Source organism: Pleurodeles waltl, chromosome 7 (genome assembly GCF_031143425.1).
Source record: "Pleurodeles waltl isolate 20211129_DDA chromosome 7, aPleWal1.hap1.20221129, whole genome shotgun sequence".
Taxonomy (NCBI): domain Eukaryota; kingdom Metazoa; phylum Chordata; class Amphibia; order Caudata; family Salamandridae; genus Pleurodeles; species Pleurodeles waltl.
In genome coordinates this window covers 1,296,051,369-1,296,195,547 of record NC_090446.1, presented here as the reverse complement: position 1 = coordinate 1,296,195,547, position 144,179 = coordinate 1,296,051,369, and the positions used below count along the sequence as shown (strand labels likewise).

Below are 144,179 nucleotides of genomic sequence, written 5' to 3'. Positions count from 1 at the left end.
GTGAGCGGGCACAGGGCAAAGGCTGAGGGGCTACTGGGAGGGTGGTGCTGGAGGGGGGGTGTCGGCTGTAGATGCGGGGGGCACAGATGGGGCCGCCACCACAAGGGAGCTCCCATCAGAGGACGAGTCCGTATCGCTGGTGTCAGCTCCTGTCCCTGCCGTGGAACTCCCCTCGCCCTCCGTCCCACTGGTGAAATCAGAGTCCGTAGTGTCGCCCTCCAGGGCCATGTGGGATGCAGCTCCCTCCTGCTCCGGTGCCACTGCTCCTCCGCCTGATGATGCTAATGCACACATGTACAGGGAGACCACAAAAAGGGGGGAGGAAGACAGAAGAAAGACAAGTTGAGTGCATGCATTACCGCTACCGTTGGCGGACACCACAGACACAGAAGCCCCCTGCACTACGCCGCGCACTTGGGGTCCACTATTCAATGCCTGGTAAATGGCCTACAAGGCTATGGCCGATATCTGCACACATGGATGTCACAAGAGCCGGACTAGGTGTAGTTGGCACTGTACCCAGGTGGGGAAGGTGCCACAGGGTCTGCCTGAAAAAGGGGACTTAACTAGCACACTTGCCCTGGCATAGGGAAACCCACAGCCCACCTCCCCACCCAGACATCTCCACTGCGCGCTGAATCAGCAGAATGAGAGTGTACTCACCCCCTCGTTGCTGCTGTGATGCCCTCAAGCGCCCATCCAACTCCGGGTACGCCACCCCCAGGATCCTGAACATCAGGGGGGTCATGGTGTGATGGGCACCCCTCCCACGTTGGGAGGCCATCCCCAGCTGGGTCTCCCCCGTCTTCTGCTCCAGCTGCGAATGTCCTCCCATCTTTTCCGGCAGTGGGCGCTCCGTCTGTGATAGACCCCCAGGGTCCGGACGTCTTTGGCAATGGCATGCCAAATGTCCTTCTTTTGGTGGGCACTGACCTACAGGAATTGTACAGGGGAAAAAGAGAAGTTATTACCAACTGCACCGTCACAGTCATTGGACCGCATCTCTACCCTTGCCATGTGGCACATGCACTCACCGTCGTTTCATGCACGCCTCATTCTCCCCCCCCTCTCTTTCATCCACCCCACTCCACACAGGCATTGCCCATACAGCATGCTCCCAGTGTACTTACCTGTTTTTCTGGAGGACCGTAGAGTAGCGTGTACTGGGGGAGGACCCCATCCCCGAGTTTCTCCAACTCCTCCGTGGTGAAGGCAGGGGCCCTTTCCCTAGACGCACGAGCCATTGTCTCTTCCAGACTGAGGTCACAGCAGCACTTGCAGTGTAGGTCCTCTCTGAAGACCAGGTATAGAGTGATTGAACAGATAGAAAATGGCGGTCACGTCCGCGGCGGTGCGTACCTTCACCGCTGGCGTACATCGTCATTGGCTCCTGGGACCCATACGGTCAAATGTTAACCAATGCAGAATTGCACTGCGGTCTTCGACCGCCTACCGCGACATGGTACAACGCCAGCGCAGTTACCTCACACCCCATTGTCCCACTTTACAGGTCAGGCAGCCGCCATTTCAGGGGCCCACATGGCTTGATTTATAACTGCGTCACACATACCTAGGCCTTGGCTCAACACTCATACAGGCAAAAATCGTGTTATGAATGGTTTTCTGAGTAAGCTGTGTTTACGTACCTCTGAGTTGGTTGACTCTGTGCTCGCTGTTGTCCTTCATAGGCACCGTCTGCTGGGACATGTGAGGAGATGGTGGCATCCTCCGGTGTACAGACCGCTGGTGGACCTGTCGACAATGGAGGAAAGACATGTAATCATCACCTACAGGCTTGATCGTGCCACAATCCTGAAACTGTGTGCCCAGTCGGAGCCAGACCTGATGTCAGCTATCCGCCATCCCACAGGAATCGCCCCTCAAGTGCAGGTGCTGTCAGTACTCCATTTCCTTGCAAGTGGGTCATTTCAAACAACAGTGGCCATAGCATCAGGGATGTCCCAGCCTATGTTTTCCAACGTGTTGTCCAGAATGTTGTCCGCCCTGCTGAAACACATGCGGAGCCACATCGTGTTCCCTCAGGTGGAGGATTTGCCCACAGTGAATGGTGACTTCTATGCCCTGGGACATATCCCCAACATCATTGGTGCCATTGATGGGACACATGTGGCCTTGGTCCCCCCCGTAGGAGTGAACAGGTGTACAGAAACCGGAAGAGTTAACATTCCATGAATGTGCAGATGGTGTGTTTGGCAGACCAGTACATCTCCCATGTTAATGCCAAAGTCCCTGGCTCAGTGCATGACGTTTACATCCTGCGGAATAGCAGCATCCCTTATATGATGGGGCAACTCCAGAGGCACCATGTGTGGCTATTAGGTGAGCACCTGGAACCAAATCGTTGGGAATAGTTGTCTGGGTCTGGGGATATCCCTACAGGTTAGTGTGTGTCTAACAGTTGTCCCTCGCCATTTACAGGTGACTCTGGTTACCCCAAACTGTCATGGCTACTGACCCCAGTGAGGAATCCCAGGACAAGGGCAGGGGAACACTACAATGAAGACCATGGGCGAACTAGGAGGATTATAGAGCGGACCTTCGGCCTCCTGAAGGCCAGGTTCAGGTGCCTCCATATGACGGGTGGTTCCCTAATCTACTCACCAAAGAAGGTGTGCCAGATCATCGTGGCCTGCTGTATGCTTCACAACTTAGCTTTGCTACAACAGGTGCCTTTTCTGCAGGAGGATGCTCCAGATGGAGGTGTTGTGGCAGCTGTGGAGCCTGTGGACAGCGAAGACGAGGAAGCAGAAGAAGAGGACGTCGACAACAGGGACTCTGTGATCCTGCAATACTTCCAGTGAGACACAGGTAAGAATACAAACCTGCCTACTACATGTACTTTAACACTACTACCTCTCTACTGTCTGTCCTTTTCACCCAGTGTATGGTCACTGAGTTGTCACTTTCCCTTACGATTTCACAGATGTGGGTCCCACTGTGTGACATCTGCTTTGTTTCCTCATGGACTAGAGCTGTGTGACATAGCTATGTTGACATTACAATTGAAAGAGCATTTTGTCACTGTAATTGCTAATACAACATTTCGAAATCACAGACTGACTCCAGATTGTTTTGTGCTTTCAGGGTGTTTATTTAAGTGCAAAGTAGTGGAGGGGGTTGTAAAATGGTGAGGGGTGATGGTGGAGGAATGTCCATGGCAGAGTCCAGTCTATTAGTCTCACAGGTGCATTGTCCAAAGGGGCATAGGAAGTGGAGCTGGGGCAGTTTGAGGATGGACAGGGTGACAAGGTGGGACAAAAGGATGATATTCAGGGCGGTCTCATTTCTTGGCAGGGGTCTTGGCATTGTTCTCTGTCTTTGTCCTGGATCTCAGGGACAGTTTGCGGGGTGGTTCTCCCTCTGCAGGGGGCAGGGGTGCTGGTGTGGTGGTCCAGTGGCGGTGCCTCCTGTCCACTAGCGCCGGCGGTGGTGGTGGGCAGTTCATCGTCCATGCTAGTGTCAGGGGCCCCTTGTTGTGCCACTGTGTCCCTCCTGGTGTTGAGGACTTCCTTCAGCACCCCTACGATGGTGCCCAGGGTGGAATTGATGGATTTGAGTTCCTCCCTGAAGCCCAAATACTGTTCCTCCTGCTGCCGCTGGGTCTCCTGAAACTTGGCCAGTACCGTTGCCATCGTCTCCTGGGAGAGGCGGTAGGCTTCCATGATGTTGGAGAGGGCCTTGTGGAGAGTGGGTTCCCTGGGTCTGCCTCCCCCTGTCGCACAGCAGCCCTCCCAGTTCCCCTGTTTCCCTGGGCCTCTGTCCCCTGGACCGTGTGCCCACTGCCACTGCCCCCAGGTCCCTGTTGTAGTTGGGGTAGTGGGTTAGCCTGGGTTCCCTGTAGCGGTGGACACGCTGCTGATTTAGGTGTCCTGGGGACAGAGGTATGGGCCCGCTGGGTGGGTGCCGTGCTGGTGTTTCCAGAGGGGGGAAGCTCTGTGGTGGCCTGTGACTGTGTCAGGGGAACTGACTGTCCCGAAGGTCCCAGATGGGCCGGGCTGGTCATCTAGATCCAGTTGGACAGAGCTGCCGTCATCACTGTGGGCCTCTTCTGTTGGTGGTGTGGACATGTCTGGACCCTCCTGTGCGGTGACGTTGGGTAGGGGTCCTGCAGGGGTATAAAAGCATGATTATTGCATCTGTGTGTACCATGGTGTGAAATGGGTGGGTGACCGTGTACCCCAGTGCTTGCATTCCTGTGTGGGACCTTGTGTGAAGATGGTTTAGGGGGGTGTATGGGTATGTGCAGTGGCCATGCTTTGGTGATGGGTGTCCATGCTTTGTTGTTGCATGCAGGGCTTGGTGTTGGGATGTGTGGTTTGTGATATTGGGACATTTGTGAGGAGTTGGAGTGATGGGGGTGAGGGCGAGGGTGGGGGTATGTGATGGCATGCAGGTAGGGTGGGGGATATAGTAGTAAAGAATTGCCTTACCAGAGTCCATTCCTCCATCTACTCCTGCGAGGCCCTCAGGATGCAGAATAGACAAGACATGCTCCTCCCATGTTGTTAGTTGTGGGGGAGGAGGCAGGGGTCCACCGCCAGTCCTCTGAACCGCAAGGTGGTGTCTTGATACCACGGAATGCACCTTAGGTCGTGCCACCTCTTCCTGATGTCATCCCTATTTCTTGGGTGCTGTCCCACTGCGTTGACCCTATCCACTATTCTTCGCCATAGCTCCATCTTCCTAGCTATGGAGGTGTGCTGCACCTGTGATCCGAATAGCTGTGGCTCTACCCAGACGATTTCCTCCACCATGACCCTAAGCTTCTCCTCAGAGAACCTGGGGTGTCTTTGCCGTGCCATGGGGTGGTGGGGGTGATGTGTGGGGTGGTGTGGTGTGTGATGTGATGTGTGGGGCGATATTCAGTGGTGTGTTGTGTGAGGTGCGTGGAAGTTATGTGGGTGATGGTATTGTGTGCCTGTGGATGCTTGGTTGTAGCTTGTAGTGTCTCTCTCTGGCCTTCTTTTGGGATTTTGGTCGTAGGGGTTTGTGGGTGATGTGGGTGTGTGTTTTATATTGTATTGGGTGTGTGGGAGTGGTGTGTGTATGTGTATCAGGTGTGTGTATTTGTAATTGTCCAATGTGTTTTGTAAATGTGTGTGTATTTTGAGCGCAGCGGTGTGTACCGCCAATGGAATACTGCGTTGAAAGACCACCGTGTGGATTCGTGGTTCGTGATAGCGTGGGCGTATCTCTGTTGGCGTGACGGTGGAGGTTTTGTTTTTGCCAGTTTAGCACTGACCTTTGGTGTGGCGGACTTGTGTGGGTGTCTGGATTTTGGCGGATTCCGAGCTGTGGGTCATAATGACCGTGGCAGATTTCCGCTGCTGCAGCGGTGTGTTGGCGGTCTTCTGCACGGCGGTAAGCGGCTTTTACCGCCAATGTTGTAATGAGGGCCTTAATCAACCCTTGCCTAAAAAAGACAAGTAATAGCAAAGCTAAATGGTCGTACTTATGCAAGATCTATTGGCTTTGTCTATGCTATTTCTTAGCCATGTACAGCAGTGTGGCTGCTATGCAACATGACTGAAAGGTAAAAAAAATAAGCGCTATGGCGCTGTCAAAGCTTGCTCCTTCATAGCGCTTTTGTATTTTATTTTATTTTCATTTGAACAATGCTGCACAGCAGCCATGCAGATGTACAACATGGCAAAAAGGATTGACAAAGCCAATAGGTCTTGTAAAGTCACAAACATTTTCGCAGGGGCCGCACCGTTTGGTCTGTGATGTGACCGAGGGACGCACTGATGTCAGCAGGACGGTGGTCGGAGGGCTCGGGGTGGAGAGGGGTAGTGGTAAAGTGATTATAGGGTAAGTGAAGCGTATACACCTAGTGTCTGAATTGAGCAATGAGAAAATAGAAACTTGGGTATAAATCCCGGCTTCACCACTTAACCAAATTGTGTGATCCTACGCAAATTTTTTATTTCACTTTACCTCCCTTTTTCCTTTTTCTTCATCATCACATATAAGAACCTTGAAATACATCTTCGTGATGTATGCTGCATAAAACCTTGTGTGTCTGATTTAATAAAATATGATGTTGTTCATGTGTAATAGAAACTCAGCCCTCTCAAAGAGTTCACATAACAATTGGCTTGCCTCTTAGTTCACATTGTTGTCAGGGTGTTGGGGGGAAGTGGGATGAAAGTTTCTAAACTTATGTTTGAAAACTATCACTTTAAAAAAAATTCTCAATGCAGTGATATAATTGTGTGTACTAAGGTGAAACTGTTCTGCAGGTTAATGAAATGCACTTTTTTAATTTTAAACAGATCATACTTTTATATTTTCGCTGCACGATGTCTTTAATAATGAAGGTGTTTTTAAAGTTAAGTTCCAGGACACCATAGTTACTCCTTTTTCAATTAGCCTCAAATTAAATACTTGCCCCTTTATGTAACAATTTTTAGTGCTGGTGCCAAGTCGAATAAACAGCAGCACAGTGCTGCGGTTGACCTGGGGGCCGCATGTAAATGTCAGGAGGGCCGCATGCGGCCCCCGGGCCGTACTTTGAGTATCACTGGGCTATATCAATGCTTTGGGAAAAAAGTGATATGATGAGGCTAGCGATGGACGTTTCTAACCTATTCATTAGATCAAGCGCGCAAGTGCTTTGATCTGTTTTAATCTATCTGTGGGCTTTTAACCACGTCCACTGCACACCCATCACTATCACTCGTTCATGGGCTTTCCTTTCAAAAATCCTTTGTTATCATTGGTAAATGCTTTACGTTTGTTCCTTCTTAGGGCGGTTTTGTTACCACTTTGGACACAACCCTGTTACATGGATGATTGCACGATTGCTGATAAGTTTGACTGAGAGCAAACTTATTTTTCCATTTGTGTGTCTCCTTCGCGCTCATGGCGGCCGTGGTGCTTTGAATCGGCTCATTTATGTCAACTGTTTTACTTTTCATTTTATGTGGCAAGAAAAGTCCAGTTAGGAGTTTAAAGTGCTAATAGCTCCAACTCAAGCAAACTCGAGACCCATTGCATTACTAATGCTTGTTTATTTACAAGTAATTAGTAAGAAGGTAATGAGTAAGGCGGGTGTGGGAGTTATGGTGTACATTGTGTGTTTCGCACCATAACTGACACATTTGTGGCCTTTTTCAGTTTTGTGTTTGCTGTACTGTAACTACCTTTCAGTGATTTTCATGTTTTTTTCTGATGTGTCTCATCTGCTGTGTATGTCCTTTGGCCAGGCTCTGCATCCAACCTCATTCAGCTGTGTTTGTTGCAGGGACTGCCTGGCCTTACATTGTGCTTAATTTGCTATCTACCAAGTTACAAGCACATTCAACAGTGTTATTTGTGAATGAAACTTTTATTGCCCTCATGTATCTTTACACCCCTCTTGATGAATCTGCTCCCTAGCCTTTATCAAAGGGAATTAATGTTCAACCATGTTAGGCGGAAGTTTAAATATGTAGCAGATTTTGTTTCCTGAAAAGTATGGTGGTATAAATATACCGAAGTATAAAGTCACCTTTCTATTCTTTATGCAATAGAAGCACCTTAATAAGAGATGGATCACTGGCATGTTTGCCTGCAAAATGCCCTGACACAGGATAGTTTATATCTCGATGTATGGCCATAGATGCACAATAACTGTCATTGTCATACGTCTAATAGCACTACCTATGTAAATTACATGTAAAATTATATGGGCATTTGAGAAAATAGCCCACATGATCAGAAGTATATTTCAGAAGGGCTCTAATCTCATATTTCCGGTTGCAGCATACATTCTGGATATTTGTACATTTATTGATACATAGACCACATACCATAAATTTTCCACCTGTTTTGAAACCTACAACTAGTGGGTGTGTTTTTACTAAAAGCATCTCCAACACAGATAACCTTGGCATAGGTGATTTTAGGTGTTTGTGTACCTACGGTTCTGGAGATCTGAATCAGCATAAATGATTCTCCAATGTTGTTCAGTATTTCTTTACAAGATGTATTGTTTCAAGTATATTTCATAGAAAGATTTAGAGCCTGTTCTAGAGTTTGGCAGATGGGCTACTCCACCACAAACATGATGGACATCCCGTCCACTGTATTATGTATGATTTCCATAGGATATAATTGTACCGTAATACGGCGGATGGGATATAAGTCACATTTGTGACGAGTGACCCCATCCGCCAAACTCTAAATCAGACCCTAGATGTTGCTAATATATTTCAGATTGAACTTATATCTTCATTCTTTAGATGCCTTTCCTCTTTATTAGGTGCCAATAGGACAAGCTTTCTATAAGATAATGTTTGAGATTTAGCTTTTCTAATGACTTTAGAATCATAACTTCTGGCATTTAAATCTTAGATGCTTTTATGACCCTCATTAGGTCAACAATAGTCATTCCTCTCACACACTCCTCTATGTATGTACAGCTCAGGTGTTGGTGAGTCTGTAAGTCTCTTCCATATTGCAAAATCATTCCTTAAACATACCTGCATACATGCAAGATCAGAGAGGGGTGGCTGCTGAGCAATCTCAAACTTAGTTATGCATGTTTATGTTCTTTCAAGTTCTTATTCTTCCTCTTTGTATAGTAATGATGTTATTGTCACAAGCCTTGCTGCAAGACTACCGGACATGCATCATGCAAGATCTTTAAGTCTTGTGGCCCCCATATTTTTTCTTGTTTTCTCCTCACTCCTCTCTTTCTTGCATCACTCTCTCTCCGCCCTCACTCTCCCTGCCTCTGATGCCCCAGGCAGCCCGCCCCCCCCTCTCTCATTCTCTCTCCCTGCCGCTGCTGCCTCCTTGGCCCACCCCTTTTTCACACCGTTTCCCGCTCCCGCCTCCCAGCTGCCCTCTCCTCCCCCCCTCCCTACTTAATGGCAGCCACGCCGCTGGGGCGCCGAAGGCGCACACAAGGCAAGCCCGACTGCGCCTGTCCGTGACCTGACCACGACCTGTGCCAGGACCCCTGGTCATGCCACCCGCCGCCTCTACACATCAGCAGCACTCATCGCACTCAACCCAGGATGCCACAACAACTGCAAGCAAGCATCACCAGCTAACACCCACGGTCCTTTCAGCTGCCTGCGCTGCCACCAAACTTACACTACCACCAAGACCTTGGACCCAGCACAACCCACGCATGACAACATGCCAGTACTTCCCTGGTGTGCAGTTTGTGCATTTGTTACAGCACAAACCCAGTCAGAGGAGTCCAGCATCACAGCATGGACCTGTCTTCCCACTCCTGACCATTCAGAAACTTCAAGATAATTTCCCAGTAGATACTTCACTGGGAGGGCAGGAGAGACAACTACCTTCTGAGGGCCTGTCACACTTCCCCATTCCAAGCTCACTATTGCCATGGGATGGAGCTTGGTTCTGTTGTCTGCATAGGTAACCTGGTGGAATACACCAGGTAGGATCGGCTCTGGGGAAATCAGTTTGTCCAACACCATAGTCATACTGGGTCCTGTGTCCCTCAGAGCTTCAGCCTCAGTCCTGTTGATCTTAGGCCTTTGCCTCTACTTCTCCATGCTTGAAGGTAAGGCTGCCAGGGTTGGGCATTCCATCCCATCCATGGAAACCAAGGTCACCTCTGCATACCCTTTCCCCTTCTCTGGGCAAACTTGCACCCCCACCCTTACATTAGCAGCCCCCTTGGACTGCCCATCTGTGGGGAGCTTCTTTGTGCAGATTACATCTCCCCTTTTGTGTCCTGACTGCAAGAAATCAGAACACGACCCTGCCTTTATAGAGTCAAAATTCCTCTCCTGATACTCCTTCCCCTTGTAAGTGGAACGGCTCTGGGAACTCCCTCCTTAGGCTGGTGTTTGGGGACATTTTGTGGACTATTTCTTCTTTTTATCTTGGTTACCCAGAGCCTTCCCGTGATAGGGAACTTGTCCTCCCTTCTTCTGATCCCCTCCTTGGTTCTTCTTGGTCACCCCAGTGCAGACCCACTCATCCGCTGTCTCACCCAGTTCCCTAGAAATAGACAGCTTAGAATCAACTAGATACTAGTGTAACTCCCCTGAAGAGCAGTTGGCCAATACATGCTCATTTATGAGCAAACTGTATAGCCCATCAAAGGTACTTACCTTGTTACCCTGTGTCCAGCCCTTCAGTGCCTTGACAGATAGGTCTACAAGTTAACCCAGGATTGGGTACTGACTTTCTGGGTGTCCCTAAACATCATCTTGTGCTGCTCAGGGGTGAGACCAAACCTAATCAAGCTCTGCTTTATGTGGGGATATCATTCATCTTCCTCTCCTTCTGAGGTCAGGAGCCTATCTCTCTCCGCTACTGGAATTAGTTTCCACAGGAGTGAACCCCAGTACTGAGAGCTCACCCTCCTCATCTTAAGGGCCCCCTCAAAAGCTTGCAGTCATTTGTTGCTGTCATCACCCTCCTGACACTTAGGGACAATCTCTTTGGGTAGTCTTGAGTCAAAACCACCATCCCTGGGCACTTCTGTCTTTTTTTTCTTCACTGCCACAATCTTCTTCTCAACTACCTTTTCTTGTGGTCCTCCTCTCCTCATGTGCCCACTTCTTGTTGGCCAGGGCCAACTTCTCTGCTTCTAGGGCTATATAAGCCAGCTGTCCCTCAAGCTGTCTTTCCCAAGAGACAGTCCCGGCTCTCCTTTGGTGGACCCGCTTCTGCCCAGGCTATAAGGGCCTTTACCAGCACTGTTTTACTGGAAGTGGAGGCTGCTGGTAATCCCCTAACCTTAGTTTTGGATCACAAAAACGTTGCAAAAATTGAGGCCAGAGTAATTTAGAAAAAAGAAAAAATGTATCAATCAAAATTAGACCAAATTAAACATGGAAATTTTTTTTGCACTGTCAATGTAGGAAAGTGCCCATTTTGTATGGTCACCCCCACACGTTTTGCCCCAATACTGAAGGTTATGACTCTGAAAGTGCACTGGAGCCTGGGAACCAGGCCCAGTGCCAGTGCTGTCTCCCTAAATCTGATATGTGTGAATTGGTATCCTCATTTGGCAAGGACTTTAGCTTCCTTATAAGTCCCTAATATATGGTGCCAGTGGTACCCAGGGCATGGGAGTTAAAGAGGTCACCAGGGCCTGCAACACTATTTGTGCCCCCCTGAGTGACGCAAGTAAACATATGACAGCAGGCCTGCCATTGCAGATGACTAGAACACTGCAAACTGCTCCAAGTCAACTCTGCTCTCTCACCATGAGTGGCAAGGGCAAACCACTGTGTGTAATATATGGCAGCCACCCCTAAAGGTAGGCCTCCTAAGCCCAGAGGCAGACTGCATTATATTAAAATTGTGGATATATAAGTGCACGCCTATAGGCCCCTATAGTGGCCTTTTCTGTTAAAGGCTACCATAAATGGTCAGCGGGCCATAGACTATCTTGCGCTGGCACCTGGACATTCCAAGGTCACCAGCTCAACTATGGCCCGCTGAAGTATGTCATGTTTTGTATCAAACAACTTGTCTCATTAAACCTGACTCAAACCCAAAGTCAGACTTAATGAAACATGCACCCAGGTGGCTACCTTAGAGGTTGCCTCCCTGGCTGACCCACCATTTCCTGTGCCTCGGCTGACAGTCTGCAGCTGCTGGCGCCAACACAGGATTCTGGCCCCCTACAAAGAAGGGAGAACACTCCTAGGAGTCAGAAACAAAGGCCTGCCTGGGTGGAAGGTGTCACCTCCCTTCCTGGCAGAATGGCTACTAAAATGTCACATCAAGGTGGTGAGCTTCAAAGGGCACATTGCCTCTGATATGCAAGTAAGCTGTCCCCCAGAGGAGGACAAAGCCGTCTCCCTGCCCATAGGCACATTTGCACCCGGGCAGGCAGGAAATTAGATATTCAAGAGGAATACACCCCCAGAAGGCTATCCACACCTCCAGATTGGGCTACCTGGTAGCAAAATAAGGTGTTCTGGATACAAAAGGTGACAAACACCCTGAGATGTGGTCTTCTCTGGGACACCTTGCCAATGGGGTTAGTAGCCCATTGGCTCTATGCACCCACATTCCTTAAATCTAGGATTTAAGGGACACCCCAACACCAGGGCTTCAAATCTGATTTGACTTGCACCCAAGGAACAAGAAGAGACCTACGTCTGCAACTTCAGGACCTGCACAACAAAAAGGTGTGAAACTGTACCTGTGGCAACCACCCTGCAACTGCAGAACTCATCCTGGAACAGAGACTGGTTCCAAAGTCAAGAGGAACTCTGTACCCGGGCCATACAAGCAAGGTAAAATTGGACTGACTGCTGAATCCTGGTCACGTTATTCACAGCGTCTTAACCCTCTGTGGTTTCCACTGGACTTGGCCTGCAAGTGACCAATTGTCACTAGCTGTTTCCTCCATTGACTGCAAAGTTAAAGTTTGACAGCTGTATACTGCAATGATTTATTTTTCCTTTGAACATTTATAACTGGTTATATATGTTTAATTGACTTGATGTTGGTGTCTAAATTTAAATAAATGTCTGCTCTTTTCTTATACATTGGTATTGGATTTCTTTCAAGTCGTGTCAATAACTTATCAACCCTGTAGGTACTCTGAAATGCTTAAAACATGTAAAGCCTGACTGCTTGGTGCCACACCACAAGGACTGAGCTAGGGATTTACTAGTGTGACACCAAAAGACCCATTTTGGGATATTGTGAGAGCACTGCATAGTGAGACCTAACCAGCCTCACTGCATAATGCTCCACTTTCCTACAGATTTTGGGCGGATTTTAAATTGTCCAACTTAAATTCTGAATGTGGTGTTACCAAACACAGATTCTGGATCCCACTACTGCGCACCAAATGTAGAGTTCCCAAACGTTAAGAACTTCTTCTGAGTAGTTTCCTTTGTGTTGAAAAAGTTCAGCAGCACCAGCTAAGGATTCAGAAGCTCTGGTTTGTCTCTTGAGGTCTGGGACTCAGTCATCCACAATGCACCTGGTCATTCCTGGAAAATCCATTTGTAGCTGACCAGCTGAAGTAGTCCTCTCTTTGGACGTTGCAGGTGTCTTCTTACAGCACTTTCCACTTGTTGGTGCTCAGAGAGTCCAGTTCTTTTCCGTTTGAAGAAGGTACAGTCTTTTCTTTGTGGTGCCTTTAGGGTACAGCAGATGCAGTTTTTCTGTGTGCAATCTTTTTGTGGTGCAGTCCAAGGGTCCAGCAGGGCAGTCCTTCTTCTTCTGATGTTCCAGGCAGTGATTTGAGGAGCTCCTGCAGCTCTGCTATTTTTATCTTTCATTCTGGGCTGGAAGATACTCCAACCAATGGCAATAAAATTACCTCCCTGTGCTATGATCACTTCCTGCAAAGTGTGGCACATTTTTAATCCAGAATGCTCTGTTCTCACAAACATCAAAATGGGGAAATTTGCTCCTTTGAGTGGGTGTCTGTGTAACTCAACCCAGAGGTGTGGCTAACATATGACTACACTCTCCTTCCAGCCCCTCACCCAATCTAATTAGGGGGACTCTCATCTGATTCGGGATCAAGGAAGTGGAGGCTGGCCTGGGCCCTGTGAAATCTGATCTTCTGCCTTTGAAGTCCAGCTTATCTCCTCAGCCCCCTTCCTGTCTCTGACTTCTCTAGGAAGCAGATCTCCTCCCACTAAATGGCTGCATTGTTCCAGCCCCAGTCCCACCTACTCATTGGGCAGTTTGGCTGAGGCAATAAAGTGCTGACCAATCAGAAGAGGCTGCTACAGGGCTGCATTAGGTAACTTCAGGATACTAAGTTATACAACTACTTTCCTGTAGTACTTATAATAAATCTGACCATGGCAAGTTGTAGGATTTACTGTAACCATTATTCTGATACTTTGAATGTGATTGTTAGCTTACTCCAATCAAATGTTAAACGTTATTAAGTTTAATAAAGCCTTCTTGTGTTAGCCTATGGGGCTAGCAGCACTACAATAAGGAAAAACAATTTTGGCTGTTTTTCCTTACCTGGGCATATAAAGCATATTTTGTTTTGTTCCTGCCTTTTAAAACAAAGCACCATACAATTGGAGCACCTAGGGCATACATTGGGGTGACTTATAAGCTATAAAAGTGTAGTTTTAGACTTTAGAAGGATTTTTAATTACAAAGTCGAATTTGCTAACAGTTTTATTTCAAAACTAGCCTGCAAGGCGTGCCTGGCTTTAAAATAACACCAGGCACCACATCATTGTCCACTTAAGTGCTTTAAGTCTACTGTGGTCTCTAAACCTACATGCCCTAATATTTACTAGGGACTTACAGGGAGGTTGCCTTTAGAATCATACGAATTACCATTTACCTTTAGAGGACAGCGCACTGGACCTGGGCCTGATAATTAGAGCCCAGGGCACTTTCAGAGTAACTACCAGCATCAGTCAAACAATGGGGGTGATCAGGACAAAAGGGATGACATTACTGCACCAAGGTTAATCCATTCCAGTACATTGCTTCTGGGCTGTCTGTCATAAATGGTTTCTTGAGGAGGCTTGACACGTTGATCGTGCTTGTGCCCTTGTAATGCTACTCATTCCAGAAGGGCATATTGGTATGTGAGCTACAAAGAGGACGATCACTGAGTTATTTTGGTGGCTATTAGTGGAGCAATTTGTAAGACAGCCCATGTCTTGTGCTGTCAGTGATAAGACACAGGCTACTGTTCCAAGTCCAAGGGAGGGTGTCCCTCTCCCTGGGAAATCTTGATCTAAGATTGGTATTGATATCATTGACCACTTGAATGTTCTAAAGGCTGTGGTAATGTATGAAATAGTTGGCAATTGATTACTCTTTTCGCTGACCAAAGGTTAGTTTTGTGTATTGTGTCACTGCTTTCAAAGTCTGTGAATTTTTAGAGAATTTAGGGCCAGATGTAGGAAGATTCCAAATTGCGACTTGCAATTTGCGAGTCCCTGCGACTCGCAAATTGCAAGTCGCAATTTGGAATGCAGAAAGGTGTCTTAGACACCTTCTGCAACTCGCAATGGGGTCGCAAAGACCCACCTCATTAATATTAATGAGGTGGGTCGCAATTTGCGACCCCATTGCGAGTAGGGGCACTCACGGGGATGGTGGCCTGCTGGAGACAGCAGACCACCATGTCCGTGACTGCTTTTTAATAAAGCAGTTTTTTTTTTCAAAGTGCAACCCGTTTTCCTTAAAGGAAAACGAGCTGCACTTTGAAAAAAAAACGAAACCTTTAGTTTCGGTATTTTTCAGGGCAGGTGGTGGTCCATGGGACCACTGCCTGCTCTGAAAAACTATTTTTTTTTCCAGACACAAAGGGGAAGGGGTCCCATGGGGACCCCTTCCCGTTTGCGCCTGGGTTACCATCCACTTCAAGTGGATGGTAACTGCGCTTTCATTTGCGACCGCTTTTGCGGTCGCAAATGAAAATGAATAGCATTGCGAGTCGCAAATAGGAAGGGAACACCCCTTCCTATTTGCGAGTCGGAAATGCATTTTGCGAGTCGGATCCGACTCGCAAATTGCATTTCTGCATTCCGGTGAGGCTTTTGCGACTCGCAAACGGCGTTTTTCGCCGTTTGCGAGTCGCAATACCCTTGCTACACCTGGCCCTTATTTTCTAGGGAAAGTGTGCCAAACAAAGTTACCACAGACAATGACCCTCAATTTATTTCTAGAGAGTTCAAGGATTTCCATGGGAACAACAATATTAAGCATGTTGTACTTCCTTTTATCATCCCAGGAGAAATGGACTAGTAGAACATTGTAGTAAGATCTTTAGGGAAAAAATCCAGTTATTATTGGCCAATGGATTGAATTGGGTACCTGAGTTATAAGTGCTATTTGCATCCCTTCCATAGCTGACACCAAAGTTCCTCAGTTTGTCTTATCGAGAGGAAGACTTGCTGGTTCTAAAATCAACATCTTTTAGATGGAAAATAATAAGTTGCATTTGGAGTTCAGGGATGTGTTACAGGGGAAAACAGGCTCAGAAGAGTTAGAGTTATGTTAATGCAGGTAGGTGTATGTTGCAATTGAGAGTGGGTAACATGGTGAGGGGGAAATCCAGAGTACCCATTTGAAAGGGAGTTCTCATTTTTCATCTCCGAGAAGAGTTGCACATGTTAAGAATTGTGTGGTGACATTGGAAGACAGGAAGTGTTGGCACAAAGAAAGGTGTGGGGAGGGTACTGAATGCCAATCCATTTTAGCTGAGTGATCATCCTAGGTGTACAGCTGGTAATTGCCATCTGTGTTGCCTGTTCCAAGGAGGTCATCTAGGAAGCATCTTAGGCCAAGAGAATTTGTGGATTTCAAAGTGTTGCAATTTTTATGGTGGGTCTTAGATTTGTGGGTATTCTTGTTATGTTGCATTGTGTTTGTGTTTCTCGGCATGGTATTTGTGTGTGAGATGTTTTTTGTTGAGTGGTTTGTGTATGGGTATTTGCGATTATTTGTAACAGGGGAAATTGTATTTCTGATATCTATGCTGTAAAGGAAATGTTGGGGGGAGGATGTTTTGGGTTTCCTTGTTGTATGGAATCTTAGTTTTGCAATGTTTACTGTTGGAAAGTTGCTTTTTAAAGTAGAACAGCAGTTGCTTGTTAGCCTGCTTCCTGACTGTTGCATTTCTGAATGCCTAATAAATACTTCAACACTTAACCTGTTCAGTTCTTTAATGCATCATTTCACAAAGAGTCCTTTGTTGGGATTACAAACTCTGTTGTGCACTTTATTATCATATGGAGTCATTCATGAAAACTAATTTTGCACTTTGCTTATAGATATTGCTTGTAGATAGCAGTTATCCATTTAGATTGAGAACTCAATATTCATTACATTGCTTTCTAGAGAGAACGCAGTGAAATCATTGGCAAATACCTCTTCTTGTTGTTGGACAAGTATGGTATGAAGATATTGATTATAGCAAGTATACCAAGAGTATATACAACTCATATTATTAATGGATCCTTTTCATATTAGGGTTATCAATTTCTTACATTCAATGTAGGCAAAAAATACCCTTTCAACCACTGTAATAACACAACACCAAACATGTAATTAAAATATTTAAAAAGAAACGGAAAATAATTACAAATTAATCAACTAGGTTCTCTTTTACAGAAACTAAGACTCAGTTAATCCCTGGATTCATTTACTGCATTAAAACCAAATTCGATTTAATCCTGCAATTACAACGGTTGAAACAGGAAATATTTCACATCTCAATGATGGCCTTCAGGTTTTCCTATAAACTTAACAAACATCCTAAAGGCATATCTGCAATGCCGTGTTGCACATGCAAATTGCTTCCTTGTTAAAGTGGCGTTTCAGCCACTTCCTTCTTACAGTAATTTAGGGCCAGATGTATCAATAATTAGGAACTCTGATTTCCAAACTGCAATTCTTACTGAATCCCAATTTGGAAATCACAATTACTACTGTATGACAGTTTATATTTAAAACAGTGATTCCTAGTGGTTAGCACATCTATGTACCTCCTGAATATTAATGAGGTAAGTCGCAATTTGCGACCCGCTATGAATCACAACCATCACAGGGATGGTGGCCAGCTGGAATCAGCAGACCACCATGTCTGTGATTGCGTTTTTTAAATGCAGCCTGCTTTCCTTATAGGAAAACAAGATGTGTTTCAAAAAAGAAAATGAAACATTTAAGTTTCTTTTTATAAGAGTAGTCAGTGGTCCATCAGACCACAGCCTGCTCTTAGAAAATGTGTGTTTGACATTCTCAAAGGGGTAGCGGGTCCCAAGGGTATCTCTTGCCATTGGTGAATACGTTACCATACATTTTGAATTGGAGGTAAAGTACTGCTGTTTTACAACCAGAATAATAATTGATGCAAAACATTAATGCATACCATTATGATTCAATATTTTGAAGGAACACCTATTCCTAATACTGAATCGGTATTTGGTAGCAAACACAAATTATGGTTCGGTAACGTGTTACCGAATCACAATTTGACGTTTGTACATACCAGAAAGCTTTTTGAGTTTGCAAATGTCTTAGTTCTGAGAATGGGGCCGTTTGCAACCTCAAATAAGCTTTGTACATCTGGCCCATCTACTCAGTGTTTCTTTCCTTGCCCCTCAAAGGTGACAATGAACTTCGCTATGATGCTCTCGGGGATGTCTGAATTCACGCAAGCTGTGACAAAAATTTGTAATCTAATACATTTGATTTTAATCGTCAGTGGTGCATTACTGTTGATCATTCATCCACCAGTTTTTAGGGTCGACCCTGCTAGTGCACGCGTCTCACTTGTGAGAGTCTGCTGTGCTCAGTACAGGGCTTGGAGCCCCCTGATGCTCACCATCCGTTGGTTTAAGTGACACTCTTCTTTACAGCCTTGTAATTCGTCAAGGCATGCCTGGCATCACTTCCATTTCTCTGTGTGGTGCAGGGATCAAGCACTAATTGATGCAACTTAATTAGTGCCCATCCACTGCTCCCGACGTGATCGAGGTACTATTTGTTGTTTTTAACTGCGAGTGCCCCGCAAACAGAAGGCTTATGACTGGCAAAAATGTGCCCAGCAGGCACATTATTGCAACATTTTATTTTTTAAAGCAAGCTTTATTTTGCCAAGTAGTCTTTTCTCAGTTGCTGCTCATGTTTTCTTTAGTTTTTGTTCCTGGGCGCTGTTGTCAAAAGATAACAATTAACTTGCTCAAAATATGCAAGACCTATTACATTGCAGATGTTTGTTTTAATTGGTATCATAACAATGCTATGAAAGGCATAAGGAAGTAGGGGCAAGATGTAGCAAAGGTTTTTCCCCATTCTGTGTCTATGGGAAAAAGTGTTTGTACATATGGCCCTTGGTGTTCCAAACAACGGTGCAGTGCTAACAGACAGTAATAATTGTCCCTGATGGTTACGGTTATTTATTTATTATGAGCCAACATGAGGGTAGCGGTCAACCATTTTACCCTGTAGCATTTTTGTAGCCTGGTGAAAACTTGGCTTATAAATAATGTCTTGGGGTCGAAACGCCGATGTAATTATTAGTGGGCTGTAGTAACAAATGTAAAAATTGAAACCTGAACTTTGAACTCTGAAGGAAAGGCTATTCCTTTGAAATCAAGTTGTATAACAGCCAACCTGCATTTTGTCTTTCACCTGAGCGCACTTGATGCTCACTTTGTCACTAAGTAATTAGCAACATGCTGTTTTTTTAAAAACATACTTGCTTATAAATTTCATAGCACTGTTATGATACAATTTCAAAAACTGTTAACGCAGTATTACACCAGGTTACATCTGGAGAAGGTGAATGTGCTAATAGTGCACATGCCTCTTCGTATACCTTAACTTTACTAAACAAGTGCGGAAGACAGGAGAGCCAGCACTGACAACAAGAAGACGTTTAGACAAAGTAGGAATGCCTAGACCATGCTATATTCTGCCGGACTGAATCTGGTTCTTAAATAAATAAAACATGTATATGTGTTCACGGAAATTGCTACAGACACAAAATATGTGAATACCCACCGCCTGATCATTGTAGGAAATTGGGCAACTGGTTTGTGGGGGTGAAACCCTGCTCAAGCAGCAACTACAATTCCTTTTAGGCCGAGGTCACAAGCAAACCCCAAACTAACCTGTGCTTAACCGTCTGGTAGCTTTGCACAAAAGCAGTCAGGCTTCACCTAGAGCTATATATTTATGCATCACTTTAAACAGTTATAAAGTGAAAGACGTAGAAGTTAATAAATTATTTGAGACCAAAATAACAAAAATACAATAAGTAGAACAGGAGATATGCAGTTTTAAAGATTTCAGGTATGTATAGCTCCTAAAAGCACAAAGCGCCACTCGTTGTTATCTGGCCATGCGAGGCCTACTGAAGACACAATTTCAAGCCAACCATGATGGAGCGCTGGCCAGATACAGGGACCAGGTTAGTCCTAATAAAAGGGTTAACTTTAAAATTCCAGAGCAGCGTTCCATTACCAGCAGAGGGGGCTGCAAGGACCAGGAAGAGTGTTGGGGATGGGCATCGATGTAGGGCAAAGAGCAGGCCAGTTCATAGATGGTTGTCGCTGTAACGCAAAGATCCTGTCAAGCGTCACGGATGGCCATTAGTGGAGATTTGCATTGGCGGTCACTGTCAGCTGCTGATGCTGTAGCATGAAGTGCATATCTTGCTTTGCCTAGCGTTACTGGCTTTCTCTGTGGTGCGAGGTGTTGGGTTCACCGTAACTTAGTTTTGATGAGTGGTGTGGGCAGCAAGATCTTGACACAAACACGTCGGTTCACGAAGAGCCCAAAGTGTCAGGATTTTTTCTTATCTTTGTGAAGGAGCTCTATTGAGTTCCTGATCCCCAAGAGTTCCACTGTGTTCCTGATCCCCAAGAGGTCCACATAGTGATTGACTGATTGATCCACAGCAACCTCTAGGGAGCCTGGCTTCTAGACACTGCCTACACTACACCAATAGGGGATACCTGGACCTGGTATAAGGTTTAAGTACCTTAGGTACCCACCACACACCAAGCCAGCTTCCTACACCATGCTTGACCCACATGATCCCAAGTGCACTCTTTGTGTATTGTGGTTTTAGGTGAGACACACTACCTCTTGTGAAACCTGGTACCCTCACAAGTCTTATCCGAGTTTCATGCAACATTCTCCAGAACTAGGGTAGTAGTAGGAGCTTCACCCTGTAGTCACACACTATTTTAGATATGTGAAAACAATATGGTTAGTTCGCCCACTGTTGTTATTGTCAACACCAGAGCAGTACGCGCTCTATTGGCGACTAAAATGCAAAAACCCAACATAATTTATGCATTGTGCTGATATGTTGTGGTTTAACCTTTTGCATTGCAGAGTTCAATCCTGAAAACTTATTTTTAATATGCTTACAAATACTGTTCCTTTGCAATGTATTGCTGCAGGTTTTCAGAGTGTGTTAGGGTGTGGCCCCTTTCCAGGGCCTTCCAGAGACTTTCCCTGCAACATGCCTGGGCGTGGTTCTGGGCTGGGCCAAGACTCTATAAAAGAGAGCCAGCCCAACTCCCAGTGCTCACTATTCAGAGGTCCCGGTGCAGAGCAGCAGCTTCTTCTTGAGCTCCTGTCGCGGCGGCCTATTTGGATCTTCCAGTCTTCTGCCCTTCATCCTTCATTGGTGATCATTGTTCCAGGCGGTAAGACGGTGGTTGGACTGTCCCGACACCATAATCGAGAATTTTCATATTCTTGGTTTAATTCTTTAATGAGTAACAGATTACTTGCGCGCTACCACTTCTTAACATTTATATGGTAGTTTACAAATAGGCAAGACACGCGATTTGTTTCATAAAGGTTTGACTTTGTTATTCATTGCGTGCTACCATTTCTTGACATTTGCATGGTGGCTTAAGAATCGGCAAGACGCGCGATTAGTTTTATGGTGTTTAAACATTGTTTTCCATTGCGTGCTACTATTTCTTGGTATTTACATGATGTCTTACGAATTGGCAAGACGCGCAATTCGTTTCATGAGGATTTAACTTTGTTGTTCATTGCGCGCTACCATTTCTTGACATTTACATGGTGGCTTAAGAATCGGCAAAAGGAGAGCGATTCGTTTCATTGTACTTTGATCTTGTTATTCATTGTGAGCTGTTATTTCTTGGCATTTACATCGTGTTTTACGAATTGGAAAGATGCGCAATTCGTTTTATGATGATTTGACTTTGATATTCATTGAGTGCTATAATTTCTTGGTATTTTACATGGTGACACTCGAATCAGCAAGACGCACGATTCTCTCCTCGAGTTTAATTCATGTTGTTTATTGTATGCCACTATTCTAAGATATTTATTATGTAATATTTGAGTTGACAAGTTATGTGATTTGTTTCCTGAATCCATATTGTGTTATTCATGGTGCACAATCTTTTTATGGTGTTTACTATACATATATATATATATATATCTGCAATATGTGCAATTTGTGTTGAAACATTTTAAGAGTACACAGAAGGCCAGAGTTTCTAGATGCAATATTGTATGGACCTAGTATGCATTCTCAAAACAGGATTTATATGACTGGTTTAAAATTTAGTCAGAATGTTTTTCTGATTCTCATGTAAAGGAAAGTACTTGAATAAGAAAAGTTTTCATTTAATTCATCTTGATTCCCTTACAGGTATCCGGCCATCTTGAAACTTAGTCATTTTAAACTTAATTCTTAGATTGTTCATGTTTTCAGAATGACTAGGCTTAGAATCATAGTCTAGTATTGATTTCAGGAGATATAATTTTCATATTGTGTGTTCTAACCTTTTTCTTACTACAGGCCTCCTTCCCAGCTGTTCCCTTCCTAATACCCTCTTCCCCTGTTGAACTCTCTCTGCCTCTGTGATTTATCTATCAGAGTCTTGGAGCTGTTCAGTGGTGGACGTGTTGGGAACGTGCACAGACCCCGAGGATCTGGTGACTCTGACAGTTATGCCCTTGACTGTACAGGTAATAAATCACTTCTACTGTCCAACACAGTCACCGGGTGCTTCCACTGCAGCGACCCTAAAATGCGCCTTATCTCTCAACCCCCCAGCATCTCCCATATAACAGAAATGCAAAGCCTGTATTCCCTGTATTTGTGATACATGTTTCTTACTTTCACACTTACTCGCTGGCTTCTTGCAACACCTGACTCTCCAACATGGCCCCTGCTCTCATCGCCCAGGTACCTTGTGATATGTTTGTTTCCTCATAGCTGCCCGGAACCTTGCAGCATGTTTTATGATCACTCTGATGGCCAGCAGGTGCTACAGTGCCCACTACTTTAGTGTGGCCCTTTTCACTCAGCACCCTGACACGTTGTATCAGGTTTCACAAGAGGTAGTATGTCACCTAAAACCACAATACACAAACAGTGCACTTGGGCTGATATGGGTCAAGCATGGGACCTAAGCATATAACTATACGTTTTTACCTACTCTTGAGTGGGTTTGATTAAAATCAAGTAGTTTTTTCCCTACAGGAACAACTGAGGTGTTACAAAGAAGGGCTAGAATAGCCAGAGAAAATATACCCATCCCTAATAAATAGTTAAATAGTGGGGGGATACTCATTAAGGGAGGTAAGGACTCTATAATCCTGATGAAGGCTCAGTTACTCGTAGGAGCAAGGAAGGGGTTGAAACATGTTGATTTAAGCAGAGAGGGGATCAGGGCAGTAATTTCCCACTGTTCACATAAATTAACAAGTTTTTAACCCTGCCAATGGGGGGACTAAAACAAAATTAGGGTGGGCACCCCCTTAGTGTAAATCTTGGCTGCATAGTGGATCCCTTTAAGAGGTAGGGAAGTGACCCTATAACACACCATTGCCCCGTTCTGAGTGTTGGTCTGCACCAGAGTGCTGTAGAACGCTCTATGATGAAGTATGTCACTATCTTGTGGGTGAGGGAATTTTTTTAATCTAATTGGGATTCATGGTTAGTAGGTATGAATGACCTTTTTTTAAGATAGTCCCAGCTCTGGGCAAATTCAGTTCATTAATATACTACATAATGACTGAGAATATCTTCTGCTGCTTGACACTAACCACCATGTTCTATCTGTCACTGCAGTTACACCACTCTGGACGCTGGAGTGATAAACAAGCCATCCAAATATTTTGCTTGGTCCTGCACCTTCATCATTCTTCAATGGTCTAGTTTGTTTGAACGCAACCTCCGTACCAGCCAAGACATGTAAAAATAGAAGCTTCCACTTTAGTTTGGCTATCATCCCTCCACCCTTGGAGTCAGAATGCTTAGTATCAAGTTCTGCAGGTTTGTGCTGAAGATCATTTACCCTGAACCTCACTCCTCTGAGCACACAAGATTGCTTTGCGATCCATATGTCCAGGAAATAGACATTGAAATCCTTCAATGCAATGCCGATGTTAGACACTGAGCCAACATTAACGTTAAAAGATTCCTTGATGATTTGTCTGGCTTTAGTGCATAATAGCAGCCAGGAAGTAGAGGTGTGCGAGCCAACAGATTTACAAGGAAATGTGAGCCAGAGCTGAGCCAAGGGTCTGGCCAGGATCTTAAAACCTGTGCACGAGCCAAGCCTTGAAAATGCTGGCTATGTAAATCACATAAAAAATATCACATGAGACATGATAAAGCTGCTTCCAAGTTCAATAAAGCGTATTTCCTTTTTGTGTGAAGCTTTGACATTAATGAATCACATTAAAACAATGCACCTAGAAAAACTTACTAAAAGTGATCATTTTTAAACATGAACCATTAGTGCACTAAGAGGCAAAACAGTTGTCATGTAAACATTGTACGTGGTCCAAATTAGTACTGAGCAACATTATAATCTATTAACTCAAGCACAATAGGTTTCTGTACAACAGGCATTCTGAACTCACAAAGTTGAAAGTGCTTTCTATACATGTTGATGAAGAAAAAAGAGTTTTGCTGAAAATAAATATTTGCTAAGATCACACAATTTAAGCGGTGAAGCAGCCATATTTCCAGGATTTCTGGTTTCACTTTGTACAAAGCAGCCAGGAAATGGGTCTCTGTTTATCTATTTACCTTTCCTTATGTTTAGGCTTTGTTTTTATGTCTTTGTGCATTTTTCTGCAGTTTTTACATAGCGTGAATTCGACCTGAATGTATTGGAGCACTTTCCATTTTTTATATAGTTTTTATTAAGGTTTGTCCAGACATATAACACATTGGTACATAAACGTTGTACCAGGTTATCTCAATTCAAATAATATCCAGCAGGTAACCAAAAATGTTTCCCCAACAACCCCTCTCCCCATCCCTCTGCCCTTGACAGTAATCACAAATGACAACCAAACACTGTATTTCGTGAGTGCTGCACTGCCACATTCCAGTCCTACTCCACCTGCCTCTTCTGTGAGTGGACTGCCCCCCCGGCAGACCCTGCACACTCGCTACACATGCACAGACAGCTTCAGTTGGGCCCCAAACCATCAGAGTCAGCCCCCACTCCTGTGTATTGCAGTAGCCACACTCACCCCACTTCTAAGTTCTTCACTGCGACCTGACATCTGGAGGATCTGTCAGATCACTGGAGCACTTTAAATGACCATTAGTTTCATTAAACAAAGTCACTTTTATGGTTTATAGGAAGGGGAGATCGGGTGATTTGCCCAGAAACACATGATTTTGAGCCAACACCGAGATTCACACCTGGTCAGAAGTTCTGGCTGTAACGCTACATCCTGGATAGAGGTAGGCAGGCAGACAGAAGCCACATGAAGGTGTGGCTCATTATGGGCTCGAGGCTCCACCTGGACCTCGAGCTGAGCCAAAGCCAGGCTTCAGGCTCGAGCTTTAAGTGGCTCCCCCACCTCAACAAGGAAGAAGCAAACATACTCCTATGGGCTGCTTAGAGGGATAGCTAAACTCAAAATTACTAGGAAGTGATTGTTGGGCTTGGCTCTTTCTGCAGGGTCATCCCTAAGCTTTTTGTCTGCACCCTCCAGTTTTTTTTAACACATTTCTATTGGCTTTTAGGACTCTGTGCCCTTTACCTCTGCTAAAATGCTTGTGCTCACTCCTTTAAACAAGGTGAAATTCGCTTACACCCAAATGGCACATTTAATTTACTTCTAAGTCTCAATTCAAGTGTAACCAGGGCCTATAAATTAAATGCTACTAGTAGGCCTACAGCACTGATTGTGCCACCCACCTAAATAGCCCTTTTAAAATATCTCAGGCCTGCCATTGGGGCCTGTGTGTGCAGTTTTAAAAGTGCCATTTCAACCTGGCAAAATACACCTTTGCCAGGTGTAAACCTTGCTTTTTAATACATATGCCACCTCTAGGGTAGGGTTTAAATAGCCCAGAGGGCAGGGTGCGGAGTATTTAAAAAGTTGAATATGTACTTTCACGTTTTACAGGTCCTGTAAGTGAAAAACTCAAATCCTTTATGCACTACTGCAAGGCCTACCTCTTTGTTAGGACAACATTGGGTTCCTTATTACTTTTAATAAGTGATAACATTCAGTTGGGAGCAAGTAGGTATGTCGAATTTTGTGTCTAAAGAATTGTAATTTAAAACCCTCTTTACTGGTACAATTGGGTTTTAAGGCACACTTCTTAAAATGCCAGTTTTAGAAAGTTGATATTTTCTTATCCCAACCATTTGATGCCCCTAGCCTGTATCCTGGGTCACATGAATAGGTGTAGCTGACGGTTGGTCTTTGTGTATTGTTCCTAGACAGTGAGACACAGGGAGAATAGGTGTCGCCAGGTTGGGCCATGTCTGACCTGATGAGTGGGAGATGCTGCCACCTACCACACTTTCATAACGCATCACAAAGCCTCTGCCTGAGCACACTCACAAAGAGTTCATGACTCTCGGGGGTGGAAACCTCCAGAATGTACCAGGTATAAATACTGGACCATCAGACCCAACTCTTCAGTACTTCAGTACACATCTGGGCCTGTTGATACTACAGAAAAACGTGGCTACTCACCCATGAGGGTCTCAAGGCGCTGGGGGAAGGTAGGGGTCTCATCCGAAGAGCCACGGCTTGAGGTTCTTCCTGAAGATGGTGAGCAATGGGCTTTGTCTGAGGTGCAGGGGGAGGTTATTCCAGCTCTTCGCTGAAGTGTAGGTAAAAGCTCGTCCTCCGGCGGTGGTTTTGCGGATGCAATCTGGGTGGAGCGGAGGGATCTGGCAGGGGTGTGGAAGGAGACACGGTGGTTCAGGTAGGCTGGTCCTGTGTTGTGTATGGCCTTGTACGTGTGGGTGAGAAGCTTGAAGGTGTTTCGCTTTTCGACCGGTAGCCAGCGGAGGGTCCTCAGGTGTTGGGAGATGTGTTCTCGGTGATGGAGGTCCAGAATGAGTCTGGTGGTGGTGTTCTGGATGAGTTGAAGTTTTATGATGTTCCTAATTGAGGTGCCGGCATAGAGGGCGTTGCCATAGTCAAGCTTGCTCGTGACTAAGGCGTGGGTGACTGTAATGCAACAGTCTGCTAGAGCCATCTGAATATCTTCCGGAGTTTGCAGAGTGTGTGCCAACAGGAGGAGGCCACAGAGTTTATCTGGTGGGTCATGGATAGGGAGGAGTCGAGGAGGATTCCTAAGTTGCGGGTGTGCTCAGTCGGTGAAGGGGGGTGCTGAGGGAGAGGCCCACCAGGAGTCATCCCAAGCTGAGATGGCATTTCCGAAGATGCTGAGCTCCATCTTGTCAGAGTTGAGCTTGAGTCAGCTTTCTCTCATCCAGGTGGCGACGGCTTCCATTCCTGCGTGAAAGTTCCTTTTGGTCGTGTCCGGGTCTGCGGTGAGGGAAATGATGAGTTGTGTGTCATTGGCATATGACACGATGTTCATATTTTGGCTTCTGACAATGGCAGCTAGAGGGGCCATGTATACGTTGAACAGTGTGGGACTCAGTGAGGATCCTTGGGTGACTCCGCAGTTGACTCCTGTGGGTCTGGGGATTTAGGGCGGGAGCCTGACCCTCTGCATCCTCCCAGAGAGGGAGGAGTGGATCCATTCCATGGCTCTTCCACGGATTCCTATGTTGTGGAGTCTGGTGCGCAGGCTGCTGTGTGAGACCATGTTGAAAGCTGCTGAGAGGCCGAGGAGTATGAGTGCTGCGGTGTGGTTGTGGTCTAGGAGTAATCGGATGTCGTCGGTGCTGTCTCTGTGCTGTGATTGCTATGGAACCCGGACTGGGTGCTGTCCAGGAAGTTGTTGTCCTAGATGAAATTCCATAGTTGTATGTTGATTGCTTTCTCTAGTACTTTGGCGGGGTAGGGTAGCAGCGAGATGGGCCGGAAATTCTTCAGTTCTGATGGGTCGGCCGAAGGTTTCTTCAAGAGAGGGTGTATTTCGGCATGTTTCCAGTCCTCAGCGAGGGTGCCCATGCTGATGAGGCAGTTGATTGTGTTACAAAGCTCGGGGTGATGGATGCGCTGTCTCTGATGTATATGTGGTGCGTGCAGGGGTCCGAGGAGGCTCCGGATTGGGTGTTGTTCATGATGTTGACTGTTTCCTCTGTGGCGAGCATGGACCAGACGTAGATGGTCTGGTGGGGTTCTGGGGTAGTGGGTCGGTCGCAGGTTCCGGTGTCAGGTGACAGGAAGCTGTCGAAGATGTCCTGGATCTTGTGGTGGAAAAAGGAGGCAAGTTTGTCGCAGAGGTCATGTGACTGGGGGATGCTGAGGGCTTCGGAGGGGGGATCTGTGAACTTGTTGATGATTGAGAAGAGTTCCTTCAAGTTATGTGCGGAGGAGTTGATGTGCTCCGGGAGTGCGTCCTTCCTTGCGTTCTTGATTTTTCATCGGTGGGAAGAGGCTGCGGCTCTAAAAGAGGCTTGGCTGTTCCTCCATTTTTTTCTCTAAAAGTCTGTGGGTATGCTTTGATTCTTGGAGTTCAGTGGTGAACCAGCTGGCCTTTTCAGATATGCATTTGGCTGGTGTCAGCCAGAGAGGGGCTAGAGTGTCGGCGCATTTGGTGATCCATGCATTGAGATTGTGCGCTGCTGTGTTGGCATCATCAGAGGGGGCAGGAGGGATTTGGCGAGCAATGAGGTGAGTTGCTCGTAGGTGATTTCATTCCATTTCCTGTGGGGGGGTCCTGGAAGTGCGGGTGCTGGGTGCGGTGATTGTGAAGTGTATGCAGCGGTGTTCGGTCCAGTCTAGGGTGGAGATGGTCTCGGTGGTGATCCGGTCGCTTGAGGTGAAGATGCGGTCCAATGTGTGTCCTTCGATGTGTGTGGGGAGACCAGCCGTCTAAGGCTGAGGGTGGTGAAGTTGTCAAGTAGAGCAGTAGTGTTTGGGTTGGTGCAGTCTTCGAGGTGAAAGATCAGGTTGCCAAGGAAGAGGTAGTCGACCGACGCCAGGGCCTGGGGGTAGCGATGTCTACGACGTCGTCTATGAAAGCTGGGCGGGGGCCGAGAGGCCTGTACATCAGGGTGCCGTGGATGGAAGAGTTGTGGTTGGAGTGGACCAGGACAGGATGAGCAGCCAAGGCTTATCTAGGAGACATGCAAAGCTCATGCAGTACCACCATAGTTACACAGCACTTACACACATGAAAGAAAACACTCGGGCCCTCATTACAACCCTGGCGGTCGGTGTTAAAGCAGCGGTAATACCAACAGGCCGGTGGTAAAAAAAAATGGGATCACTACCACAGCGGAAACCACCAACACAGACAGCCACTTTAACACTCCGACCGCCATGGCGGTAGCAACAAACACTGCGGCGGTCACCGCCAACAGACAGGCGGAAGACAATGTACCGCCCACCCTATCACAACCCGCCAATCCGCCAGCTTTTCTGGGGCGGTACCAATGACATCAAAAGCTCGGAAGGAAAACCACTCACCTCTCGACACTCAGCGAAGAACCAGGACGCCATGGAGCCCGAGCTGCAGGTCCTACCGATGCTGGTGTATCTTCTCATATATCAGGAGCACCATAGACGGCGGCGGCGAGGACCACGGTGAGTACTGCACCTAGCACACAGGGGACGGGGAGAGGAAAAAGAGAGTGACACACACATGCAACATGCAACACCCCCACCCTCACCCACAACACCATACACACAAACACATGCAACAACAGTACATTTACACCCCGTAACCCCCTGGAAGAACACAAGGGCAAAAGGAATTGAGTCAAATCTTTCATATATTAGAAATTGGCAGATAAAGTAAACGATTGGAAAAACCAGTATATACAAATATTTACAATATGTACAGAAGGTTATACAATGTCCTTTGCAAATGTCCATGGCCCAGTGGGCAATAAAATCATGGGCGAAGCCCACACTTGACTCCTGCCTCAAAATGCAGAGACACTGCAGGGGCATCAGGTCAAAAACACACAGGCACCTCAGGGGGAAGGGGAGGGGGGCACCTCAGCCGGAAGATGGTACTACGCCACTGCTCCTGGATGGGGCAACATGCCCACAGTGATGTCCTGGGGAGTGCAAAGCCACAGTCTCTCAGTGGGTGGTTTGTCCACTGCTTGGTCCTGGGGAGTCCAAAGCCACAGTCTGTCAAGTGGGTGCTTTGCCCACTGCTTGGTCCTGGAAAGTGCAAAGCCACAGTCTCTCAGGTGGGTGCTTTGCCCACTGCTTGGTCCTGGGGAGTGCAAAGCCACAGTCTCTCTAGTGGGTGGTTTGCCCACTGCTTGGTCCTGGGGAGTGCAAAGCCACAGTTTCTCAAGTGGGTGCTTTGCCCACAGCTTGGTCCTGGGGAGTACAAAGCCAAAGTCTATCAAGTGGGTGGCCTCTTCCACTGGTTCTGGAGGGGGCCTTGTGCCCAGTCCGCTTCATCCTGCCAAGCAAAGTGATAGTGGATGCATTTCTCTACTGGTTCTGGAGGGGGCTTTGTGCCTAGTCTGCTTCATCCTGCCAAGGAAAGTGATAGTGGATGCATTTCTCAACTGGTTCTGGAGGGGGCCCTGTGCCCAGTGATGCTACACCTGGGTTGTCGCAGTTCCCATTCCCTCACCTGGGAGTCTGAGGCACAGGATGTGCAGGGAACAGGTAGCATGATACTCCATGGAGACTCCATCCTGTGGCGACTAAGGCTGCAAACTGGTGGTAGTGCCGGTGCTGGTGGGGGAGCTTCAAGTGGTGGAGGGAGGCTCCAGGACGTCTCCTGCAGCCCGGGGTGGCTGCCCACTGGGGATGCTGCTGCTGACAGTTGTAGTGCAGAAACAAAAAATGTGTGTTTTGCTTTGCTTTTGCCTCCATAAGTGCGCCGGGTATGCCCAGAAGTGGGTCCTGGGCTCACTATGCCACTGGATTCAAGCTAGCCTGGCTGATGAAGGGTGAAACCCTGAAACCAGTCCCAGGATGCTTGTTTCTAGTCCAGGGAGGACCTGGCCTGGCAGTTCGGGCTGGACTGTTCCCATGAGGAACAGGGTCAAGACTGATTTGCATATGGCTGGGTCTAAACTTGGGTGGCATGGTGAGCAAATGAACGATAGATTAAACCCAGATCTGTGACTTGGGAGTGAATGTTTGATTGGTTCTGCATTCCGTCCATCATTTGTGTTTTGCTTTGCTGATAGTTGTAGTGGCACCGGCAGGGCATTTGGCGGTGCAGATGGCGGTGCAGGTGGCGGTGCTTGGGGAGCTGTCTGTGGCGGGGATGCTGCCGGTGCTGGCCGTGGTGCAGGTGCTGGTAGTGGTGGAGGGAGACACCAGGCCGTCTCCTACAGCCTTGAACAGCTGCCCACTGGGGATGATGCTGCTGACAGTTGTGGCAGCGGCAGTGCAGGGGGCGGTGCAGGGGGCAGTGCAGGTGGCGGGGCAGATGGCGGTGCCGGTGGCGGGGCCTGCGGCAGTGCTCTCCACAGTATAGGTTGCGGGGCTGTCATTACTGATGGTGGGCACCAGTCCCTCACCTGGAGCCTCCGATGCCTGAAGGGCCTTGCCTTGGGTTTTCTTCCCCTTCCTCACCTTGTCAAATGCTGCTTTGACCTTGGCACTGGTAGCTTGAGTTTTGGAGGAGGACTTGCTGGGTGGGTCGTGCTTCTTGGTCATACTGCATACTGGCCCCTTCTTCATCTTGGCAGGTGGCGAGATGGGTTAGTCCTTTGCAGGGGTCGGTGGCACACTGGCTGTCCTGACGAGTGCCCCCTTTGATCCTCTGGGACTTGCAGGTACCACAGCGGACGCCGACTTGGTGGCTGAGGTGCTGGCCTGAGATCTTGACACCCTGGCCACTAGGGAAAAGGTCAATGTTTGCTAGGAAACGTTTTTTAGACACACTGGGACGGGAAGGTGGCCAGGGTTTGGGAGTGGAGGAAGAGGGAGTGGTTTTAGGAGGTGTACGTCTGGGCTGAATGCTGTTGTGAGGTGGATGGCTGTTGGGTGGGAGGGTGTCTGCTTGCGTTTCTGTACTTTTGGAGGAGGGGTCACAGACACACTGGGTGAGGATACAGGGGACATGTGCATGGTTGTGGGGGTGCTGACTGCCAGTGATGGGTGTGTAATGATGGGCGTGATGGTGATGGAGGTAGTGGATGAAGATGTAGTGCATGCAGGTGTGAGTGGAGACGCTACTGGGAGGGAGGTGGACGAGGAGGAGGGGGACACAGTGGAGGCAGTGGATGTTGGTGTGTTTGCATGGGCATGGTACTTGTGTGAGTGCCTGTGAGAGGAAGTGTGGTGCTTATGTTTGCCTGAGCCACTTTTGTATGTTGTATGGGGTGCATTCTTGTCTGGAGGTGTGCATGGGATAGGGTGAGGTAGAGGGGATTGGGTCTGGCTAGTGGAAGTTGGAGGGGGGAGGCTGGACACAGGGACAAGGGCTGCCATAAGTGCTGAGGCCAGAGCCTGAAATGCTCACTGTTGGGCCGCCACGCCAGAGTGAAAGCCCTCCAGGTATGCATTTGTTTGTTGCAAAGGCCTCTCGACACCTTGGATGGCATTCAGAATGGTTGACTGCCCAACAGTGAGGGATCTCAGGAGGTCAATAGCCTCCTCACTGAGGGCAGCAGGGCTGACTGGGGCAGGGCCTGAGGTGCCTGGGGTGAAGGAGATGCCCACCCTCCTGGGTGAGTGGGCACAGGAAACACGCTGAGGGGCTTCTGGGAGGGCGGTGCTGGTGGGGGGGTGGCGGCTGTACCTGTTGTTGGGGTGGGCACAGAGGTGTCTGCCACCGCCAAGAAGCTTCCGTCGGAGGAGTCGCTGTCAGTGGTCTCCCCTCCTGTCCCCGTCGTGGAGCTCCCCTCCCCCTCTGTCCCACTGGTGCCCTCACCCTCGTGGATTCGGCCTCCAGGCCCATGTGGGATGCAGCACCCTCCGTCGCCGGTGCCTCTGCTCCCCCGCCAGATGATGCTAATGCACATAAGGACAGGGTGACAAAACAAAAAGGGGGGGGGAGAGACAGAGGATACCCTCGGTCAATGCCAGCAACACCACTACCGTTGGCGTACACAACACACAGGGAGCTGCCCTATGCACTAGGACATGCCCAACCAGTCACTAAGGTAGTCACCAGCCCATGGGGTACAATGCCTAATGCCAGCATCTGCACACCTGACACCCAAATGACCCTACCCAGTAGTAGATGGCTACTTGTTCCATTGGGGTAGGGGTGTTTCTGAGCCTTGGCACAAGTGACCTACCCTGCCATGATCGCCCTGGCCTAGGGGCACCCACAGCCCCCCCCCCCCAGTTGGCTCCTAAAGCACGCTAAGTCACCTTTCTGAATTTGTACTCACCCCCCTGTGGCTGCTGTGATGCCCCCAAGCACCCATCCAACTCCTGATAGGCCACCGCCAGGATGCGGAACATCAGGGGGGTCATGGTGCGACGGGCACCCCTTCCACGTTGGGAGGCCAGCCCCAGCTGGGCCTCTGCCTTTTTCTTGGTCCAGCGGCACAGGTCCTCCCATCTCTTGCGGCAGTGGGTGCTCCGCCTGTGATAGACCCCCAGGGTCCGCACCTCAGTGGCGATGGCACACCAAATACCCTTTTTCAGGTGGGCACTGACCTGGAGGGAAAAGACAGCAGAAAAGGAAATTACTCACCCATCCAGACCGGCATACTCATGGCCCACCAGTTCCCAGCGATGCCCTGACGCACATACATTGACCGCCTCTCATGCAGCACTCAGGCCAGGACACCACAGCACCCCCCAACATGTGCCTTACATCCACACTACTCCAAACATGCATTGCCCACGCATCATGCTCACATTGTACTCACCTGTTTGTCTGGAGGACCGTAGATTAATGTGTACTGGGGTAGGACCCCATCCACCAGTTTCTCCAACTCCTCCGCAGTGAAGGCAGGGGCCCTTTCCCCAAACACATGAGCCATTGTCGCTTCCAGACTCAGGTCACAGCAGCACTTGCCGTGTAGGTCCTCTCCTGTTGAGGGTCAGGTAGCAAGTGAGTGAAGAGATAGAAAATGGCAGTGACATCCGCGGCGGTGCGTACCGTCACCGCTGGTGTACATCGCCATTGGCTCCTAGAACCCATAGGGCCAAATGATAACCAATGCAAAGTTGCACGGCGGTCATCGACCGCCTACCGCGACGGTGCACAACGCCAACGCACTTACCCCATTTCCACTTGTCCCTCCTCACAGGTCAGACAGCCGCCATTTCAGGGGGGCACATAGCATGGCACCTAACTGAGTCGCAGCAGACACTGGCACATCAACTGACTCTCGACTTCACATACTGCTTCTGTAACGTAAATTCAGCAACACGTGTACCATCTATATACAAATATGACCCTCTGCTCACCGTTCTCTTCCATAGGCTACAACCGCTGAGGCAGAATATGAGATGGCGGTATCCTCCTCGACAATGGAGGACAGACACATTATCATCACATACAGACTTGATCGTGCCACAATCCAAGAACTGTTTGCCCAGTTGGAGCCAGACCTGATGTCAGCTATCCGCCATCCCACTGGAATCCCCCCTCTACCCTCTAGTGCAGGTTCTGTCAGTGCTCCATTTCCTGGCAAGTGGTTCCTTTCAAACTACAGTGGCCATGGCATCAGGGATGTCTCAGCCAATGTTCTCTAACGTGTTGTCAAGAGTGTTGTCTGCCCTGCTGAAACACATGTGCAGCTACATCGTGTTCCCCCAGGTGGATGAATTGGCCACAGTGAAAGCTGACTTTTATGCCCTGGGACATATCCCCAACAGCATTGGTGCCATTGATGGTACACATGTGGCATTTGTCCCACCCCGGAGAAATGAACAGGTTTACAGGAATAGAAAAAGCTATCACTCGATGAATGTTCAGATGGTGTGTTTGGCGGACCAGTACATCTCCCATGTGAATGCCAAATATCCTGGCTCTATGCATGACGCCTATATCTTGAGGAATAGCAGCATCCCATATGTGAAGGGCCAACTCCAGAGGCACTGGGTGTGGCTAATAGGTGAGCCCAAGGTCCCCACCCAGTATAAGTAGATGTCTGGGTATGGGGTTGTCCCTAAGGGTTAGTGGGTGTCTAAACGTTGTCCCTCGATATTTGCAGGTGACTCTGGTTACCCAACCTCTCATGGCTACTGACCCCAGTGAGGAATCCCAGGACAAGGGCAGAGGAACGTTACAATGAGGCACATGGGCGTACAAGGAGGATTATTGAGAGGACCTTTGGCCTCCATCTGTCTGGTAGATCCCTGTACTACTCACCGAAGAAGGTCTGCCAGATCATCGTGGCATGCTGTATGTTGCACAACCTGGCCTTGAGACATCAGGTGCCTTTTCTGCAGGAGGATGAGCCTAGAGATGGTCTTGTGGCAGCGTTGGAGCCTGTGGACAGTGATGAAGAGGAGGCAGAGGAAGAAGATGTTGACAACAGAACAAACATAATACAGCAGTACTTCCAGTGACACACAGGTAAGAGACTGTAACTCCACTTAACATTTCAGTAATCTTTTGGACATTGTACATGGCAGCCTCTTATACTCTGTCTATGGACACTGACTGTTCCCTTTGGGTTCTCAATTTACAGATCGGTGTGCCCCATTCTGGATCCTGCTATATGTACTGCTGCCCACCAAAGGTCATCCTGTAGTAGATTTCACTGAACATATACGTTGCAATGCTTTGATAATGTTGTACTAATATATTTGAGAATCATTACACTGACTCCAGTATGGTATTTGTTTCAAGGGTGTTTATGTTCGTGCCACTAAGTATAAGGGTATGTGCAATGGGCTGGGGTGATGGTGGAGGAATGTCCAGTTAGAGTACAGTCTCTTTGTATCACAGGTGCATTGTCCAAGGGGGCATAGGAAGGGGAGTAATGGCAGTTCAAGGTGGACAGAGTGCCAGAGTAGGACAAAGGGGTAACAATCAGGAGAGTCTTATTTCCTGGTGGGGGTCTTGGCAATATTCTCTGTCTTCTGCCTGGATCGCAGGGACCGTTTGCGGGGTGGTTCTCCTTCTGCAGGGGGTGGGGTGCTAGTGGCCTGTTGGTCCTGTGGCGGGCCTCCTGTTCACTAGCGCCGGCGGAGGTGAAAGGCTGTTCCTCAGTTTGGCTAGTGTTAGGTGATCTTTGTTGTGCCACTGCCTCCCTCATGGTCTTGCCCATGTCAGCCAGCACCCCTGCAATGGTGACCAGGATGGTGTATATTTTTGTTAGGTCCTCCCTGATCCTCAGGTACTGTCCCTCCTGCAGCCGCTGGGTCTCCTGCAACTTGGCCACTACCTGGCCAATGGTCTCCTGGGAATGGTGGTATGCTCCCATGATGTTTGAGAGTGCCTCATGGAGGGTTGGTTCCCTTGGCCTGTCCTCCCCCTGTCGCACAGCAGTCCTCCCAGCTTCCCTGTTGTCCTGTGTTCTTGGGGTTGTGGGGTTGCCTGGGGTCCCTGTAGTGGTGGACACACTGCTGATTTACGTGTCCTGGGGACAGTGGCATGGGCCCACTGGGTGGGTGCTGTGCTGGTGTTTCCTGAGAGGGGAGGCTCTGTGGTGGGTTAGGACTGTGGCAGGGGAACCGACTGTCCAGAGGTCCTTGATGGGCCAGGTTGGTCATCCTGATCTAGGTGTGCAGAGCAGCTGTCATCACTGTGGGCCTCTTCTGGGGGGGGCTGGATGTAGCTGGCACCCACTCTCTGGTGACGTTGGGTAGGGGTCCTGTTGGGATGAAAATGCATTGTTAATGTATCTGCGTGTGCCATCTTGTGCATGGGTGGGTTTCCCTGTATGATTGGGATTTCCCTGTCGGCTTGGCCTTGTGTGAGTGGTGATTTTGTGGGCTGGGTGAGTCTCTCTATTGGGCATGCTGTGGTGATGGGTGTCCATGCAGGTCTGTGATGGGTGTCCATGCATTGGGGGTGCATGCAGGGCTTTGTATTGGGATGGGTGGGTTGTGCTACTGGTGTATATGTGAGTTGGTTGAGTGATGGGTGTGAGGGTAGGGGTAGGAGTTTGTGATGGCATGCAGGTAGGGTGGGGGGATGAAGTAGTTAAGATTTGACTTACCAGAGTCCAGTCCTCCTGCTACTCCTGCGAGGCTCTCAGAATGCATGATCGCCAAGACTTGCTCCTCCCATGTTGTTAGTTGTGGGGGTCCACCGCCAGTCCTCTGTACAGCAATCTGGTGTCTTGATACCACGGAACGCACCTTCCCCTGTAGGCCGTTCCACCTCTTCCTGATATCATCCCTGGTTCTTGGGTGCTGTCACATGGTGTTGACCCTGTTCACGATTCTCAGCCATAGCTCCATCTTCCTTGCAATGGACGTCTGCTGCATCTGTGATCCGAAAAGCTGTGGCTCTACCCAGATGATTTCCTCCACCATGACCCTTAGCTCCTCCTCAGAAAACCTGGGGTGTCTTTGGGGTGCCATGGATGTGGTGTGAGTGATATGTGTGAGGATGTGTGGGGTGATGTGTGGGGTGATGTGTTGTGGTGTATGCTGTGATGTGCGTGAATGGTGTATGGGTGAGGGTGTTCTGTGCCTCTGATTGAGTGGGTGCTCCTTGCTTGTCTCGCTGTGCTTGGTCTCTTTTTTTTCGCTGTAAGGGGTTGTGGGTAATGTGGGTGTGTATTTTATATTGGATTGGGTGTGTGGGTGTGGTGTGTGTTTGTGTGTCAGGTGTGTGTATTTTGAATTGTCCAATGCGGTGTAGTTTTGATCGTGTGTGTGTGTATTTTGAGCGCAGCAGTGTGTACCGCCAATGGTTTACCGTGGTTGAAAGACCGCTGCGGTGATTCGTGGGTCATGATACTGTGGGCGTATTCCTGTTGCCGTAATGGTGTGGGTTTGGCTATCGCCAGTTTATCACTGACCTTTGGTCTGGCGGACTTGTGTGGGTGTCTGTATAGTGGCGGATTTCTATGTGTGGGTCATAATACCCGTGGCGGATTACCGCTGCGGTCACGGTATGTTGGCGGCCGTCAGCACGGCGGTAGGCAGCATTTACCGCCAGGGTTGTAATGAGGGCCTCAGTGTTACAAAAATAAAGGTACTTTATTTTGGTGACACAATTACCAAAAAGTACTAGAGAGGCAACCCTCCAATAGGAGGTAAGTAAAACACTAGATATGTACAACAGTAATCAGAAATAGGCATAAATAGCAATAGAAAACAGTACAAATAGCAATAGGCAATAGTGACCCCAGGGGGAGCCCAAACCATATACTAAAAAAATGGAATGCAAATGCAGGACCCCCACCTAAGTAAGTGGAATGGGTAGAGGGGAGCTGGGGGAACTAGGAAACCCCATATGTAAGTACCGTAGTGCCCCCAGCGACCAGGAAGAAAGGAGTAAATTACTGGATTTTGCCCAAACCACCCAAAAGGCTAAAAGGAAGAAAACCCAACACCCAGACAAGACTGCAAGAAACGAGCTGTGGATTCCTGAAGTGGAAGACCTGTGGAAGAAGGGGAACAGGGCCAGAAGTCGCAGGAGTGTCCGGTGGTGGCAAGAGCTACTACCCACCTGTATGTGGTTGCAGGAGTTGGTCGACGGTAGGACGAAGACGGTCAGCAATGCAGCCCTGGAACAGAGAAGAGTACCTGGAGGATGCAGTTGACGTACCATGCCGGATGGAAGAGTGCAGTTGGTTAGTGGCATGGAAAAGCCACCAACAAGCCTTGGCAAAGGCAGAAGTCGCAGTGAAGCTTAAGTGGAGCTGCTGGGGACCAGCAAGGTCCAGGAGGACTCAACCCATAGGGGCAGTCCTGGAGGGACCCTCAGCAAGGCAGAGAGTCCACAGAAGAAAAGGCAGCCCCCACCGCAGACCCACTGGAAGAGGAACCAGAAGTCACAGAGGAAACCATGCAGCACAACTGGAGAAGGGTCCCACGCCGCAGGAGAAGCACACAGATAGCTGTGCGTCGCAGGAAGGAGTGCTGGGCACTGGGGCTACAGGGAGCCAGAAGATCCCTTGGAGGAGATGCCAACAAGCCTTGGTAGCTGTAAGAGACGCTGTGCATGGGGGTACTGTCCTGCGTCGGACGGCAAGGGCTTACCTCCACCAAAGTTGGACAGCGTACAGAGAGGACCAAGAGGACTACTCCAGGCCACCAACCGTGATGCAGGATCCATGCAGCTCAGGATGAGAGGAGATCCACACAGCCGGTCGTCATTGCAGGTGGGCCTGCAGATGCAGGGGAGTGACTCTTTCCCTCCGAGGGAGACTACTCCTTCCTTTCACATGCACACTGAAGACCTGCCACCCTCAGAGGATGCACAGCCAGGAAAATGTTGCAGGAGCTGGAAGAAGCCATAGAAACAATGTTGCAAGTAGAGTCTTCCTCATGGATGCACATTGTTGGTTCCCGGAGGGTCCAGTCGCAGTTCCAGTGGCTAGAAGTGGAAGTAGAGGTTGCAGAGGAGTCCTGCTGGAATCTTGCAAGCCAAATCTGAGGACCCATCCCAGAGGAAGACCTTAAATAGCCCAGAAAGGGGGATTAGTCACCTAGTCAGGTGACCACCTATCAGGAGGGGGCTTTGACATCACCTGCCTGACCTGGCCACTCAGATGCTCCCAGAGGCCTCTGCCCACCTTGGATTCCAGATGGTAGAATCCAGCGACCGTCTAGAGGAGCTCTGGGCACCACCCCTGGGGTAGTGATGGACAGGGGCATGGTCACTCCCCTTTCCTTTGCCCAGTTTCACACCAGAGCAGGGACTGGTGGTCCCTGAAATGATGTAGACTGGTTTATGCATGGAGGGCACCAAATGTGCCCTTCAAAGCACACCAGTGGCTTGGGGAGGCTACTCCTCCCAAGCCATGTAACACCTATTTCCTAAGGGACAGGGTGTTACCCCCTCTCCCAAACGAAACCCTTTGTTCTGCCTTCCTGGGTTTGAGCTGATCAAGCAGCAGAACGGCAGAAACCTGTCTAAGGGGTGACAGCAGCTTGGGCTGCCTGTAAAACCCCAGAAGGCTGATAGGAGCAATGCCCGGGGTCCTCTAAGGTGCCCCCAGAGTGCATGGAATCATACTTCCAATACTGGCAACAGTATTGGGGTATGATTCCGACATGTTTGATACCAAACATGCCGAGGTTCTGAGTTACCATTATGTAGCTGGACATAGGTAGTGACCTATGTCCAGTACAGGCATAAAATGGCATCCCCACACTCACGAAGTCCAGGAAAATGGAACTGGAGTTCATGGGGGCACCTCTGCTAGTGCAGTCTGCACCCTTCCCTCCGGGCTAGGAGGGCCTACCATAGGGGTGACTTACAGTGACCTGATACAGTGACTTGTAGTGAAAAGGTGCATGCACCTTTTCATGCAGGCTGCAATGGCAGGCATGCAGACACACTTTGCATGGGCTCCCCATGGGTGGCATAATACATGCTGCAGCCCATGGGGATCCCCTGGTACCCCAATGCCCTGGGTACCTGGGTACCATATACCAGGGACTTTCATGGGGGCACCAGTATGCCAAATGTGGGGTGTGTGTGGTTTAAGTAACCAAGTTTAAAGGGAGAGAGCATAATCACTGGGGTCCTGGTTAGCAGGATTCCAATGAACACAGTCAAACACACTGACAACAGGCAGACAATGGGGGTAACCATGCCAAGAAAGAGGGTACTTTCCTACACATGGTAAACAACTGTATGTTTTTACCAACTCTTGAGTGGGTTAGACTAAAATCAAGTATTTTTCCCTACAGGAGCTACTGAGGTGTTACAAAGAGGGTCTGGAATAACCAGAGAAAATATACACATCAACAATGAGTAGATTAAGAGTGGGGGGATACTGATTAAAGGAAGCAAGGGATCTATAATTGCCAACACCCTCGCCCTGATCAAGAAACCCTCCAACAACCGCACCAACACTAAAGCCATCTGGTTCACCGCCAACCTTCAGGCCTCCAAACGGGAATGCTGAAAACTCAGGAAGAAGTGGCGCTACGAACAAACTGAGATCAACCACACTGCCCTAAAGAACGCCATCCGCAGGCACCACCAGCTCATGCGGGCCACCAAGAGATCCTCCTACAAGGAACGCATTGACAACAACACACACGATAGCAAAGAGCTCTTCAACATCATTAAGGAACTCGCCAACCCCTGGTCCTGCTCCAACGACACCCCACCCTTGCAAGACCTCTGCAACTCCCTCTCCACCTTCTTTCACTGCAAGATCACTGACATCCACGATAGCCTCAATACCTCAACTCCCATGACAGCCGCTGTCACCACAAACCTCGACTCACTGGACCCCAGTCACACTAACCTCCTACTCTTCTGGACCCGCGTCAACGACGATGATACCATCAAAACCATGAGCACCATTCACTGCGGCTCACCATCCGACCTCGGCCCGCACCACGTCTTCAACAAAACAAGCTCCATCATCACCCCCCCCATCTCCGAATGATCGTCAACAGCTCCTTCGAGACCGCCACCTTCCCGGAAAGCTGGAAGCACGCCAAAATCAATGCCATTCTAAAGACACCCAAGGCAAACCCAAGAGATCTCAAGAACTACCAGCCTATCTCCCTGCTTCCTTTCCCTGCGAATATCATCGAGAAGATGTTCAACTATCAAATGACCCGTTTCCTTGAAGACAACAACACGCTGGACCCTTCTCAATCCAGTTGCCGCAGAGACCACAGCACTGAGACCGCCCTCATCGCCACCACTGACAACATCAGGACCATGCTAGACAGAGGAGAAACTGCTAGACCTCACCCTCCGAGACCTCTCGGCCACCTTTGACACCGTCTGCCACCACAAACTACGCACACACCTCCATGACGCAGGGATCTGCCACAAGGCCCTGGACTGGATTACATCCTTCCTCACAGGCAAAACCCAGAGAGTCCGCCTCCCTCCCTCCCGATCTGAAGCCACTGAGACCATCCGCGGCGTTCCCCAAGGATACTCCCTCAGCCCGACCCTCTTCAACATCTACATGGCACCGCTCGCCAACATCATCGTCTCCTACGTCAATGACACCCAGCTGATACTCTCGCTCACCAAGGACCCCGCCACCGGCAAAACTAACCTCCATGACGGTTTGAAGGCTATCGCCGACTGGATGGAGATGAGTCGCCTGAAACTGAACTCGGACAAGACGGAGATCCTCATCCTCGGCCCCACCCCCTCCGCCTGGGACGACTCCTGGTGGCCGGTAAATCTAGGAACCACTTCAAAGCCCGCCAAACATACACGCAACCTGGGATTCGTCCTGGACTCATCATTCTCAATGACCCAGCAAGTCAACGCCGTCTCTTCATCCTGCTTCAACACCCTCCGCATGCTCCGCAAGATCTTCAGGTGGATCCCCACCGGAAGACTAGAAGGACGGTCACCCAGGCCCTCGTCACCAGCAGACTGGACTACTGTAACGCTCTCCATGTGGGAACCACGGCCAAACTCCAGAAAAGACTGCAACGTATTCAGAATGCCTCTGCACGCCTCATCCTCAACATCTCACGCTGCAACCACATCTCAGCCCACCTGAAAGACCTACACTGGCTCCCCATTAACAAGAGGATCACCTTCAAACTCCTCACCCACGCCCATAAAGCACTCCACAACGCCGGCCTGGGTGGACTCACAACCCAGTTTTACAAGGGGAATGGAGACCTACTTCACACTTGCTTAGTGTCTTTGAAGATGCAATTACAGATAGAATGTTATATTAATACCAAGAAGGCAGTCAACATGAGCTTATCAAAGCTTACAGCTTGCTTTGCTCTTTGTAAGGATAGCTGTCATTCATAGATACTGACAGCACGATCCTATAGCCATTAAGCTGAATACACTTACGCAGGGCTGTTCAAGGCATAACCTATGTACGGTATTTGCCATGATCCATCAGCCTGAATCCAATACGCAGACTTCTATATTTTGGTTCATGCAGTAAAGGTCTTCGGTTTCCTGAAAGAGCTTTTCTCATGAAGACAGCCTGCAGCGTGGGAGTGGCTATGTGCTCCACCATATATCTTTGCTTTATGCCCAACAAATAGCAGGGATTAGACTAAATTGATTTTTCCTTGGGTCCTATCACCTTAGTCATTTAACATATTGGCTACGCAAACAGACTACCTGGAGGCCCTGCTCTTACTGCTTCAAATAGTTAAAACGTGGAAGTAAGTTGACTGCTACACTCATGTGCGTGACAAAATTTCCCCTGTGCATCAACAGATTCACTGGCTATCTAAGAAAAGACATTAACAATTCAAGGCTCTCTGTTACCTAGAGAACTGTCACCTTGGAACACCATCCCTCCATACAAGAAATGCATAGGTCAAAATGCCTTATCAGTAAAATCAACAAAATGCATCCAACACCACCTTGCATTCAGGGAGACCTTGAAGAATTTGTTTTCCCAAAAATGATGATGAAGGGTAGAAAACCAGCAGAGAGAACCACTTACAATCACATGGATGGCAATGACGATACAGAACACTGAGGCGGTCATTCTGACCGCGGCGGGCGGCGGTCGCCGCCCTCCATGCGGTTACCGCCGAATGACCGCACCGCGGTCAAAAGACCGCGGCGGTCATTCCAACTTTCCCGCTGGGCCGGCGGGCGACCGCCAAAAGGCCGTCCGCCGGCCAGCGGGAAAGCCCCTGCAACGAGGAAGCCGGCTCGGAATGGAGCCGATGGAGTTGCAGGGGTGCGACGGGTGCAGTGGCACCCGTCGCGATTTTCACTGTCTGCAAAGCAGACAGTGAAAATCTTTGTGGGGCCCTGTTAGGGGGCCCCTGCACTGCCCATGCCAGTGGCATGGGCAGTGCAGGGGCCTCCAGGGGCCCCACAGCACCCGTTCCCGCCATCCTGGTTCTGGCGGTGAAGACTGCCAGAAACAGGCTGGCGGGAAGGGGGTCGGAATCCCCATGGCGGTGCTGCAAGCAGCGCCGCCATGGCGGATTCCCTGGGCCAGGGGAAAACCGGCGGGAAACCGCTGGTTCCCCTTTTCTGACCGCGGCTTTACCGCCGCGGTCAGAATAGCTCAGGAAGCACCGCCAGCCTGTTGGCGGTGCTTCCGCCGCCCTCCGCCATGGCGGTCATGGACCGCCAGGGTCAGAATGACCCCCTGAATCTTGCCCTCTCATATTTTAAACAAACGCCCTCAATGATGGTAGTTACAACCACATACTTATGTCCCACTCCATTAAACTTCAGGTTTTTGAGCCGCTACAGTGTCACACCAACTCAATATGAGCAGCCTGTCCTGCATGGATGACAATAACATACTTTCAACAAAGCCTACACTGCAATAACATTCCTTTCTCCACGAGTAAACTAGTACCTTACCGCCTAGGAGTTCTCTATATAATCCGTTACAGCTGTGAAAGCTGAATGTATTCCTAATGAATTTTATGTATTATGAGTTAAGAATTTGCATAGAATGAGACTAATAGAGAAAATAATGTGTGAGGTGGAAAATGTGCCCACTTGAGTGGCTGACATCAAATAGTTAATGCTTTTAGAGAATGCATATTAATCATTATTCAAAGTGTAAGTGTAGAGAAAATTGTAGTAGTATGTTATAATAATGATTTGATGTTATGTATTTTCTTATTAATCGTAGGCTTTAGGTTAGTGAGTTTTGGGTCTAATTTGCACAGCCTCATGTTAAACTGCAATGTCTGAACAAAATCTTTGGAATATATTTCCAGAGAAATAGAGATGTATTGTTCACACTGCGTTGACCAAATGTTTCGCAGATTTCTTTGACCTTCTCATGAGAACTGGTTACTAGAATATCTTGTAGTACCAGTTGTAACTTTGTAAAGTTTGATGTGGAGACAGCGATGTTCCCAGGAACGAACAATGGATACACTCACTGGAGCACGGATTATTATAAAAATGTTACCTGAGGAGGCTGATGATGGGAACAGGAGAAGAGCCATTCATCGACGTGTGATGGACAGATTAGTTAAATCTTAGATTTAAGTTTTAATTCCTATTGGATTGACTTTAAACTTACGATTTTCTGAGCAACTGCAACATGGGAAGTTATTTAGGAGATTTTAACTTAGCCCGAATGCACAGAGAAGAAGCGCGCCTTTTCTATTTTGATTTCCTCACAGAGGTTCTGTTTAAGGAGCTGAGCAGTTCCTCTTGATTTTATTTTCTAACAATTGTATAGCTTAATGGCAAATAGTGGATGCTGTCCCTTAGAGATTGTTCTTAAATGGTTCAGATTGCTTAGAGACCTCTGTGTCTGAACCATTTCCTTTTATTGCCCTTTTGCTAAAGAAGACCAGACGGATGTCCAACTGACTAAGAGAATTGTAGTTTGCCGATCCATACTGAGGAGAGGTATAACAAACTGCTATTGTCTTGGGTGTAGATTTTCTGTTTTTGTTTCTATGTACCAACCGCTATTTTGTTAGAGCCATAGTTAGATGTTTTTCCAAACTAACTTTTGACAAAAAAAATTAGCATGAAGGCCAAACATGCAATTCTAATCAGAAGTTTAGTTAGGGAGACACAGAAAATGCTAACAAATTACTACTAAAAGAGAGTTGATGTTGTTCATTGCTGAATCTAGATGTATGCAATTTCCAATGTGCAGTTATCCTTGCTATTCATTTGTACTGTGATTCTTGAATGCCTAATAGTAAATTCTTTAGCTAAATTGAGATTCTTTAGAAGATCCGGTCAACCAGTGTTATATGTGTATGTATACCATTTGGTTTTGATACTAATTTACGTGATATTAGCATTGTTAATCTAGGGAAATAAACATTTTAACTTTTACTAAAGGTGTAGTTATTCATGGCCAAATAGGTCATGGTGCGTGAAGATTATTGAGTCCAGAGATATATTTGTTGATGTTTATTGATGATGATGTTGTATTTACATTGAATGATGACGTATGGTGGAATCACTCTAAGCATAGTTTAAAGGTCTATCAAAGCCTCTAAAGCATCCCCTTACGACCGCATCGTGAGCCGGTCCGAGGACGTCTATGCCCGTCCTTGGTAGGCTTGTGGTGTGCCCCTAAGGCCTGGGGGACCCCTGGATCGGCCGGTGAGGCGGCCTGCCCGGGCGTGGTCGGCGCCCTGAGAGGCGGAGCGGGCCTGTGCTGGAGTGGGCCGTGGGGGCCCCGGTGCTGCTCTGTGCCCATGAAATAGAAGTGGCACTCCCCTCCCAGCAGAGGAGTGGAGAGTTACTGCCCCCCCCACCCATTTGGATGCCGGGTATTTGGAGGCCCCGGAAGAAGTGACAGAGGGCGAGCCGACCGGGCCTTGAGAGAAGAAGGCCCCGGGTAAAGAAGAAGTGTCCTGCGTGCTGGGCCCTGATCTGGGGCCACTGGAAGGAGGTGAGCTGCGGGGCCCCTCCACCCCGGGCGTGGACTCGTGCAGGGCCCTCTGGGGACGAGGGCTGGGGAGCCCGCTCCGCTCTGGCTGGCGGGGGATCCTGCCCCCCCCTTTTTGGAAGTCTGGGGTGTTTGGATGGCCTGTCTGGTCGCGGGGGAGATGCCTGGCAGTCGGGAGTGCTAACCCTGAACTGAGGAGCCACACATCGGACTGTGGGTTGGCGCCAGAGGACCGGTTTTCGGCGGCCGTGCTTTTGGACCTTCTGGGCCACTGAGGATGCTGAGTGGCGTAGCAGAGAGGAGAATCCCCAGGTTCTTGGCCGTTTAGGGGCCTGGGCACCGCGAGTCCCGCTGCGGGCCCTGCGGGTTCTTCCAGGGCCGTGCGGTTGCGACAAGGTGGTTGTGCTGTAGGAGCTGTGGCTTGGAAGTGCTGAGGGGACCGCTCCCTACCTGCTGGAATCTAAAGTCTCAGAGGCACAGCAAGAAAGAGGGCTCTCTGAGAGACCTCTTTGCCAAAACCCCCACCAAGAAGTCACCACCGGGCGAGCCCCCTCTGGAAGAGGGTGAGGACACCGGAGAATAGGGAGAACGTGTGGAAGGTGAGGCGCCTCTGACCAGGTCCTCCATGGAGCAGTTATTCGGAGCCTTGCGCTGGGACTTTGCTACCCTGAAGCAAGAAATAGTGGCAGAGGTCAAAGAACTGAAACGCGAAGTCATCGAGTTGGGGCAGCAAGTGGACACACTGGAGCAGACTCGAGACGCAAGGGAGGAAGAATTGGACTGCCATAGGAGGGAGCTTCTCATCCTGCACGATAAGAATCTAGAATTGCAGTACCAGCTTGAGGACTTGGAAAACAGATCGAGGTGTTCCAACATTGGAATTAATGGTGTCCCGTCACAGGCAGTGACAGGGAAATTGGAGGACTTTGTGGAATGTCTATTCGACATGTAGCCACAGACCTTAAGGACCAGACCCTGGTGCTTGATAGAACACATAGGGTGGGCCGTCTGGCTTCCTCACCGGGCCAGGACATACTGATTTGCTTGCACCATTACAGGCAACAGGAGATCATAATAATGGCGGCCTGGGACTACCCGGTTATTGACTTTGAGGGGTTTTGTGTTGGTCTATTTCAAGATTTGTCAATGCAGGCGCTGCAGCGCCGCAGAGCATTCAGGCCGGTGACGGACTTCCTGAGAGACAATGGTATCAAATACAAATGGTGCCATCCTTTCCATCTCCAATTTGTCTGGCAGAACAAGACTCACATTGTTCGCAGAGTGGAGGAGGCTCAGGCGCTAGAAGGTCTGCCGCCCCACTTCGGGGATGGGCCTTCGTCGCCGGGGCCCCGGGAGGGGTGCCCGCAGTCCGCGGGGGCGACCGAAACACCAGACCAGACGCTTCAAACAGACACAACCCTCCACAGCTGCGAGCCAAAAAGAGAGCGGTGTTGCTTCGACATCTTCGCAGCCAGGATAGCATCTCAGATGTGGACTCAGACCAGGGAGGCCCCCCCGGGCTCTTTCAGCGACCCCACGTGGATGAAGACCTGCGACTTGCTGGACGATCAACAATAGTCTTTGGGCCGGTGCAAGTGTGGTGACAATTGCATACAGTTGTGGCGCGGCGGGGCTCTGACCCCCCCAATCGGAGTAGTGATCGCCTTACAACAGCATGTGGATCGGACTCTCCCTCTACTTGTTCAACGTTGGTTGGTTATTTCTAGAGGCACGTGGCATTGTTGCCCCCTCACACCCCTATAATTTGCTCCCTATATGGAGCCTTTTGGTGAATGGATATGTAGCAACCCTGACACAGCAGTATCCCGATGGGAGGCAGGTCACATAAATTGGCTCTGTATGCGGATGACGTGCTGCTCCAGCTTTCACAGCCTCCGTCCTCCTTAGTGGGGATCATGTCGGAGCTGACGGCATTCGGAGCGGTATCAGGCTTTAAAACCAACCTCGCTAAATCATCGGTTCTGAACCTGTCCGTCCCAGAGGCAGCCTCTCCGCTCTCTTGGGCCGCTCAGGACATACCTTGGCTTGAGAATCCACCCCACACTCGACGCAATAAGTAGCAAGTAACTATACGAGGGTGCTGGACTCCGCTTGTACCGCATTGGCGAGGTGGAGGGCTTTCGGCCTCTCGTGGCTGGGGCGGGTTGCGGCGGTTGAAATGACTCTCTTGCCTAGAATACTCTACCTTATGCAAACTTTGCCATTGCGACCTTCACCCCATCTCCTAGACAAATTGCAGGCACTTAGGTGGGAATTCATCTAGAATGGAAAGAGGGCCAGAATGTCCAAGGCCCAGGCCTATCTACCGTAGGCGGAGGGCGGTCTGGGTATTCCACACTTGCTGAGCTATTACTATGCTGCCCAGCTGCGGTACATGGTGGAGTGGAGCTGGCTGCAAACGGAAAAAATGTGGTGCTGTATTGATCAGGCCCTTGCAGGTGTACACATATGAAAAGTGCCATGGCTCCATAGGGGACGCCACCCGCCTGGGGTTTATGTATCCCCGGTCTTGCGGGCCACACTGGGGGCCTGGGACAGAGTGCAGACGGCAAAAGGGTTGTCCACCCCCATCTCCCCCTAGACACCACTCATTAGTAACCCCGACTTCCCCCCTGCGATTAGAGACCCAGCGTACCTACCGTGGCAGGAGGCACGGTGTAAGAGAATAGGAGATCTCTTTGATGAGAACGGGATCATGACTTTTAATAGGCTACAGGCGGTATATGGTCTACCAGATAGTAGTGCTTTGTGGCAATACCGGGCTGTCCATCATTGGGTAACCTCTTCTGCAGTACGTTCCCATGTGAGTAGAACCCTGACCCGATTTGAGCAGTGGCTCCTAACAAGCGCCTCCTGTCTGATATCTACGCGTTCTTGATCACACCGCCTCGACTTCTTGACACCCCAACATAGATGGGAGTCCGAATGTGGACGCGCCTCTACTGAACGCAAATGGATGGATATCCTTCATAGAGCAAGGATGACGGCTCGCACGATGAACACCAAAGAAATGTTTCTGAAAATAGCCCACTACATGTATCACACACCTGCCAGATTGGCTCAATGGGAGGGCGGGGCAATGGTAGATGTTGCCGTTGTTGCGGGGGAGAGGGCACACTCACGCACTTGCTGTGGTTCTGTCCGAAGATCGCTTCCTTTTGGGATCTGATCCTGCGGGCAATAGACGATATCTACGACACCAGCATACCACAATTTCCTAGCTACATTCTGCTGGGCCTCCCTAACCCCCTGACATATCCGCTCCGTTCTCCTAGGGGCAGGGCAATTGCTTTGGGCTTAGGGGCAGCAAAACCGCTTTTGTTGGCCCGTTGGGGCTCAGAGAGTGTCCCTACTCACACAGACTGGCTACACAAAATGTGGGCTTTATAGGGCATGGAAAAGCTGACAGCAGCGGCGACTGGCACACTAAAACATGGGCCCCGGCTATTAGATACTTGTCAGCGGACTTCCAGGAGCTGTCCTGCCCCTCCTATCTCCACATACTGCGGCTGACCAGCACGGCTGACCTCTAGAACTGAATGGTGGACCCACTGCTGCTTCCCATATGTGCAGCTCTCTGGAGACCCCTTTTTGTCGAAGACATCAGCTCATTGTTCAGTGTGTCCTGTCTTCCCCCTTTCTGCCTCCTACTATTCTTTCCTACGGTCTCTTCCCCACCGGCCTGTGGTTGTAGGTGGGTGATGTTGTTACGTTTTAAAATCAATAAAATAGATCTTAAACCATACATTAAATAGTAAAAGACCAAATAAGGACTGACGCACTAGCACAGCACATAAACACGCATCTTTTACTCAGCTCGAGATAAAGTCACTCAAAGTATCACATATTGACACGACATGCACATTTCATCCATAAGCACTCTGCAAAAATAGAAACGTAACACTTCGGTGAAATCTAAACTTGGCAGCACTGCGACGGTTGGTCCTATATCAAATGAACTCGTGACCTGACCTCATTGCTGCCGGTGCTTGTTGAGGTTTCTAAATTAATGTTAATCGGCTGCCATTACTGTATACCAAATAAAATGTCAAGGTTTCCGGATTCTGCCTTAATGGGAGGTCTACAGATCTAAGCAACTATTATCCTAAATCTAGAATTACCATAAAACAGTGGTCTTCAAACTTTTTAATGCCACGCCCCCCCAGTTGAAAAATAACAATCATTGGGCCCCCCCCCTCAAAAATTTTCATAATCATTTTAGAAAGATGGTAATGTTTAAATAGGTCTAAACCTATTTAAACATTGCAGTTAAGTACTGTTTACTGTTTTAAAACTGCAATAACATGCTTCTGCTTAAAACAAAGGCATGTTACCTGTATAATATTTCTTTTGGACAGAGTTTGGCGCCCCCCCTGGGATCTCTTGAGGCCCCCCAAGGGGGGCCCGCCCCCCAGTTTGAAGACCTCTGCCATAAAAGCTTTAACGCACATTGTCCCAATGAAATTTTTTTGCAGGAGACTGGACGGTCTCGTGCTTTACAGGAACGTAACTATTATTTGTAGAATATGCTGGACATTTACGATAATGCATTTTAAACAGAAAGGTTTTGGAATATTTCCGATGTTCTTGGAACGATCGCAGACGGGATATCTTCTGTCTGTTCAAGAAAATAATTGAAAGCAAAATCCACAACACAACATACCGGCGTCTGTAAAAAAAAAACAGTAGGTACGCAACGACCTTGCATTGAAATACCACCTATAATGAATTTCGCAGGTTGGAATCTATTGTTTTTACTGAGATTAAAACAGTCAGACCACGTACTCAATAAGTAATTATAACAAAGATAAGAAATCCGGCAGGCTCTATGACCCAGCCGTTGCTACTGGAGGCACGGCTGCCATTTTTCCTGTCTACTTCCCCTCTCCCTGCCTGCCGAGGGTCCTTTTGCTAGGTCCTAGTGTCCGTCCGTTCACTCGTCTTTCTTCCTTTGTTCTAGTTTTCAGGTTCCGTTGAGAGGCAGAAGAGGTTTTCTACCCGGACCGATTTGGGAGCGCACCACGCTGCTCTCCATCCATATCAGCTGTCCGGGATCACAATGAGAGACAGGTATTCTCTTCTCTTTTATGCCCTACATCCTGCTTCCGAGCCTTCTAGCGGGGAAAGGGACAGCTTCAAATAATTCATTTTGTCACACGGAGTCCTGCGGAACATGGGCAACCAGCTGGGAATTTAAACAGGCACATACTTTATTATTTATTTTGTAGTTTTAAATTGCCCATGTCTCCTTTTTAGTGAACGAACACTGCAGTTAAGTTGCCCACCTGCTTAAGACTCCACTTTAAGAAGGCTATCTCCGGTCTCTGTTCCTCTGCCTGCACCGGTGCAGTGTTGGCGCTGTCCGGGATGCAAGGATGTAACTTCCAGTCACCTAGTGATGATGCTGATGAGTTCATCAGAATAAACAATTTTGGAAAATGTTCTGTCTATTCGCCGTCCTCGGATTAAAATCTAAGGGCATAACAATCTGAGTTAAAAAAAAGAGGAGCAGGATTGGAATTTAATTTTTTTGAGTTAGAAATCGTTATATTTTGGTCCTAATCAACAGTAAATCTGGTAAATTCAATTTGAAACAATGTTACTCTCAGCTGTCGAGAAGCCTTATATCATATCTGACATCCTCAGCCGTCCCTATATTTTTGTTCAATTTAACTTTTGCATATTTGGATTTTTAAGCCTATATCCACACGGGCACAACAAGTACAAGCCCAGGAAGGAAAGTGCTATTGGTTAAAAAGGTTCAATTTAATGGAGGTTTCAAAGATGACTAAGGGGGAGTTGAATTCAGTGGAGTCAGTAGAATACTGTGTTGCCCAAAGGGTGGCCAGGTTCTGAAGGACTGACTTTTAAAGACATTTAGACCCTGGCAGGGGCTGGTCAGATCATTAGAGGCCATAGCCCCAAGCACCCTGGAGATGGACTACTTGCAGTATTGTGAGATCCCTATCTGTCACTTGATAGCCTTAGTTTCTTTATTAAAAGTTGACAGTATTGCCTCAATTATTTCCCAGTAAACTTCATTACTTCAAGTTCAGGTCTTCCTCATAACAGTCATAATTTAATGAGGAAACACTCCAGTGGAAGGAACATTAAAAGCAAAAAAGTTACGCTTACTAGCTTTCCATCCCTCCAAGGTGGCCACCACCCTTTTCCCTCATTTAAAAAGGAAAAAGACCTACCTCGCTGCCTGGAATTAGACTCATTCTAATGTCAAGCCCTAGCCCTCCTGGGTTGGGGAGAGATGGAAAACCCTGACTGGGGCAAGAAAGACAATGACTTGAGTAATGAAGATTGCCACTATGTGACGGGGCGGTACCTCCTTATCTGTCTTCTTTGCCACAGTGATAACATATTGAGTTTATACCAAAGCAAACATCAGCTTCATGACTAAATCAAGGAACAACAACTGACTAAATGCGGAGAACGAACATAGTTTAATGTCCTCTCGTGCCCTCATCATTCCAAAATGAATGTGTTACTTAACATAGTAGACATCTGAAACTGAATCAAGCTGTGATACCTCAAGGGATGCAGGCATATTTCCTCCCAGTTGCAATTAATAGTGGTTCATAAATGTGTGAGTGGGAAGCCCAAATGGCTGCATTAAAAAGGTCTTCAGTTGATGCCTCTTTGAAAGATGCCTAAGAGGTAGACATACGTCTTGTAGATCAACTTTCAATCCCTCCACCACCTCTGTACCCTGTAAACTTCACACTTGTATAGCGCACTACTCACCCATTAGGGTCTCAAGGCACTGTACAACCCCTCCTGGCTATTCCCTGTGTGGCACCAACTCCTGGGCAACCCCAGGCATCCAAGCACTGTCAGGGCCATTGTGGAGATTAAGCAAGCTATTGCCCAGAGTTACAGAATGGGACCCATCAATTAGATTAAGCACGGAGGGGAGAATTATCTGGTCCAAGGGAATTGAGCCCAAGACCCGCCGAGGTGGGAATTGAACCCTGGTCCCGGACCAGATCTCCGCATCAGGGTCTGCTGCTCTAACCATTGTGCCACACTTCTCCACTGACAAGCATATGCTAGCAAAATTGTTTGCTTAACCCACCTACTCTGAGTAGAGTTAGAAAGTTTCAAACCACTTACAACAGGACCAAATATAACAAACAAGGTATTGACCTTACTGAATTCTTCCATTCTTATCAAATAAATCAAAGGGGATCTTTTAACATCTAGGAGATGCAATAGAGGTTCTTCCTCTGTCTGAGGATCTGGGGAAAACATCAGGAAAACAACTTCCCTGGAACAATGACATTGAGAAGGGACCTTTGTAAAAAATGTAGGACTGAGTATCAACACCATTTTTTTCTGGAACACACCCTCAGAAAGGATTCTGATCTCAAAAATGATCCTAGACCCCTTACCTTTTTAGCTGAAGAAATGGCCACTGAAACACCACTTTGAGGGTCAAACTCCTGCAGGCACTCAAAAGGAGGACCTTGTGGAGCCTTTAATACCAAAGACAGACCCATGTAGGGAATGGGCAATGAACCCTCACTCTTTTATGACAAAAAAACTTCTTAGCAGCCCTGTTACCTAATGCTCTATATTTTCCAAGTAAAGGCTCCCGAATGCTCTCACAGCAGCCCATTCTGGGCTTAAAGATGTTTAATCTCAAGAGCAACCCATCTCTCTAGAAAATCTAAAGCTTTCCACCAATCATGTTCCACTAACACACTAGGAAAGCCTGTATCTCCACATCATTTTTTTCAAATGTTTTCCAGTGGTGAGAATAAACCTTTAGGGTGGATGGATGTCTGGACCGCTGAATCTTTTCCACCACCCTCGAAGAACAGCCTTTAGATAATAAATTCACCTTCTCAAGAGCCAAGCCTGAACATGCATTTGATTAAACATGTTGAGAGGGAGCTGAGAACCCACTAGAGGACATTGATCAAATGGGATCTCCCAATGAGGTTGAACCACTAGTTGTAGCAAGAAGGGAAACTCTGAAATTGTTTGATCAGTGACTGGACTGAAGTTGAATATGACACAGCACTAGATGCAAGATTAGAAGCTCAGGTGTTCTCTTTACTGCCATATCTACTCTTTTGTTGACTGGATCTACTGGCGTAGCTTCTTCTGACAATGATTGTGCCTTGTGTAGCCAGGCACAATGGTCTGCCATTAAATATTCCACTTTTATTATTAATAATGGGAACTCATCAGAAAAATTCTGGATAGGATATCTCTTTGAAAGAAATCTTGGGAAGGAATATTTATCTATTTCTCTCCTTTTTGTTTCCATCAACTTTTTAATGGATGCATGCAGAGGGAGAGGTTTGAATCATTTCTTTTGATACTGAAAAAAGTTCTCAGTTTTTTTGTGTGGAGGCTTCTGGAAAAGCCATATTCTCCCGAATGTGTTTTAGGACCTCCTTCAGTTATTGTCCTTGCACAATCCTCCCTCCTTCCCATCCCACTTATCACCAACCAGAATTTCAATTGAAGTGTTTTTTTGGGGAAGTAAGTTTGTCTCTTTCTTTAAAGGCTGCTGCCGCTACCATCTGTATTATGTGTTGAATGGCCGCCGTAGAAGGAATTTCAGCAGTCTCCCCAGGAACATCCTCAGTATTACGGTATTTCTCCTTGCACTTTTCTATTTTTCTGTAATTACCCCTGTACCAAACGATTTCACAACCGGAAGAGCAGCACTTCCTACTTCTTTACTCTAGCAGGATTAATTGTCGCATAATGAGGTCCAACACTGGCAGTTGGTAGCCTTAGTTTGTTTACCAAAGCTTAGTAGTGTTATTTCTTTGTTACATTTTAATTGGTTGAGAAGGCTGTTGTTTTTCAATCATGCTTTGCTGCATAGTATTTTTTTTATGGAAATTTACAGGAGATAAGTGTCACCATAGGATATTTGCTAAACCAGTCGAATATATTGTATATTAAGTTTTCAGACATTTCTGGCAGATTACAGATAGTTTTTGAGAGTTTGTGGGGTCTTTTTTATATTTTTTTCTTTTATTTTTTTGTGTTATTTATTGTGCCTGCATCTCACCTTGCGCCTCTTTACAGGACTAGGTCAGTCATATGATGCCCAGTGAAGAGGGGAGAAAGTTCACCAAGTGTGGCAGTAGAACCTCCTGTCTCAAGGGGTAGTTATTGGGTAAACGTCATGAAGCACAGGTCGAGGGCTAAAGTCTCCGGTGTGTGGAGTCCATTTTCTTTGAATGATGGTAGTTGTGTCCTTTCCAGGGATGGCAATAAAAAGATGCTTGTTGTACATCTTTGTTGGTTCTAGGGAGATGTGGCTGATGAGGCAAAACTATCCCTTTGCGAGTGCTCATACCCGTTCATGTCAGAGAGATGCTGATTTCCTTATCAATCTATGCCTAAAAGTAACACATTATCAAGTCACACACATAAGAATGATCCTTGTGGACAAAGACTATATTTTTCACTACTGCCAGCTGGTCAGTACCATAAGCCTGAAACAGACCAAAGATTAAGGAACGGTCTGGATCTGGCAGATGAAAAGGAAACTGAAAGAGTAAGCGAGCTAGTGAGTAGATTACTTCATCAGGGACAAGTGCAGGATTGGTTTGTGGAGAGACGGATGGATATCAGAATTGATGAGGTCATGGGAGAAGGAGGCTAGCAGATAAGAGACCAGGGAGATAGGTATGGAGTCTGGGCCCAAGTTCCAGAGAACAAGCAAAATTAATCAAATAGGGAATACTCAGGGGAATGATAAAGCAAGAGAAGAGAGATCAGGAATAACTTCAACAATTGCAAATTAAAATCTGTTTAACTCCAGGCTTCTTTTATAGGATTAGGCCTCAGAGATTTCTTCCTATATTGCTGACAGAGCAGTAACTCCCTGAGGCACATGCATGTTATTTACACGGATTCTTGCACTTTTGAATGGATGTGCACTAAAGTAAGCGCTACTCAAGCCCACTGGAAGACATCAGGTTTAGTGTAGACCTTAAGACAAATGTGCCATCTTTTCTTTACAGGTGCGGTTCAGAAACTGTGTTAGTGACAGTGGTTTACCTGTGGCTGTAGACTTTATCAGACAGATGCTGTCCTTATCACAGCATTCACTAGTGTGTTCTTTGAGCCTCTGTCCCATTGGAGCTTCCGTTGGTAGAGCTCCCTTGTCATTCTAGAGACAGATATGGTCTTTCAGAAGCGCCAGCATCTGTTGAATGAGCCTCTTTCGGTGTCTGATGGTACTGGACGACTTGCAGCAAACACCCTGTGTATCTTGAAGTGTCAAGGTTTCCATGGCCTCCCCCATCACCTCCATTGTTTGACCATCAGCTGATGATGGTGCATATTGGGTTAGATCAGATATTTCATGAAATAATAGTGTTAGACCTGACAGCCTTAGGGTAGTCATCCCCCAACAGATTTATCCTGGTTTTGGTGGGCCATGCTACCTGCTACCCAGAGGCAATCCCTCTGAGGACGGTGACTGCACCGGTGGTGACCAGAACTCTGATGGGGATATTTACCCAAGTGGGATTCCCAAAGGAGATTGTGTCTGACAGAAGCACAAACTTCATGTCTGCATACATGAAGTCCATGTCGGATGCGTGTGGGGTGACCTACAGGTTCACCACACCCTATCATCCTTAATCCAATGGTCTTGTGGAGAGATTCAATAAGACCTTGATGGGCATGATCACAGGCCTTTCTGAGGGACGTCCTCTTGCCATGCCTTTTTTTTGCTTATAGAGAGGTACCCCAGAAGGGGGTAGGGTTCAGTCCCTTTAAGCTTCTTTATGGGTACCCTGTCAAGGGACCCTGAGCATTGTGAAAGAGGGGTGGGAGAAAGCTCCCAAGGCACCCCCCTATGATGTGGTCAGCTACATGTTGGCCCTCCGCAGCCAGATGCACCGCTTCTGGAAAAAGGCCAAGACCAACCTCAATGCCAGTCAAGAGGTTATGAAAAGCTGGTATGACCAGAAGACCACTCTGGTGGAGTTTTAGCCTATAGACAAAGTATGGGTGATGGAGCCAGTGAAGCCTAGAGCTCTCCAGCACCACTGGATTGGCCCATATGAGATAAAGGAGCGTAAAGGGGAGGCCATTTACTTAGTGACCTCCAGTCCCCTATGACCCCCCTAGGGGTGCCTCATGTGAATAGACTAAAGCCTCATTTTGAGAGGACTGAAGTCACCATGCGTCTGGTGACAGATGAGGGTATAGAGAGGAGAGTGAACCTCTTCCCGACCTCCTCTCCGCCCAAGAAGGTGATGGGTCAGTGGAGGGTGTCAATCTCTCTGACTCCCTGACCTTGGACCCGCAAGGGGACTCCTACCAGCTGCTGGAGCAGTACTCCTCTCTGTTTTCCCTCACGCCTGGACTCACACAATTGTGTGTCCATGATATTGACACGCGAGACAGCCCCCTGTAAACAATAAAATGTACAGGTTGTCAGACAGAGTGAAGGCCAGGATCAAGGATGAAATTGCCAGTATGCTGGCTCTAGGGGTATTTTAGAAATCCAGCAAACCCTGGTCCAGCCCTGTGGTGCTGGTACCAAAGGCTGCCCCACCTGGTGCCAAACCAGAGCTTAGATTCTGCGTGGATTGCCAGAGTCTCAATTCACTCACTAAAACTGACCCCGAGCTGATGAGCTCATAGACAGGCTAGGCGCTGCCAAATTTCTCAGTTCTTTTGATCTCACATCAGGGTACTGGCAGATCACCTTGACTGAGGGGGCCAAAGAGAGATCTGCTTTTTCAACTCCTGAGGGACTTTACCAGTTCAGAGTGATGCCCTTTGCTTTGAAAAATGCCCCAGCTACCTTCCAACGGTTGGTTAACAGGGTCCTGGCTGGTAAGGATGCGTTCTGCACTGCCTATCTAGACGACATTGCTGTCTACAGTTCTAGCTGGGAGGAACACCTGCTCCACCTCCAAGAGGTGCTCAAGGGCTTACAACAGGCAGGCCTGACAATCAAGGCCAGTAAGTGCCATACTGGGCAGGGTTCCGTGGTGTACTTGGGACACCTAGTAGGTGGTGCAAGGTGCAGCCCCTCCAGGCCAAGATTGAGACAATCACGGCCTGGCAACCACCTAGAACCCAAACAGTGGTGAGAGCCTTCCTAGGCCTCAATGGGTACTACCGTAGGTTTGTTAAGGGTTATGGCACCATGGCGGCCCCCTTAACAGAACTAACTTCAAAAAAGCCACCTAGGTTGGTGATTTGGACAGAGACTTGTCAGAAAGCCTTTGACTCCCCAAAGGAAGCTATGTGCACGGCACCCGTGCTCAGGGCCCCTGACTACTCCGAGGAGTTCATTGTATAGAAAGATGCTTCAGAGCATGGCATAGGGGCAGTTCTAACACAGCTGAATGAGGAGGGCCTAGACCAACCAGTAGCCTTTATTAGCAGAAGGATATTACCACAGGAACAGAAGTGGAGTGCTATTGAGAGAGAATGATTTGCTTTGGTCTGGGCACTGAAGAAGCTGGGACCATACCTGTTTGGGACTCACTTGCGGGTTCAGACAGACCACAGATGCCTCAAATGGCTCATACAGATGAGGGGTGAAAATCCTAAACGCTTGAGATGGTCCATCTTCCTATAGGGAATGGACTTTAATGTGGAGCATCGCCCGCGGACTGACCACGCCAATGCTGATGGTCTCTTCAGATTCTTCCTCCTTAGTGATGAGAGCTCCCAGGGGGTTGAGTAGCTCTCCCCACTTTCAGCTGGGAGGGACACATGTTAGATCCGACAGCCTTGGGTGGTCATCCTCCAGCTTTTTGCCTGCCTCCCTCCACTTTTTGGACACTGTTTTTGCTGGTTTTGGGACTCTGCACACTTTACCACTGCTAACCCGTGCTAAAGTTGATACACTCTCTCCCTTAATACATAGTAACATTGGTTCATCCCCAATTGGCATATTTGATTTACTTATAAGTCCCCAGTAAAGTGCACTACATGTGCCCAGGGCCTGTAAATTAAATGCTACTAGTGGGCCCGCAGCACTGATTGTGCCACCCACATAAGAAGCCCCTTAACCATGTCTTATGCCTGCCACTGCAAGGCCTGCGTGTGCTGTTTCACTGCCACTTTGACTTGCCATTTAAAAGTACTTGCCAAGCCTTAAACTTCCCTTTGTCTACATATAAGTCACCCCTAAGGTAGGCCCTTGGTAACCAATAGGGCAGGCTGCTATGTAGGTAGAAGCAAAGACATGTACATATATGTTTTATATGTTCTGGTAGTGAAAAACTCCTAAATTTCCTAAATTTGTTTTCCCACTATTGTGAGGCCTGCTTCTTTCATGGACTAGCTTTAGGGCTGTCCTCATATACATTTTTGAGTGGTAGATTCTGATCTGAAAGGGGTAACCAGGACGTATTTAGTATGGCCAGAATGGTAATAGGAAATCTTACGTATTGGTGACGTTGGATTTAATATTACTATTTTAGAAATGCCACTTTTAGAAAGTGAGCATTTCTCTGCACTTAAAACCATCTGTGTCTTACAGCCTGCCTCCAATCAACATCTGGTCTGTGCCGGGTGACAGCTCCCTTGTGCATTTTACCCAGACATCCACAAACACAGGACGCTCAGTCACTTCTGCATTCATCTGCATTCTGAATGGGTCTTCCTGGGCTGGAAGGTTGGAGAGCCTGACACTTACATTTCAAAGGCTAGTGGCCTGCCCTCACACAATAGACTGATAATTCCCCACTGGGACCAATGCAGACAGGACTGGGCTGAAAGGGGAACTTGTGCACTTCAAAACCACTCTTTGAAGTCTCCCCCACTTCTACGGCATTTTACAGTATATGAACTGGGTCTCTGACCCCACCAACTCAGACACTTCTGGACCTACACCTGCACCCTGTCAGATGAGCCTCCTGGCTGCCCAAATGACTCATCTGGACTGCTTTGCTGGAAGGGACTGCTGCTCTGCTGTTGCCCTGCTGTCCTCTGACTTTGTTGGAAGGACTCTGCCTTCCCCAAAAGTGCTCTTCAAGGGATGGAATTGAGCTTGCCTCCTGTTTCTGAAGTCTCAGGGCCAACAAAGACTTTGAGGGTCATTCTGACCCTGGCGGTCATTGACCGCCAGGGTCAACGACCACGAGAGCACTGCCAACAGGCTGGCGGTGCTCTCAAGGGCATTCTGACCGCGGCGGTTTGGCCGCGGTCAGAAAGGGAAAACCGGCGGTCTCCCGCCGGTTTTCCGCTGCCCTCAGGAATCCTCCATGGCGGCACAGCTTGCTGCGCCGCCATGGGGATTCCGACACCCCATACCGCCATCCTGTTCCTGGCGGTTCGCCCGCCAGGAACAGGATGGTGGTATGGGGTGTCGTGGGGCCCCTGGGGGCCCCTGCAGTGCCCATGCCAATGGCATGGGCACTGCAGGGGCCCCCGTAAGAGGGCCCCACAAAGAATTTCAGTGTCTGCTTAGCAGACACTGAAATTTGCGACGGGTGCAACTGCACCCGTCGCACCTTCCCACTCCGCCGGCTCCATTCGGAGCCGGCTTCCTCGTGGGAAGGGGTTTCCCGCTGGGCTGGCGGGCGGCCTTCTGGCGGTCGCCCGCCAGCCCAGCGGGAAAGCCAGAATGGCCTCCGCAGTCTTTCGACCGCGGAGCGGCCATATGGCGGTTCCCGCCAGGCGGGCGGCGACCGCCGCCCGCCGGCCTCGGAATGAGGCCCTTTATCTCTTCAAGAAATTCCTTGTGCATTGAAAATCGATGCAACGCCTGCTGAAATTGACGCAAAGCCTGCATTGCGGCCGAGATCACCGCACAGCTGACTGGAACGACACAGAACTGACTTCCGACTGGAAATTTGACACAGCGCCTACCTCGCGACAGAGAATTTGAAGCAGGGCCTACCGGATCAACGCAGCGTGCGTTGGTATGAAGGGATTCTATTTCCAGCTCTGAAGCCTTTTACCTTCCCAAGATGGCAACGCTGGCAGAGCGTGAGTGCTTATAAATGTGGGCATTCTTGGACTTTTAGCATCTAGCAGCAGTTCGTTGAACAGTTGTTCAGGGGTCCAGCCACAGACATAGCTATTAACTATTAGCAGTGTGTCTACCGTGTGAATCACATAGATGCGCTGCAGGTACTGTGAGGAAGGGACGTGCAACCTCAGTCCCCACAGTTTGAGATTGCTCACATAGCACTGGCGCATGCTAAGGGAAGTACAAAGTTGTAACTACGCTACATCAATGTGGCGAGTAGCCCTGATGTCTCTGTATTTTGTGAGGAATTGATACAACTATATACTGTGAGTTGAGTACACACCTGCTTCTGTCTCACATTACTTTTCTTTGCAAGATGTAACTATAAAGATAAAAGTTACGCAGAATACCGGCGAAATGTGTTTGTCACAATATGTTCGTGAAAACGAAATCTGTTTTCCCAAAAATATTGCCCATTTTGTGCAACCCTATTACTATGTCATCCTTGGGAAAAACGAATCCAAGGTGATCAATCCTGTGTAGCACACTGGTTGTGTATTTCCGCTTAGTGGAGGAGGTAGCTGAGTTAGTTAGGAGCCCTGTTTGTAATGGCCACTACAGGATCCAAAACAAGTGACTGGTGTGATAATGAGCACTGCTGTACTTATCTTACTAGCCTGCTCTCTCACCCTCTCTTTACAACATAGCTGAAAATATTTTTTGCTACAGAGGACTAATCCACAAATTGTCAGTGCCCAATACTGAGAAAGCAAGTACTGAACCAAGCTATACTTTCATTGCTCCTCCTCGGGCATCTTTTTTCAACAACATATAGCTTATATTAAAAAAAAAGGAAGTTTGTTTTGCCAACCACACAGAGCAGAAATTTTTTAGGTCAAAGGCGCAAGTGCTTCAACCAGTTGTAACTATTGTGGGCTTTTAATCACGCCCACCTCCCGCCTATCAGTTTCATTTGTTCGTGGGCTTACCTTTTACAAATCATTTGATGTCATTAGTAAATGCTTTACGTTTTTCCCGCCTTGGGGGCGGTCTGGTTGCTGTCTTGGACACCGACCGTGTTACTGGGATAATTGCATGATATCTGATCTACTTCAGCGTGAGCGAACTACTTTTTAGGTTGAGCATATCAGCGCACAAGCGCTGCTTTTCCAATGTGTTGGTATGTATCTCAGCTTTTAACCACGCCCACCGCATACCCATCACTATCACTCGTTCATGGGCGTACTTTTCAAAAATCCTTTGTTTTCGTTGGTAACTGCTTTATTTTTGTCCCTCTTTAGGGCGGTTTTGTTACCACCTTGGCCATCGACCCTGTTACATGGATAATTGCACTTTTGCCAATAACTTTGACTGCAAGCGAATTTCCTTTTCCTTTTGTTTTTCTCCTTCACGCTCAAGGCAGGGTTTTGAATGGGCTCGCTTATGTCAACTGGTTTACTTTTTATTCTCAGTTTGTGTGGCAAGAAAAGTCCAGCTGGAATTTACAGCTTTAACTCGAGAAAACGCAAGACCCATTGCATTGGAAATGCTTGTTTCTTTTGTCTGCGCTCAGAGCGCTAACTCGATTGGAGGTATCGTTTTTACATTATATGGACTCTTTGCAGCAGACACACTAACCCTGTGCTCTGCCTTATGATGATTCAAAGCTTCCATTAGACAAAAGTATGTTCTCTTGGCTGCTGTGTCGCTCACATCACGAACTCGGTTGACGGTATAGTTTTTACATTAGATGCACTCTGATCTGCTTAGTACACGTACTTTGCAGTAGGCATATTACCCTGTGTGCTACCTTAAGATGACTCCAAGTTTCCACTAGACAAAAGTACGTTCTCTTGGCTGCCATTCTGCTCGCAGCACAAACTCGATCGGCGGTATTGTTTTTACATTATATGCAGTCTGATCTGCTTAGTACACTTTCTTTGCAGCAGGCATATTAACCCTATGTGCTACATTATGATGACTTCAAGCTTTCACTAGACAAAAGTATGTTCTCTCTCCAGAAAGAACATACATCACCAGTTATTTTGACATTTTTACATTGCACGCCCTCTGATTTGCTTAGTACACGTTCTTTGCGGAATGCATACTCATTCTGGGACTTGTAGTTTTATTTTTATAACTTGATACAAGCTGGAAACCAGTCCTTGGAGTAGTATTCATTTTGTTGTCCAGCTCTCTAGTGTGATGCATGAGTCACTCATTTAGTTTATGTTTCAGCTTTGCTATCTGGGATTTGTAGATTTTTTTTTTATAATACAAAGCAGAAACCTAAGTAGATGAACAACACACGTTTGAGTCTTTGAAATATGAGCTGTGTGCGCATGTATTTATAAAACTAACCTTGAGGAGAGCTTACAGTTGATTATGCTGTACAATGGTCAATATTTTATAACTAATATTTCAGTTTAAGACTGACTGAGGATCATTAATATCATGTGAGGTGTGAAAAATCATGGGCGTTTTGTTTGACTCTCCAGACTGGAGTAAAGGGACAATAATCCAGTAAGCACGCATTCTTGGAGTACAATTATTTATTAATTGCTCCGTGGACAATGTTGGATGTACCAACTGCCAAGGAAATACGTTTTGCACATGGGAGTAGTTTGTGTTTTAAATGCCTTGTTTAAAAAAATATTCCAGTAGGACTAAAGGCTCTTTAGGTATATGCAGGGCCACTGGAATTATGTGGCTGAAAGGACCAACATATACTGCAGGGCTGAACAATTAATGTGGCAAAAAAGTCCAGTTAAGCCTTTACAATGCTAATAGCTCCAACTCAAGTAAATGCAAGACCTATTGCATTGCAAATACTTGTTTTATTTTTGCCCATCCCTCCACTTCTCAATCTTTGAGAGTACACTTACATAACACGCTCTCCCAGTTTTTCACAGATCACACAACACACATTCCCCACCTTTGTACAGCCAAGGGAAACCTCAAGATTGAATGATGATATCCAGCCCACTGACCTGCTCTCTATAGTTGACTTTTCTCACTCTAACCATTCTAACTTATATATTCTGCTCATATCCCTCCTGCTCTGCCCCCGTCAATTCTAGCCATATTCCCAAAAGGGTACATTGGTTAGATTCCCTCCCAGCATTCCTTTACCAACGCTAAACTTACCTGAAACTTCCGCAACAGTCATTCAATAAAATGAACAACACGCTAAAACATGCATTTGCATCTGCCACCTTGCATGTTCACCTCTGTTACCTCATGTCCATAGTCCTGGATTTAACCTAGTATTGGATATGTTAAAAGTAGGATGTAAGCATTCCTTTGTATGTGGTGTAAGGATGAGGTGTCAGAAATTGTTTAGGCATTCTTAGAGGCCATGGACAAAATATGTTTGGCTTTTGATAATGCCAGATCATCATACAAAACTGTGGGCTTGATTATGAGTTTGGCAGAAAGGGTACTTCCTTCGAAACAGTATCAGATTCCCTGGCTGACAACTAGGCAGTCTGCCCGCTGAATTATGATGTTGGCGAGTTTCTGAATTTGGGACCGGCAGAGCCCCTACAACTCCACCAACCATCTGCCAACCACCTCCACGGCGGCATCGGGATAAGCAGCTGTCAGAGGACGGTACAGACAAGGTTCCCGCCACCTGGATTATGAAGTGCATTTCCATCAAGCTGACTGTGGCAGGGAGACCCCATGCTTTGAGATGGCAGAATCAACTGAAATAGGGTGCAAACTCACCCATTTCCTTCTTTTCCCTTCAGTCTCTGATGTGGACACGCTCATCGAGGGGCCCCATCCACAGCAGCAACTTGACCCCGAAGAAAATGACCACGTTGGGAAGGAAATCAAGGTATGTACATTTTGCACTTTTCTTCTATTGACTGTACTGGGCACATATGGTCCGGACTTCAACAATGGAAAAGTACAAGGTATTATTTTCATGTATGTCATGCATATGTGTACATTTTACAATTATTTAGTCAAAACGTACACACCTGCATCAACACATATGAAAAATATTTTTTTGATTGCTGACTTCGTCCCGTGCAGGTTCTCCGCCGTCAGCAGCTCCACTGCTGGGCTAGAGGTGACATCTAAATACAGCAGGCAAAAGACCACAGATTCCACAGAGTACTTGGAACCGCCACTGCGGTGGAATGGAGGTGAGACCTCAAACTCGTATTCAGACCCTTTATACCCTCACTTTGACCCCATCCACAATGATTCAGTTAACAGCCTTCTGTCCTCATCATGCACACTTATCACACATTCCTCTCTCCGCTAATAATTTTGCTTCCCACATGTCTTCCGAAATCAGTACCATCAGAAAAACTCTCTCACCACACTACTCACTACTTTACTTCCCCTTTGACACCACCCGAAGTGACTGCTCACACAATTCATCACCATCTATGGGGCATAGCTCAATAATAAAATAAGCAAATCCATCATCCACCCGGTGTGACCCATTCATTCCACAAATATCAAAGCAGTAGCTTTAACTTCCAAGATTTGGCTGTCTTTAACCGCTACATCTAATCACTCCCTAAAATGCAGTATCTACTCAGTATGTTTTATATTGCCAGTTACTGAAAAAGAGGCAACAGCCAACCTCTTCTCACTGTTTTTCTACCGCCTTGCATCACAGCTTCCTTTTGCACCCAAAATAGAGGAACATCTTGTCTTTAACTGCTTTATTGCATACCTTTCTTTTCCTAAAGTAATACATCTCCTACCTGTCTGCTTTTTGGGCTCTTTCTTCAACAGAACCTGCAATCGCATGAATTCCCTGCTTATAATGCGCATCTCTCACCAGTCCTCATAATCCTTGATCTGTTAACCGCATTTGATGCAGGTTACTACCCTATCTTACTAAGGTCAGGGATAGGTTCTCTTCCTAGCTGTTTGCTATTTTTCAGTCTTTCAGGCTCCTACTTCATTACTTCTTCACATTCTCCAAGGCTAAGTTTTGGGGTCTCACCCTTCTTCTCTCTACCGCACCTTTCCTGATGACTTTATCTCCTCATTTGGTTACTCATGCCATCTACACATAGAGAATACCAGGGGTGTGGAATTTATTAAAATAGCTACTTGTCCAGGGGACAGGTTGCTTCTCAAATTTACTTGTCCTGTAAAAAGATCTACTTGTCCCTTTGGTGCCCTAATAATGAAGGTCCCTTTGGTACCCTAATAATGAAGGCTTTCAAATAATGAACCATAAATACAAGTTCGAACAGCAGTATCTTTTGGAAACACATTACCTAAACTGCAGAGAGTTCCACTCTCTGTAAACAGGCAGCCAAAGAGTTTGTGCTGCAGAGGGTTGGGCCTACTTGTCCCAAGGACAAAGTAAACATAAAAACTTGTTGCTCTTGACCCCAAACAAGATGTCTCGGGCGTCAAGCGATAGGAATTCCATATCCCTGGAATACCCACATCTATTTCTCATTTCCAGTCTTCTCTCTCCCCTTTTGTACCCATGCATATTTGTCTCATTCAAGAATGAGGTCCAGGATTTTCTTTCTTCATCTGCACCTGTCCCCCCAAAACTCAATCTGCTTTCCTCCCAATACTGCAACTTTAAACTCCTTTCCTAGAAAACTTGACTTTCTTTTCAGCTCCTCTCTAGATTGTCTTTTTCATTGCCTAAACAGCCTCTTTAGCCGGATCAGGTACTTCATATAAGAAAGATCAGCCATTTCATTCTTTTCATACAACACTGTTTACTTCTTTGGATCATAGATGGAGTAGTGCAATAATATACATTTGGGTCTCTCTCAGTATTTCTTGTTCCCTTTGGACAGTGTCTTGAATGCTGTCTTTACAATTTGATGCAGTTTCCAAAAGCACCGTCTTACCTCACCATATCAACATCATGCTGGCCGAGTCTCTGCTAAAAGCAGCCCCTGTTAACAGCTATTGATGCTAGTATTTATGAGTGCATGTGGCATTTCCACTAGCTCTCTGATTCTTTAAACCATTACTTTCTCATCGGCAACTTAAGATCTGCCAATCAAAACCTTAAAAAAACACCTAAATCACCCTGTGCTGCATCTAAGTTTCAGACTTTCTTCTTTCTTCGAATCATCTACTAAAAATGTACTTCCGACAGTCATCCGAACACGCATCTCACACTTGGAGTAACACAACCATAAAACTGTATCACCTAGTGTCGCGTAGGTTCTCATTATCCTAATGAGACTACTGGATTTGGTCCGCAGAATCACTTGTATTGCGGGGGACTGAGTCTGATCCCACACCGGGTGACACCTGTTGGCCTAATCCGGGTTTTGTTCCTGCTAACTAGCAGTGCCTCATCTCCACCCAAGAGAAGTATGATTGGGAAACCTGGTGCATAACATAAATGATTCCTCAGGGAAATCATGGTCACTCAGATCTCATCCGTTTCTCTCAGCTACATTAGTCTCACCAATACAAGGACAATCAGAGGCAGAGTAAGGTTCAATAAGGTTTTATTGAAGTAACTGCATCTTAGATAATAAAGCATGTATTGCAATAACTAGGACAATGAAGCTCAATAGGATTAAGATTGTGACAAGGAGAGTAAAACACAAAAATAACGCAACCATTGTGTCACTGAGATTGTGAAGGATAGTTCCTACATATGCTATGTTAGAGCACAGCATGTTAAGCTCTAATTCTGCCCTTCAGGTTCCCCCAGGAAGACATCATCTCTCATACCTGAGCAAGAGGTCTGTAGTCTACATTAGCAGCTGCAGCAAAGCAATCAGCAATCGGTATACAGTTGTGGTCATCAGGCTGGAATCTCCCTCTAACGTACATGGGTCAAAGTAGTGTTTTTAGAATAAAACAGCTGATGTGCCAAGAAAGGATTCCCATGTGAGAGTGTGTATGTTTCTGTGAACATTGGAGACAAAGCTTATCACTTTTGCCAGTAAACCTGTCTTACTGCAACCTTGAGAAAAGCACAGAGTGAAAGAAATGTCTTGTTTAAGAACACAGTGCTGACCTAGACGAAGAACAGCTAGATAGAGAAAATAAAACAAGACCGCAAATGTGGCTACTGTTAAAATAATAAGACAAAGCTAAAATAAGACATATCTAGTTTAAAGTGCACAGCGGCAGGCCTAGTTTGCTAAAATAACGTGTATAAAGCTATAGCTACATAACACTGTCCCCTTGCCGGTTCAAAAGATGGTTCAAAGACTAATTATATAAAAAGCTACTAAAATTCAACCTAAGGCATATATTTATGGGAATGTCAATAATGACAAGTTAAAGACACTTGAGCATGTATTAAAAGGGCAATTTAAAATGTTAATTGTGGCGTCAGGAATTTCAAAATTCAGAGTCATTTTTAAAATCGCCAATCGAATCCAGGATAATTGAAGACAGGAAATCTTCCACTTCGGCAGGTGGTAAAGTAGGAAGTTCCATAGCCAAGGAAAACCAAGGAGCCTTTGCGTTCCAAAGCCTGAGCTCCAGCTGCATTCCGTGGTGTGCCCAACAGTAAGATTAGAGCCGCATAATCCACAAAGGCAACTCATAAACAGCTTCCTGTAGCAAACGCACCCTCAACGCACACATCTGGTAATGAGCCCTCAGCGAGAACATCAACAGATCAGTGTCCAATGAAAACGAAGCTCTGCGTAGAAAGACAAACTTTCAGTGCACATTCAAAAGAGGACCAGAGGCAACGAAACATGGGCTGCACACACTGCAAAACCGGTCTGAATGACAGAGACCAGTCACACTCCAATTGCTCCACGAGTGGTGCTCCAAAGTACTGCATCATGCATTAACAACACAGCTGCGCTGGTGGAAGCGCTTTCAGTCCTCCTTTTTGCAACAGGACAGCCATTGCCCATAAAAAGTAGCAATAGCAAGATGCCACCTATTATAGCCTAAGTTATCGAAAATCCCCCGAAAATACTGGAAAACATTTAATGAATGTATTGGAAAATGCCACTGCTGGCATGGTTACCCCCTAACGTTTTGCCTTTTGTTGATGCTAGTTATGATTGAAAGTATGCTGGGACCCTGCTAATCATCCCCCAGCACCAGTGTTCTTTCACTAAACTGTACCTTTGTCTCCACAATTGGTACAGCCATGGCACACAGATAATTCCCTTGTAAATGGTACCCCTGGTACAAAGGGCCCTGTTGCCAGGTGAGGTCTCTGTGGGCTGCAGCATGTATTATGCCACCCTGGGGACCCTTCACTCAGCACATGCACACTGCCTCACAGCTTGTGTGTGCTGGTGGGGAGAAAAAGACTATGGCCCTCATTCTGACCTTGGCGGGCGGCGGAGGCCGCCCGCCAAAGTCCCGCCGTCAGATTACCGTTCCGCGGTCGAAAGACCGCGGCGGTAATTCTGACTTTCCCGCTGGGCTGGCGGGCGGTCGCCTTCAGACCGCCCGCCAGCCCAGCGGGAAAGAGGCTTCCACGATGAAGCCGGCTCGGAATCGAGCCGGCGGAGTGGAAGCTGTGCGACGGGTGCAGTTGCACCCGTCGCGTATTTCACTGTCTGCGCAGCTGACAGTGAAATACATGTAGGGGCCCTCTTACGGGGGCCCCTGCAATGCCCATGCCAGTGGCATGGGCACTGCAGGGGCCCCCAGGGGCCCCGCGACCCCCCCTACCGCCATCCGGATCCCGGCGGTCGGACCGCCGGGATCTGGATGGCGGTAGGGGGGGTCGGAATCCCCGTGGCGGTGCAGCAAGCTGCGCCGCCGTGGAGGATTCAATGGGGCGGCGGTACACTGGCGGGAGCCCGCCAGTGGTGCCGGTCCGACCGCGGCTTTACCGCCGCGGTCGGAATCCCCATTGGAGCACCGCCGGCCTGTCGGCGGTGCTCCCGCGGTCCTCCGCCCTGGCGGTCAAAGACCGCCAGGGTCAGAATGACCACCTATGTCAACATGGCACTCCCCTCAGAGTGCAATACCCACAAACCCACTGCCTGTGGCATAGGTAAGTCACCCCTCTAGCAGGCCTTAACCCCTTCGCTGCCAGGCCTTTTCCCCCTCCTGTGCCAGGCCTTTTTTTGCCTATTTGGGGCAGTTCGCGCTTAGGCCCTCATAACTTTTTGTCCACATAAGCTAACCAAGCCAAATTTGCGTCCTTTTTTTCCAACATCCTAGGGATTCTAGAGGTACCCAGACTTTGTGGGTTCCCTTGAAGGAGGCCAAGAAATTGGCCAAAATACAGTGAAAATTTCGTTTTTTTTAAAAAAAATTGGAAAACGTGGCTGCAGAAGAAGGCTTGTGGATTTCCCCCTGAAAATGGCATCAACAAAGGGTTTGCAGTGCTAAACTCAGCAGCTTCCTAGCTTTCAGGAACAGGCAGACTTGAATCAGAAAACCCAATTTTTCAACAAAATTTTGGCATTTTACTGGGGCATACCCCATTTTTGCATTTTTTTGTGCTTTCAGCCTCCTTCCAGTCAGTGACAGGAATGGGCATGAAACCAATGCTGGATCCCAGACACCTAACCATTTCTGAAAAGTAGACAAAATTCTGAATTCAGCAAGGGGTAATTTGTGTAGATCCTACAAGGGTTTCCTACAGAAAATAACAGCTGAAAAAGAAAAATATTGAAATTGAGGTGAAAAAACCATCAATTTTTCTCTACGTTTTACTCTGTAATTTTTCCCTGCAATGTCAGATTATGGAAAGCAATATACCGTTACGTCTGCTGGACTCCTCTGGTTGCGGGGATATATAGGGCTTGTAGGTTCATCAAGAACCCGAGGAACCCAGAGCCAATAAATGAGCTGCACCCTGCAGTGCGTTTTCATTCTATACCGGGTATACAGCAATTCATTTGCTGAAATATAAAGAGTAAAAAATTGCTATCAAGAAAACCTTTGCATTTCCAAAAAGGGCACAAGATAAGGTGCTGAGGAGCAGTGGTTATTTGCACATCTCTGAATTCCGGGGTGACCATACTAGCATGTGAATTATAGGGAATTTCTCAAATAGATGTCTTTTTTACACACTCTCCTATATTTGGAAGGAAAAAATGTAGAGAAAGACAAGGGGCAATAGCACTTGTTTTGCTAATCTATGTTCCCCCAAGTCTCCCGATAAAAATAATACCTCACTTGTGTGGGTAGGCCTAGCGCCCGCGACAGGAAACGCCCCAAAACACAACGTGGACACATCCCATTTTTTTGAAAGAAAACAGGTGTTTTTTGCGAAGTGCCTACCTGTAGATTTTGGCCTCTAGCTCAGCCGGCACCCAGGGAAACCTACCAAACCTGTGCATTTCTGAAAACTAGAGACCTAGGGGAATCCAAGGAGGGGTGACTTGTGGGGCTCAGACCAGGTTCTGTTACCCAGAATCCTTTGCAAACCTCAAAATTTGGCTAAAAAAACACATGTTCCTCACATTTCTGTGGCAGAAAGTTCTGGAATCTGAGAGGAGCCACACATTTCATTCCACCCAGCGTGCCCCCAAGTCTCCCGATAAAAATGATACCTCACTTGCGTGGATAGGTCTAGCGCCCGCGACAGGAAACACCCCAAAGCGCAACGTGGACACATCCAAAATTTTGGAAGAAAACAGAGGTGTTTTTTGCGAAGTGCCTACCTGTAGATTTTGGCCTCTAGCTCAGCCGGCACCTAGGGAAACCTACCAAACCTGTGCATTTCTGAAAACTAGAGACCTAGGGGAATCCAAGATGGGGTGACTTGCGGGGCTCGGACCAGGTTCTGTTACCCAGAATCCTTTGCAAACCTCAAAATTTGGCTAAAAAAACACATGTTCCTCACATTTCTGTGGCAGAAAGTTCTGGAATCTGAGAGGAGCCACAAATTTCCTCCCACCCAGCGTTCCCCCAACTCTCCCGATAAAAATGATACCTCACTTGCGTGGGTAGGCCTAGCGCCCGCGACAGGAAACACCCCAAAGCGCAACGTGGACACATCCAAAATTTTGGAAGAAAACAGAGGTGTTTTTTGCGAAGTGGCTACCTGTAGATTTTGGCCTCTAGCTCAGCCGGCACCCAGGGAAACCTACCAAACCTGTGCATTTCTGAAAACTAGAGACCTAGGGGAATCCAAGATGGGGTGACTTGCGGGGCTCGGACCAGGTTCTGTTACCCAGAATCCTTTGCAAACCTCAAAATTTGGCTGAAAAAACACATGTTCCTCACATTTCTGTGGCAGAAAGTTCTGGAATCTGAGAGGAGCCACAAATTTCCTTCCACCCAGCGTTCCCCCAACTCTCCCGATAAAAATGATACCTCACTTGCGTGGGTAGGCCTAGCGCCCGCGACAGGAAACACCCCAAAGCGCAACGTGGACACATCCAAAATTTTGGAAGAAAACAGAGGTGTTTTTTGCGAAGTGCCTACCTGTAGATTTTGGCCTCTAGCTCAGCCGGCACCCAGGGAAACCTACCAAACCTGTGCATTTCTGAAAACTAGAGACCTAGGGGAATCCAAGATGGGGTGACTTGCGGGGCTCGGACCAGGTTCTGTTACCCAGAATCCTTTGCAAACCTTAAAATTTGGCTAAAAAAACACATGTTCCTCACATTTCTGTGGCAGAAAGTTCTGGAATCTGAGAGGAGCCACAAATTTCCTTCCACCCAGCGTTCCCCCAACTCTCCCGATAAAAATGATACCTCACTTGCGTGGGTAGGCCTAGCGCCCGCGACAGGAAACACCCCAAAGCGCAACGTGGACACATCCAAAATTTTGGAAGAAAACAGAGGTGTTTTTTGCGAAGTGCCTACCTGTAGATTTTGGCCTCTAGCTCAGCCGGCACCTAGGGAAACCTACCAAACCTGTGCATTTCTGAAAACTAGAGACCTAGGGGAATCCAAGGAGGGGTGACTTGCGGGGCACGGACCAGGTTCTGTTACCCAGAATCCTTTGCAAACCTCAAAATTTGGCTAAAAAAACACATGTTCCTCACATTTCTGTGGCAGAAAGTTCTGGAATCTGAGAGGAGCAACAAATTGCCTTCCACCCAGCGTTCCCCCAAGTCTCCCGATAAAAATGATACCTCACTTGCGTGGGTAGGCCTAGCGCCCGCGACAGGAAACACCCCAAAGCGCAACGTGGACACATCCTAAATTTTGGAAGAAAACAGAGGTATTTTTTGCGAAGTGCCTACCTGTAGATTTTGGCCTCTAGCTCAGCCGGCACCTAGGGAAACCTACCAAACCTGTGCATTTCTGAAAACTAGAGACCTAGGGGAATCCAAGGAGGGGTGACTTGCGGGGCTCGGACCAGGTTCTGTTACCCAGAATCCTTTGCAAACCTCAAAATTTGGCTAAAAAAACACATGTTCCTCACATCTCTGTGGCAGAAAGTTCTGGAATCTGAGAGGAGCCACAAATTTCCTTCCACCCAGCGTTCCCCCAAGTCTCCCGATAAAAATGATACCTCACTTGCGTGGGTAGGTCTAGCGCCCGCGTCAGGAAACACCCCAAAGCGCAACGTGGACACATCCCATTTTTTGAAAGAAAACAGTGCCTACCTGTGGATTTTGGCCTGTAGCTCAGACGGCACCTAGGGAAACCTACCAAACCTGTGCATTTCTGAAAACTAGAGACCTAGGGGAATCCAAGGAGGGGTGACTTGCGGGGCTCGGACCAGGTTCTGTTACCCAGAATCCTTTGCAAACCTCAAAATTTGGCTAAAAAAACACATGTTCCTCACATTTCTGTGGCAGAAAGTTCTGGAATCTGATAGGAGCCACAAATTTCCTTCCACCCAGCGTTCCCCAAGTCTCCCGATAAAAATGATACCTCACTTGTGTGGGTGGGCCAGGTGCCTGCAACAGAATAAGGCCCAAAACCTGAAGGGATAGAAGGGATAGCACAGCAAGTTTATAAGGGCATATTCCTTTATACATCTTTAGACGGACTCTGCTTTGGGGACCCACATAAGTGAGGTGTCATTTTACTTGGGAGACTGAGGGGAAAACTGGGGAGTAGGAATTTTGTGCTGGAGCGTTGATCCTACTAAGAAAAATCAGGAAAATATGCTTTTTTATGCAAATTTTGAGGTTTACAGAGGAGTCTGGGAAAGAAAATGTTGGGGGAGCCACGCAAGCCACACCTCCCTAGACTCCTTGGGGTGCCTAGTTTAAAAAAGTTTCTGGGTTTTGTAGGTTTCCCTACATGACGGCCGCACCCAGGACCAAAAACATAGGTGGGCCCTCCCCCCCAAACACAGGTATTTTTGGAATATATCACTTTGATGTGTGCACATACGTCCGTGATGTGCCAAACACTAAAATTGTGAAAAGAAACACACTTAGGTTATGTGAAGAAGACCCCTCACCCACCAACCAAGTTGGTGGCATGCTTCATCATCGGGGTCCCACCCGAGGCACCTAGCGTGTCTCAAGTGTGCTGCGACGCCTGATTACAGCGGAGCAGGTTTTGTCATTTGTACTACACATACTGGTTGGATTTGGCACGAGGGTGAGTGATGGTTCAGTAGATCAAATTTTATTAACAAGAGATTTCACAAAAGTGAAATGCACTGGTAATAACTGAAAGGCCAAAAAACTGAACCAATGACTCACAGCTCGTGAGCTGTAAAGCCACGACAAGGCACCAACCGCTTTACAGTCCATTCACACACCTTTCATACATGACATGCACTAGACCATTCACGCCGCCAGCCACGGGCCTAGCACATTACAAGACTCGCATCCACAGACAGCGCCAGTCAAGGGCCCATCACTTTCATACGCCCACATGCCTGATACAGCAATCACACCAGCTGATGAGTGTGTGGACTGGCGTTTGGCCGGCACTGCCAGCCAAGTGCCACCCCACACACACCGCCAGCCAAGCGCCACCCCACACACACCACCAGCCAAGCGCCACCCCACACACACCGCCAGCCAAGCGCCACCCCACACACACCGCCAGCCAAGCGCCACCCCACACACATCGCCAGCCCAGCGCCACCCCACACACACCGCCAGCCAAGCGCCACCCCACACACACCGCCAGCCAAGTACCACCCCACACACACCGCCAGCCAAGCGCCACCCCACCCACGCCACCAGCCAAGCGCCACTCTACACATGCCATCCCCTTTTTTTTGTTTTTAAACAACAAAGAAACCACTAATCATAAATTAGTACAAAACTACAAACACAAAAGCTCTAACTGAATACCTGACTAATGCCAACCGTGAAACCGAACATATAAAAATATAAAACACCAGTTTACGCTCACGGAATTTCCCAATAATTCTTCTGTGTGTGGTAGCTCCTGAAACAGCCACCCACACACAGCCCAGGCTTTGAAGGACAATCAGGGCAGTACATCCTAGTCTCCTTCCTGATACCTCTTCGAGCACAGACTCTACATCTCTTAGCAGGAAAGTTTTTTTTGGCCGTGGGAGGAATGTGCTCAGCAAAGTGACGATCTTTCAATCTAGCCACATCCTCCACCACTGCTTCTCTAGGAACTCTTGCCTGTTCCAGCACAACAAGGCTAGCTATGATAGACTCCTGAAATTTCACAAATGTCATCCTTGACTCTGGAGAACTATCCTTAAACACAACAAAAGCATTAAAAGTTGCCAAGTGGAACAAGTGAAGCGCTAATTTCTTATACCACACATAAGACTTACGAGCAGCAGTGTAAGGTTCTAACCTCTGATCTACTCTATCAACACCACCCATGTGCTTATTATAGTCTAAGATGCACACAGGTTTGCGCACTTCGGCAACCTGACCCCAAACAGCCACAGGTGAAGTACTCTCATCATGGATGGTGCTTTAGCATGTATACATCCCTCTTGTCTACAAATTTCAGAGCTAGCAGCTCATCATTCCGCAAGGCACTGCACTGTCCCTTCTCAAGTTTTTTACAGACAAGCTCTTTTGGATAGCCTTTCCGATTAGAGCGGATTGTGCCACAAGCAACAGTGTCCACTCTGAACAACTCCTTGAACAACCGAACTCCAGTGTAGAAGTTATCTACATATAAATGGTGACCTTTGTTAAACAGTCGTCTACCAAGTTCCCACACAATTTTCTCACTAACTCCAAAAGTGGGAGGACAACCAGGGGGGTCAATATTGGAATCCCTACCAGTGTAGACCCGGAAATTATAAACATATCCTGTACTACTTTCTTACAGCATATACAATTTAATTCCATACCGTGCCCTCTTGCTAGGAATGTACTGCCTAAAAACCAAACGACCCTTGAACAGGACCAAAGACTCATCTACAGATATTTCTTTCCCTGGAACATAGATCTCTGAAAACCGATCTACCAAATGATCAAGGACAGGTCTAATCTTAAAAAGACGGTCAGAATCAGGATGATCTTGTGGCAAGGCTAAAGCATTATCTACAAAATGCAACATCCGAAGAAGAAGCTCATACCGGTTACGACTCATGATGGCAGGAAATATAGCAGTTGCCATCAAGGGACTAGTAGACCAATATGAAGACAGCGACGGCTTCCTTATCAGCCCCATCAAAAAAGTTAAACCCAAGAACTTTTTCAACTCTTCCAGATTTGTGGGAATCCACCGGCTAGCTCTAGAGTGTGGCCTAAGTCTGGCAGCGTTGTCCCTCAAAAACTGCTCTGCATACAAATTAGTCTGCTCAACAATCTCTTCCAAAACTATATCGTCCATAAACAACTCAAAAAAGTTGACGGGCAAAAAGTTTTCCGTATTAACTCGACACCCTGGAAAACCAGTAAACGCAGGCAACTGTGGCTGCTCCATGTTTGGTGCAACCCTTGCGTCAGGTCTTCCAATGGGAAGCCTTTCAGGCGCTGGCTCCTGCACCATTGGCACATCACTGTCCTCCTCTAAAACAGGCCCTTCATCAGCACTGAGAGTGGCTTCATCATCAGATGATTCATCTCTGACAGAAAATTCACTTCCAGAATCCTGCACTTCCTCCTCTGCCTCAGATGCAGAGTCAGTCTCATATTCATGGTCAGAAGATGACTCAAAAAGCACACTAACAACCTGCTGAGCAGTCATCCTACGGCTGGCCATGATCCTTCCTACAAAAATTAACTGGACAAATACACCACCAACAACCAGCACTGTGTAAGATAAGTAACAAAGTATAGGTTTATCACTAAGAATTATAAACTCAAAAACTATACTGCTCACTTGCCTGAAAAAGCTTGACTCACCAGCAACTACTCTGCACAGCCACAGCAATCACCAACGATATCCCACTAAAAAGAGAAAAAAAAAAGCAAATTAGACATAAGACAACACAATAATCATTGTGCATAACTCTAAGGACAATTTCACACACAATCCTGCATTCAGTACACCACCTACAAACGTGTCATTCATGCATTGCAACAATACTCACTTGGAGTAAATTTATTTACTTACCTAAAACATGCAACTACGCAAACCGCAGGACAACTACTGCCAAAACTGCAACAAGCCACAGCAAAGTCAGCAAAAGCTTTGAACTAGAACAAAAAGGAGAAAAACTGTTATTATCATAAAAGCAAATACTTCGCCAGTTGACAAACACTCCGCCACTAACCATTTTTTCATTTTCCCTTGTGTCTAGTCTTCTCTGCAGGGGGGAAGATGGGCCTAAAAAAAATAGGCCAATCTACCCCCAAGGGGAGGGGGCAGAAATCGCCCAGATTACATTGCACCCTTTGGGGGGGGCGACCCTTGCCCAAGGGGCCACACCCCCACACAAAGCACACACACACACACATATAGTATCCCTGGCGCTATGGGGATTCTGCCCCCCTTGGGGACAGAAAGGCCTAAAAAATAGGCATATCTGCCCCCAAGGGGGGCAGAACTGCCCAAAAATACATGTGAGCCCCTGGGGGCGACCCTTGCCCAAGGGGCCGCCCCCCAACACAAAAAATAAAAACCAACAATAAAATCCCTGGTGTCTAGTGGCTTTCTGCCCGGCGTAAAAATAGGGCCAATCTGCCCCCAAGGGGGGCAGAAACGACGATAAATACATTGCGCCCCGGGGGGAGCGACCCTTGCCCAAGGGGCCACCCCCCAACACAAAGCACACATACAAACATATCTTTCTGGCGCTATTGGGATTCTGCCCCCCTTGGGGGCAGAAAGGCCTAAAAAAAATAGGCCTCTGCCCCCAAGGGGGGCAGAACTGCCCAAAAATACATGTGGGCCCCTGGGGGCGACCCTTGCCCAAGGGGCCGCCCCCCAACACAAAAAATAAAAACCAACAATATAATCCCTGGTGTCTAGTGGCTTTCTGCCCCCCTTGGGGGCAGATTGGCCTAAAAATATGGCCAATCTGCCCCCAAGGGGGGCAGAAACGACAATAAATACATTGCGCCCCTGGGGGGAGCGACCCTTGCCCAAGGGGCCACCCCCCAACACAAAGCACACATACATACATACTATTTCTGGCGCTATTGGGATTCTGCCCCCCTTGGGGGCAGAAAGGCCTAAAAAAAATAGGCCTCTCTGCCCCCAAGGGGGGCAGAACTGCCCAAAAATACATGTGGGCCCCTGGGGGCGACCCTTGCCCAAGGGGCCGCCCCCCAACACAAAAAATAAAAACCAACAATAAAATCCCTGGTGTCTAGTGGCTTTCTGCCCCCCTTGGGGGCAGATCGGCCTAAAAATAGGGCCAATCTGCCCCCAGGGGGGGCAGAAACGACGTAAAATACATTTGCCCCCAAACGGGAGCGACCCTTGCCCAAGGGGTCGCTCCCCCACACCAATAAACACACACACACATAACAAAATCCCTGGTGTCTAGTGGCTTTCTGCCCCCCTTGGGGGCAGATCGGCCTAAAAATAGGGCCAATCTGCCCCCAGGGGGGGCAGAAACGACGTAAAAAACATTTGCCCCCAAAGGGGAGCGACCCTTGCCCAAGGGGTCGCTCCCCCACACCAATAAACACACACATAACGAGATCCCTGGTGTCTAGTGGGCATTCCTGCTGCCCGATCGCATCGCGATCGGGCAGCAGGAATGCTCAGAGACATCGAGGGAAAGGAAAACCCTTTCCTTTCCCTCGATGCCTCTCTCAGAGCACCCCCACCCCGCAGGAAGGTGAAATACTCACCTTCTCCCTTGACGCGCTGGAAGCAAATGGCTTCCAGCGCGTCATTCCCCCTTTCCATGAAATCAGCGCGCGATCGCGCGCTGACGTCATGGGGTGGGGGGGGTGGGCGTGAAAGGGGAAGTGATTCCCCTTTCAGCCCTGGCCTGGGGGTGTTGGGGGGCGGCCCTCGGGGGAAGCGCTAGCGCTTCCCCCGACTGCCAGTCCCAGGACGTAATGGTTACGTCCATGGCGCCACACGGGCGCTGCCATGGACGTAACCATTACGTCCCTGGCGGGGAAGGGGTTAAAGCCCTAAGGCAGGGTGCACTATACCACAGGTGAGGGCATACTGCCTGAGCACTATGCCCCTACAGTGTCTAAGCCAATTTATAGACATTATAAGTGCAGTGTAGCCATAAAGAGTATATGGTGTGGGAGTTTGTCAAACACAAACTCCACAGTTCCATAATGGCTACACTGAATACTGGGAAGGTTGGTATCAAATTCTCAGCACAATAAATCCACACTGATGCGAGTGTGGGATTTATTGGTAAATGCACACAGAGGGCATCTTAGAGATGCCCCCCTGTATGCCAGTCCAACTGCTAGTGCTAGGCTGACCAGTTTCTGCCAGCCTGCCACATCCAGACGAGTTTCTGGCCACATGAGGTGAGTGCCTTTGTGCACTCTGTGGCCAGGAACAAAGCCTGTAGTGGGGGGAGGTGCTTCACACCTCCCCCTGCAGGAACTGTAACACCTGGCGGTGAGCCTCAAAGGCTCAAGCCTGGTGTTACAGCGACCCAGGGCACTCCAGCTAGTGGAGATGCCCGCCCCCTGGGCACAGCCCCCACTTTTGGCAGCAAGTCCGAGGAGATAATGAGAAAAACAAGGAGGAGTCGCCCTCCAGCCAGGACAGCCCCTGAGGTGTCCTGAGCTGAGGTGACTTCTGCCTTAGGAGATCCTCCATCTTGCTTTGGAGGATTCGCCTCAATAGGATTAGGGATGTGCCCCCCTCCCGACAGCGAGGGGGTACAAAGAGGGTGTAGCCACCCTCAAGGACAGTAGCCATTGATTACTGCCCCCCAGACCTAAACACATCCCATAATTGAGTATTTAGGGTGACCCTGAACCCAGGAAACCAGATTCCTGATGACTTACAACAAGAAGAAGGACTGCTGAACTTTAAGCCCCTCAGAGACGACGGAGACGTAAACTGACTTTGCCCCAGCCCTTCCGGCCTGTCTCCAGACTCAAAGAACCTGCACAGCGATGCATCTAGCGGGACCAGTGACCTCTGAGGACTCACAGGACTGCTCTGCAACCAAAGGACCAAGAAACACTTGTGTACAGCAGCTCTGTCCAAATAGCAACAAAGAAACCATCTTTAAAGGGACTCCAGCCTCACTCCGGAAGTGTGAGTCCCCAACACTCTGCACCCAACGCCCCACAGCTTGTGACCAGAAGAGCCAACACTGCAGAGAGGAACCCCAGGGTGAATCCAACGACGTGGACACCCTGAGACGACCTCCCTTCACCCCCACAGCGACACCTGCAGAGAGAATCCAGAGGCTCCCTCTGACCGCGAGTGCCCGGTAACAAGAGAACCGGACGTCTGGAAGAAGCACTGCACCCGCAGCACCCAGGCCCGAGAGAAACCAACTACCAGTGCAGGAGTGACCAGCAGGCGGCCCTCATCGTTGCCCAGCTGGTGGCTGGCCGAGAAGCCCCTCTGTGCCCTGCCTGCATCACCAGAGTGACCCCTGGTTCTCTCTATTGATTTCAACTTAAAACTGGATACATACTTTGCACACTGCACCCGGCTGCCCTTGTGCTGCTGAGGGTGTATTTTGTGTGCCTGTTTGTGACCCCCCAGTGCTCTACAAAACCCCAGGGTCTGCTCCCCGAGGACACAGGTACTTACCTGCTAGCAGACTGGACCCGGAGCACCCCTAGCCTCCATAGGCGCCTATGTTATTTGGGCCCTATTTTGACCTCTGCACCTGACCGGCCCTGTGTTGCTGGTGCTGGGTGTTTGGGGTTGACTTAAACCTCCAATGGTGACTACGCCCTGGAGACTGGACTTGTAAGTGCTTTACTTACCTAAAAAACGAACTTTTACTTACCTGCGCCCAGGAACTGTTGATTTTTCCAGTGTCCACTTTTAAAATAGCTTAATGCCATTTTTGCCAAAACTGTGTACATTACTGTTTTGATTCAAAGTTCCATATTTACCTATGCCAAGTACCTTACAATTTATGTACTTACTGGAATTCTGAATCTTGTCGTTCAAAAATAAAATAAGAAAATAATATTTTTCTATATAACAACCTGTTCGCCTGGAGTTAAGTCTTTGAGTGTGTGTTCCCGTTTATTGCCTGTGTTTGTACAACAAATGCTTAACATTACCCTCTGATAAGCCTACTGCTCGACCACACTACCACAAATAGAGCATTAGTATTATCTAATTTTGCCACTATCATCTTAGGGGAACCTTGGACTATGCACACTATCTCTCACTTTGAGATAGTATATACAGAGCCAACTTCCTACAGGATGGCTGAAGGTATTAAGCCAAATATAGAGGAGAAGATGTGAATGAAACCAGAACCAACAGTTCTAAAGAAATTTGCGAGCCCGCAACGTGAAGCGCATAGGTCTTGCATGCAGATGTAATCGCTACATGTTTTTGAAACAATAAAGCCTTGAGTCTGCTCAACTTGTCAAAATTCACATTTAAAGTAGCGATATGGGGTCAAATCTCAGCTACTTCCCTCTATCGTGTAGAAGGGAAAAAGTACATTCCCGCAGCACGTAACTATTTTGGAGACTGAAACGACATAAACTATTCTGGCTCACATCCCACAACAGCTCTCACTATTGAGGGGAACATAGCTGCCGTTCGAGAGCACCTGGAACGCAGGTCTAATCAAGGGGACTGGAACTCCCTTCAGATAACAAGCCAAGTTTGCTGCCGAAGCGTAACATGTCCCGGGTAAGGACAGCTGTTTACAAACCATTGAATGGCTGACAGACGTCTCACATTCACTACCGCTAAGAAAGACCTCTTTCATGCCACTGAGGCATTTGTACGAGAAGGGTAGCTCCCACACCTCATGGATGTAACTATCTTCTAGCCTTTAATATCTGCCCACTGGAATATGTTTTAAGCAGGATGTGAATTGAAGTGTTGAAATAGGCTGATTGATGACCCCGTGTATTAACCACTCAGCAGATGGTATTTCAGCCACAGTAAAAGGCAACTTTTCTAATTTCTCAGTATTTAGCATGACATAGATCGCTTCTTTTTTAGCCATTAGTTGTTGTTGTCGTGTTAAATTAAAGGTGGAAAATATGTCCCTTGCGCTTACGTGTTGCCAGGGAGCGCGACCTGCTTTCAGTGATTGTAGTGTCCAACCCCACTGCATAATGGATCTTAGTTGACTCTGTCCATGCTGTAAAGAGGACATGTCGCTCTGTACTATGTCTATTGCAGAGGAAATGATGTTGTTTAAAGTGTATATTTGGTCAGAGAGGGTATTAATCGCATTATCTACAACAGCTAATGCTTCCTGTAAGTTTTCCTGATCTATTTGCCTTAACCGGGCACCAGCTTCTTGTTGAGAAAGCTTCAAAATTTAATTATAGACTGCATATGAGAAGTGCTTTCTGCGTGGTTTCTGGGGCCTAACAGGAAATCCTGTAAGTCAGTATTATCAGACAGGCGACTGAGATGTTCTCTAACAGCATCTAGTGAGGAACTCTTCAACCATTGCTGGCATAGTTTCCCTACACTGTATTTTGTTACTGTACCCGCATGTTCAGATGACACATAGCAAGGGTCAGGCCTACTTGTTCTAAAACCCCCTATGGAGTTTACAAAACATTTATGACACCCATTGGTATCGTCTGGCCATAATAACCACCCACCAGGCTGTGAAAGTGAAACATTAAACATGCCATTTTGGACCCTTTCATCAAGCTGATCCTCTGTAGCATTGATAAACTTTTACCATTTGTAAAAGTTTGCAGGGGCAGGAATACTGGGCACATTCAAATCCTTAATTTTTGCTAAGCCTAAACAACTTGTCTGTGGTACAGGTTCATTTAAAAATATCATTTGAACAGGTATCAGGCATGCTCTGAATAATGCTTCCTTTCCCCTTATTTGCCAATGTTTTGCCCCCCACATACTTTTTAAGTCAATCGACTTCAACCAATATTCATAACCTTGTTGGGAAACAAAGGAATCCAAATAAATGAATTTTGTATCTTTCAATAATATACGTACATTTTCCATAAATGGCAATTTGAAATAATATGACTCAGCATTTTTTACTTTGTGCCCAGAAAAACATGTACATTTTTCAGAATATGTTTTAGAACTCCCTTGTGGTGAAGGTGGACAATGTTCCCATTGTGTGTAATTAAAAATAGTCTTTGGGGTACCGGCTCCGTGAATGAAATGGTATCCATAATAGTTACAGAAAAACATGTTACCATAATTTTCTTTGGATTGATAAACATCCTCACTTTCAACTCAGTCATCATAGAATCAACTGTTTTCACATCCCAGTTATCAAAAACTACTCCGGGTATTAGTACATCGTTCATAGAAAGTTTAAACACACATGGTATTTGAATGACCTCCGTCGGGCCGCATATATCAAATGTGACTTTATCCCAAACAGTCCCATCAGGAATTGGTATAGCGGAAATGTTCACAAAAGACAAGTCTCTGTGGACTTTGTGAGAAGAAAAATTGGGTTTTAGGACCTCATCCACCAGTTCAACTATTGATCGTTCAGGAAGGTAATGACCATGCATTAATAGAAAGAAGGTAATAACAAAGCCAATCCAAAGAAGCTAAGCTAATACAGTCATGAAAGCCACAGATAGTTGCATGGGAAAATAAAGTAATTTGTTTTAAGCCAATTTATCAGCTTACCTGTTTTTGGCAGTTCAGATGCAGAAGAGGCAAATGAGTCCGAAAAGGTGTCCGTGATGTCAGCAAAGTATCCAGAAGCAGTTTGGGCAAAAACTGGAGCCGTATGTGAAGGAGAAGGACTGGTAGAAGTCTCCTGCGGTGGTTCACTGTAAATGACACCATCCGTTTGTGTAGAGGTAGAGTCAAATTGATCAGCAATTTCCATGTTGCTTGCTGTAATAGATGTTAGTGGAACTAATGCAAGATCATTTTCCACCCTCCCCAAGCTCGGAGAGTTGTCAGCGTTGCTGCTCATAACTTGTAGAGGGACATCCGGTCCAGTAGTGAGAGGGATTTGGGTACTACTGTTTTTTCTTCTTGGTCTGCTGTGCAGGATCGGCCACATGGTGTAATTTGACATTGTCGATGGAGACAAAGCGGTTTTCTTTAGAACCAGGCAGCGGTGTTTGAATAACAGTTCTGCTACTGTGTATTCCCAGGACTGGAACCGGTGCACGATTGGAAGGACCAAATTCCTTTTTCACAGCAACTTTTTCACGTGCTAGATCCCCAACCTTTGGAATCCAGTCAATGGATGTTATTGGTACATCCTTAATTTCTAAGGAGACTGCACTGGCAGAAGCGTTGTTGTCACAGAACTGTTGTAATTCCTGCAAGACAGTGACACATTAATTTATGTCAAAAGGTGTTTCTGCCGCCTCCACGCCAGGACCATCAAGATCTGGAACATATATTTGAGTCCTGAACAGGCACTTGTATGAAGTACGACCCACGAGGGATCTTCTAGGCACATTATTAAGTGCTCTCTGGACTCCATACAGGTGATTAAGCCAACTACGACTCGTACCAAATACTCTGGCTGTTAAGGATTGCTTTAAATCTTGGTTTAGTCGCTCCACTACATTATTTCCCTCAGGATGAAATAGAGACGAGTAATGGAGTTGTACCCCTAACGAAGCCATGGCTTCCCTGAATGCCCTTGAAGCGAAAGCAGGGCCCTGGTCCAAATGGAAAACCGCAACTGCATATGTGCCGATAAAGACTTGCAAATCTTTAATAACAGTCTGAGCGTCAGCAGGGTGTTGTGGCCACGCCCATAAAAATCTGGAGCAGGAGTCAACAGCAATTAAGATGTATTTGTACACACTGTCAGGAGTCAGGGGACCACAGTGGTCCAAGTACACAGTTTGTAGTGGTTTGTTAGAAATTAGGAGGGATGTCTGCGGGGGGCATTTGTCGGTGGAACCCTTAGTTTCTTGGCAGATATCACAACAAAGGACATACTGCTTGGTCTGTTTGCATAGACCTGGCCAGCAAAAACAAGCCTGCAATAATGATATTGTAGCTGTCATATCAGCATGGCGGAGGCAACCCCCTCATGCCCTACTTTAATCAACTCTGGTCCTAGGTCTTTATTGGGAATTACTCAAACTCCCATGCCTGGTATTTTTACTTCTGCATCAAGGAGGCCTCCCATCCGGTAGGAATATTTAATGGGCTATCCTTCAGGTAAAAGTGTGCCATTAGCCGAGGCTTTCACAGCAGCCAGTATTTCAGCATCCGGTTTTGTTGCCGAACGAATTACTTCAGCAACAGAAGCCATAGCTACTGCTGATTTGTCTGCTTCGTCAGCCAGTGTATTTCCAGCAACGTATATTCCAACGCGCTGGTATCCAAGTGTATGTACAACATGGACATTTGGTGGCATTTCCTTTAAATCCGCCACCTTCCCCCACAGAAGTCTGTGTTTGATGGTGTTACCTTTAGAATCTCTGAACCCATTCTGGCACCAGTAATGCAGCCATTGAAGGACTGGACACAATAGTACGAATCACAGACAATCAGTGTAAGATGGTTAGGATCCCTATGTTCCAGTGCCATCACCAGAGCCTTTTAGCTCTGCTAGTTGTGCAGTGCAATCCCCTAGGATTTGCGTAAAGGTATGTTGTGGATAGAATTTACTACCCTTCATGTAGGCACTTACGACTGTGCAAGCAGTGGAGTATTGATGCTTTGTGCCTATAGCAGGTTGTGCTGAGACATCTGTGTACTTGACTCTTTGTTATTAATCAATAGGCACTGTATTTGCCGGAATCCAGTATTCAAGTTCATATTGCAAAAATTCTTGAGTTTGTAACTTTGGGTCAAAAATATAGTCTACATCAGTGGCTGTCAGAGACGTTGCCCATTGATCCAACGTGGATGAAATGCTTTAGCGTTTGGAACGCTGGCTTTGGTAACAGCTTTGAGGGCTGGAATTGGAGATACAACAATAAAGCGTTTCCCCTGGGCCAATGGTCTTTTTTTAATGACAGCCATCTGAACAGCAGTGAAACTTTTCTCAGTGGGTGCAAAACGTTGTTCTGCTGTTGAATATAGATATGATTTGTATGCAATCGGGACTGTCCCACCCTCATTGAATGTTACATAGGTGAAACCAATGGCACCAGCAATTACTCTGATGACCAGATGTTTTTTATTGTCCCTTGTGTGTATATGTTGTGCTGCAAGCATGTCTTGGTGCAATGCTCTGAGAATACATGTATGTTCAACTGTACAAAATTTACTGGGAAAGTCAGGACGTATCAAGTCATATAAGGGTTTCATGCGTGATGCATAATCTGGAATGTATGTTCTGCCAAAATGTAGAAAACCCAATAGGGATTGGAGTTTTTTAATGGTATTTGGAGGTTGTAACTGCGCACATTTTTCTAAGAATTGTGGCGCTAGGCTCTTTCCTTCACTTGATAATTCGTATCCCAGAAACAGGACACTAAGGAAGGCTATTTTTGTCTTTTTTTAAGTTGACTTTATAGCCAAATTCGGCAAATCCCACAACAGTGCGGGCAACCCGTCTTAGATGTTGCAGTAATTCATCCTCCGTGAGGTAGACATCATCTACATATACCAATGCTTCAAGGTCAGTGTCGTGCAATATTGAAGTTACACAAGCCGCAAACAGTCCTGGACTGCTCTTATACCCCTGTAGTAAACAACAGAATTTTTTCTGAGAGCCTAGTGCGCTGAGACTTGTTAGGTCTCTACTCTCAGGCACTATATTTTGGCAGAAGAAAGCATTTGAAATATCCAATGTTGTTTTGTATTTTTTGCGCAGTGTGTTGTTCATAAGTGCCGTGCTGTGAGAGTTTTGTATAGCATATGTGTGTGTGTGTGACTGCTTAAATGTCTGTAGTTTGTCTATTCTGTATGAATGGTCCAGTTTAGCTACAGGGAATAGAGAATTATTCATTGGTGAGACATATGGTTTAATTACACCCTGGTACTCTAGTTGTGCGAGGATTTCCCTCACAGGTGCTTTAGCATCATGCTTTATTGGGTTTTGGGGTTGATTTTTAATTGGAATGACATGATAGGGGGAATCTTTATCCCACCCTACGTGGTTGTGATATAACACGGGTGCCTGCGCCAATGTCCAATCAATGGCGTAGGATTCTGCAAGCTCATCGGGAACAACAGGTGAGAAAAAAGGTTTGATAACCTCTTCCCCATTTGGGCAAGTACGGACAAATTCAGGTGGACAGTCCCTTTCGGCCAGTAGAATATCATAAATGTTTACGACATGGTCCCAAAAGATTGTGTTGATTGTGCGTTCAATGTCTCCTTCTAACTGTATTGTTACTTTGTACACCCTGTCAGGCATGGAGACACGCATGTCCGCAGTTTCAACTTGTAAGAAGTCATCAGTTGCTCTCACCTCCAGATGCTCTTGAAGATTTTGGCAAACCATTAGGACATCTGCTGCACTGTCTAGCAGAGCTAGTGCCCACGTCTTGTTTTTCAATAGAGCCCTCTTCTTGAGTTGAATGATGAATGGCAACTGCTGCCACTTTTTTCTTTTTAAATTGGGTTTTGTCTTGGGGAAGTTTCTCTTCTTTTTTAACAGAAACTTTGTAGAACATTGTGATTGCTGTCTCAGTTTCACGTACTCAGTTCTTCACTCTGATCGCCCACCTCTCTCACTGCGTTTTTCCGGTGAGTCCTGAAAGGAACGAGATTGGTGTGTATCAGTATATTGATATCTGTTGGGCATTATAATATTATCTCTATTTCTGAGATTATATCTATTCTTTGGGGTCTCCATATGCAGAGATTCTCCCCTTTCTTTTTTAGGTGTTTGTTGTATTTATCCCAGCATTTTTTTAGAATCCTCATGTGCTTGCTTGGTAGAATCTTTATTAGATTTACCCTGAAACTGTGGTTTTGTGGGTCTGGCCCCCAGACTATCTCAACTTATACTAGAGCAGGTCTGCGCGATAATCTTTGGCAGCTAACGTTCTTGATCCTGTGGAGGAACATCCTAGAGCCACCTGCGCACTGCTAGTGCAACTGCTTCCCCTTTAAGGTTACTTATATGATTGTTGATACCGTGGCAAAATTGCCCATGAGTTGCATCCCCAAGTCTAGGGCCCGGGCAGCCCCGTATTCATCCTGAATTTGTTTTAATACTTCTGATAGATTGGCAAGTGTTGGTGTACCGTGTGCGGTAGTATAGAGCGTGGCAAATACCATGCCCCAAGGTATTGCAGTTATCTACTGTGGGAACCATCCCAAATGGCAAGCACACAGTTAATATTCTGTGCTTATCCCGAGGTCCCATAAGGGGGAATACTACTTCCAGTGCATTTATTTTTTGAGCTAACCAAAACGGAATCTCTTCCCTTACCTGGCGTTGCTGCATGTAGTTGCACCGGGGCAGCACGTGCTAGGTTTGTATTTAATGTTTGCATTTCAAACTGTACTAACCGCCTGTATATTTCCGTAAGCTCAATATATAAGCGGCGGACCTCAGCCTCCGTCAAGGTTGCTGCATCAGGGTGAAGTGTATACGTTGCCAATAAAGGCCAGGTAGCACCATCATTACATAGAGGACCTAAACTAACATGTAGGATTGTATGTGGTAGGGCGCCATCAAGCCAATTATTATGGTCTTAATAAGATAGAGGTATTTCCAAATATGCATATGCTCTATATTGTGCAGGTATGTTCGCAGGTGTATAGTGTTGAAATGTATTTGTGTTCCCATCAGCTGCTGGAAATGTGACCAGGAATAGAAAGTTTCTGTTCTATAGGCTAGATGAGCCTCAACAACAAATGTAACCGGATCCCCCTGGGCTGTGAGGTCATGTGCCAATAAATGCGCAGGAAGGGGTGGTCGCATATTGATTGCAGTTGCTACCCGTTGCGCGTACGCCATGGTGAATGGTAAATTTTGCTCAGAGATAAGCTCACCAAATGGGGATTATCCTTTGAGAGTTCAGGCTTGAACAAACTGCAGCGTTACTTAGGTACTCCTTTCTTAGCCGAGGAGGAAAAATCCTCAACACCACAGACATCTCCGTAAATAGCACTCAAGTGTCTTTGCATGTAGTGAGACAGAGATACTCAAGAGGACCCGAAAATGAGTGCCTGACCAAACGTTGGCAGCGCCATGTCGCATAGGTTCTCATTATCCTAATGAGAGTACTGGATTCAGGCGGCAGAATCACTTGTATTGCGGGGGACTGAGTCTGATCCCACACCAGGTGACACCTGTCTAATCCGCGTTTTGTTCCGGCTAACTAACAGTACCCCATCTCCACCCAAGAGCAGGGATGATTGGGCAACCTGGCGCATGACATAAATGACTCCTCATGGAAATCGTAGTCACTCAGATCTCATCAGTTCTCTCCCAGTTACATTAGTCTCACATATGCAAGGACAATCAGAAGCAGAGTAGGGTTCAATAAGGTTTTATTGAAGTAACTGCATCTTAGATAATAAAACATGTATTGCAATAACTAGGACGATGAAGCACAATAGGATTAAGATTGTGACAAGGAGAGTAAAACACAAGAATAACGCTACTATTGTGTCACTAAGATTGTGAAGGATAGTTCCTACCTATGCTATGTTAGAGCACAGCATGTTAAGCTCTAATTCTGCCCTTCAGGTTCCCCCAGGAAGACATTGTCTCTTATACCTGAGCAAGAGTCCTGTAGTCTACATAAGCAGATGCAGCGAAGCAATCAGCAATCGGCATACAGTCGTAGTCATTTGGCTGGAATCTCCCTCTAATGTGCATGGGTCAAAGTAGTGTTTTTATATTAAAACAGCTGATGTTCCAAGAAAGGATCCCCACGTAAGAGTGTGTATGTTTCTGTGAACATTGGAGACAAAGCGTACCACCTTTGCCGGCAACCTATCTTACTGCAGCCTCGAGAAAAGCACAAAGTGAAAGAAATGTCTTGATTAAGAACGCAGTGCTGACCTATGCGGAGAACAGCTAGATAGAGAAAAATAAAACAAGACCGCAAATGTGGCTACTGTTAAAATAATAAAACAAAGCTAAAATAAAATATATCTAGGTCAAAGTGCACAGCAGAAAGCCTAGTTTGCTAAAATAACGTGTATAAAGCTATGGCTAAAATGGCTACGCAACACTAGCATAAAACAAAAGAATAATTACTGCCTGACGTGGCTCTCAACCCTTGTAAAGATAAGTATTTCTGCTTGTGCAGTAATTAATATAGGTATGAATGTTGATTGACTGACTCTGCTTTTGACATTCACACGACGACTGTTACAGCCTTTGGTAGGGTTCGAATCGAAGCACCTCCCTGAAGTCTAAGATTCTAAATACTTATAGTAGAACCACGAGCATGTGTAATTAGTCCCTAGAGCAACATTGGAGAAGGTAACATGCAGGGAGAAACACTGGAGTCCGAAATGTACTGAGATACTTATTACCACCTGCAATAAAAAGATAATATTCCATCAGACGCAAATCGGTTTTCCAGGTATGAGCAGTGAAGATAAATTGCAAAACCCTACAGGCATTTGAAATGTCTTTGTCAAAATTGGGAAAGTAGCTGAATGAGTAATTCTACCTAGGGAGAAGCTAACCATAGGGTCTAAAAAAATGTTTTATCAACATTAGTTTGACGAAAATATTTTGTTAGAACAGCTTGCTTTAAGTTATGTTTTTGACGATAACACATACAACCCTGGGAAGCATGCATTGGTTAATCTTCTTCTGGTTCTATGCTGATCTATGATGTAGAGAGATTTCGTATCAGTTAGCCGGGATGCTGCAGCCGCTAACATCTTCGTGGTTGCGTTGTCTACAACTAATAATACTTGGTAATAGCCTGCATTAGATTTTTTCTCACAAGGTGATCCCAACAAGGCACACCTTAGATTTCTTATTATACTTCCTATTTGTCCATTGTTGAACTTTCGTGTGTATGAGATGGTGAGTTCCACTGGTCCAGGAACTCTCTAAATCACACATCGCACAAAACTTTTGCCTGGGTTGTGTCTTGTATTGTGCACCACATTACTGTCTCAGACCTTGGGGTTTGCCAAGTTCAAACGTTCAGCCTTGATCCAAAGTCTTCATTATATACAAATCATATATTTTATTTGAGTTACATTTTTGTGTTATAGGTCATCCTTTTCTCATACGTATTGTTTATTTCTTCTGTGATCCCCTGTACCCCAATGCATTTCGGTGCACAACCCTTATTCAGGGGAAAACATTACATTAAAACCAATCTGACTTACCCCATTACAGTAATAGGTCAGTTCTTTGGCAGGTGGTGTTAAAGGTGTATGACAAGGTACTATTTCACACCATCATCAAGGTATGTAGAATCTGAATTGGGGTGATAATCAGCCATCACATCGGCATTGCCATGCAGTTTGAAAGGTCTATTTGATTGCTTCCCTGGTGGGACAGCACATTTGCACAGCTAAAGCAATCAAGGATGAGTATTACATAATCTTGTGATGGAAGAGTTCATGGTAGGCAATGAACCTTTGTATAAAATAGTTGCAAAAACACAGAAATTGAGAAAGGACAGCAATGACTGTATAAAGTCAGAACTGAACTCCAAAATAGCTGTTGTTGCTTTATTCTGAACCTTATTCCTAAAATGTAGGACAGTGAAACTTTTCTCCCCTTGTGCAGAGCCTGTGTACCTACCAGAGGTGTGGCTAGGACAATCAGCAGTCTTCTTCTCTTTGGTCACTTAAAACCACTTCTGGGGGTAGCTTTCCTTCCGCTAGGTTCGGTGCCAGCCTGACTAAGGGGATAAAGGCTGAGCCTTCCCAGGTGTTACCTGACATTTGCGTGTGACTGAGCCTGCCCCTTTTTAAGATAAGTTCCTGAGTTCACCCCAAGCTGTCTTTATGCCAGGGGAAGAAAACTTTCCCCACTCTAGCGCCTTGAAACCCTAACGGGTAGGTAGCGCGCTTTACAAATTGATTGATTGATTGATTGACTCCCGGGCAATAGTCCCTGCTTCTATAGCAGTTTCACACCCATCCAGGTAAAGCACTTGATTGGTAGCTGCTGGAGAGCTAAGGGAAATTAGACTCCAGGAGCTTTAGGCAGGTAAAAGGTAACATTCTATAAGTCACTTTCCCTAAATATTTATTGAAAATCCAATACATCTTCAGCATGGAGTTGGGCTTTAAATAAATATTAAGAGTGGTTGATTTTCCTTTCTAGCTAGTTTAAAACCAGAGTTACAGAATTAATATTTTAATATGTACTCTAGTTTTCTCATTGGTCACCCGGAGCCTTCCAAAGTGAAAATAGCTTTTGGGAGATTGTCACTGCAGGGACATAGTAACATTACATTTCTACATGTCCTATTTTTAAATACCATGCACCTAACCTTGGAAACCAAGTGAAATGGTGGTGTCTCTTCATGGATGACAAATGCACGTGCATGCTGTCACCTCGTGATGCGTTTGTGCTCATACTGGTGATACTTGTGTATATGTATATGTGTGTATATATATATATATATATATATATATATATATCTATATATGTATATACATATATAGATATATATATAAACGTACTGTTCAGCATCAGTAGTAACCTTTTTTTTCTTTTTGCCGATGCTGAATAGCATTGATAAAAAGCATTGGCACAGCTAAAAGGCAAAAGCAATTAGCTTTGCCAGTGCTTGTCCTTATTTTACGCATTCTAAGCACTCAGTGCTTTGTGAAAAAGAAAACCCTCTGATTGGCACTGAGATATTCTCTGAACACTGCACTGCACCAGGTAGACTAGTCCTCTTTTCATTATTACTTTATAAATAACATTCTTTGCCCCATTTAAAAGGGTCTTATTGTTCCCAAGCCCTCCTATTCAGTACATCAGATGGTTTACAATCAATGAAACCCTTTTTTAACTGCGCTAAACCTATTTAATGATTAGGAATATTTTTTCTAAATCGTTAAATGAGTTTAGGTAGCACTATTGTGAAGAGGCATGCTAAGGGCATGCCTTCCATATACTGATTCCTGATGATATGTATGAATGTTTTGCAACCTAAATCTAGTCACAAAACATGAATATTTTACCACCTCTCAAGGAGATTTTAAGCTATTCGCACACAGAAAGGGGTCCTGAAGAGATCCCTTCCCATTTGTGAACATTGACAAAAATGTTTTTTTAAGAGTAAGCAGTGGTCCATGGTTGCCAAGAGAAGTATTGATGTGCCTTGCATAAAACAGGATGCACCACCCATGATACAATGGATACATTACCTTGGGCATACTTTCACACTTATCCTATGATTTGAATCAACAGGGAAGTCATTTCAAGAAAGTCTGATAACCGTTATTACATTACTTTACAACTTTACAACACGGCATGCTACGCAATTGCCCACCGCACCAAGGAGCTCTCCAGCTGTTCACTTGAAGGATGATTAACTGTTGTAGAATGGTGGACCTTGTGTGTTGACTAGAGAAAAGACCACATTTGCTGTTTGAGAAGTCAAGAGTGTATTCCAAGGGCTAGGGTAGCGAGTCAAATATAGGTTTGAAAGTTTAGTTTAATGTTTTAGGCTGGAGTATATGATCTTCATTTTGTAGCACAGGGACCTCTTATTGTTTTTTAGCTACAAACACTGACAGATGTATGTGCTTGTCACTGCTCGTTGGGTGTGCTCCTTAAATTGTTATGCAAAAATACCATTACCAAAAAATAGTCAAGCAAACAAAGATCATTAAAAATAATAAATAGACAAGTTGGAATATATCATTAGGTAAGTGATGTAGGGCTTGTAAGATTATAGCCGTAACTACTTTAAAAAATATAATAATAATAATTTTTATGATACAAGTGCAAGCTGAATTGCTTCCGCCTTTAGTTTGAGATGAATGATAAAGGCCCCTTTTCACAGGTCTAAGATCCGGCTCCCACAGTCATAGAATTAAACAGCAGAGTGTTGTAACGTAGGTAATGTATGTAATTCTTTACACTTATGTATATTGAAAGATTAGCACAGTCTTGTGCTATGATGTAACATTAGAACCTTTGGTGTGGGGAATTCTATGGGTGGCGGTTGGAGTGGAGGAAGCTGGTGGTGAAGGATCCTCTGCCTGTACAATGTTGTCTGGGGCTGCTAAATGGGTGGCGGTTGGAGTGGAGGAAGCTGGTGGTGAAGGATCCTCTGCCTGTACAATGTTGTCTGGGTCTGCTAAATAAAGAACCTACATCAAAATAAGACTGCAGTGATTACTACACAGAGCTCTCACATCAACTGGAATTGTGATAAAATGTCCTCGCTTAAAAATAATAAAAAACAGATTTGTCATTGAACTGGCTGGCAATTAGAGTATCTCCTCATAAATCAAGTAATGCACAAGACTTGCATAGTGTACTTACAACACTACTAGTACTACTTGTGATCACACTACCTACTACCTATTACTAGTATCAGTGATGCCACTATTAATAAATACAGTCAGCGAAGCACATTTGTGTGCCTGTATTAGAAAACTGTGATCCTTGCTTACCACAGACGGAAGCCTGTAATTCATGCCATAAGTAAGACATTGAAGACTGAAACCCCTGCGTAAAAGTGTTTCTGTAATGCGTTTATTGTAAATTTTGGTGTGATACGATTTCTCACTTATAGAAAGAAAAAGATTCAATCACTGCACGATAATCATTTATAACAGTAGAGCTGCAAATTCACAGTTGGTCTGGCAGAGCCAGCAGACAATGTGGAAATCTCCTGGCTTCAATAGCTAAAAGGAAGCGCAGCTTTTTAATGTCCTATCTTTCCCCTTGAAAATTAAGTCACTGGCTAATAAAGTCACATTGTTGGTGGAATGTTTATTATTTATTATCATGCTGGAGAAGGTCACAAATCTGTCGGCTTGTTACCACACATTGTAAATCCCCAATTAGCTTTGAAGATGGCATGATGCCTAACCTGTTTGAACTAAGATACAAGATGAATATCTTGAGTGTTCTTTTGCTACAGTACAAATGCCACACTTACCCTGCTGTCAGAAGAAAGGGGTTCTTTGACCAAGATTTATTGGGAATCAAATACCTTTCATCATTCATAAAAAGGATATTGTGAGGCACCCCAGATTTGTGATCTTGTAAGGAATGTGGCCTTTGGATTTACTCCTTTGTTTGATCACAGACTCCTCAATGATTTTTAATATCCTTATAGTTTACAGTGTGAGCTACTTTATCCCACGGAGTACATACATGTTGTGACTACTAGCAGAGCTAGTGCTGTATACTTACTTCCTCTAAAACTATAAAGTGCTGCTTCTATCATGTTGGCTGTGACTACCAACACCATTGTTCCTATACTGTACTACTGAAATAGAGTCGCAATGCCTCCATCTTGTGTAGATTTTCTTAGTTCTTTGTTTCATTTTGGCTGACCCCCTTTGGAGTTTCAGGTGACAGGTCTGCAGTTAATTTTTGCTGGGCTACAATGTACTGAGCATCCAATCCGTACTTGCAAACAGTTGTGCCTGCCTGTACCCTTCGATGGTAAAGGCTGCCTTTATCCCCGAAGGACAGATGAAGCATTGCATATGTATTCTGCTAGCCAGCTTATTGATCTACATCCTTGTGCCACCACTCTGACAAATTTAGTAGTTCTTCTTTGGAGAAGTTGGGCATCCATAGCAATGGATCTGGATTACCCCTACTTTAGGGGCTTTTCTCCCATTAATACCCTCACAATAATCCTCCGTCTTCACCTACTCCCAACTTAGGTCTCTAGGCAACAAGTGTTTTGTCTCATTCCTTTCTCAGTGCACTATCTCTCCCCAGTGGTAAGCCTTCCGTGTGTTAATATTCCAAAGTTGTGGTTTGATAATTATTACGGAGACATGTTTGCATGAGCTCTTGAACCCTGGCTTAACATTTACTATCCATGAAAGATACAAAATAATTTTATGTAATCATACTAGTGGACGAAGGGGTGGGTTCATTAATCTTTAGGGAGGAGCTCAGCTTCTCACCTGACCCTCTTAAAAGGGACTTAGGCCCAGTACCTTACTGACCTGAACTTACCATTGGCTTAGTCCAACGTTGCTCTGATTGGCTAGCACGTTGTCTGCACGTCATCATGCTTCACTTTCTATTGTCTTCTTCGCCGTTCTTGCTGTTGGGTTGCCTCTGGACCAAGTACTCCTTCCGGTCACTTCCCATTCGACACTAGCCAGTGTCCTTCCTCCCCTGTGAGCAAGTGACCCACGTCTGGGCATACCCTTGCCAATTAGGGCACACAAAGCAAAACCACAAAATAAAATGATGGACGGAGTGTTGAAACATTTAAAACACAGTCACAGATCTGGGCTTCCTGAAGTGGTAAGGGTGTGCACAGACGTGGGTGCCGTGCTCACTGAGCCACTGGATTCAAGCTAGTCTAGCTGATGAGGCGTGATACCCGAAACTCGTCCCAGGATGCTTGATTCTGATCCAGGAGACCTGGCTTGGCAGTTCGGGCTGGACTGTTCCCATGGGGAGCAGGGTCAAGACTGATTGGCATATAGCAAGGTCCAAACTTGAGTGGCGTGGTGGGCAAAAAAACAGTGGATTGAACCCAGAGCTTTGTGATTGCATTGTTCAGGATTCCGTCCATCATCTGTTTTTTGTTGTTGTTTTTTTTTTGTTGCTTTTGTCTCTGTAAGTCAGAAGGGTATGCCTAGACGTGGGTCCCATGCTCACTGCACCACTGGATTCAAGTTAGCCTGGCTGATGAGAGGTGATAACCCGAAACTGATCTGGTCCAGGGAGTACCTCGCTTGACAGTTCGGGCTGGACTGTTCCCATGGGGAGCAGTGTCAAGACTGATTCGCATATGGCGGGATCCAAACTGGGGTGGCGTGGTGGGCAAAAAAACAATGAATTAAACCCAAATCTTTATGACTGGCGGTTGAATGTTTGCATTGTTCAGCATTCCGTCCATCAACTGTTTTTTTCTTTGCACATTTTTTAGCCTTATAGACATTAGGGGCATTGTCTGGAATAAATACACAGCATTCAGTGCCCACAGTATTCAGGCACCACCCTTTTCTGCTAACATCATGTGTAAAAACATCCTATTTTGTAAAGTTACTATATGTACTGCATCTATGTCTACCATTAGATTAGCTATTCCCACTGATGTTTCATTTATTGTTACCTCCTGCAATCTTAGCCATTCCAGCCATTCTCCTGACTTCAATAGAATTGAGCGATATCCCTATCCAAGGTATAAAGATAACCTTTGCAAGGTCAGAAACCTTTTTTCCAGCTGAATCTTGTTTTTCCCTTTTTCCCCTCACTCATTTGAAATCCACCATCTGATACTTCATACTGGCTCTCCTGTGATAGCTGACACAGGGAAATACGATTCTAAGGTAAAAAGTACCGCTCAATTTAAAAGTAGCCAGGTATAAGCTTTCACTCCACATATCCAATAATTTCAGGCCCTCATTTTGACTTTGGTGGGCAGAAAAGGACGTCCACCGAAGTCCTGCTGTCAGGTCCCTCGGCCCCTATTACGGGTTTTCCGCTGGGTCAACTGGCGGAAACCGAGTTTCTTCCCACAGGCCCAGGGGGGAAACAGCCCACAACATTGACGCCAGCTCGTAATCGAGCTGGCGGCAATGTTTGCGGTGCGCAGGGTGAAAAGCGCAACATAGCTGTCCATGGGGGGCCCATGCACTGCCCATGCCAAGTACATGGGTAGTGCAGGGGTCTCCATGGGGCCCCTTGCATCCCGTCTCTGCCAGCTTTTACATGGCGGTGCATGTGCAGTGTAAAAGCTGGTGGATAGGGGTTCATAATTCTCAGGGCGTAGTATTACATACACCGCCCCCCAGTGTGACAGACTTCTGTAATGTTTCTGACCCAATGGCATGTATACATAGTTTTACTAGTGTGTTATCTGATAACATAAGATATGGAATATTGGTGTCTTCTATTTCTGAGTTCTTTAACTGCATAAGCAAATCCCTAGATCTCCTAGATATTTGTAGTAAAATTTAAGAATTCTCTGGATGCTGAATCCTTCCTTTTATTATCACTGGCCTCTGTTAATAATTATTACAACCAGGTTTAATTACAGTTTCTCGATATAGGTTTCATAAGTGAGTCTGTTTGCTTCTTGGAACACAAGTAATAACCATTTTCTATTTAATAAAACATGAATCATCAAATAACAAAGAAAGATGTAAAAAAGGCATTCCTTTTCCTACTGTTGCGGGGAGTTTCAACCAAATCCAACACTCTTAAAATGTTCTTTCCCTGTGGTAAGCATTCATAGTATAAATAGCAGCATTGTCTTTATATTCCTCAAGGCGGTGATCATGGGAGATGACGTAGTAGATGTAATGGGCTTTAATATTTCATAGATGAATATGGCACAGATGATTAAACAACACATCAAAAATGCTAATGTAATACAAGCAGATTTAGTAGAATTTTTCCTTTTTAGTTCTTTCTGCTTTTTTCTTTCGCCATTCATGATTTCCCAAAAATATGTAGGTATAAGGCCCAAAGAGGTTCCTAGAACTTACTTTATCAATTTTGTTTTTTATTCCTTATGGTTCCTTTGCACTTTTGGTCTCGAATTATATCAGGGTTTGATGGTATTCACTGTTTGTGGTAAATCTGGTCCGCATTCAGACTGTTCGTGACACGTTGATGCAGGTGCCCTCTTCACAAGAGAGGAATGTATCAAGTGTTTATAGTTAGTACATTTTACTCCAGTGTTGTTCAGCAGAAGAATTTGCACCAGAGCTATCAACCTCTGCTGCAGACAGTTTGTTTTTTTAAAACCTATTTCTTTCTAGGACCCTCTCACCATGGTTGAGATCATGCCCTGAGGTCTCCAGAGGTTCTGGCAAGGCTTCCTACACCTCATAGTGCAAAATCTGTACTTGCTCAGTCAATACAATAGTCTCTTAGCAATTCATTAGGCAAATGCAATGTTGCAGCATGTTAGGGATCCTCCCAGGCAGGCATCAGGGGCCCTGTGAAGAGTTCATGACGCTCAGTTTATTTGTTGAACCAGGTGTACTATGCATACTCAGAGCGTCCACCCATGTCAGGGTTGTTTCAGCTCACATTTTGGCTTTCATTATGCCATCCCTTTTCTCCACTGCACCCACTGCTTGTGGATATACACAATGGAACTTCTGCTTGATGGCTAAGGCTTTGGTCACCCAGTTCATCACTTTTTTAAACAAATAAATAAAAAAACAGTACATTGTCTAACAATCATATTTTAAGCAGCCTCATCCTTGAAAATAGTTCCTTTAACAAGTTCTTTGCAACACTAATGACATCATTCAACTTAGTGCGGTAGGCTTCTATCCAGCCTGAAAACATACAGACTAGGGGTCATGGCCAGCAGCCCAACATGGCTGTCGCAATCTAGCGAGGCTCCCAGGTCCGTGCCACCCCATCTGACCATCCAGCCATCATCTGCCCTCACCCTCACCCTCACCCCCACTCAAACCAGTCAATACAAGATGAGCAGACAAGGCATTGAGACCCCCCTGTGTAACGATTGGCTGGGGGGCAGCAACGGTAACAACCTGCAGCATCTGAGGTCGCAGTGCCAAAGTGGCAGACCAAGACAACAGCGGTGGTGGATGGAGGGAGCACGAGTCTGCCCGGCAAGCCCGGGTACATACAGACATCAAGAACAAGTGATTCTGAGTCAGGGAGCGCAACGTGGAGCCATTCTGTCGACAAGAGATTGGTGACCAAGCGCAGTGGCCATCTTGACTGGAGCGGGTGGCAGCTGGCCGGGCCTGTAAAAGGGCCTGTAGAGGCAGGCCCGCAGCTGCAAACGATGATCCTAGATGTGTTCTTCCCAGTCCCCCTCCACCACTGCCTACATCAAAGGAGCAGACCCCTATGCACCCTAGGACTCTACAGCCTCCGGGGGGATGGGAGAGGGGTGCAGATGGCTGACCCTGCCATGCCTCTGGCGTTAGAATCCAACAAAAATTAACAGAGGTGTGCCCAGCAAGAGGGAGGCCCTCTAGAGATGACTGTTGTGTGTGCCCACCTAAGCATCCAGGAGACAGTACAGGCCACCGAGGACAGACCCTGAGATACCAGGAGCCTTGCAGAGTACGGAGTTTGGGGGGTGGCGAGAACTTCTTGAAGTGCATTGCTTTGGGGACGAGGGCCCCAAGATCAAAGGTGATGCAGGAGAGGTGGCCTCGGGGCGCTGGGAACTCTATTGTCACTTTGAGCCACCAGGGGAACACTCTACGTGGCAACCTCCATGACCGGTAAGGTGGTAACTCAAGTAACTTACAGGTCCTGTGGAACGGAGCAACTTGGGAAACCATAAGGGGGAGAAAGCGAAAGGAAGACTCTCTACGATGCCTGGGGAATAGAGCATAAGTGGCTCCCTTTTCTCCCCTCCCCTTCTCCACACCCTTGCTTTCTACTGAGGAAGAAATCGCAGCAGGACTGGTGGAGAACTATACGAAATTGGGCCTGCCGCCGCGGACCAACATGGGATCGAGGTGCCCCGCCTCACCCTCACGGGACCGCCCCTTGGTGAACCTAAGAATCTGACCCCTACTCTAGCCAGTGGAGGGCAGAGACGGTCACACAGAAAGGCTGCAGGATTGGGACCATATACCTTTGAGGGACACAAGTTAGTACCCCTCCTTCTACCTTGTCCAGCATGCAGCGGTAAGTGGTGCTCTGCCACCCATTTCTTCAGAAAGAGCATCACAACAGCAGAGCAGTCCCCTGAGGTGAGCAAACAAATATAACACAACAGAACAGACAAATATGCAATCCCCACAGGCATGCAACATGATGGCGAAACTCCGGCCCTTGATGTTCAACCGAGCCTAACTGAAGAAGTGCCGGAACCTAACCTTAAAGAGATTATGGCTACCATCCAAGGTGTGAAGGGCACCCTTTAGCCTAGCATTGACTCAGTGGCAGTGGAGACGTCACTGTTGCGGGCTGACATTAAAAAAAAAAAATGGACAACCGCCTCCAAAACACAGAAAAAGGAGTGGCAGGCATCTCGGGCACCACTGCCACACTAAAAAACAAATAGACCGCCTACAGAAAGAGAACACCTCCATGCAAGCAAAATTGCGGGACATAAAAGGCAGATACGAGCTCACTAATCTCAGCCTTTTGGGGGGTAGCCTGTGGGTTCAGAGGGACCAATCGCTGACCTCTTTGTGAAACTTTTATCCTCACTGTCCTCTCTTCAACCACAGAGACCAAGACGCCATACTCCAGGCTGCGCGGCGCACACTGGACTTTAAATTCAAGAACACCATGGTCACTTTATATCCAGACTTCACCCTCAAAGTCCAGCAGCAGCGGCGCAGTTTTACCGAAGTGAAGAAGGCTCACAATGACAAAGAGCTCAAATATCTGATGCTCTTCCCAGCCAAGATGCATCTGCTGGCTGAAGGAAAAACATAGCACTTTGACCCCCCTGAGATGGCTTGGGAGTGGCTAAAAGATTGGACCCCCACCATCGTCGATAAACGAAGGGGCAGCCCCCGCCGGACACAGGGGGACGCGGACAGTGAAACACAGTGAGACAAGCCGGCGACAACCAATGTTGGAGCTATGCATAAACTGGGAAAACAACCCAGACAACCCCTACATGCTGATGAGACCGAACCCTCCTTTCTCCCCCCCTTCCTTTTCTTTCAAGCCTGATGCTATGTTCAGATCTCCACTGTCACACAGAAAACGGATTGAGAACTAATGATTTTAAGTTTTACCATGCTATTAAGCCCTGAGCGGGGGCCACTATGGAAGGGACTAAGGCTTTGAGGGCCTTGTCTGGCAAGTCTCACCCCCAGTTCTAGGGTTTGCTAACATGTTGAGATGGGTGACAGGCACCTTGCTATTTCTGCAAAAGTGAGCAGTTTTAACTCACTAAGCAGGGTGGCAGGGAATGGGGGGTGCTTTGTTGGGGGACACAATGTTCAATTTAACATTATAGGGCAGTGGCAATTCTGATCAAAGAAAACCACACTGGGTAGTAACCCAATTTCATGGGGCACATACCCGGGCCCAACACACAGGAAACCACTGTGACGTATAACCCTCGCACCCACTTGAAAGCCCTGTCGTGGAATGTTAATAGGCTTCAGGAAAGGTTAATACTCCAGTATCTCAAGCAATACAATCGTGACCTTGTACTGCTACAAGAGACTCATCTCCTGGGTTACTCTCACAAAGCCATGTCGAGGTGCGGTTACACCATGACCGCACATGCAGGCTACACCACTTACTCTAGAGGTGTGGGAATTCTACTCAAAAACTCAATCCCATTTATGCCACAAAGAACCTGGACCTATCCCCAAGAGAAAAATATGTGGTCTAGTCGAGTATGTGGGAAGGTATTCCCATTAATATTTGCTCAGTATACATCCCACCACAACACCAACAACTCACACTTCAAGGGTTGGGTGACTTCTTACTCCAGTTGCCAGATGGTCTTTTGCTCATGGGTGGAGATTTCAATACAGTCATGTCAGAGGACATGGACAAACACTCTCAGGCTCAGTCCACATGTTGGGACCCTATTGTAGCCTCCTTTGTTACGGTGCCAGGGACTAGCTTACATTTGGTGCCTCCGCCTCCTGGAGGAACGTCAATACACCTTCTTCCTCAGTGTACACTGCAGGTTCTCAAGACTGAGACTATAAATTCACCCAAACTACTAACATGACCAGAGTTGCAGATACTCGCCACCTAGCTAGGGGAATATCAGATCACTCACCAGTCTGGCTGGAGATGTGGGAACACTCCAACAGACCAAGCAGAACCAAAGCCATCAATGCCTAGCACCTCACAGATAGTACACTGATGGAAAAGCTCGAACTGGCGACTTTGTCATATTTCGAGACAAATGAGGGATCATTCAGCTTACATTTAGCATACAAAATGCTGATCCGGGGCCAAGTGTACTCCTTGATTGCCAGGGAGTAAAACGAAGAAAGAGAAGCTTGAGACCCTAGAGGTGGTGATCACAGCTATAGAGTTGAGACACAAGGGGGGAGACTGAAGGGAATACACCCTCCCTTAGGCTCAAACAAAAGGAATGCAGAGATCTGGTTCAAGGCAATGCAAAGGCTTGCCACATACTGACTCAGAGACGTATCTATGACATGGGCAGCAAATCTGGTAAGTTGCTGGCCTGGTTGGAAAAATGAGATGAAGACCTTTGCTTGGTTCTGTAGATCACCACTAAGGAAGGAGAGGCAAGATCGGTCCCAGAAGGAGTAGCGGATGGGTAGCAGACTATTCTAAGAACCTCAAATCCACCAAGACGCACTGTACATTATCTGACATTAAGGCCATCTCAGATGACATACAAACCCCTCAACTCATGGAAGAGTATCGACTGCTCCTCGACACCATCATGCATCCTAGTGAAATAGACCTAGCACTACGCTTCCTCAAATTTGACAAGGCAATTGACTTAATGGCCTCTTCATTCAGCTTTACAAGTGGCTGACTAATAAATTAGCACCTTAGCTACTAATGATGTGGTTAGATGCAAATCCATGGGTCAACTCCATGAAGACCAGGGACAAGCCACAATAGTGGTAGTCCACAATGCATGGAAACCCCCATACAGGTGTAGCTCTTACCAGCCCAGCTCAGTTCTCAACATAGAGATATAAATCTTAGCCAAACAGCTAGCCAACTGACTTTGTCAAGGAATAACCTTCCTTATACATCCAGCCTAATCAGGTTTCATGCCGAACAGGGGACGAGACTCAACCTCTGTAGACTATTTGGGGTGTTGGGTCAAAAGACGCAACGGTGTCTGTTATGTGTTATCCATGGATGCCTCAATGGCATTCAACACCCTAGAGTGGAACTGCATGTTTGGTGTGTTGGAGAGGCTGGAAAAAGAACCCATCACCCAAGTCAAGGTAAATGGGGCATTGCCCTGCAGATTTAACTTACACAGGGAGATGAGGAATGCCTGCCTGCTATCCCCAATCATGTTTGTCCTGGCCCCCTCGTCCGAGGCATACACAAAAGGGAGACATGGGAACAGAGTATTTCTCTATGCATAGATGTTATCTTATTCTATGTCACTGATCACCCCCTGATGATATCCAGACTTTTCCAGATCGTCAAATCTTCGGTAAACACTCAAGATACACCAATAACTGGGATACGTTCCTCATGCATCTGATCACTGCCCCCGCACCCACCCTGGTTAGAGACATCTTTATGCCCATGTCCAAAGAGGGATTAAGTATCTGGGATCTACATCATGGCTGATACACACCTCAGCTACTGAAAAAGTTTGGCCCCTATCCCAGACCACTTTGCAGCAGATGTCAAGCATTGGAGGAAGTTGCCACTCTCCCTATTGGGTAGGGAGGCAGTGTTCAAAATGATGACGTTTCCTAGGAGGATATATGCGCTTCAGAGCACCCCATATCGAGTCCCCGGGGACTTCTTCAGTTGGACAGAGTCTATGCTCTGCCTTCTCTTCTGGGATATCGGCCCACCCCATATAGCTCTTCAGAAACTCCTGCATGGAGTATATGATGGGGGACTGGCTTACCTTACATTAGAAAACACTACTGGGCCACTCGGCTAGCAGTGATGAATGATTGGGCATTCGCCACGTGGAATGACCTGGCATTTATACGGGAAAGATTGACATGGAGACAGGAAGGATACAGATAGTACTTTACAGGTCTGCCACCTCAGACCCACTACTATCACACACACGAACAGTGGCGCAAACCTGGAGAGCAGCCACCGCCTTTTTGTGTTGGAAGGGGAAATTGATAGAAATTATCTCCCTAGCGACACCCTGAAGGAGGTAGGGAAGCTACTAGGATTTAAAAAGTAGAGCCTCTTTGGTATATCCACACTAGGAGACGTATGGAAAGGGAATTCCATGCTCAGTTTGACCAAAAAGCAAGCACAATATGAGCTAGCACCCACTGAGTTATTTAAATATATCCAAATGGGACATGTGATAAGGACCCACATTCCCAAACATACCCTAGTGAAAGAATCTTCGTCCTTAGAGGACTACATCCTGACAGAACCACTACCTAGGGGTACCATCACACTTATGTATAAGAAATTAATTAACAACTCCTCAGAATCCCTATCTAAACTGAATGCCAAATAGGCAACTGAGGTGGGAAAATGCATATGGGGTGAGTGGAAGGAAGGCAACAGGTGCCTTTAGGGAGGTTGTGATAAAAACATGATTTCGCCTAATTCAACTACACATTCTACATCTTTCCTACTGTTCCCATACGTCCCTGCCTTGGGTAGACGTCCTACTAATCTCTGCCTCCAGGGATGTGAGGAGCAGGGCACAATCCTATATATGTTGTGGTACTGTCCCAAAATGCAAATTTGTTGGTTGGTGCTACAGGGACTCATGAAAGAAGTCCTGGGCGTAGAGGTCCCCAACACAGCCCAAATCAGCATCCTACACATTTGGGGTGTCAACCCCTCCTCCCTCTCTCTAGCACGTCTGGCAGTGGCTAAATGCAACACAGTTTGAGTATGGGGTGCGCGGAATGTACCAGAGGTGGCTGATTGGGGAAAAGACATGGACTGGTCATGTTGGTGGAAAAAACAGTATATGCAGGTAAATACTGTCCACGTAAATGGGAGATAATCTCTTCCCCATGGAGAACATGACTGGTGGAAAACTGAGGTTAAGAAAAGCGAGCTGATAAATGCATGGTTTTGGATTATTCGATGCCCTGGATTACTTAGTTTTTATTATGGCTCACTGATTGATCTAATGGAACAAGGCCTTATATCAGTTATGTGACTGTAATGTACTGCCTTTTTCTGTTCTTTTCATGAAAATCCCAATAAAAAGATATTTAAAAAAAAGAAAATGTACAGGCCACCAGTACATAATAATATCTGTTTGTTGGAGACATCTCAATATAGTCAGTTTGCAAATGTTTAAAAGGGGCCTCAAATGGTATAAAATGTCCTCTTTCTGTTGCTAATCCGTTTCCAGCATTATGCAGTCCACAAGTCATGCATGTTTGATATACAGCTTCAACATGTTTGCAAACGTTCTGTTTGTACCAAAACTGTGAGAAATGCCTGCACGTTGCATCCCTACCCAAAAGAACGGGTTTGTGTATAGTTAGTGCCATATTTTGAACCATTGCATCAGGCAATCTTATTCTTCCCCCAGATCCTACCAAAATATCATTTAATAATGTTCCTTCCTTTTGCCATTTTTGTATATCCTGGGGGATTGCTGACTTTTGTAAATCTTGGGGATTTAAGTGTACAGGATACATTTTCAACACATTAAACACAAGATCCATTCATGCGTTCAACAATTTTATAATAAGCTGACCATTTTTTAAGTTCTCTTGTGTGGATGTGAGAGACCCTCTTTCTTGCCACAGTTTTCCAAAGCTATGGGCTACTCCGTATGCATACTATCACTATACACATTTACAATCAGCACCTTACTTAGTTCACATGCAGTAGTCAATGTGATGATCTCTGCTGCTTGTGTGAAAATTTGCGTAGTTTCACATGTTTCAACAACATTTTTTACTGTGGCAGCGTTAGTATCCCTGTTTGGCAATTTAAAACAGGACCCATCTACTTACAGCTCCAAATCTCTTTCCTGAAAGGGGAACATCCGCTATTTTGTCCTTTAGTCTGTTTTTCAGTTATCAAGACACAGTCATGTGGTAAATCCTTTGTCTCCTTATTCAGGGGCATAATGATGGCTGGGTTCAAGGTGGTGCATTGATGCAGAATAAGATTGGAGGGCATAGAATTGTAACTCATAATGTGGCAGTTAAACTTTAGTTAAATGCTGTGTCTTTGTTTTGTTCAAAATCATACCAACAGCATGTACAATGTATACATGACATGTATTTCCTAATATCCTAATAAGTTTCAGTCTGTTGTATTGATACTGCTGCAGCTGCTGTATCTCTCAGTTTGGAAGACCTCTAATGATATACACATATACACATGGTCTTTTGTTATGACCATGTTTCTGAGTAAGAACAACAAGGGCACATCCTTCATGTTTGTGTATTTCATCATGTGTGGTCACGCCATCCTTTCTCTTTTTTTTAATGTTGCATTATGACACGTTACTACCTGTTGTTCCTCTTTATACTTTTTTTTCATCTCTCTGCTGGCAAGATGATGGAAAACATCTGATCTAAGTCCCTTATTGTCAATTGTGCTATCTTTAGTATCCTTTCCTGTGTGGGTATTCCATTATACTTTATTTTGCTTAATATTTGGATAGTCTTTTGCGAAAGCTAATAGCTCTGCCTTAATTCAAGGTGTGTATAAATGAAACACAGGCTGTGTAGCATTAAAACATAGACACTTCTTGCATTGGAAACTGGCCATCAATACATACTTGTTTTATCTTCTCAATTGTGGATACTAAATGCATCAATAGACATGTTGCCTCTTCTTCTTATTTGACTTGACGGTTGTGAGCCTGGTAATCAGTATCCTGCAGCTCTATATCCCATTCACATTTTGATTCCACTTTCTTGTCATGTGCCCTGGCCCCATTCTCTTTCAAATCTTGAAATCTATGTTTGCACATGTGTTCTAAAACATGTATGGATAAATTCTCCAGGGAATTCTACTTTTTCAACATCATCCCCCAATGCCATTGCATATCACATTGACAATGAAAATAACAGTGGTGGACAATGCAGTACCTGCTAATATTTAGACCTCTCAGTTAGGTTGTTGGGAGATGTAACTAGTGTAAATAATCTTGAAGTTTTAGACTGTACATGTGATTCACTTTTGTCTTTTTGTTTTCTATCTACCTTAGTCTTTCATATGGAGGATGACATATTGTTCTATTTAGTAACCCCTCTATAATAATGTCTCCCTTCTCTGACTCTGGCTCCTATGGTGCCAGCGGCTTGGTTGGGTAACATTTTTCTTCTATTAGTTCATCCTGCCTTCCTTGTTCCTCTCTTTTTGTCTTTTATTTCATTGGCCACTTCTGTATTATTCTTTTTCTTCTCTCTTTTGCCATGGCTTGCTTTACCAATCACTGCCTGGCATACTCCTTCCATATATTTAATATTTCAAATTGTGTTAATCTTATCTTTTTCTTACCTAGTGTGTACAATGTTTTGCCAAGGTAATCTAATTTATCAAAGGCAAACATGCCTGTAGCCTGGAACTGTAAGTCTGAATTTTCCATATTGTAGTAATTACACTGTTTCAAAAAAAGTCCTGATTGATGGCCTTTTGCGTCATTATTTCAAAAGCAGGCAAACCTTTTGGTGGTGGTGTCACACGAACAAATCCAGGAATTGTTATATAGATCGGTAATTTAACATCATTATTCACAGGAAAAACAAAGCACCTAACTTCCACCACCTTCTTAGGGTTTTTAATTGCTGTTAGTTTGTTGAGGACTCTAACCCCTACTTTTTATTGGGGACTCCAACTCATACTATTTTGTTGGGGACTCTAACCCCTTCTTGTTTTGGGGGCTTTGAACCGCGTTTGCAGTACAGACTGTTGATTAATTAATACATCATAACAAAACAAAGGAGAAACCTCTGCGATTTCAATCTTACCTGATCTTGACTCCTGCGATCACAATAGTTCAAAGAGAGAGCAAGAAATCAGTCTTGTGTCTCAGGGTTAGATGGTCAGTTGGTGCTGACTCCGGGAAATGCAATCCCTCTGGGTGTGTATATATCAGACCTTGCCCTTGAACCGGCCCCTGGACCGTAGTATAGTGAATCTGGCTAGACTGATTTTGTCTATCTCAGTAGTGAACTCCAGTGGAGAAAGCATAAATAATGTCACTGCTCACAAATAGGACAGAATGCAGACGTGGAAAATAATTTCTCACTGTAGACAGCCCAGTACACATCAGTCCAGCAACTCTGCTGAATGAAACATGCACACAATATTTATATGTTCAAGACATCATTGGTTGTAATTGAAACAGATGAGTCAGAAAACACAAAATATTGTGCACACATCCTTGAAAATATGTGGCTTTGCATGTTCCTGACAGATTTACCAACCACTTTTTTGGACTTCTCAATTTTAGCATTAATTAGATAAGACCCAGACTGGGACTTTTCAGAGTAAAAAACACACACCTCGGTGGAATTTCCTGCCGACTTCAGCTAATATCAGGTGTCCCCTCCTATAAAGTAAACAAGCCTTGAGCTATTAAAGGACATCCAAAATAATACTATTCAGCTGTTTCTGAATGGCAGGAGCAATTGGTGGTTAGAGGTATGTGAACAGATGAGCATTTCTCATAAACAGAACTACACATAGACGGGACAACTAATAAACAGGAATAAATGAAACTTAGCTGGTAAAGAGTAAATGCGAACTGCATGAAACATAGAAATTAAACGCTCTCAATTAGTTTCTCAGATGGTACTAGCTTTTAATCGTTGAGCTGGTACAGCATGTATCTTACTGCTCTTTTGTAGATTCTTGGCTTAAGGTGAGGCGTGAATGTTCTGATTTCTTTATCAGTATTAGGTTTAGTTGGCCTTTGTTTTTTTTATCATAACTGCATCATGTTTTTTTATTTCTACCCAGTTGTTTCTCACCTTAACTCCTTGATCATCAGATCCCTGTCTAATCTGGTTTATATTAATAAACTAGAGTGTTTCATTCCTGATTCTTTGGCAGTCTACCTGCTCTAGACTGCAATCTTAAGGATGTCCCATATGGTGACAAATGCCCTACTTTTAATTCAACTCGAGATGGAAGCTCAATGTTTTGAGCACCTTTGTCCCATTGGCTTCATCCCAAAACAGTTGTCTAACCACTTCTTCTGTTATCTCTCACTTTCATTGGGAAGGGAGGCAGTGTCACGAAAAAAGGAGCATGCTTTGAAATTCTGATTCTTTTGGTTCACCACTAAGGCCTCATGAGATATGAATCTGCTCAATCCTGAACAAGGATTTGTGAACATGTGCAAAGGATTTATAGCCTTTTCTTCTTAATGTTGTACTCTCTAAGTGTCTGAAATCTTTTAAGTCCTTTATAGCCTTAATTAAATACTCTATGACTTTTTTTTAATATCCCGTGCCCACACCCAGATCAGTCTCATTCTGGTCCCTTGACTGGGCTGTGGTTCCCCGCCACAGTAGGATCCTCTTCCATCAAACATGCTATGGTTCAATCAATCAATCAATCAATCAAAGAATTTGTAAAGCGTGCTGCTCACCCGCTAGGGTCTCAAGGCGCTGGGAGGGGGGTGCTGCTACTGCTCGAAGAGCCAGGTCTTGAGTTGCTTCCTGAAGGAGAGATGGTCCTGGGTCAGCCGTAGGTGGGTGGAGAGGGAGTTCCATGTCTTGGCCGCTAGGTAGGAGAAGGATCTTCCCCCGGTGGTGGTTCTGTGAATCCGTGGGACAGTGGCGAGGGCGAGGCTAGCGGATCGGAGCTGGCGGGTGGGTGTGTAGATCGTGAGGCGGTTGTTGAGGTATTTGGGGCCTATGTCGTGGAGGGCTTTGTGTGCGTGGGTGAGGAGCCTGAACGTGATCCTCTTGCTGACGGGGAGCCAGTGCAGGTCTCTTAGGTGAGCGGAGATGTGGCTGTGGCGGGGGATGTCCAGGATGAGACGTGCTGAGGCGTTCTGTATGCGCTGGAGTCTTTTCGGAGGTTTGGCTGTGGTTCCTTCGTAGAGGGCGTTCCCATAGTCCAGTCGGCTGGTGACGAGGGCCTGGGTGACCGTTTTTCTGGTTTCGGAGGAGATCTACCGGAAGATTTTTCAGAGCACGCGCAGGGTGTTGAAGCAGGATGATGAGACGGTGTTGACTTGCTTGGTCATCGTGAGGCAGGAGTCCAGGATGAAGCCCAGGTTGCGTGGGTGCGTGGTCTGTGGGCTTGGGGGCGGTGCCCAGAGCAGGGGGCCACCAGGAGTCGTCCCAGGCGGAGGGGGATGGTCCGAAGATGAGGACTTCCGTCTTGTCCGAGTTCAGCTTCAGCCGGCTGAGCTTCATCCATTCCGTGACGTCTTTCATTCCTTCCTGGAGGCTGGCTCTGACGGTGGCGGGTTCGTTGGTGAGGGAGAGGATCAGCTGGGTGTCGTCAGCGTAGGAGATGATGTTGAGGTTGTGTTGGCGTGCGATGCCTGCGAGGGGGCTCATGTAGACGTTGAAGAGGGTGGGGCTGAGCGAGGAGCCTTGGGGAACGCCGCAGATGATCTTGGTGGCTGCTGAGTGGAAGGGAGGAAGGCGGACTCGCTGGGATCTGTCGGCGAGGAAGGAGGTGATCCATTCCAGGGCTTTTCCTTGGATACCGGCGTGGTGGAGGTGTGTAGTTAGGGTGCGGTGGCAGACAGTGTCGAAGGCGGCCGAGAGGTCGAGGAGGATGAGGGCAGCCATTTCCCCATTGTCGAGCATGGACCTGATGTCGTCGGTAGCTGCGATGAGGGCAGTCTCTGTGCTGTGGTGTGCTCAGAAACCTGACTGAGATGGGTCGAGGGAGTCGTTTGTCTCGAGGAAGGCGGTTAGTTGTTTGTTGACGATCTTCTCGATGACTTTGGCGGGGAACGGGAGGAGCGAGATGGGGCAGAAGTTCTTGAGGTCCGTGGGGTCCGCGGTGGGCTTCTTTAGGAGGGCGCTGATCTCCGCATGTTTCCAGCTTTCTGGGAAGGTGGCGGATGCGAAGGAGGAGTTAATGATGTTCCGGAGTTGGGGTGCGATGATGGAGATGTGGTGTGGACATGGGTCGGCTGGGGAGCCAGAGTGGATGGTGTTCATCACGTGGGTGGTGTCTTCAGTGCTGACGGGGGTCCAGGTGCGGAGGGTGGCTGTAGGGGGTGTTGGTTCGGTGGATGGGAGCGTGGTGTGGGTGCCGAAGCTGTTGTGTATGTCGGCAATCTTGCGGTGGAAGAATGAGGCGAGTGAGTCGCAGAGGTCTTGCGAGGGTGTGATGTTGTTGTTGCTGGCTCTTGGGTTGGAGAGTTCACATCAATTTGGTGATGTGTACTATGTACAACATCAGAAATATAAATTTCTGTTCTGATGATTAACCTTGAGCCTCCACTGCACAATGCATGCTTTAGTTCTATTAGATGCATGTATGTAAAATCAAAAGAACACTTTGTAGTTATCTTCTTTGAAGGCATTTGACCAGAAAATTCCGCCCCATATAATTTTTTGTAATAACCTTGAATTTTGGCCACGTTTCAGTTTTGTTTTACTTGTTACATGGCATTTGCATTTAAAATGAATCCCTTGCTATTCCCTCTCTCCACTGAATACAATTGCACAGAAAGCACTAAGCTAGCCATTTTCTATTTCTCTTCATGCACACCTCTAGGGGCGACCATATCAATAGTTCTGCGGCTGTCATTCCTATGGCAAAATGTGCATATTTTATGCATTCCTGTTGCTTATCCTGTGTTGGGCTGTATCTTTAGCTAGCGGAGAGCTCAGTTCTTACCATAATCTCTTGAACTTCCCCTTTTTCTGTATGTTTGACTTTTCAACAACTAAGAACCCTTTGTCCTGCACAGATCTAAATAAGCATTAGTCATCAGCAAGTTTCCAGTATCTACTTTCCATGCCTCCTACCAAGTTCCACTTTTGTAATGTTGATGTTACGTTGTACACCCCACTTATACTTTTTTCTTGTTGCTAAGGTCCCTTGGGTTGAAACTTAGGCATGTGAAATATTGCTGTGTTATATTTGCAGGGATATTTGTCTCCTCAGTTCTATCATAAGCATCTCCTTCTGTAAGAATAAGGACATTTTTGCCAGTATGTCCCTCAGTCATTGGTTGTTGCTGGGTTGTCTGAGGCCCACTTGCTGGTCATGTTCAATCCCAACATTCTTCTCTTTCATTCAATTAAAGAAAAGAGGCACATACTCCAAAATGTTAGATCCAGCCTTCTCTTTTGCTATGTACATTCGTTGTCTCTTCTGCATATATTTACAGATCATCTCTGTTCAACTGCAGGTCCTTGATCCACTCTTTAGTAGCCGCTGGAGATACTCCATGAAACACAGTACCTTAAGATTCCTAACGGAAAAATACAGTTTTGGTTTTGAATATAACAATTCAGTAAAGGATCTGCTAATTTGTAAAGTATGTAATATTAGCTTGATGTGTGCACGAAATCCTAACAGTGTTCAAATTATGTTCACCATGGCGGCTTCACATCTGTGGTGACATTAGGATTCTTAGGTATTACACATCACAGATTCTGTTACGTATGATAAACAAATCTCACCGAACAGCGTAAATCTTGCTGGCTAAATAATAGGCATTGCCATCAAACCTAGCTTCCTGTCGATGCCTGAAATAAAAAGACTCATTTACACCTTGCTTCTAGACCAGGACTGAAAGTGCTTGATGCAAGTTATGCATACAGAGAGTTTAGACCTGCACTGGTATTACAATGTAAATAAAATATAGAAACCTAAAATGCTATCTATTGTCACAAAGGGATGGATATAGCACCAAAAGACCTTAATGACAAGAGTTCTTTTCCATTATTGCACTGCACTGCTGGTGAATGGGATAGGCTTATTTAGCTTGAGGCCAGTTTGAGAGGAGGATTTTTTCTGTTTCTGTTATGAAAGGAAGTACGGATGTGAGTGAAATGTCACTGTTTAATAACTGCCGTTTTCAGACTGTTGCGGCAGAGGGGATTTTCTATCTGAATCTCTGTTTTTTTCAGAGCATGACCCCAAGTGGCTAAACCTGCTAGTGATGCTTGGTGAGTTGTTATGGAATCCACAAATAGATTGACTTTTCAGCAGTTTTGAAACAGTTTTTAGGTTGAGTGGGCAAGCGCTTTGACCTGTTTTAAGAATTGTGGAATTTTAACCACGCCCACCTCACGCCCACAGTTTCACTCGTTCATGGGCTTACCTTTAAAAAATCCTTTGTTATCATTGGAAATGCCTATACGTTTGTCTCTCCTTGGGGAGGTTTTGTTACCGCCTTGCAGACTGACCCTGTTACATAGATAATTGCACGATTGATGATATGTTTGACTGTGAGCAAACTTCTTTTTCCTTTTATGTCTCTCCTTCGCGATCATGTCAGCCAGGGCGTTTGGAATCAGCTCGCTAATGTCAACTAATGTTTTACACTTCATTTTCAAGTTATGTGGGAAGAAAAGTCCAGTTATGAATTTACAATGCCAGTAGCTCTAACTCAAGCAAATGCAAGACCTATTGCATTGCAAATGCTATTTGATATGCTAGGGAAGCTATTTTTGAATAGGAATAGTGTGAGAGAAATATCTGGATTGAATATTCTCTTTTCAAAGATTGGAAATCTTAATTTGAGGATCCAGAAGTATGCAGTTCCCAGCAGCACCCCTAGATAGTACTGGGGCAGTGGTCACTGTTCCAAACGTATCCTGGTGGGGAAAGTATTTAAAGGCCTACAGGAGGATAAACTGATCCCTATAGGTTTAATTAATTCACTCTTTTGTATCAAATCAAGTTATGTTACTTTCCACTTTCCACCTAGCAGCACGTCATTGAACTGACTTTGCTGGATTACATTATTGTTCCAACCTTTACCATCTGTAATTCTGTAATTAGGATCTGCATATCTATGCAGTACTTGTTGAACTTCATGCTCGTCATTAGGTTTAGAATGTATTGAATGTATTTGGTGTACAGATATCTTTAAAAGATGCTACATACACGTTGAAGAGGATGGCTCGCCAGGCATCTCATTAGTGCTGATACAACATAAACTGTACATTTTGATCGGGTATTGGTATTTCAAAGTGATATCTAGGAGTGAAAACATTGTGAAGAGGTGCTGCTTGGCACACAACCGACATATTAAGATGCTTGTTTCATAGAGCTAGCACCTTAAAAGGACCAAAGTTAGTTGGTTGCCACAAAAAGAGGTTGGGTTTGCACTGTGTATGATACAGACATGTCAAAGGTATACTACATAATAACTTAAGGAAATATGTATTAACGTTGTATAGTATGTGTGAAAATCTATAAAATGGCACTTTTAAGGAGCTATATGAAATTTAAAATCTGTGTTCTTGTGGTTTATTTTCTAACTCCTTTCTCTTTTTTATTTGAAGTTATGGACCTGTAGATGAATTTGGATATCCTGTAGTCACAAGGGCTCACAGATGGAACCAGCCAGACAAAGTCAAGGGCCTCGCCAGCCTTGGAAAACTGAGCCTTCATGGGATAGCGAGGAATGGGGCAGACCAGCCCCGACTGTCTGCTCTAAACGGAAGGTAGAGGAGTCGCCAGATTGCAATATGGCATCCAAATCTGTATTTAGAGCAGATGAGGCTGTTGCTGGGCAACCTCAGGCCGTGAAGGTGGAACCTTCCAACAAACACGAACGGGATGGTATGTCTGAAGTTCCAGATTTTCAGCCAAAGAAAAAAGCCATCTGGAAACTATTAGGAAGCACGAGCTACCCTCTTGTACCCAAATGGACCGCTTGTAAAGAAGACTCCCAAGGGGCATACAGTTTTCCAGGTTATCGCAACCAGAACATTAAAACCTATCAAGGCTGGAAGACACGTAATGAAGAGTCCTCTGCGGCATTAGTGACAACATCAGACTTCTGCAAATTAAAGAAAGAACTTAATACTAAGCCTAAGGCTGTGTTTAGCCCCATGCTGAACTCTCTATTGACAATCAAGAGTCCGGTGTCTGAACCCATCCAGGACATTACTCAGAAGCCAGTGTTCAACCACTGCAGCAATGAATTGATTGCGTCACTGAAGGATGACCCTGACAAGCCTCCCACGATGTCCTCTGTGCAGAGTACACCTTCAGCAACAAGCAGCAAGCTGCGAGGACCCTATCGCACTAAAGCGAACCCAAACGTAAAACATTCCACTGAAAATAACAGATCAGTTTCGGATCCCTCCAGTAGTCATGAGGTGGTGCTCAACAGTTGTGCGGCACAAGTTAACTCCTCAGTTTCTGGAAGTGAGGAGAATGCCCTCCCAAGCGAATCTGAGAAAAGTAGTGATCAAAAGTTCACACCAGAGAGTCGATTTCTTTTGATTGATGACCAGGGTGTTCCCTACACCATGATGAAGAGAGAGATGGAGAATAAGCCAAAAGCTGAAAGTGCCGCAGTAGCTGACGAGAAGCCAGCAGCCCCTAAAAAGCTCCATTACTGCCTCGTGTGCTACAGGACATTCCTGTACCTGTCAGATCTGGAGCGCCACAGCATTACTCACTCTGAGCACAAGCCATTTGAGTGTAAAGCATGTGGGAAAACATTCAAGCGCTCCTCTCACCTGCAGCGGCACAAGCACATTCACACGGGTGAACGCCCCTTTCTGTGTCCAATCTGTCAGAAAGGGTTTCGGGAATCTGGTGAGCTCCACCGGCACCAAAGGGTGCACACAGGTGAGAAGCCATTTCAGTGTGAACTCTGCCACCTGCGTTTCACTGAACGCAACACGCTCCGCCGGCACATCAGGAGGAAGCACACCTTGGACAACCTCTTCCAGCAGGATGGTGACAACCTGAGTGACTGGGGGGAGGCCTTTACAGAGACAGCAGATGAAGAGGAGGACAAGAAGGCGAGCAGTGATCAGGCACTGAGTGACAATAATCAGAAACCCCCATCCTCTTCTACACCAAGCTCTTCTTCTTCACCGAATTAAACATTATTTTAAAATAGGCAGTTTTTCTCATTGATGGAAGCCATGTGACAATACGTGAGCTAAGGACATCTTTTAAATGGAACACTTGAAAAGGATGTGCTGTCACTTCCTTAACAACTAGGTTAGGATTTTAACTCCCCACCAAACAAAATACTGGTATTCGCAATTCAGTCTTTGAAGAAAGTGTTCAACTCAGAGGGAGAAGTCGCATATGAGAAAGAGTAAATTAATTTCAAAGTGTGAAATTACTCCAGGCAAATCTTATATGCACTAAATTTGACGGGGAACCAATCCCAGCAACCCCTTCCAGCTAATCGCTCCGGGACCACATACCTTATTTGTTCTTCATCACTATCCTCGTGTCTCCTCCTTTAAAGCTCATCTTTGCTGGAAAGTTTGTTGTTCAAGGTTTCAGCCTAGGTTTTATTGCCTTTTGTGATGTGCTTACTGATCTGGTTGGTTACCCCTTGGTAAACCCTTGGCCTTTGCTATCTGTAGGACCTACCCTTGAAAATGGAATTGCAGGTCCCGAAATGTAATGGTGGTGGATGTGAGATAGACTGGACATTGTGGGGTGTCTCCTTTTAAAAAAAAACATTGTCCTCAGCATCTTAGTCTAAGAACAGACGAAATATGAACCTGTTTTCTGAGCACTCATGAACTACTCTTTTAATTTAACCCACAACTTATTGTATTTAAATTATTCACGACCCTGCGAAATCAAAACATGACCTGATGAACAATGGACGATTCCAGTGTGCTGCCCAGAAGTTTACAAAAGCTTTATCCCATGCTGCTAATGCAGAACAAAGTATCCCTCAGACGTATAACTCGCTGGATATTGTTTAGGTTTTGATTATCACAGTGGGTCAGCAAAATCTTTTCAGTCCTGGATATGTGGAGGAAATTGGAAATACAGGCAATTATGTACACCGTGTTTGAATTATGCAGCCGGCTCTGCACTCTGTGAACTCTGCTGTCATTTATGTCCAATTTTTCCAACTCATACAGGTGCTTCACAACTTTGCTCCACCCTCTCATCCCTCATCAGCTCTCCTTCTTACCATCTAGATCTTCCCAGGAATATTTATCAACATTCTCTCCTTTGTCCAGATAGTTTCATCCTCCAGTCCTGCATTTTTATCAGTAAATAAAATATCGCAGCAGCCACTGGTAAACTTAACAACAATTGTGTTTTTCAAGAATCAGGTTGTTTTAAAGTGTATGCGCAAAAAACACTACATAGGTGTCTTGATGTTGATACGCAGACATGAACTAAGCCTTCCAAGGTGTGTAACTAGATCACAAGTTCACCCTTTCTCCAATGATCAGACTATCTTCAAACAGTGATTGTGACCTTACTAGCCAATTCACAAATTAGAAGAGCTGTTAGATTTAGAGCTGCGTTTTTTGACTAGGTGTTGCAGGGGTTTCTGAGACATTTGCCAGTCTAGAGCAAAATTGCACTTTATCTATAGTGATGCCAAGGTTGCAATCAATGGCAGAATATTTCTAACCGAGCGCCAAGATGAGATGTCTACAATGAATAATACAGTGCTTGAACGTTCGAGAGGAAGGTAAAAAAACGTTGATTGTGCTGCTGTTGCAGCTTTCAGGAGTTGTTTGTAACTGTCTGGTAAAACTCTGACACAGTATGAAAGAAGCTAGGTGATATGTGATCTTAGGACATCTTTTTGACGAAGCGTCTGAAAACAATGCACACTCACTTCCTCTAAGTTCTCAGGTAAATCCCTCTCGTCCACCGGCTGAAATTCCTGTACCGTTGAAAAGGGGAGGTGGAAGGAATTTCAACAGTGGACTGTCCTCTGTATTAATAATTACATCAGGCCCTAAATGTTTATAGCAAACGGAAAGGCAGCCACCATTGCAGGCTTTATATACAGCCTTTCGTACAAACAGAAAAATTACTGATGTTGAACACAAAAATTACTGATGTTGAATGTGATTTGGTCACTTTAGTTTGCGACACACTAGACAGAAGTCTGCATTTTAGGAATAAAGAGGCAGATGTGTGTACTTTCTGATCACAAGTAATGATTGCAATTTGTGTTCAGAAAGTGTTCTTGCAAATAGACCTATGCACGAATAGGATTTTGAGTGGGCTGCGATCCAATCTGGCTCATTAAATATTCATGAGGTAGGTTGCAAATTGCGACTCACTCTGGTTAGAGGCCATCACAGAGATGGTGGCCTTCTAGGGTCTACGGTCAGGACCACTATGCCTATGGTTACCTCTCAGTAAAGAAAAGGTTTTCCTAAATGCAGCCCTTTCCCCAAAAAGGAAAAACTGCTGAGTTTAAAAATAAACCTCATTTTAAAATATTTACAAACCTTAAAAATGCCAATGCATTACCACCCCAACTTGGGAGTCGGACATTTTTAATTGTTTTGCGATTGGATTATGGTGGCCAAACCTTCATGCATCAGATACCGATTAACAATTTGGAAGGAACAGCTACAACATATCCCTTTTAAACTGCGAATCAGTATCCATTTGCAAAGCCTTTTTAGAATTCTGTAAAATGTTACTGTAGTGAAGGACTCAGGCGACCAAGAGGTGCTTTTTTACAGACAGAGCCTACAACAGTACTTCCCAGCCGGGCAGCCTCGTTCCAACTGACATGGAACTTTGGGATCATGCCACAGCCAGCACCTCCAACAGAAAGTGGAACAGCCAGGATGACAAGGTAAGATGTGCACAACACAGTAATAAACAACAGGTAAGCTGAATACTACACATCTTTTGCTCATGAATGAGAACGAAAAGAACAAAACATAGCAAGTATAGATGTTGTGAAGGGCAATAAGAAAGAACGGAATGAAACAAACTAACGAGAGGCAGCAGACACATAAAAAAAAAAAAAATGCATAAGCAAACAGATAAAGAACCAAAAATGAGTGGAGATCGTCACTCAGGACAGACATCCGAAACCCAGGAGGACACCGAGGCGGAAAACTGGTAGTTAGATCACAAACACTCAGTCACTCAACTAGCCAGGAGCCATTCTGTCTCTCCTTACAAAACATTTCTCCATCATCAAAGGATTGTCTGCATCAACTGACTTTGGGGGATGACGCCATCGCCTACCACGTAATCCCCTCTATGAACTCCTCCCGTTATCTCAGCATCAGGCATCATCATTAGACAACTACAGCCTCCTTTAACACCGCCCTATTTCCACCTTTGACTGTTCTCCAGGACGACCAACCTGTTTCTCACAGACCTGACCGTGTAAGAATCACTAAACCCTGAGTGACTGGCTGTTATCCTACCTGGTTTAACCTTCACCCAATCTCTCAGATGAATTCAAGTCTAACTCAAGTAATAATTCCTAAGTCCTTCACCAGCTACCAACTCTCTCAGACGTTTTACAGTCAAGGCAGTGTTAGCATTCCTTCCCCTCATGGAGTAGAACCGCGACTAACCAGAAACAACATTGTTCGGTACAATAAGCCCAAGCCAAACCAGCTACATCAACCACAGCTCCATAAACACTCGACTTGTGTGTTTTTTAGGTCTTTTCAATGATACCATCAATCAGTCTACTAGTCCTTGTTTCCAAACCGTTTGCCAAGGGATTGTAAAGGGAAGTGAGGTAATGCTTAATGCCACACCACTTCAGAAAGTGTTTCATTTCCTTAGAAACTAGTTGGATGTCCCTCCAGGTGCATTCATCACAGTGTCACCCCATCGCACAGAGGCACCCCTTTTCAGGGAAGGTTCAGGGGAAGAGCCATATTACCAAGATGAGCAGGGCACACCACCAAGTGACTTCATCCCAGGGCCTTCGCTACACACAACACCAGTAAAGGGCAGAATCGAGGAGGGAGGATAATGGGGATGACAGTATCCTACATTCCCTTATACTACATGCGTGGCTGCACAGCAGACCCCTCCAAGAGTGGCTAGAAGCACAGTTGTGATAGGCTGCCAGAAGGCAAGGCTATCTAGTGGTTGTAACTGCAAGAGTGCAGCAGGAAATGGAGTGGTAGAACTCAAAGATCATCACATTAGTCACAACTTTCAAGAGACCACTAAAGCGGATGCATCCCACACAGTGTGGTGGGCGCACATGGGGAAGCTGAACATCAAAGGTCTGTGGAACCCACACCCTGGAACCCTTCAATATCTTGGAACACCAGGGGCAGGTAGTCCAAATTGAAAGGGACAACACAACCATAATGTTCTACCTCAACAGACAGGGAAACGGGATCACACCCCTTGCGCTGGCACAGGAAATCTGGGGGTGAGCGATCCAGAAGAGGATAACACTGGTGGCCATACACCTTCCCCAGGTAGAACATACAGAAGCAGACAGATTGAGCAGACAAGAGAATGCCTCACATGAATGTGAACTGAAGGAGTAGATTATGTCAAGGACATCCTCAAAAGGTGCGGTATGCTACGGTAGACCTCTTTGCAATAAGGATGAATGCAAAATGCCAAAGCGTATCGACCAGGTACCCACACCAGGGGTCAGAGGGGAATTCCCTGATTACAGGTTGGTTGGGGAGATTTACCTATGCGTTTCCACCAGTCACACAGATATCAATTAGCCTGAGCAGATACAGGAAAACAAACGTGAGCCTGACGCAAATCACACTGCAGTGGGCAAGATAGTTCTGGTTCTCAGAACTAGTGGAGATTGTTCAGGACAACGTAATAAAATTGTCCCTCTGCCAGAACCTACTGACCATGAATGAAGGCCAGATACACTACCCAGAACCAACAACCCTCAGCCTAGCTGCATAGCTCCTGAAAACATGGTGTTCGGCTACCTGGTACTACCACAAAAGACGATGGAGATACTCCATGAAACCAGGAGAGGTAGCACAAGGAAGTACTATGCTGGGAAGTGGAACAGATTCATATACAGATGCATGAAAAGAAAGCACACACACAATGGATGCAAAAGACCATGATGGTCAGGTTCCTTAGTCAACACTTGGAGTAAGGCCTATCATATGCCTCTCTAAAGGTACTCCTTTCAGCCTTAGTAGCCTATCCTAGAGGGATCAAAGTCACAAGCCTCCTCACGGTACCAGTCCAAAAAAATGTCTAGAGGAGGCATAGAGAATAGCCCCACCAAGAGCAATATCCGTGGCAATGCGGAACATAAACCTGGTGTGACTCAACTAATGACCAGCCCATTCTAAACCTATAGACAAAACAGATCTCAGACATCTTACCTTAAACGCCTTTCTGATAACCATCACCTCTCTAGGGAGGGTTACATAAGGACAGAGTAGTGATGTGGACAAACTCACAGCTCCTACCAAAGTCTGTCTCCTACTTTCAGGTCAACCAAACGCTGTGGCTACCAGCATTCTTTCAGAATCTGAAGACACAAGCTCAAAGCGATGTACGCTTTGTATGTAAGAAGGGCAGTTATGCACTACCTTCAGAAAACAAGAGACATTGCGAAAACTAGTCAATCCTTTCTCTCATTTGTCCAAACAAAAGGGGCATGCTATTCACAAAAGGGACTGTCACAAAATGGATAGTACAAACTATCTCAACATGCTACAAGTCGGCCAGAGAACTACCACAAAAGGCAAGAGCACACTCTGAATGCAAAAGGGAGCCATACTGGCATTTATAACCAATGTTTCCATCAAAAACATGGCCATTGATACACGCGCTCATAAGACACTACTGCATAAACCCACCAAAAAAGTACTGAAATACCTGTTTCCTCCTCAAATTAATTTCAGCTTAGCCTGCCGGTTGTGGTGGGGCGGAGACAGAGTGCTGGTACAAATTCAATGCACAGAATGTGAATTCAGAAAAGATTCACACTGCAAAACTAAATGGTTACTTACCTGTAGGAGTAGTTTTGCAGCTTGAAGAACTTCCTGGATTCACAACCACCTCCCCAGAAATGAGGAGCTCAGAAACCAAGGAAGAAAGGGCAGGGAGAAAAAAGGGAATGAAACCTCAACAAGAGTCCACCTGCAACAAAAAAGAAAGAAAAAAAAGCCGAAAATTGATCTGAAGATGGTAACCAAACCAACATAATTGTGGGATTTGCATCTGGTGTTACAAGGGGTAGGACAAGGGCACTAAATAGTGGTAGACACTGCCCTCCCCAAAATACATAAATAATAAAAAGGGAAAAAATAAGTAACATAGAAGAATTCCAGACCCAACAACTGTATTATGGAATAATGGATATCATGTAAATTAAGAAATCTCTTCACACTCTTCTTTCCACCTTCTCGTCAATTTTCCCTCCCTTTTCACTCAATTTCTTTCCTTGTTGCCATTTTACTTGTGTTGTCTTATTTTCTTCACTCTCCCAGTTCTATCTTTCCACCACACCATCTCATATTATTCTCTTCTCTCAACAACCTTTTTCAGTGTATCATAACTCATCTACCAGTTTTTCTTGTCACCATGCTTTCTCTTATCAGCAATCCCCCTCCTCTTCACATTCTCTTTTCTTCTGAAATCTTCCCTTCTTATGATTGTACATTCTCCCCTCACCATATTTCTCTTCTTTGTCCTTATTCTGTTTTCACTTGCACGCCCAGTCTCAATTGCATCTCTAGTCTTCCCCATTTTTATCTTTCACGTCATTTCTTATCTTTCTCCATCCACTCGTTAATCTCTCTTCTGTTTCTCTTTCGTATTTTCACTTCAGATTGTCCATTCTAACCTCTCTCTCTGATCAAGCATGTTCATTGTTCTATCTTCTGTCTTCATTATTTCTTCTCTCTCATCTCACCCCTTTCTCTCCCTTGTTTATGCTGTGCCTATTCCTATTCTCTCTTTTCTTCTCTCTCTTTTCCATGTTTTTCATTCTCTTCCCCTTCTATTCTTTTTCCTCTACTCTTCTGTCCCTAATACTTTTTCTTCTTTCTCTCCATCTAACCACGTTCTCCCAACTATCGTTTTACCTCCTGGTCTGTTTTTAAAATCATACCTCCACTCAGTTTTACCTTCTCTGGTATCCCACCAGCCCATCTTTCCATTTCTATCCTTTTTCTCTGTCCAGTTTTCCGTTCTCTATCTACTCTGTTAAATTTTCCTTTTCTTGAAGATGCCTTATACTGCCTCTGTACGTTTTCTGGCTTTGGAGGTTCAGAAGACGATATGCATATTAACAGATAAAACGTCTTTGCTTTGTTTGCATTGTTCTATGCTGGTCCACTTACAAAGCTGCTTCGCTGCACTCAGTGTTAGTGTTCCATGATGAATGTTCTGCTGTTGTATATCAGACCCAAGAACTCTTCTGAGCTATTCTCTCCTAATCATGTCCCTATTCCAAAAGTATGCAAGAGGAGTTATATTGAGGCAGATACTTTCAACATACTGGGATACAGCAACCAATACATTGACTAAACTACTACATTGCAAAGTAAATAACTTTTCTTACATCTACATTTACTTTTTTATATAGTTCAATGCATGAGACTTGGTTCACCACCATCATATGATGTCTTCCATTCTTTATTAAACTCTAATTTACCCATTCATAGAAATACAATACAGCTGACCTCCTAACTCATTGTAGAAACAAAGTTTTAGGTTAGATAGTTTTGCCAGTTCTTCCTTTTTAGTGCAACAAATGTATTCCCAGGAAAATATATTGTAAGGCGAGGATATTGGAGAGTGCACAACTGGATCATCATACCCATTCAAGTTCTCCTTTCACATTGCCAAGTGAGATACTAACAGCTCATGTCATTTAGTTATATCACATTTGGTCCATTCCCTAGGATAGCAAGCGGGTGTGGGGAATTTAGTGCTCATACATTCCTCAAAATTATAAATATGTATTACTTCAATACACCATTCATTTTAATGAGGGGATCTCAAGTCTGTACAGTGATGTACTATTATCAATCTGCCTACCATTATGGCATAATTTGTTTTCTGTTAACCCAATAATGATTAAAGCTGTATGAACTCATTTAAATCCACCACTGGTGTGATGTATAAACAGAGAATTATTTCCCAAATTGACTTTAATCAGCCACCAATTATCCACATCTAGGACTAACACCTTCTTTATGGCTTTTCCTCCAATGAGGGACCTCGTGAGGAGGGATAAAGAAATCAAATATAGTGTTATAAGGTTATATCTTATACTTGATAACCCAAAGTTCATTACATTGATTGACTGGTGTATTCCATTCTCCTTAATAATGCATCCTAATTAGTTAGACTATTTTTTGTCCAAACTGGGTATATCGTCTTTGGCCTTTTCCAAATCGAGCTATTTGTAATCCTTAGTATCGACCATTTTTGTATATAATTGGAGCACGCACAGCTCTTCAAAGAACATATGTATGCATGTATACAATATTTCTATAGTGCGAACCTAGCCAAAAGAGAGCAGAGCACTGTATATGGTCAAAGACAAGCATAAAGTCAATGGGTAATAAGCGAGGAAGCTCGTTTGAGGGCATAGTTATTCAGTAGTCCCTAAAAAGGTGAGTCTTCAACTCTTTTCTAAATTGATCCAACTGCGACCCTCGATGATGGGTTGTAGTAAAATAATCCCTAACCTGGAATATCTGAAAGACTGCTGTTTAAGAATATCACATTTCTGTAACAGCCCTCCCCAAATTGCACCTCCTGCTCTCCTGCACAGGTTTGATGCACTCTCCTAGTAAAGCGATGTTCTCCCACCCGTCCCATGGGTCTATGGTTGAACTATTACATAGTTTCTAGGTTCACTGATTTCTTCTGGTCTCTGTGTATGTCTGATGCTTTAATTTTCCCCCCATGCCTTTTAGTGACCAGCAGTCCCTTAGAGCTGTACACAGCTGTGTGAGAAACTATCATCTAAGCAGTTTTCCAGCCGCTGTTAAATGCTATAATTTCTAGCACTGGTGGCATTTCCTCTTCATTAGATTTCTAATAACTAGAGCTTCTCTGTGTAGATGGTTACTTATTGGAACTCATTCACTCCTCTGACATCTCCAGGCTGCTCCTTAGCAGACCCTCTAGCCTGTTACAGTACATGGTCACTTATAAAAGACAGATTAGTACCCCAACCACTGTGTTAAACTTTGAGACCTCAGGGGCCACTAGAGAGCCCGGCTCCAAGATGGCTGCATCTAGGTGAGGCTCCTTGTGCTGGGATAAACATCCTACATAATGATTGTGCTGAACATGAACAGCTCTGCTTGGGAGGAACAGGGGGGGGATCAGAGGGGACACTGCAGTGTGGCATGGGCCACTTGCCAGTAAATAAGTGAATCTGGTGGAGGCCGAGGGCCAGCTCAACATTTCAAAATGTTGGCCCCACCTGACTGTAAGCGTTGTACAGTACAACCCAGGAAGAAAGGGGAGGGATTCACACATTGAAATCCGACACACCCACAGCCAGACGGCAATTTTTTGGCCCTACGGGCCATACACTGTTAGTGTCATCAGACTTTGTACTAAATGGGGGCTGCTGTGCGGCCATGTGGCACCTGAGAGCTTACTTTCTGGAGAAAGTGTAACAAACATGGAACCTACGTGAGGGATCCCATCGAGGCATGGCCTTTCTCTGGCGCATGCAGGGCTGCCTGCATGAGCTCATGATGCCGGTGGAACAGTCAGGGCAAGTGGGGCACGCCCACCCCAAAAACAAAGCGGCAGGGCCTGACCCTGTGAGTCCTTCTGAGCCATATCATGGCCCATTGAGCGGCCCAGGTGTATTGCTTTCACTTAAACTAAGAGGACACAATGACGAAAGAATTCAGCACTCATAGGCTAAATTATGAATTTATTAAGGCACTTCCCAAATATCAAATAAAAGTCATACAAATATATGAGCATAAGCATATAACTCTACTGCAGCAGAACATGTGTATATACAAAGATAAATGGATATATAAGGTGATCAAGACTTAAAAAGAAATGTGCAATGCATTAACAGAGCATGTATACATGCGTTAAATAATCAAGATTTAAAATACCGATTGAGTTGAATTCATCATTCTTGCCAGCGCGACTGAGGGAGCCCTCAATTCAGTCAGGAAGGAGACCCGATCTGGATCACAAACCAGATCCTGGGCAGCTCGATGCACCACAGTTGAGCTCCTACCTGAGCACCAAGTCTCCCTATTTTTTAACCCTTATAACACCTCAAGAAGAAGGTTCTAGATCCCGCCTCCCCTCTGTTATGAAAGTAAACGGTGGCTCTACTTCATCTGCGTCAAAAATACCCATAGAAGCTGGCCAGGCTCCCAATGTTTGTTCTGAGACAGATTCGTACATTCCTCTGGTAAAAAACAGTCACAGTCCGCATCCCACATAATATGTTCCAGCACTGCCCGTCTCTTCGCTGGTGAAGAGAAAAACACGTTTTGTAAGGAAAAACACCTGCACTGCCCTGCAACTGCAGCAGGACACAAAATGAAGTCACTCACGCAAAACGGAGTCAGTGGTCAAATGATGGTCACATCTAAATAGCATCACAGTAGAACAAGTATGTTGAAGGGGAAGGGGCCTATACAGCCCAATTGGCTTGCTAGAAATATCTGCCTGCTACATCAATATACCATATTGCTGTAAAGAGACTGTGCATGCGGAGTGATCCCATTCATAATTTTCTTGTACCTCTCCACACTGAAAATTTGCATCTACTGCAGGGGCTAGGTCTTCGCAAATAAGTGTGCGCTTTGGACCCCTTGAAGTTGCTGAAACATAATCAACACTCTGAGGGAAGCAGAGGGTATTAGACATAATTCGCCCTAATCAGTGACTACTGGCACACAATGCCAAACACAGATGACAAAACACTTTGGACATAAGTACGTAAACCTGGCTGCTTCTCTGGACCAAACCAGCTGCTATTGATAACCTTCGATACAATTGATGCCATTGTGCGTGATCTGGAAGCCAAGTTAGAGGGACTAACTGGCCTGCTGGTGCCTATGGAGAACTGGATGTGAGCAATTGGCAAAGAAGACCTTAAAGAGGCAAAGTTGTCCTTCGACTCAAGGTGCACAATGCAGACCTCATCTGTGAATAGAGGGGAACGACCACAGGAAATACCTACCCGAAATGAGGAACCGAAGACTGATCCGCTACTCCTACAGATGTAAAAAAGCCTGGCATCCATTGTCCAGAAGTTAGATACTCACCAACCGAGCAGACCAGATGTTGAATATTCTCAGCAAGCAAGAAAAGTGAATATCAACAGTGAAATCCCTCATCACAACACTTGAAGATGACTTAGAGGGGCACAACAGGTAACTATTAGACATGGGCAAAGTCCTCAACATAATTAAAGCTAAGAAGGAAGACCTGGAAGCCAGGTCAAGGAAAAATTAACTGCACTTAATGGGGATTCCTGAACACAGGGAACATGGTGGACTAAGTATTAACTCTACTGGAAGCACTATTTGAGGTAGAGAGTTTCTCTTCCTTGTTCACTGTAGATCGTGCTGACCTTACACTAGGACCTCATCCTCTACAGGAGCTGCTCCACAACACATATTAGCGAGGCTCCTAAATTATAAGGACAGCAACATGGCCCTCTGCTGGCTAAAGAGAAACATTGTGGCACAATAGAAAAAACCTCTCTATATACCTGGACTTCACCATGGCAGTTCAAGAGGCACACCGAGAATATGTGCCCTTGAAATGTAACCTATGCCAGGCTGGTATACAGAAGGCAATGCTCTATCCCCCAAGATTAAAAATCACTTTGAAATTAACAACCAATTTTTCCAACTCCACTGTACGCTAACATGTTTGTTAACCAACTGCTGTCCATGTAAAGAAGGGGCTTCCTGCAGGATTCACAGACATCAGCGATGTTGACTGATCTGTTATACATGTTGTAGTAGGCTAAATTGGACTCAGGAATGAACTTGTCATTGTACTTTGGACTACTGCTGAAAGTCTGTCCGATCCAACTGTTTCTTCGCCGTAGGGCACAGCCATTATGCAAACTGGATTAAGGGTAGCATGGGTGGATTTTATACCATTGTAATGAAGTGCAAATATGATGTGTTGCCTTTGATACCCTTTGATATGTAAGCCTGTCTTGTAGTTGGATATTAAACACTCTTGATCACCCTTCCTAGCAAGCGATAACCGACCAGGACCATGGGATATAGATCACCCTCTGTCCTAGCAGGATGAACTATTCATCATATTACAACATCATACAGACTATTGCCATGCTCGTACTGAGATATCCTTTCCTGTCAGCCACTCCCCATGTTTGGTTGCTGAAGACAAGCTGGCTGTTTGAGTTCCCCCAGAGTAATCTTGTATAATTCTCTTGACCAAGGTTCTTGTTTCTTTATTTCTTAACACCTCTAAGGGCATGGGGAATAAACTTCCACTGGCATGTTGGTGTGGCTGGTGTGTGTGGGGGGAAGGGTGTTTTGGGGTACTGTTACTACCCGGCAAAACTCAGATATATATATGAATCACTAGCATCACCTAGAAATCTTAACTCCCAGACACAATATATATTTCAGCGCAAACAAAATGATAAGAAATCTGTATAACAAAAAAGACAATTAGAGGTGGGATTAATAGAGGAAAAACATTAATTCAGCTACTAGCATGGAACGTTAGGGAAATAAACAGCCCCAGCAAAGCTAGACCTATCCTGACCTAACTAGACCAACATGGAATAGATATAACCCTACTCCAGGAGACACTTGTTACCGCCTCCACTGCCACTAATGTATCAGCCAAATGATGCAGACAAAAGGCATGATCTACTTACTCATCATATGATCGGGGCACAGCCATTCTCAGTAGACATGGAGTTGCCTTCACTTTCCTTAATGAAATATACGACAAGGTGGGTAGATTCAACCTGGTGCAGGCTATTGTACATGGCAACCAAATCACTTTGGGCAGCATATATGGGCCAAATGTGGACAACAGTGGTTTTATACAGCAGGTGGCATAAATGTGTTACACTAAATCCCTAGGCAGTCATCTGGAGATGTAGATAAAAACAGAGACTGTTCCCATCCAACGAGCCGCACACACAATGCCGTAGCACAGGCGCTTCTGGACGTCCTAAAATCTTATGATCTGGTTGACCTTTGGCAAAACTGACACCCTACACTTTGCGAAGGCACTAAAATGTCCCTGGCTCACAGATCATGGGCACGTCTAGAATATTGACGTGGTACATAGGGCGTCTGCACTTGGGTACAAACCATCACTCACCTACTACATACTTTTCCTGATCACGTCAGTGTAATTGGAGGTCAAAATACCCACTCACCGCATTGCACATTGACATGCTGCTTGTCACCTTTGGCACTTCAGATTCAGCGTTTAGGGAGGAGATAAGGGAGAAAATAGTCAATTAATTGTTTTCTGGGTACGCCAGGCATTGCAAGATCACTTGAACTGACTAGACTGTGAGATAAAACTTTGGAGACCTAATGCACACTAACAGGGAATGCACAATCTCTGTCCGAAATTAAGGGCCTGATTTAGATGCTGGAAGATGTTTTACTCTGTCACAACGGTGACGGATAGCCCTTCTGCAGAAATCTAAATCTGATTATATCCTATGGGATTTAGATTTCAACGGACAGGATATTCATCACCGTTGTGACGGAGTAACTCGTCCACCAAAATCTCAGTCATGCTGTAAGTCTAAATTAATCACAGCCAGCTAGAGTGTATGTGGGAGGGGACAGACCTGGCTGAACCTTACCTTCACTCATATGCCACCCCTGAGCAGCCTAAAATATCATACAAATAAAAGTTATCAGTGGCAAACTGATATATGATGCAAACAATATCCTCAGAATTCACAACACATTATTCTAACCTCTCGACCATTTAGTGATGGACTCCCCAGCAAATTTCAGAGGGTGCTCTTTTGCTCCCTAGATGCTACAAGTCTGTAATGAAGTATTAACCACAGCAATCCTACCCACCCTTGCTTAGGGAAACAACACCAGTAGCACTATTGAATCCAGATAAAAACCCTATGCAATGTGACTCATTGTCTTCTATCACTAGTTAATATAGATGCTAAAATATTTGCTTCGGTCCTACCAAATAAACCTCTGCTTCTTCTCCCACAGTTGGTCCTCCCAGACCAGATGGGTTTCATCCTAGATATATCTCTCTTTGCTCTGATACCCCAACTGAATACTGAAGGGAAAATGGTAGCTGTTTTCCTAGATGCCATTAAAGCTTTCAACTTGATGAAGTGGGAATTTTTATTTGCTGTGCTGAGCAGGATGTTTGTCCCTGTCGCTCAGGCTCTCATTATTCTAATGAGACTACTGGATTTGAGTGGCAGAATCGCCTGCGGTGTGGGAGAATGAGTCTTAACCCACTACAGGTGACACCTGCTGCCCTAATCCGGGTTTTGCTCCGGCTAACTAGCAGTGCCTCATCTCTACCCAAGAGCAGGTATGATTGGGCAGCCGAGCGCATGACACAAATGACTTCTGAAGGAAATCGTGGTTACTCAGGTCTCACCCGTTTCTCTCAGTTACATTAGTCTCACATACACAGTGACAAACAGAGGCAGTATATGTTTCAATAAGGTTTTAATGAAGCGACTGCATCTTAGATACCAAAGCATGTACTGCATTAACCAGGATGATACAGCATGACAGAATTAGAATTGTGACGAGGGGCGTATAGCACAGAAATAACGCTACCATATTGCCACTAGAGTCAAACAGACTAATTCCTACCTAGGCTATGATAGAGCACAGCATGTTAAGCTCTAATTCTGCCCTTCAGGTTCCCCTGGGAAGACATCATCCCCCATACCTGAGCAAAGGCCTGAAGTCTGCATTTGTAGCTGTAGCAAAGCGTTCAGCAATCAGCATACAGTTGTGGTCCTCTGGCTGGAATCTCCCTCTAACTTGTAAGGGACAGGGAAGTGTTTATATAATAAAATAGCTGATGTTCTAAGAAAATGTCCCAACGTAATGATGTGTATTTTTCTATGAATACCAGAGACAAAACTTTTACCACATTCATCGACAACTTATGTTACTGCAGCCTTAAAAGAAGCACAGAGTGAACAAGAATGTCTTGTTTGAGAACGTAGTGCTGGCCTAAGCAAGAACAGCTAGATAGAGAGAAGATAAAACAAGACCCCAAAAGTGGCTATAGTTAAAATAATAAACAAGGGTGAATAAAATATATCTAGGTTAAAGTGCACAGCGGCAGGCCTAGTGTGCTAAAATACCGCGCATGGAGCTATAACTAAAATGGCTACACAACATCCCAAACAGCTATACAGGCTGGATTTGATTGCTGTACACGCACCAGATACCAGAGTTGGAGAGGAAACCTGTCAGGGATGACCCACTGTCTTCACTCCTTTATGCTCTGGCCTCCGAGACCCTTGCCTGTGCTATTAGGCAGCAACATGCTAACAGAGACCTACACTTTAGAACCAAAAACTTAATTGTTGCCCTAATACCCAGATATTATCCTCTACCTGAAGAACCCAGTCCAAAATGTCAGCCCAGTTATCCAGAAAATAAGAATCTCCAAAACACTAGAGGGGATCTCAAGAAGGTGGAATAAATCAGCAATATTCCCCATGACTCCTGAGACACAAGGATACAAGCAACTGCTGCAGACAGATTCACTTATTTTCAACTTAGGGCACTATGCAAGGCTAACTACTGCTCTTTCTCTCAGGAACTAAAGCCCTGCAAGTCATTGTCTCTTATTATGATACCCCCCTCAAATAAACATATTATCCCTAAGCTGCATACATCTATACAAGAGACCCTGGTGGCAGTGAAAGACGGAATCCACCCTGGGCCAGGCCCTTTCTGACAAAGAACGGACATACTGCTGCAGCCAGATCGGATTGCTATTTTCTAACGTCAGACTGAGACTTAATAATTCATGAGACTTATTCATTTTAAATTTCTCCATCAGATGAGCACCCCCCTTAAATACAAACAAATTTAATATGTCAAATAATATGAACTGCATAACCTACCTAGCTCCTTACTCAGACTTTGTAAATCTTGCATGGCCATGCCCCAAGATTGCAGGTTGCTAGTGTAAAGCGCTTTGTAGGAGGAGGCTGGCCCTCTATGTATTGTGCAGGGGGTCCAGGCGACCACACGTTGGTTTCCAGAGTCAATACCTAGCTCACCTAATGCTCTAATTTTTTAGGTGGCTTGGTCGAGCAGTTAGGCCAGTCTTGGAGAAGTGCAAAGCATTTGTTGTACTCACAGTATCAATCATGCATCTCACACATTTGAAGGAATAACTCAAGACCAATTTATAAAAATAGTTCACATTGATTTTTATATAAATTTAAAGACCAATATTATCAGAATTGGCGAAGTACTTTTTTAGATATGGATTTTTGAAGTTTTAATAAATGCAGTCTTTCTGTGTGTAATTACGCACTATAGGAATCAGTAGGCAGTCACCTTTAAAATGCTTTTAAAATCGCACAGTTGTGTTAGCAGGTTCTGCTTTTGCAGGTTGGTCGAGGGATTCGGTGGGCACACTGTGCCAGCTGGAAAGGTACAGTCAGCTCCCGGTTCTGGCAGGAGCAGCATTTAAAAGCCTCTTGGAGCAGGTGCAGGTCCAGTACAGGGGACCACTTGGAAAAGGGTGGTTCTTGCAGATTTAAAGGTGGTGCCTTGGGGTCTCCTTGTGGTGTGAAGGTCGCCAGGGGTGAGGTACCCTTGTGGCACAGCTGGTTCCTTGTTGCTTGGCACAGGGCGGCCAGGTGCAGAGTGAGTTTCTGATCCGGAAGCTGTGCGCTATGGAGCACTTTGGAGCTGGAGATAAGTTCCTTTAAAGGCAGCTTACAGGATACGGGGGCACTTTGGCAGGAGGTCTGGGATGTTCCTGAAGTTCCTCGTCTTGGCTTCCTCCTGATCCTTTCTCAGCTCTGTCGGAGCTGATTTTGCTGACCAGTACCCAGGGTATTGGTACAGTCCGGCCACCAGGGGCTCAGTGCCACCAAATTAGGCACACTTGCAGGGTTTGTCCTGGCGGTCGTCGGTGTTTCGTCGGGTCTGGCTGCTGCTTCTGGTTTGGGAGATATCAGCCAGTTAGTGATTGGAACCTTCAACCTACTAACAGTTTACCATCAGGCCAGAAGAGAACCTTGTCAGCTCAGTATTTAAACTTAACAAATTTGTGCCAAATATCTTGCTAATTTGATGCTTTCAAGTCATTGCATGGAGTGACCATAGCATTAACAAACTCTCTCCTCCATCCAATAATGGGATAGAAGAGAGAGAGAGAGAGAGAGAGAGAGAGTGACAGGACCATGGGGGAGCCTCATGGCCCACGTGGTCCTAGCTGGCTCCGGGCATCCCTTGGGAGCCAGCATTGCTCTCACAAGCAGGGAGCCACTTTAAATAGCAGCTCCCTGCCTACAGGAGACATGTTTTCATTTGCTTCCCTGCATGCATATTTCCGGAAACAGGTCAAAACTCCGCTTTCTGACAGCGGTAGCCGTTTGACAGCTCTCACATGCAGAAAGTGGAATGCTGTCAAAGCTCCCACTGAGTCACAGCAAATAACATGTCCTGGGGATGGGCAACCCGAGACATAGCAGGAGCTGCCCTCCGGGGGACGGGGGCTGGTACCCAGAGCCAGAGGTGGTGGTACCTAGGCTGCAGGGGGGAAACATGTGCGCTGGGGCCGGGCGCCTCCGCACTGTATTTGATTTGAACCCCGGAGAGATGGTGGTCCCAAGGGCTGAGGTGAGACCGAGTGACCCTCCACCCACACTGTATTTGATTTGAGCCCCAGGGAGGTGGTGTCGTCGGGGCTGCGTGGGAGCCAGCTGGCCCCCTGCACTGTATTTAATTTGAGCCCCGGGGAGGTGGCAGTGCCGGGGCGCCCCGGTATTTAATTTCACATTAGCCCCGGGGAGGTGGTGGTCCCTGGGGCTGTGGTCTGGGCCGGGCGGTCCCCTGGATTAAAAATGTGACATGCCCCTGGGACCTGGCCCACCCAGGAGCTGCATTTAAACAAGCACGGGAGCCCGCCCTTTTAAAAAAAAAAATCAGCAGATCCTCTGTGTCTCTCGCTGAAAATGTTTTAAAAAAATGCTTATTTGCCCCAGCACCAGAGCTAAGGGGTCAGGGTATCCCTAGCCTGGTCCCTTTTTCTTTTCTTTTTTCAAATCTGTTTTTTCAGGCACTCAGCTGAAGCGGAGTCCTGACCTGGCTGCCAACACTTTCATGTTGAAGTGTTGGCACCCATTCATATCTCAGCACTAGATTGGGAGGGTTCGCAGAGCCTTTGTGTCCCTATATATACATATTTGTTTCTTCTTTAATATTTAAAAAAACACTGAACGGACTTACACCAAATTGAAAAAAGGGCCCTCTCTTGACCAAGAGATACCTTTCTGCCAAATTTGGTGTAATTCCATCCAGCGGTTCAGGAATCCCTATGGGAATAAACATGGGAAACACAACCGTTTTTTACCCCTTTTTCTCAGCCCCGCTTGACTGATCACCCCCAAACTTTCCAGAATGCAGCTCAAGTGGGTGTCAAATCTTTTTTTAGAAAATTTGTGAAGATTCTTCAAACGGCACCAAAGATATAGGCAAGTAAAAAAACAATTTTTTTATGGAAACTCAACTAGGTCTTAACTATAACTACCTAGTGGCGTCCACCTCTAGGTTTTACATATAGAAATAGAAATATATAAGGCCAATGAAGGCAGTTGTGCCGAAACGCGTTCCTGTTGGGATCGTAAATTAAATTAATGAATACATGCTCTGGAGTGCTGTTCCTTCTTAAATAAGACGGAGGAAAGTGGCGATTTATAGAACGCAGTGGCACGCGTTCATGTAGCAGCACCACCGGTGATTAGGAGCGGAGCGACCATGCCGAAAGGGAGTGCATATATATATATATATATATATGTAGCACATTTGTCCTGGGGTGTTAGTCCGAATGTCACATCCTTTTTTTTTTTAAACACATTTTTACTAGCAATTACAACATGTAAGTAATCATACATTAATAGGTTGACATATACTTTCCAGCATGCAGATTTTGTTTGATCATTTTTCCTCAGTGCCTTTTTGCCTTGCTGGTTATTTAAAGAGTGTCTGTTACCCCCCCATCCATCCCAAATTCCCTCCCCTCTCCCAGATGAGTCATGTTTTAATGTTGCGTGAGGTGTATAACGTGATGAGGTTTGCTGTGTCTCGGTTTCATGTGGATAGGTTACTTTAGTCTCTTAGTCAGTTGGACTCTAATTTTCAATTGTGGTCTGAGCAGCTTCTAATTCAGGGTACGGGGCATCTTGGGTTACCTCCCTCATATTTTCCACCAGGGTTTCCCATGCTCTTGCTATATCCAGGAGTCTCATCCCCCTTTTTGCCTCCCTGAAAAGGGCATCTGCTTCACAGTCAGCCCATCTTTCTAATTCCCTGTACCAACTGGTGACCTTTGGGCTGATTGGGTTCTTCCGGTTCATGGCAATTTCCCTCTTGGCTAGGATGTAACCTAGGTCTTGGAATCTGCTGGTGACCTTCATCTTGGATCCAAGTAAACAATGACCCATTGGGCAAGGGACTTCTCTATCTATCGTATCTGCCACTTTTTGCGTCACTCCTCCCCAGATTGTCCTAATCTGTGGGCAGTCCCAAAACATGTGCTTAAATTCTGCTCCTAGGACTCCCCACCTTGTGCATTGTACCCCTTCGGTGTTAAAATGCCTGTTAATCTGACCGGGCATCAAGTATGCCCTGTGTAACATGTCCAAGTTTATTAACTTATATCAAGTATTTCTCAACACTTTAGGGGTTCCTTCCAATGTAGTTTCCCGAAACTTATCTAGGATGCAGGTCCCTAAATTCTTCTCCCATTTAAGCCTCAACAAGTCCAATGTGAGGGCTGTATTCATTCATATTCTATTATATAAGTTTGTGACAGCCTTTACCGTGCTGTGGAAGTCACTAGATAGGTACAAGTGGTCTGTGTTTGGGGCTCCACTAATCCCGCATGCCAGTGATGTCGAATACCTGCAGCGATCGAGCCATATAACTGAAAATTACCCACCCGGCAGGTCAAACTTTGCTCTGAGGTCTTTGAACTGGATCATTGCGCGGTCTTTAAAAAGGCTACCAATGGTTAACACTCCCACTGCATACCAGGCATGTAGCCCCCTCCCAATTACCCATATGTGGTAGTATTAATAAGAACAGCAGAGGGAGGTCTGGATAATAGGGAACCTTTGTCTTAGATTTTATGTAAATAGCTTGTCCAACATTGCTGAGTACTTTCAATTCGGGTGAGTCTGTCCCCCTGGTACGTCGGATTCCTAATAAGACCTCTACTAGTCTCATCAGCGAAGGGGTGAGTGGCTTCACAAACGTCCCGGGGCCTTGTCTACTCAATAGCCATTGTGTGAACCATTGGAGTTGTGCTGCGAGGTAATAAGCCTCAAAGTCAGGGACAGCTAGCCTCCAACCGCCGACTGTCTCTGTATGTTAGCCAATGCCACCCATTGCCTCATAGGAATGACGTTACTAGTGTATCTAAGTCCTTGAAGATTGCCCTGGGTATCCATATCAGTAACACCGTAAAATAGTATAGTAATCTTGGCAAGACTTATCATCTTGAGGAGCGCCACCCTGCCTGCCATGACGGGCAATGCCTGCCAGAAGGCCATACTTGCTTGGGTGGATCGCACGGCCTGCCCAACATCTCTGTCAAGGATGTCCTATGGAGCATGATATATTTTAACCCCTAGGTATGAAAGACAACGTGGTTCCAGTATTACTGTGCCCAACTGTGAGGGGGCTGTCCCTGCGGGCCCCAGGGGGAATAAGCAGGTCTTTTGCCAGTTTACTCCGAGTCCCGACATGTCCTCAAATTTGAACAACATGAGTTGGGCCCTCGAGAGGTCTCCCTGCGTATTCCTCAAGGAAATGAGCAGGTCATCGGTGTACAGGGCTATGCAATGCCGCTCCCCACCTGCTCGTATCCCCTGCCCTCCTTCTCCCCCGCGAGCCATGGCTGCCATTGGCTCCATGGCTATCGCGAACATCAGCGGGGATAGGGGGTAGCCCTGCCTGGTGCCCCGTTTAACTGCATATCTATCTGATATATTCCAACCAGTGTGGACTTTAACTGTTGGGTCAGTGTAGAGCAGAGGTCTCCAAACTTTTTAATGCCGCGCCCCCCCAGTTGAAAAATAAAAATCATTGGGCCCCCCCTCAGAATTTTATACAATTATTTTATAAACATGGCAATGTTTAAATATGTCTAAACCTATTTAAACATTGCAGTTAGGTATTGTTACCTTTTTAAAACTGCAATAATATGCTTCTGCTTAAAACAAAGGCCTGTTATCTGTATAATATTTATTTTGGCCAGAGTCTGGGGCCCCCCCTGGGATCACTTGAGGCCCCCCTAGGGGGGCCCGCCCCCCAGTTTGAAGACCTCTGGTGTAGAGTATCTATGCAATATGGTCTTGTCCCAGTCCCATCTTTGCCATCACCGCATAAAGAAAGCACCATCCAAGACTATCAAATGCCTTTTCAATGTCCACTGCCAGCACACCTGCCGTCGTTTTGTCATAAGAGGGTTCTCATATGACCCCCAGTAGTCGGTGTATGTTACCAGCAGTATTCCGTCCTGGGACAAAGCATGCTTGGTCTGGGTGTATCAAATGCGTCATATGAGGGAGAAGTCTCATCGCTAAGATCTTACTAAGAATCTTATAGTCCAGATTCAGCATTGACAATGGTCTATATGCCCTGAATTCTGTCGGGTCTTTGCCTGGTTTTATTAGGGGTATTCCACTGCCTCCCTTGTTGTTGCCGGCAGAAGCCACCCCTGCTTTGCGGCCTTATAGAGGGCTTCTAACCTTGGGGCCAACAGGTCAGCGTACATGGCATAAAACTCCACAGGGAAGCCGTCAGTCCCTGGTGTCTTGCCCCTAGTCCTTAATGGACCCCCTGATCTCCTGTAGTGTAATAGCTCCCCCCAGCTGCTCTGCCACTTCTGATGCAAGTGCGGCAAGTGGCATCTGTTCCAAGTATGCTTCGGTGGCCTCCTTATCGTACTGAAGGGTTTTTACATATAGCCTCTCATAATAGGACATGAGGTGAGCATTAATCTCTTCCTGTTTGTAAAGACTATTCCCTGTGTCTGTTTTCACCTCCATGATAACCATTCATCTCTTGGTCGGTGATGCCACCCATGCCAGCATACGGCCTGCCTTACCTCTCTTTGCGTGAGCCCTTGCTATGTAATTCTTATAATCAAAGCAACAAAGTCACTCAACATGTTCCGCCACTGTGTCTTTCAATTCTAATATTATGTGGTGACGATCTGGTTGCTCTGGTCTATTTTTTTCTTCCTCTCTCAGTTTGCCTTCTGCCTCTATTGTGTCCCTAATTAATGTTCATCGCACTCCCACCAAGCCCGCTATGCACCTCCCCCTCAGTACCACCATAAAAGCATCCCACTCTGTCAATGGGCTGCTGGCTGTGGCATCGTTGTCCATGAAGAATTGGGCAATATGATGTCTCACCTCCCCCTAGTATTGTGTGCCTTCCAGTGATTCCGGTTTTAATTTCCATGTGGGAATGCGAGGCAGGGTAGGGCCCCACTTCAATGATAGCAATACGGGGTTGTGATCTGAAATGGTGCGGGCCAGATAGACAGCATTATGTATGTATGATAACACATCTGGGGTGCAAAGAAATGAGTCCAGACATACATGTAGTTCATGTAAGTAGGAAAAATATGAGTAGTCACGGGCACTTGGATATAGCCTTTGCCATGCATCCACCAGGCCCCAATGTGATTGCCAGGTTGTAAATTGCTGTGCTACCCTTATTCTGGGGAGTCGGTCAGTGGGGGGGTGGGATCCGTCCATAATGGGGTCTGCCATTAAAATCCCCTCCCAGCACTATTGATTGTAGTAGGTGTAGGGCCAGGCGGGCAGAGAGTTTTGCAAAAAATGTCCCCTGGTCCAAGATAGGCGCATAGACATTAACCATGATTAGCTCCTGGCCCTCCAGTCTCCCTCGCTCAGCCACGTATCACCCACCTGGGTCTCTGAAACTGTCCGGTGTTTGAAACGGAACCCCCGCTTGTATCCAAATCAGGGCCCCCCTGGCATAAGCGGAATAAGTAGTGAAGTATACCTGACCCTCCCCTACCATTTCTGTATGGCCTTCCCTTCTGCTTGTGTTAAGTGTGTTTCTTGTACCACTGCTACCTGAGCTCCCCTCCTCTGCAAGTATGAGAAGACCTTATACCTTTTAGTCATTGTGTGCAAATCCCGGACATTCCATGAAATTAATTTATATGGTTATGTAGCCATATTTCTGCCTCTGTCATGAGCGTCCCTGCAGCTACCCTTTCCACCCCAATTCTTTCAGGTGGACCTCTTTGAACCTCATGCTTGGGTTTTGTGTTTAACAAATTGGGTGACTCATATTTCCCCATATAACCAACCCAATAATTAACTTCCCAACACCCCTTCCCCAGGACAAAAGGGTTATTACCTTTCATCCAAACCCCAAAATTATGTAAACTAGTCTCACAAATCTGAGAGTGGTCCTCTAGATCGTTTAGAGGATGTTGTCATATCACCTGTATCCCCCCATCATTCTTTCGTGAGTGCGCCCCCTTGCCCAGCCCCCCCGTTTGATACCACTCCATCAATCTCTCTGTGCCAAAAGGATATCACCTGGACATGTCTTAGCATCTTTTATGGTATGGACACATTTCTCCTAGGGATCTAGGAGGGAGGGAATCCGATGATGCAGTCCAACTTCCCCAGCGTCACTTCAGGTCCTGTCTCTTCAGATGTGCATGTAATATCAGAGCCTCGATCCGACCCCGAGTGCTCAATCTCCTCGCATATCGTTGGAGAGGGGCAGAGGCCTATACCGCGTAGGGAAGCCACGGCTTCCATGACTTTTTGGCGTTCCTCTTGCACCTCTCTGTGAGATGGAGCCGATGGTCTGTGGGTCAGTCTATGCCGGGGTCACCTCAGTGTATGCCGGGATTGCCTATGTTGCGTTGCTGCGGGTTGCCTGGGTTGCTGTCCTTACTAGTCGGTGAGTGAAGTCTATCCACTGCCATATGTCCTGGGGTGAGTTGAAGAATTGCGTTCCTTCTTTGGTCGTCACCCTCAGTCGGACCGGGAACATCATTCCATATTGTATTCCCATTACTGAAGTTTTTGTTTAGCCTCTCTGAAGGTGGCCCTTTGGTGGCACTTCTTGCGAAAAGTCTGGGAAAATACAGACTGTGCTATTTTACACTGGGCGGTCGCCGTTTTTCCTTACCTAGCTCAGCAAATAGTCTCAGTCCCTATAGTGCAGTAGATGTGCTTTAACTGGCCTTGGTAGAGCTCCAGGAGGAGGGGGGTGCACTGGGACTCTGTGCACTCTCTCTAGGGCGAAGAAAGGGGTGAGAGTCCGTCCTCCGCCACTGCCTCCTTAAGCCACTGCTCCAGAAACTCCACCATGTTGTTCTTTTCTATGCACTCAGGTAAGCCAAGCATGCAGATATTGTTTCTTCTTGATCCGTTTTTTTGCGTCCTCTGCTCTTAGGTCCAAGTTGTGAATTTGCTAGCAGCAGGCTTGGGGGTCGAATTTCAAGGGCAGCAATCCCTTTGAAGCTCACCGCCAGGACAGTGCACATACCTGAGGAGGGGAGTGTTAGCTCCTCCACCCAGGAAGAACATTGTCTTACAAACCGGAGAGACAGGGCTCTCCCCCAAGGTTTGTATATTGGCTGTCTGGAGGTGGCAGCTGGATATAACTAGTTAGCAGCCATGCCAGGATAGTTAGCATTTGCAGTGGGGTACCTCTAAGGTGGCCCCTGGGTACATGTAGGGATACATCTAATACTGGCACCAGTTTGGATTTATCATTCTGAGTTGTTTGATACCAAATAACTGAGGGTTCAGAGTGGCCATCATGCAGCTGGGAAACTCGTGTTGACCAGTGTCCAGCAAATGTATCAAAATAGCTGCTCTGTCACTCACTGTGTACCAGGTTTGGCAAGGACACAGTGGGGACATATTGCTCATGCAGCTATGACCTCACCTATAATATGGAGCACCCTGCCTTAGGGCTGTAAGGCCTGCCAGAGGGGTGTCTTACCCATAGTTAATGCAGTGTAGGGTGGACGGGGCACACAAGCAGTGTGCCATGTCGAGTTTGTGTTTTAGGTTTGCACCGGGACACTCGGCCTGCAATGGCTGTGCTGGGTGCATCTGAATGCAGGGCCCTAGAGGGTGGCAAAATCAGTGCTGCTGCCCTCAGAGGCCTACCCCTAGCACCCCATACCCTGGGCACATAGGTGCCCACTTACTAGTGACTTATAGTGGTAGTTAAGAGTGTATCCAATTGTGCCAATACATCACAACAGATTTAGGGAAAGAGCTCTGGCCCAGGGAACCTGGTTAGCAGGGGCCCTGGGCACTACAATTTCTAGGTCACATCAACATTAGGCAAAATGTGGGGGCTAACCATGTCAAAAAGAGGCCTTTTGTCATGTTTAAACTTATCTCCACTGTGATTAAAGTTGATGTGTCACCATCTCTAAGTGGCTTTACTTGGATAAAAAGACTAGCTACACCCATTGGTCCGGGCGTTTTACATCAATGGCCCTTTTGCTAATGAAAAGAAAGGTGGCATGTGTGTGGTGATGAAATTGAATGCCCACAACAAAAGCTGGAAGTGTATTACTCTGCCTATCTCCTGAACAGTAGGCCTAAAAATATATGCCATCCCCTTTAGACATATCTAACTATTTTGGTATGGCCCACATAAAGAGATCGTGTAGGTGCAGGGTCATGGAATGAGATATGGGAGTGAAAGGCAAATCAAATTGCTAGCCGAGGATAAACAAACCAAAAGAAAGCAATTGAACCTCAATAGAGGTCCTTGTCTATTAAATCTCCTCCTAATCTGTGGCTGGGTTCAGGATATTGAACTCATAGTTTGAAGGCATCAACAGAGTCTGACAATTGCATTAATGTTTAATAACTGATGCTCAAAATTATAGCATTGATTATATTCCCATGCAGTGTAGTCTCTTTTTTTTTGTAAGCTTGGAAAAGCAAAATAATACAAACACAGAAAAAATAACGTTGAAACCTCTTGGGCAAGGCTAAATAGTCAGGGGTTGAAATTTGAAAGCAGCATCGGAAGAGTTCAGGGTAAATGTCTGTTTCCCAATATTTCCTCTCTCTATTTAAAAGTGCATTTCTCCCTTTTAGTGTGACATTGAGTATCTGTTTAAAATCTCTTGTTAGTGATTCTTCAGTTTTACTTTTTTTTGTTTGTCCATTTAGCATTTCACCACAAAGATGCTTGTGAGAGCTATAGAATGATGGGCCGTAGTTAGGTGCCAGAGAATTAGCATCAAGCCTGTCTCCGACCTGAAAGATCAAAAGCTTGGCCTTGTTAAGGAGGTATTTCGTGGCTACCACCCCGAAAGAGAAAATAGTCAGACAAGCACATAGTGATGTTTCAGGTTGGGATGAAGTGGGAAAATGACAAAATGTAAGTAATCTTATGTTTACCTCAAGAAGATGAATTAAAGAATTTTCTTCTAGCAAATCTGGGGAGTTGTGCCTTTAGCTTGAATAGAGTGGAGTTAGCGAGGATGGACAATGGACTACACTTTACATTGATTAATAGAAACGAAAGGGCCTCGTGTGAGAAGAAAATGTTTAGTTAGCCTTCTGATTTTCCACTAAAATAATATGTAAGGCTAGGATACTGAAAATGTTTCAGTCATGATAGAAAATGCATATGCAGGAGGAAAATGGGATTTACCAGAAACACTTGAAAACTATTGGACAGCACCATTGCTTCTCTGCCTGTGGTACAGGATGATGACTGAAAAAGGTGTGTTCCCTGTTGATGAGGTAATCTATACTATAGAGAGGATCATCTCTGTGCAGATGCCCTACTATTTGAGGTTTATTGTACTGGTTTTAGGCATGGTCCTTAAACTCATGGAAGCGTTTGCAGCTAAGATCATGCAGGAAGCACCATGTGTTTGCATTAGTCCGAGAGTAGTTATTTGCATTTGGAACTCGCTTGACCATCTACAAAATAACACAGCTTAACTTCAGTGTTTTTGTCATAGTACACCATGACATTGGTGAGTTTAAAATGTTTTGTGGCCACTCCTTTTGGTGCTATTCAAATTCTATATACTACAATATAATCCAAGTGAGGAAGGCTATTAATACCTTATTGATTGTAGAGGTTCTGTCATCATTT

General features: G+C 46.1%; 1 protein-coding gene across 4 annotated transcripts; it reads left to right on the top strand.

Annotated features, from left to right (window-relative positions):
• The first annotated feature begins 51,013 nt into the window (after positions 1-51,013).
• ZNF524 (zinc finger protein 524) lies at positions 51,014-118,371 on the top strand. 4 transcript variants are annotated; one of them, XM_069200533.1, is made up of 4 exons: positions 51,139-51,236; positions 54,696-54,784; positions 64,854-64,942; positions 115,413-118,371. In XM_069200533.1, the coding sequence occupies exon 4, from the start codon at positions 115,464-115,466 to the stop codon at positions 116,970-116,972; it is 1,509 nt and encodes a 502-aa protein (XP_069056634.1). In that variant the 5' UTR covers positions 51,139-51,236; positions 54,696-54,784; positions 64,854-64,942; positions 115,413-115,463; the 3' UTR covers positions 116,973-118,371. The 4 variants fall into 4 exon arrangements, with proteins under 4 accessions (XP_069056636.1, XP_069056635.1, XP_069056634.1 ...); XM_069200534.1 differs by lacking the exon at positions 54,696-54,784 and having other exon boundaries at positions 51,119-51,236; XM_069200536.1 differs by lacking the exon at positions 64,854-64,942.
• The last annotated feature ends 25,808 nt before the right edge of the window (positions 118,372-144,179 follow it).

Coding starts and splice junctions, on each gene's coding strand:
- ZNF524 (XM_069200535.1), top strand. CDS start 115,464: ATGGAACCAGCCAGACAAAGTCAAGGGCCTCGCCAGCCTTGGAAAACT.